The 144,179-nt window shown below is 37.6% G+C and overlaps 3 protein-coding genes and 1 long non-coding RNA gene across 5 annotated transcripts in view; 1 reads left to right on the forward strand and 3 right to left on the reverse strand.

The window, feature by feature from the left end:
* Nucleotides 1-16,351: 16,351 nt before the first annotated feature.
* LOC138143691 (protein mono-ADP-ribosyltransferase PARP14-like) lies at nucleotides 16,352-66,162 on the reverse strand. The gene is made up of 14 exons (XM_069064918.1): nucleotides 65,900-66,162; nucleotides 62,814-62,944; nucleotides 62,159-62,192; nucleotides 58,266-58,511; nucleotides 55,356-55,592; nucleotides 43,163-45,456; nucleotides 38,648-38,884; nucleotides 37,008-37,229; nucleotides 34,231-34,318; nucleotides 31,556-31,705; nucleotides 31,179-31,241; nucleotides 22,933-23,100; nucleotides 19,403-19,603; nucleotides 16,352-19,327 (listed from the first exon to the last, which is right to left on the reverse strand). The coding sequence occupies exons 1-14, from the start codon at nucleotides 66,081-66,083 to the stop codon at nucleotides 18,981-18,983; spliced, it is 4,602 nt and encodes a 1,533-aa protein (XP_068921019.1). The 5' UTR covers nucleotides 66,084-66,162; the 3' UTR covers nucleotides 16,352-18,980.
* Nucleotides 66,163-78,382: 12,220 nt separating this feature from the next.
* LOC138143692 (E3 ubiquitin-protein ligase DTX3L-like) lies at nucleotides 78,383-94,139 on the reverse strand. The gene is made up of 5 exons (XM_069064919.1): nucleotides 93,760-94,139; nucleotides 89,992-90,209; nucleotides 86,185-87,750; nucleotides 82,409-82,626; nucleotides 78,383-80,492 (listed from the first exon to the last, which is right to left on the reverse strand). The coding sequence occupies exons 1-5, from the start codon at nucleotides 93,947-93,949 to the stop codon at nucleotides 80,423-80,425; spliced, it is 2,262 nt and encodes a 753-aa protein (XP_068921020.1). The 5' UTR covers nucleotides 93,950-94,139; the 3' UTR covers nucleotides 78,383-80,422.
* LOC138143693 (uncharacterized) lies at nucleotides 93,811-96,462 on the forward strand. Its single transcript, XR_011163782.1, has 4 exons — nucleotides 93,811-93,913; nucleotides 95,431-95,446; nucleotides 95,744-95,969; nucleotides 96,162-96,462. It is a non-coding gene; the product is annotated as an uncharacterized lncRNA (long non-coding RNA).
* A 21,390-nt stretch (nucleotides 96,463-117,852) lies between these two features.
* The window catches only part of PARP9 (poly(ADP-ribose) polymerase family member 9), a 62,999-nt gene continuing 36,672 nt past the window's right edge, over nucleotides 117,853-144,179 (reverse strand). For both annotated transcript variants that reach the window (XM_069064920.1, XM_069064921.1), the window contains 6 exons: nucleotides 142,488-142,706; nucleotides 140,093-140,183; nucleotides 136,844-137,218; nucleotides 127,017-127,135; nucleotides 125,998-126,172; nucleotides 117,853-119,095 (listed from right to left, as the gene is read on the reverse strand). In XM_069064920.1, coding sequence (XP_068921021.1) covers nucleotides 118,758-119,095; nucleotides 125,998-126,172; nucleotides 127,017-127,135; nucleotides 136,844-137,218; nucleotides 140,093-140,183; nucleotides 142,488-142,706 — 1,317 coding nt within the window. In that variant the 3' untranslated portion in view covers nucleotides 117,853-118,757. The remainder of the gene's footprint in view (nucleotides 119,096-125,997; nucleotides 126,173-127,016; nucleotides 127,136-136,843; nucleotides 137,219-140,092; nucleotides 140,184-142,487; nucleotides 142,707-144,179) is intronic.

The raw sequence follows: 144,179 nt of genomic DNA on the forward strand, positions 1-144,179 counted from the left end.
ACAATGTCTACAACCAGGGAAGCAATATATCCATTGCATTCTGCCTTTAGCAGATCACACCTGGAATACTGTGGTCATTTCTGAGGGCTAATTACTCTTAATTCTAGTACCTTCCCTCTCAATTATTTCCTATTTTATCTTGTACATAGTTTTTGTACATATTTGTTCACTTGTGTTAGACTGTAAGTTCCCTGAAGGCAAGGACTATCTTTTGCCTCTTTTTGTTTCCCTGGCACTTAGCACAGTGCCTGGAACATAACAGGTGCTTACATATTGATTGACTGGCTACATTTTAGGAAAGACATAGATCAGCTGGACTGCATCAAGCGAAAGGGTAAATAAAATAAGGACACTTGAATACATGCCATACAAACACTAGTTGAACAAAAGGTGGATATATAGCCTGGAAAAGAAAAAAAAAACCTACATGAGATGCTGCTGTTACCTTTAAAGTATATATGAAGGGCTGTCATATGGAAGGTTTCTCTTAGAGGCATAATGGGAACCATGGGTAAAAGGTATAGGGAAGGAACTTTTGGCTTAAGGTAAAGAACACTCCCTGACTATTAGTTATCTCAAAATGGAAGGAGCTGCCTCAGAAGTCATGAATCAAATCTCTCAGGCTCATAAAACCAATACTAGAACTAGAAGAGACATTAGAGATCATCTAGTCTAAGATCCTCATTTTAGAGGTAGGGATATCAAAGCTGAGGGGGCTATGACTCGTCCAAGGTCAAACAGAAGAGTGAGAATTAGAATGGAGCTCCAGGGACTTAAAGTTCAGAACTCTTTGTAATGCAGAGTCTTCAAGAACAAAAAAAAAAAAACGGAAGGACTTGCACGAAATAATGAAAGGCAAAATGAGAAGAACCAAGAGAATATTGTATGCAGTAATAGTGATATTGTTTTAAGAATGACTTTGAGTGAATAAGTTATTCTGTCTATTATAAATGTCCAAATTAATTATAAAGAACATATGAAGAAAGACACTATCTGCATCCAGAGAAAAAACTGATAAATAGAAGTATGTATGGAATAATTTTACTACATATGTGTGTATGTATGTATGTGTATATATATACATACACACATATGTAGTAAAATTACATATATATACATATTTGTGTCTAATGGTAGCCATTGGGGTGGGGGGAGAAAGAAAGGAAAAAAAGAAATTTACATGATAATTTTGTTGTATATTTCAAAGGAATATTTTTAATTCATTCCACAAATTAGAAATAAAATAAATTTTAAAATAACAGATTTAGTGACTACTTGCTAGATTGCTGTAAAGAGGATTCCTATTTTTGAAAATTTTTTTTCTTTTTTGGAAGGGGGAAGGCAGGGCAATTCAGGTTAAGTGACTTGCCCAAGGTCATATAGCTAGTGTCTGAGGTGGGATTTGAACTCAGGTTCTCCTCACTCCAGGGCTGGTGCTCTATTGACTGCACCACCTAGCCAGTACCCCCAACCCCCCATTTTATGTTTATGCCACTGAGAGATATCATAGCATAGTAGACAGAGAGCTGACTACTGATCTAGGCTCCAGTCCCAGATCTGATACATACTATGTGACTCTAACATAAGTTACTTAATCTCTTGGTGCTCTGGGCAATTCTCTAAGATGAGAAGGGGCAGACCTGCATAGGGAGGAAGCATTTCTTCATCTGGGAGTTCACTACACTGATGAAATCACAAGTCCAGTCTCTATTGTTGTCTTCCTGAGAACCATAGTGATCTAGCATGTTGGAGAACTTCTTTTAAATAATAAATTATTAATCTTTCTCATTAATTATATTAATCTTCAATTTATCATATGCTAATTTTTACTGAACTATAGTAACCTCCTTTTCCAATAGTAATTTACTTATAATTAAATTAATATAAAAGTTACTCTATATACAATTTGTTAACAAATTGAATTGATAATAAACATAAAAACAAATAACTATGTAACAAAGGTGATACATATGCCTGAGCCACCTCACAACCTCTATGTATCAGTAGTTGACTCCTCTTCACTAGTCCATTAATTCAGTCTCAAACAATTTAACTGATTCCAGGTGATGATTAAAATCTCCTAAGCATCTTCATAATATTTATCCTCAAGGTTAGTCCTTAATCTTATTGTCTTCTCTTATGTAATCACAAAAATTTGTCTTTTAACTTTTCTCTAGCTCTTCACAGAATTTTCTTTCTCAGAATTTCTTCATAAAATAACATTTAAGACAATTGCATAAAAAGAAGTCTATCTTTCTTTGTCTCATACAGATTAGTTGTAGATTCCCATGGGTCACAAATAAATTATACACTTTCTCTATAGCAAGAAATATTTCATATCAAGCCATTTTCTCAACTATCACTTTCATATTCTCTGCATGTTCCATGGATTGATCACACATCTTCATGGAGCATAGATGAAACATACACCTTCTTCCTGACACCAAGGAGAAAAAGACTTCATGTTAAGCCATTTTCTCAACTGATGTTTTCAACTGCCAACACAAAACATTTTTTCTAAATATTCTATTTAAATTCTTTCTGGCTCTTATAATCTTAGAGACAGTAGCATTTTCTATAGCTTCTGTAACATAAATGTTTGAAACAAGGGTTACACATGGAAAAAGGGCGACCCTTTTAGATTCTGACAATTTTGATGATTAAAATGAGTCAAAGATAAAAATAAATATGAAATTTGCATATGAACAATACTAACAAAACAGCTGCAGAGATGATTCACTTGTCTAGAGCAAAGTCTGCTGTTCTGAGTAACAGTTGTATATTTGCATAGGACAGAGAGAACTTTGGAGTTAAAAACTAGGAAACTTTGCATCTCAGAACTATTTTATTATTACTAGAAAAATGTGCATTGCCTAGTTATGATGTAGTGGCAGAGAGTTTTGTTAGTTGTAATCTAATATTATCTCTGGCTAAGAGGACCTAGCAATGCATTAGGAATTTGCGCCAAATAAAAATATAGGGTCTCCAGTACAGGTCAAGCTTTATTGAACTAAGGCTTTTGGGACACTCAGCTCCAAACACTTTGGAAGAGAGGCTATAGTTCTCTGCACTGTTATCTTTTGCTAGGAAGAGCTGTTTGGCAAGACAGCTAAACATCTCTGTCTGTACCATCACCTCCACCCATCAAGGTGGGGAAAAACTATCTCAAGAATTACGTTGAAAGTAGAACTGGAGTCTTTTTTGACAATTTTAGGGTAAAGATTTCTGACCTTTTAAAAGAGTAAAACACTTTCAGCTGAAGACATCATTAAGTATGACACTGAAAATGTCGTTTACTACAGGTACTCTTGAAGAACAACCCTAACTGAGTGGAGGAACAGCTCAGGCTAGAACTAGATTAACCTTGAAGCCATCCAGCAGATCAGTCTGTCCAGATGTAAAAAGAAAAGGGCCTATATGTACAAAAACATGTATTGCATCTCTTTTAGTGGTGGCAAAGAATTGAAAATTGAGGGGATGTCCATCAATTGGACATACAAGTTGTTGTATTCCTTGTTCTCAAAACAATTTCTTTCCTTCTCCGATACTAGATTTCTTTAATGACATCTCTTATGCTAGTTTTGGAGTGCCAGTCACCATTGGAAATACATTGTCACTGACATGTTGGCTATATTATTTCTCTAATGCCCCTTGAGTAATGTTAGTTTCTTAGAAACTATAACACTACAGGATTTGCAACTTTAGAACACAGTCAGGAAAACATTTCTGTTTGAAATATGGATTTTTGCATTAAGGAATGGCATCCTTTTTTTGTGTTTGTGTTGGGATTATCCTCATGATTTCTTTCAAGTGCGGAATCTCCCTCCATGGGTATAGATCAATTCAGTAATTTATCTATAATTTAGAGTAAGTTGTGATCATTAAAAGCATCAAAGAATTTCCAAAATGCAATCCCTGCCATTCTCTTTGATCTATTAAATATTCAGGATGGCTATTCAATTGCACATCATAACCAACAAAAAGCATCATGGCATCGTGGATAGAGAACTGGGTTCAGGTCCTGCCTCTGAGAGATACTGGCTTTTGGTAGGAGCAATAATCTAACTCCTATCCCCATTCAGAGGGATGAAGAAAAGGCTGTAAGTTTTTCCTCAAAAAGTATTGAGACTATCCTTGAGATGTGTTTGGCTCAGACTATTGACATCAATTCCTAGTCCCCCCCCCAATAAAAAAAAATACAAAAACTTTGTATTTGTAAATTTGTATTTGTATTAGTAAATAGCTAGGTTAGAGTTGGAAGTTAGGAAGTTGGAGTTAGGAAGACCTGAGTTCAAATCTGTTCTTAGACAATTACTGGCTGTGTGACCTTGGGCCATTCACTTAACCCTTTTTGCCTCAGTTTCTTCATCTCTAAAATGAGCTGGAGAAGGAAATGGCAAACTACCCTAATATCTTTGCCAAGAAAACACCAAATGGGGGTTATGAAAAATCAGACATGACTGAAATGACTGAACAATAACAAAGTAGCATCCTTTATGAAGAGTGACTAATGGAAAATAATGGGCAACTCAGACAAAGGAGTTTCACTAAGCTTAATCAACACCAGGTATACTCATGCCTTTCCTTATTGAATATCCTTTTGTTAACTGACATTTGTTAACTGTCGAATAATCTATAAGTGCCTCACTTTGTTTTTCTATCCAACCTAAAATATCTGAATCATGCCCAGCCCAGAATACATGCTGTAGTAGGATTAAAATGTAATGATCTCTTTAAAGTGAGGGATGGGCAGTGAAGAGTTTGGTGAGTTCTGATTGGCCTTCATGCTTCCAGTCACGTCTACTGAGATGGTGGTTACTTACTGTGAGGTGCTCCCTATTCCTGGGAGATAGGCGAGTAAAAATGCCTGTGGAGAAACTGATATGAATATGTTCTGTGTCCTTAACAGCTATACCTCTAAGATAATTATGGTAAAAATATCTTTTAAGCCCATCAGTTGTATTGTCTCTGGTAATTTCAGCCTATTCAAAGTTCTACTAGGGGATTTGCTTCAGTAACTTTGCCTTAAAAACATCCAAGAGGAATTGAATTTTAAGGGGATTGAAAGCAATGATTTCACCTTCGGACAAATACTGAAGGATTAGAAATGTTCTCTCCTTGCTAGGACTGGGTTCTTCTGTGTTGCTAATTAACACCGTGCTTTGAGAAAGGCCTACTGAGAGAAGACGTCTCTCAGATTTAAAGGGATCATTTTATTAAGTCATTTTTTAATCGTGTCCAACTCTTCATGAGCCCAGTGGGGTTTTCTTGGCAAGGACACTGGAGCAGTTTGCCATTCCCATCTCCAGCATCCTTATTTTACACCCAAGGAAACTGACACAAACAGTTAAGTGACTTGTTCAGGATCACACAACTAAGGGAAATAATGATTTAAAATACAAACTCACTGGAGTCTTTGGAACCCTGTATATGATGGGAAAATGGCTCCATCCTGCCCCCTGGTGCAGGGCTTATAATTGTAAAGACTGCTGAGAGTGAACCTCCCCAGGAGGTGCTGAAAGAACAGTTACACAAGGTTGTATTGCATTATAAGTTGATTCTAACATTTTAGATGTGAGTTTATATTTTAAGTTATTATTTCCCTTGTCTGCTTTCTCTATTTCCTTGACAAGGAGCTCAAGCGTGTCCAGCTAAGGCAGTTTCTAGGCCTATTGACTTCCTCCATATGGTGAATATTTTACATTGGATAAATTTTTGAAAGAAATAATATTAACCCACATTGATATCTTTATCTTTTCTACATTTTCCACCTTTTGGCATTAAGAATTCATTCAAAGAATTCAGGAAAAGGCTGTTGGAATCGTTTAATATCTTCTTATCTTACTTCCTTCTGACTTGATATTGATCTTAAACTTTTCTTAGAGTCATTAGTCTGACTGTATACAGTCTGTTGTGATTCAGTTCTTCAAATAGAATGTCAATTCACAGATCATTAGACCTTTAGAGTATCTGTGATTTTGAGTAATTCTCACATAGAGCATTTATCTTATTTAGAGTATCTATCTCACATCATATGATTAATGTTCATAGTCAACTTAGAAACTGTATAATTTTTATCCCTCTCCACTCCCATTTAGCTACTCCACTATCATTTTGTGGAAGAGAATCTCATAATTCTGAAAGCCATTCAATTGTTTTTAATTGCTTTATGGTTCGTCATGATCAAAGAATACAAGACCTAATGGTCACTTGACTGCTTAGGAGTCCGTTCCATTTTATACTTAATTGATCTTCAGCAGGAAGACTTAGATAATGACTGGGACTATACATTTTTCTGTCTCTCTCGAAAAAAGCTTACCTTGTTACCAAACAGCAGATCAGATCTTTTCCTAAAATAAAATCCTATTATTGAGTTTATTAGTGAAACCATACCTGTAGTCCAAAAAAAGTCTTACAAAAACCCAAACACGTCAGCAATGTGTGAAACTGCAAATATTGCTATCTATGAGGCTACTGAAAACATTTTTTAAAAAATCAAAGCAGGATTTGTCAAGTTACTCTATGAGGAAGGCATTTTGTTAACCAAAATTACACCCAAAATAATACAACTGACTTCACCTGAATGTTGTTAGTATCATTGGGATTGAACAGAAAGTGAACTTCTTTTAGAGTCTCCAAGGGTCTTCTACTACTAAATTGGAACACTTGAGATAGGATTAATTCAGCAAAAAGGATTTTAGGAAACCCCAAGTTCCCTGTTCCAATTGTTGGAAAAGAGATTGATGCTGAGGAGAGGATGGTAGTCATCTTTAAACTTTGTGTGATGATGTCTTTCATAACCTGAAAAACATAAAATGAAGTAATGTAATGCAAGGCTAGTTTCAGGGATCAAGAATTCTAGGCAAAGAGAAACATCTGCATGGCCAAGGCCGAAATAACATTCAACTCCTATTTGTTCCTCAATTTGATTAAGGATTTGATTCCTGGAGCTTCAGGAAGGAGATATTGGTCATGGACTGTTTGGAAATTGACTTGACTGGGGTGACAGGAATACGGATAGAGAACTAGCATTTGGGTAAGGACCTTGGAAGTTTACCAGTTGGTGTATTGAGAGAGAGTTAGATCATCATGAAAGAACTCGGGGAGTATGTAAAGAGAAACAGAGTTCTAAGGTTAAGGTGGATCTGCCAGGGTTGGTTATGAGTTGATAGCCCCATTCATAAAAGGATTCCTTTAAGGATTCTGAGTTCTAGTGCCCCTCTCCCCAACAGTGTATATGCCAGCACAGAAAAGTCAGGATGAGAAGCTATTAATTAGATTTTTGTCTTGCACCACTTATTTAGATAATTTTCTGAGCTCCTCCTAGGCTGTTTTGGGAAGAGAGGACCAAGTAGATGGGGGGGACAGAGTGACCTAGGGTATGAAGAATATATGACAGTGACTGCTGTGTGACAGCTAGCAATGGGAACAGGAAGAAGGAAATAATGGTTCTAAAGAACTCTGACCATAGTTGCATCTCTCTGCTACCTCTGGTTTTTTTTTTTTTTTTTTGAGTATTTGAGGGAATCAGAATGGAAAAGGAAGAAAGAGACAAGAAGAGAGTATGGCTTCATTACCATAATTAGAGTATCATCATCATCATCATCAATAATGGCACTACTACTAATGGCTTATCACTTTTTTCTTGTTGCTATTATCGCCCATGCCTCAGAAGGCATCCATTACATGGAAAGAAATGGCAAAGATGAAGGATTCTCCCATAACTGTTAGCATAAATTGAAAAGAGAAATAGTCTATATGGATTTGAAAGAAGATCCTCTCTGGCCTCTAAATTAACTCAAATCTTTCTCTACCTTTTGTGAAATCCCTGCTCCATTATCCTACCTAGTAGCCACTGCATGGAGTACAAGTCTGCAGTCCAGATTATAGTCTTTTGTCAGAAAAACATGGCCTGCTCTCACTGATTTTCCTTTTCCTGCTGCATTGAATTCTTCTGGGAAGTCTGGGCTAGCTTTCTTCAATAAGGCCCCAGAGAGAGAAGGTGGATTATTCCCATGAATAGAGTTGACAATAAGATGAGTCTTTAGACAAAACCAATATCTTGTTAAAAATCTAAATTCCAATCTACTGATTGGAATAGAGTAGGGGTTCAAATGCATTATTTCTCACAAACAAAATGGCATATTTATCTAAAATGAAATGTGATAATCATATAAAAATCTAATCTATTTTTAGAATTTTAGGTAATTAGAAATTAGTAGATAGGTGACAATGAATGGAGCACTGGGCCTGGAGTCAGAGAGATATGAGTTCAAATCTAGCCTCATATACTAAGTAGCTGTGACCTTGGAGAAGTCTCTTAAATTCTATCTGCCTTAGTTTTTTCAACTGTAAAATGGGGATAATAATAGCATCTACTCTCAGGGTTATTGTGAGGATAAAATGAGGTATATTTGCAAAATGCTTTGCAAAATTTAAAGCTTTATGTAAATGCTAAGCTAAACTAACAATGAATGGCAATCTCCAACAAAGTAATTATCCAAGTGAAGCAGGGGTCAATAAATTTAAGCTTTACTTTGGTGAAACCTTGATGCAAAATCCTTGGGAAAGGATTAAAATGCAAAATGTCTTTGAAGATTTTGACTCCTGGCTGGTCAACGCTAACATTTTTTTTTTTACAAGAATCAAATCCAGTGTTTATTTAACTATGGCCACTCCTCTCATCACTTCTCCTTTGGGACCACACAACAAAATGCCTTTGTTTAGCCTGAGTTTTGAAAATGACCTTCATGGGGTGGCTAGGTGGCACAGTGAATAGAGCACTGGCCCTGGAGTCAGGAGGACCTGAGTTCAAATCTGACCTCAGATACTTAACACAAAATACTAGTCATATGACCTTGGGCAAGTCATTTAACCCCAATTGCCCTGCCTTCCCCCCCTCAAAAAAAAAAAAAAGAAAATGACCTTCATATTTTTAATCCTCAGCTCATGCCAGATTTGCTTATTTTCCGTCTTCATATACTGGATGATTGCTAAAGAAATCACAGCAATACATTTTTGTATTTGGGGGTTTTTCTATGAATTCACAAAACAGCTGGTAGCTTTCACATACTGGACTAATACTCGGCAACCATTATCTTAACTCCAGTGTCTGAATTTTGTTGTTCTTTTATTACCATCTTTGAGGAGCAGTTGTATTTCTTATTTAAATTGCCAGTGAGTGTTTTCCATCGACAATCATTAAGAATCCTACCATCTACCATGTTAATGCACTTAAAGTACAAAGCTTTCTTCATATGATTTTCAGTTTCTGAAAGAATTTGGGGACAGGAGCCATCCAGCATAAGTACTTCACCCTCTTCCTCATAAACAGCAGGAATATTCTCAGCTCCAAAGAGAGATTCAGAGAATGTCTCACAGTTTACCTGCTATAGAAACTGAGTGGGAACATGGAAAGCTTTCTGAACTAAGCTCTGTAGATTCTCAAAATTTCACTCTTTGCTTTGTAAACATCTCTAGCCAATACACTCAGGCAAATGTTCTCTGTGAGGGCAATGCAAGTGACTTCCAGTTCTGAGTTTTCCTTGTGGGGAGTCTCTTCTAACCTGTTGTTGTGTAAAATGGAAAACCTCCCAAGACACACAGCCAAATTGTCACTTATACTTTGTTTTTCCCTTTCTATGGGTGACACTTTCTATCAGAGTCCTCATTTATGGTTCAGTTTTTTGTGCATTCCCCAGTCTCCTCACTCTGACCATTGTCTCCTGAAGCTTATCAAACTTATTTAAAATGCTCTCATTTTCTAGGCTGTCTCTAATCATTTCCCATACCCCTGGGTCCACATTAATACTCCCTAACCTGGCATTCAGACATGAAGCAAGAGAATCTCATGGAAACATCCTCATTCCAAGTCTGTTGCTTTTGACTGAGTATAATTTCTGACTCTTTACAAATGGGTCTTGGACATGTTAGCTCACAATGACAGCTCTCCATGGTGCTGGTTATCTCTCCAATTACTTGATTTTCTTTCAGTGAGAACTTTGATAAGGCTCCATTGGTATTGTTAAGGGCTCTGGCAGTTTCATTGGTGGTTTTGCCTGTCCATATAAAGCAATATCCAAAGTGGGGTAGTATGGAAACATTGAAATGGAACCGATGTTGAAGAGAAGCTTTTGTTAGTATGATGTCAACCACTAAAAAAGGGAAAAAAGAAATGAAAAAATTAAAAGTATAGAAAAAAATCTTTAAACTAAAATTTTACTAACCAAAAAAATAAAAAGAGACTCATTGAATTGAAGTATTTTAATTAAGTCACTGGGTCAACTAGCAATTACTAAGCACCTACTATATGCCAGACATTATAATAACCTCTGAGGATATAAAGAAAAATAACCAGTCCCTACCCTCAAGCGTTTCACAGACTGATAGGGGGACAACATGAAAACAACTATGTACAAATAAGCTATGAATAGGATGTATCAGAGATATCAACAGATGAAAGATATTTGTTTGCATTAAGGGAGATTGGGAAAGACTTCCTATAGAATATAGATTAAAATCTGTGACTTGGAGGAAGTAGAGGAAGCCGGAATTCTAGGCTTAAGAGACAGCCATTGAAAATGCTCAGAATTTGGAGACAGAGAATCTTATTTTAGGAACAGTAAAAGGTCACTGGATTGCAGAGTCCTTGTGGGTGAGTAAGCCATATGATGACTGGAAAAGTTGGAGGAGATCAGGTTATGAAGGGCTTTAAAATGTAAAGAGAAGATTTTATATTTTATCCTGGAGGTGACAGTAAATCACTGGAGTTAATTGAATGGGGCAGGGGAGTGATATGGTCAAATGTGCACTTTAAGATGAATTTGATGAGTAAATGGAAGATAGATGAGAATGGGAAGAGATTTGTGGTAGGTAGCCAATTAGCAGTTTATTGCAATAATTCAGACATAGGGTGATTACTTAGTAACCTGGTATTCAGACATAAGACAGGAGAGTCTTCACTCCATGTCTTGGCTCTGTTGCCCTTTGTTCTTTGGCTGACTAAAGTGACTGAAGGACTGAGTGTAATTTTTGCACTGGGTGTAATCTCTGTTGTAGTGTCAGAGGAGAGAAAGAAGTCTATAGAGAGTTGTTCCAAAGGTAGAAATGACGGTACTTTACAAAAGATTGGATATGGGGTCATGAGAGAGTGAGGAGCTGAGGATAAGACCTAGGTTGTGAGCCTGTATGACTGAGATGTTTATATCTTTAATATTAATAGGTAAGTTTGGAAGGTAAAAAGAGGATGAGTTCAGTTTTAGACACATTGAATTTAAGATGCCTCCAGGAATCCAGTTTAAAATGTCCAACAGGCAATTGGAATTGATAGACTTGAGATCAGGAGATAGGGTAGGGTTGGACAAATAGATCTAAAGGTCTATTTGTGTGGAGATGATAAGTGAATCTGCAGGAATTGATGAAATCATCAAATGAAAAACTATAGAGAAAGGAGAGAGGAAGGCCCAGGTCAGAGCCTTGTGTGATATCCACTGTGAGTGGGAATGATTTAGATGAAGATATATCTAAGGAGACTGAGAATGAGCAGTCAGACAAATAGCAGGAGAATCAGGATAGGGCAACATCACAAAAAGCTAGAGAAAAAAGAGTATCATGGAGAAGATGATAAACAGTATCAATGACTGCAGAGAGGTTAAGAAGACCTTTGAGGACTAAGGAAAGACCACTAGATTTGGCAATAAAGCTATTACTGGTGACTTTGGAGAGAGTAGTTTCAGTTGAAAAATGAGGCCGGAAGCTAAACTGCTGTAGAGTTAAAAAGAGTGAAAGGAAAGGAATTGGAGGCATTGATTGATGAGTTTAGCCACAAAAAGAAGAGAAATAATAGGCGTTGATAGCAAAATGGCAAAGAGTGATAAGTGAGTTTTTTTTGGAGGAATTGAAAGACATGGGCATGTTTGTAGGTGGTAAATGGGCAAAGATCAAAGATAAGTTACAACATATGAATGACAGAGGAAGCAATACGTTGGAGAAGATGAGAAAGAACTGGATCACCTGTGCATGGAGAGAGAGGATTGCTTTGGTAAGGAGAAGCACTATCTCTTCAAGTGAGACAAGGGTGGAGGAGGACATAGTTGGAAAAGGCATCTCCATGATATGAGATGAAGGAAAGGGGAAAAGAGAAAACTCTTCATGATTGGCCTCACTTTTTTTCAGTGAAATGTGAGGCTAGGTGCTCAGCCGAGAGTTTAGGTGGAGGGAAATCTTTGAGAAGTTTAAAGAGGAGTGAGAAGGTTTGGAAAAGTCACTGTAGCATGTGGAATAGCGAGTTTATTAGTGAGATATAAATGGATTGCCTTGCTATAGTGAGAGTCCAGTTGATCTTATTTACTGCCCCAACCTCCCAAACGTATTTATTTTTAGTTTTCAACATTCCTTTCCACGAGATTTTGAGTTCCAGATTTTCTCCCTATCTTTCCCCTACCCCCACCCCAAGATGGCATGCATACTGATTACTGCTTTTACCCCATAACCCTTACTTTCTTATAGGGCAAGATAGATGTCTATACCCCATTTCCTGTATATCTTATTTCCTAGCTGCATGTAAAAACAATTCTCTACATCTACTTCCAAAACCCCAGGCTCCAGATTCCCTCCCTTCGTCCCTCCCCACCCATCCCCACTGAGAAGACAACTCAACATAGGCTGTACATGTGCAGCCATATAAAATACCTCCACAGTAGTCATATTGTGACAGGCTAACTATATTTCCCTCCATCCTATCTGCCCACCCCCATTTATTCTATTTTCTCCTTTCTATCTCTTTCCTTTTTTTTTCAATTTATTTATTTATTATTAGTTTTCAACATTTGTTTACACAAGATTTTGAGTTACAAATTTTTCTCCCTGTCTTTCCCCTACCCCACCCCAAAATAGCGACCCTACTGAATACCCCTCCCCCCAATCTGTTCTCTCTTATATCCTCCACCATCCCCCCTAATGTTCTAGTAGGGCAAGGTGGATTTCTATACCCCAGTACCTGTATGTCTTATTTCCCAGTTGCATGTAAAAAACAACAACAATATCTTTTAACATTCGTTTTTGAAACTTTGAGTTCCAGAGTCTTTCCCTTCTTTTCTCCTCACCCACCCCCACTGGGAAGACAGGTAATTCAACATAGGTCGTACATGTGTAGTTATACAAAACATTTCCATAGTAGTTATATTGTGAAAGACTAACTATATTTCCCTCCATCCTATCCTGCCCCCAACTTATTCTATTTTCTCCTTGGCCCTGGTGCCTTTTCAAAAGTGTTTGCTTCTAACTAACCTCTCCCCCAATCTTCCCTTCCTTCTATCATCCCCCCTCTTATTCCCTTCCCTCCTGTTTTCCTGTAGGGTAAGATACCCAATTGAATGTGTGTGTTATTCCCTCCTTAAGCCAGATTCAATGAGAGTAAGGTTGATCCATTCCCTTTCACTTTCCTGCTCTTTCCCTCCATTGTAACAGTGTTCTTTTGCCTCTTTTATATGAGATAATTTACCCTAATCTATCTCTCCCTTTCTCCTTCTCCCAGCATATTCTTCTCTCACCTCTTAATTTTATTTTTTAGATATTATCCCTTCATATTCAACTCATCCTGTGCCCTCTGTCTATGTATACATGTACACACATATACACATACTCACATATATATTTATATACACCTACACCCTCCTATACATACATATATATGTATGCATACATATATATTTATATATATTCCCTTCAACTATCCTCATATTGAGAAAAGTCTCATGAGTTACAATTATCATTTTTCCATAAGTTCTTTATGATTTCTTTTCCCTGTTTACCTTCTCATGCTCCTCTTGTTTCTTATATTTGAATGTCAAATTTTCTGTTCAGCTCTGGTTTTTTCATTAAGAATGCTTGAAAATCCTCTATTTCATTGGATGACCATATTTTCCCCTGAAGCATTATACTCAGTTTTGCTGGGAAGGTGATTCTTGGTTTTAGTCCTAGCTCCTTTGACCTCTGGAGTATTATATTCCAAGCCCTTCGATCCCTTCATATAGAAGCTGCTAGATCTTGTGTTATCCTCATTGTGCTTCCACAGTACTCAAATTGTTTCTTCCTGACTGCTTGCAGTATTTTCTCCTTGATCTGGGAACTCTGGAATTTGGCTATAATATTCCTAGGAGTTTTCTTTTGGGGATCTTTTCAAGAGGTGATCAGTGAATTCTTTCAATTTCTATTTTGCCCTTTGGTTCTGGAATGTCATAGCAATTTTGCTTGATAATTTCTTGAAAGATGGTGTCTAGGCTCTTTTTTTGATCATGGCTTTCAGGTAGTCCAATAGTTTTTAAATGATCTCTCCTGGATCTATTTTCCGGTTCAGTGGATTTTTTCCCCGTGATCTTTGTTTTTGTTTTGTTGCTTTTTGGAGGGCAATTGGGGTTAAGTGACTTGCCCAAAGTCATATGGCTAGTAAGTGTTCAGTGTCTAAGGTCAGATTTGAACTCAGGTCCTTCTGATTCTAGGGCTGGTGCTCTATTCACTGTACCACCTAGCCACCCCTCAGTGGTTTTTCCAATGAGATATTTCACATTGCCTTCTATTTTTTCATTTGTTTGGATTCGTTTTATAGTATCTTGATTTCTCATAAAGTCATTAGCTTCCATTTGGTCCAATCTAATTTTGAAGGAATTATTCTCTTCAGTGAGTTTTCAAAATTCCTTTTCCATATGGCAAATTTGGCTTTTTAAGGCATTCTTCTCTTCATTGGATTTTTGGGCCTCTTTTGCCATCTGAGTTAGTCTACTCTTTATGGTGTTATTTTCTTCAGTATTTTTTTGGGTCTCCTTTAGCAGGCTGTTGACATGCTTTTAATGATTTTCTTGTATCATTCTCATTTCTCTTCCCAGTTTTTCCTCCATTTGTTTTACTTGATTTTCAAAATCCTTATTGAGCTCCTCCATGGCCTGTTACCAGTTCCTATTTTTCTTGGTAGCTTTTGATGCAGTAGTTCTGACTTTGTTGTCCTCCTCCAGTTCCATGCTTTGATCCTTTTTGTCCCCCAAAAAGGATTGTATGGTCAGTTTGTGCTTCTTCTGCTTGCTCATCTTGCCAGTTACTTGACTTTTGAGGTCTTTCCCACAGTAGAACTCTGCTTACAGAATGGAGAGAGCTTTGTCCCAAATCACTGGGGTTTTTGCAGCTGCTGGAGCTATTCATTGGGTGCCCTATCTACAACCCCAAAAAGTTCTAGCACACTGGTCATATACCCCAGGACCACCACCTAAGACTACAATCCAGATCCAAACAGGTCAAAGCAAGAGTGATTATGCTTTGAATGATTGCTTGGTGCCCCTACAATCTGCAGGCCAGGAGCTCTGGAAGCAGCCATGCTGCAGCAGCTGCAGCCACTGTGCCTCTGCCACTTCTTGCCCCAGGGGTAGGGGCTAGACCACACTCTTCCATCACCCAGTTCCAGAAGAGTTCCCCACTGACCTTTTATTTTCTCTTTGGTGTTTATGGGTTAAGAAGTCTGGAAACCACCACACCTGCTAGTGATTCACTTTCCTGAAGTCTGCTCTGGTTGTTCTGGGCTGCCCTGGGGCCGGAACCATGGCTCATGGGGGACTGCACTGGGCTCCCAGCATGCTGCAACAGACCTTTCCTGTCAGCCTGCCAGGCTGCCTTCATCAAGAGATTTGTTTCTCTCTGTCTCTTTGTGGGTTCTGTAGCTTTAAAATTTGTTTAGAGTAATTTTTTTATAGGTATTACAAGTGGTTAGAGCCAGAGCTCACACCAAGTTTGTGCTTTTACTCTGCCATTTTGGCTCCACCTCACCGTTTCTATCCCTTTTCAAAAATGTTTGCTTCTGACTATCCCCACCCCCAATCTGCCCTCCCTTCTGTCATCCCCCCTCTTATCCCCTTTCCCCCCTACTTTTCTGTAGGGTAAGATACCCAGTTGAGTGTGTATCCCTCAATTGAGTGTATGTTATTCCCTCCTTAAGTCAAATCCAATGAGAGTAAGGTTGGCTCATTCTCTTTTACCTCCCTGATCTTCCCCTCCATTGTAACAGCTTTCTCTTGCCTCTTTTATGTGAGATAATTAACCCTATTCTATCTCTCTCTTTCTCCTTCTCCCAATATATTCCTCTCTCATCCCTTAATTTTATTTTTTAGATATCATCCCTTAATATTCAATTCACCCTGTGCCCTCTGTCTATATATACATATGTACACATAAATACATACGTATGTATGTATGTATGTATGTATGTATTCCCTTCAACTACCCTAATACTGAGAAAATCTCATGAGAAACAAATATCTTCTTTCCATGTAGGAACTTCTGCCCCAAAGGGTCTTTGAGGGAAATCATCCTGTAGCGGCAAGCACCCCAAGCAAACCTCAGGGTTTGCTGCCCATACAGGTTCTTAGATCTGCTTTGTTAAAGGAAAGCAACTCAAAATGGGTTAACAAGCTTACTTTAATCAGTCAGACATATATCATTTACCTTGTTCAGGGGAAAAAGGTCAGCACCCTGAACTTCAAAGTATACAGGCAGAATTATCAAGACAGAAACAGATCAAGTAGACAGCTTTCCAAAGTGTCCAGCCATTACATCCATACCCAATCAACATCTGGGTTTTTCAAAGGGGGGGGGGGGCGCCTCCGGACAACGGCTTCCCAGAATCCATATCAAATCACAAAACACTTCTCAAAGTGAGCCCCCAAAACAAAGCTACACATCAGGGCTTATATAGCCTTCTCCTGGCTCAGAGAATGTAACAACCTTTTGGACCCACTGGCTAATCAAAAAGTATCTACTGAAAAACAAGCCTCCCACCCCAGGCTTCAGGTGTACTTTAGCCTAGGGGCAGGGAAGATCTTCCAAATTTGTATTCCCATTACATTCAGCCCCAAGATCTTTCATGCCCATAGCATAGACAATTTACTTTTGAATTAGCACTAAACATCTCTTAGGTCACATTTTCAAAATACAGAACTAAAGTAACCAAAGTGGCCACTGGGCCTTAAACAAACACATAGTACATAGCATTATCACTTCGATTCAAAACAAGAGTCCAAATAAAGTTCTCTTGTGGGGAGGGGGTGTCCTTCCCCTCACACAGCTCCAGCCCCTGCTTCCAAGCACAGAGAGGGGGCTGGGCAACAAAACCAACAAGGTGGGGTCCCTGGGGATCCAAGGCACTTCATCCCACCCACCATAGTCACAAGTTCATCCTCCCCCTGGGTCCCAAACTGTGGGATGCAGCCAGGAAGCACATTCAGTGCCCCTGATTTGCTGCTCAGTTCTTATCTTTTCCTGTGGCTGAATTCCGAACTCCTGGGTTCCTTCTCCTCCCGAAGGTGGCAGCCGCTCCTGGCTTCTGCCCAGGTCCCAATTCAGGCAGCTCACCATTCCCGCTCTCAGCTCAGTGAAGTCCACAGGCAGGCCATTCTTCTCTCCTGCTCCATGGCTCCACAGAGTCACAGCTACCACAACTGGGAAACAAACAATTATCCCAGCCCCCATACTTTCCTTTTACTCTGCAGATCCTGTTCCTGACGCCATTTTGTAGCGGCAAGCACCCCAAGCAAACCTCAGGGTTTGCTGCCCATACAGGTTCTTAGATCTGCTTTGTTAAAGGAAAGCAACTCAAAATGGGTTAACAAGCTTACTTTAATCAGTCAAACATATATCGTTTACCTTGTTCAGGGGAAAAAGGTCAGCACCCTGAACTTCAAAGTATACAGGCAGAATTATCAAGACAGAAACAGATCAAGTAGACAGCTTTCCAAAGTGTCCAGCCATTACATCCATACCCAATCAAAATCTGGGTTTTTTAAAGGGGGGGGGCGCCTCTGGACAACGGCTTCCCAGAATCCATATCAAATCACAAAACACTTCTCAAAGTGAGCCCCCAAAACAAAGCTACACATCAGGGCTTATATAGCCTTCTCCTGGCTCAGAGAATGTAACAACCTTTTGGACCCACTGGCCATTCAAAAAGTATCTACTGAAAAACAAGCCTCCCACCCCAGGCTTCAGGTGCACTTTAGCCTAGGGGCAGGGAAGATCTTCCAAATTTGCATTCCCATTACACATCCCCACAAAGCTTATTCCATTTATGTTTAGAGCCTAAATTGTTACATATGAGCCCAGGAACACTGTTCAGGGCATCATCTGAGATGTCAACAATTATGATCAGTAAATGGTGGAGTTGGGAAAGCAGCTGGATAAGAAATTTGAGCCTGAGTTAAATTCAGATGTGCTTGTGAGTGCTCAAGCTGGCTCCATCAATGGACCAATCAGCTTTCTAAAAAATAAAAGAAAATAAGGTCCCCAATAGTTTCCTGTTATTATTTTTGTTCATCTTCCTGCTCCTCTTTTATAGTCTGATTTCTGGAAAAACCTAATAAACTCATTCATGCCTTGACCAATGCCTATTCTTTAATAAGTTTGGAAGTGTCAAAGATTATTTTTATCTGCTTATGCAAAAGTAATCAATACCTGCAGGTATTTGGGAGCATTAATTTAAGCTAAGGAGAACTGAGAAGAGACTGGTTTGCAAATGAAAAAGTTACTAATTTATTCATTTTAATAGGAGAATACATCAATTAATTTTCTAAGGTATAAAAAACTGATTAGAAATGACCTTTTAATTTTATTTTTCTAGGGTTTTTTCACTGCAATAAAAACCAAAGTTTTCAGATTAAAGGAGTGATTTACAAATGGAGGATAGGTTGTAAAAAGTGCTTCTTAGTGGTGGTGGGTTAAATTATATTGTACTAAATAAGCATTTGTCTTTGCACTAATATACAAGGTTAAACAAGGATGATGATTCTACTCTTTACCAGGGAATAGAGGTCAAGAAAGGGTTAAGGGACAGAGAAGGGAAGGGAAAGATAGGAAATGGAGAAGGGAAGATAAGGGAAAAAAGAAATCAACTTTTAACACCATTGTTGTTATACTATCATTCAATGAACCCACTGAACAGCTCAGTCTCAGAGTCCTACACCCAAGTGAACTCTCTGGATCATATCCTCAATTGTCTGGGAAGCCTTTAATACATCTCTGGCAAGTCCTACAACCTGGAGACAAAAGTTATTTTGGGGAGTAATGGTGATATTCAGACTTCTCTGCAGGTTATCCAGTTCCTTGAATTCTTCTTCACCAAAGTTTTGGATGGCTTCATCTGAGGAGATGTAACTCTTTTGTTCTTCTAAAATTAAATCTTGTATCCAAGAGACAGTGCTTTCAACATTCTCCTTACTTTCACCACATATCTGAAACACAGTTGATTCTATTTTCTTTCCAAAAATCAAATTATGTCTTGCAAGACCTAAAAGTACTAAAAAATAATTGATATTATGAGAATATACCCATGAATATTTTCTTAATAATGTCAATCACAAACACAACTTACCTTTTAATTTAGAGAACAGTGAGGTTGGCAACACAGAGCCTTCCCTTTTTTTCATTACATCATAAAACACATTCAGTAGCTGTGGCAGGAGGATAACCACTTTGACTTTGTTCACTGATTGGGCAGACCCTTTCCATGCAAAGTCTTCAATAGCATCAATTATTTTTTTAGCAACAATATCTGGGTCTTGTTGGGCAATTCCTATAAGAATGTAACAATAAAAAAGATAGGTTGAAATATTTATAACTAGAAAGGACTTAGAGGCCACCTAGTCCCCATCTTGCCTTTTACAAATGAGAAAACTAAAGATTAGAGAAGTTAAATGATTTTTCCCATGTCCACACAGTTAGTGAAGTGTCTGGCATGGTATTTGAGCCGAGGTCTTCCTGATTCTAGCTCAAGCATTCTTTCCACAATACCATGATATGTATGATGTGCCTAAGATGTGATATATCCTGTCTTAAGGGATAAATGCTCATTTATCCCAATCTATCCTGTATTATACTCCCTTCCTCCGTCTCTCTCTCTCTCTCTCTCTCTCTCTCTCTCTCTCTCTCTCTCCCTCCCTCCCTCCCTCCCTCCCTCTCACTCCTCTCTTAAATAAACTAAGATTTCTCTAGACACTAGTCCCTTCTTTCAGGAATCCTACAGTCTCCAGAGCAATGGACCCATGAATGTGATTGATTAAGATTTTGAACTCCTGTATCCAGGTAGTTCAGGTCCCTATTTTTCTTTTGTCTTGGCAGGTTGTCTTTTATGGTAAGTAATTAATCTTATTCTCCAAACTCTGAAGGACATTTACATGAAGAGATGTCCAGTGTGGGTCCATACTCTGCATTTTCTTTGAAAATGGAAGAACATAACATTCCTCTGCATTGCCTTATAACAAAAGTAATTTATTCACTATCTATACTATTTTGTATATCTTTGGGTACCAAGGGAGATAAAAAAAAACCAAACAAATCCAAACAAAGTATCTTTTCCCATAGGGAGCTTATAACATAAAGGGTATAATCTTTATCATGGGTTCTAACTGATGAACCTAACCTGCACCCTTAGAAGTCTGACTATCAGTATCAAAACTTTCTACCACTGGTTGAAATGGTAATTAGACAAAAAGACTTAGGATGCAACAGGGTAAATCCATCACCACTCCCCAAACTCACAACCTGTCCGAAGTGGGTTAGCAGCATCTTTACACAGAATCATAGAATTCAAAGCTGCAAGAGACCGTAGAGATCTCATCCAACCCTCTCATTTTGAAGATGAGGAAACTGAGACCAAGAGAGGGGAAATGATTTGTCTAACACAACAGAGGGTAAGGATTTTAATCCAGATTCTTGACTGTAAATCCAAGATGAAGAATTAAATTGTTACATGAGTATGAAATATTTAATAAATATCACCCTGACTTATATGAAATGATGATAGATGAAGGAAACAAAGCCAAAAGAAGAAAATACGTAATAACTACGATGTAAAAAAAAAAAGTCAAAATGGAAAAGCAACAAAACTCTGGTCAGTCATTATAGCCAAATTTAGTGTCATACTGTCCAAATTAAAGGACACATTCCTCTTTTCTCTTAATAATTGACAAACTGTTTGGGGGAGGGGGGAATATAGGTTGTAAAGGATTTTTGGGTGGAGTTTGTTGGGCAATATCTGTTGGGTCAAAAAGTGTAAATTTTTTTAGGGGCAGCCAGGTGGCTCAGCGAGTAAGAGCACCAGCTCCAGTGTCAGGATGACCTGGGGATCAAATCCGGGCTCTGACACTTAGCACCACACCCAGAAATAACTGGCCGTGTAACCTTGAGCAAGTTACTTAACCCCAATTGCTCATAAAAAGTGTAAATTTTTTAAAAGAATAAGTACAAATTAATAGTGCTAACTATATATACATATATATGTGCACATATATGTTTAAAATAAAAGTTATCTCAGAAACTATGTATAGAGTGGAGCTAAGACAAAGAAGCTAAATAGTCAGTAGACTCTTGTAGTAATATAGATATAGAGTGATGATCTGGGCTAGGGTGCCATTCATGGTGGTAATAAAAAGGAAGAACTGAGTCTGAGAAATCTTGTAGTGGAATAATCATGGTAAGAATAATCAACAAACTTATTTCACAACATGACTAATACAGAAAGGTTTCACATGATTGCACATATATAACAAATTGCCATCTTAGGGAGGCGAGAGGGAAGAAATTTGGAGTTCAAAATTTTCTTAAATGAATGCTTTAAATTATTTTTACATGTAATTGGAAAAAATAAAACAGTATTTAGTAAACAAACAAAAGAGGATAATCAACAAATATAGTATTTCTGGATAAGTAATTGGATGTGGCATAATGAAGAGACCAAAGCCTGACTTTGAAGGTTGTAAGTCTTGGGAAAAAGAAAGGTAACAATGCCATTAGTCATAAAATGGAAATGGCAAATGGCTCCAATTTGTAGAGGAAGACAGTGAAAAGAGCACTGGAAAGACAATGTGGGTTTTAGTTGTTTCTTTGTACTAACTCATTGCATTGATCTTATTAAGTCAATTAACTTTTCTAGATTTCAATTTTCTCATCTGAAAAAGGAGAGTGGCCTAAAAACAAAGTATACTATCTAAGGTTCCTCTTAGCTCTAAAACTCTGATGATTCTCTTCTGTAATGAGTTTGCTCGATGTGATAACTTTTAGGCAGGTAGGTGGCATGGTACATAGAGGACTAGACTTTGAATTAGAATGTCCTGAGTTCAAATCTTGCAGCAGAAACTTACCTGTTGTGTGACCTTGGACAAGTCACTTAATCTTACTTCAACTCACTTTCCTCATCTAGAAAATGGAGATAATGATGATAGCTAGCATTTATATAGCACTTTCAGGTTTGCAAAGTGCTTCATAAATATTATCTCATTTTGTACCCACAACAACACTGTGAGGTAAGTGCAATTATTCTATGGAGAAATAGAGAGATAAAGGAAGGATGAAGTCTTGGAGGAAAGAGAGGAAGAAGAAGAGCCACTGAAAGAAATTGAACAATGAATTCATTTTTCCTTTCCATTTATTCCTCTCTCTATTCTTCTGTGCCCCTTTCTTGCTCTTTATCAGTCTAGTGCAGGGGTTGGGAACCTGTGACCTCAAGGCCACATGTGATCCTCTAGTCTGTCAAGTGCAGCCCTTTGACTGAATCCAAATTGCACAGAACAAATTCCCTTTTATTAAAAAGGACATGTTCTGTAAAACTTGGACTCAGTCAAAGACCACATCTGAGGACCTAGAAAGTTACATGTGCCCTCAAGGCTATGGATTCTTCATCCCTGGCTAGTCTTTTCATTTTTTTTCACCTTGTTCAGTCATGGTTTGAGCATTCAGTGAGATCCATTATTTCCCACAAAGGCAATGGTGCTTGGAGCTAAAAGGATTATCAAGACACACTAACATCATAGTTATTTGCCTTATCAAGTTTTATTTTTATTAGTGAATATAGAGGCTAAGGGACACTAATAATTTAGAAACTAATTTTGCCAAGAAGCTACATACCTGTTCCAATGAGGGGGAGGGCAACAGATTTGCTCTTCATCTGTTCACACTTTTGTAGGACACTGGAAATTGTTTCTTTAACATCCTTGTGACCAATTACATGAATTATTTTTTGGCACTTCAGATTTCCCCCTTGAGTAATTATAAAATTCCCATGAGGCAGTTTAGCTGGAGAAAGGAATAAGAAAAGGAAAGGACATAAAATATGAACTATTTAAATCCTTCTGTTATTAAGAACACAAAATATTGTATTTAGGCAAAGGAAAACAGTACATGAAAAAAATGAGTCTTTAATGACACAATATTTATAGATTTTTTTCTATTTAGATTTTTATAGACCCTTAAAGACTAAAAGAACTTTCTGAGCCATTTAAATACAACTGTCTCCCATGCATGAACTCCTAAAACATCATTGGCAAGTAATTATTCACTTTCTATGTAATTACCTCCAGTGACAGCAAGCCCATTCCATTTGGGGGCAACTATACTATTAAGGTCTTCTTTAAATCAGGCTTAAAACTGCCTCATTGCAATTTAAGTTTTGCCCTCTAGAGATTCATGGAACAGGTCTGGTCCCCTTTCCACATGCCACGTCTTCAGGCCTTTGAATATAATGAACTTTACTCCATTTCCTACCACTAATATGTTGTCTCTTTTTTTTAATTAATGAAAGTCTGTTGCATATGATAGTACCTGGGGAAGGTTTTGGCAGACTCACAAGCAACTTCCCTAAAGCCTTCAAAAGTTATTATTTTTTATTTTTAAAATAAAATCATTTTTCATTGTTCTTGTATTTTTAAATTGAATTCCAAACTTCCCCATTCCTCCATCATCCACTGAGAATGCAAGCAAATGATATCAATTAAACATCTGAAATCATGCAAAACATTTTCATATTAGCCATATCACAAAAAGGAAAAACAATAAACAAAATGAGAAAATTGTACCTCAATTTGCACTCAAGATTCATCACTTTATCCTCTGGACATGGATAACATTATTTCATAATGAAAAGAATTGTATTGATTCAATTGTATTGAACCAGTCCCAGGGGAAGGAGAAATACTAGCACACCAGAACTTGCAGCCACAGTGGAGGGGAGACCCTCCTAGAAAAGAGTGCTTGTGGTTGCTTACAGACCAGAGCACAGGCCAGGGAATAGTAAACACCTTCTTTATTTTTTTTTATTTTTATTTTTTTAAAGCAATCGGGGTTAAGTAACTTGCTCAAGGTTACACGTGGAAGTTAATAACTTTATGAGAAATCAAGAAACAATAAAACCAAAAAAGAAAATGAAAAAAAAAATGTTAGAAAATGTAAAATATCTCATTGGGGAAAGAAACTGACCTGGAAATTAGATTGAGGAGAGATAATTTAAAAATCATTGAACTATCTGAAAGTCAAGATAAAAAAAAAAGAGCCTACATATCATACTCAAGAAATTAGCAAGGAAAACTGCCCTGATATTCTAGAACCAGAGGGTATAAATTGAAAGAATCTACTGATTACCTCCTGAAAGAGATACAAAAAGGAAAACTGCCAGGAAAATTACAACCAAATTCCAGAGTTCCCAGGTCAAAGAGAAAATATGGGAAGCAGTCAGATAAAAAACATTTCAAATATTGTGGAAACACAAGATTTAGCAGCTTCTACATCAAAGGATCAGAGTGCTTAGAAGATGATATTCCAAAGGGCAAAGGAGCTAGGATTACAACCAAGAATCATCTACCTAGCAGAACTTAGTATAATCTTTCAGGGGAAAATGGAAATTCAATGAGATAGAGGACTTTTGAGCATTCTTCATAAAAAGACCAGAGCTGAATAGAAAATTTGACTTTCAAATTCAAGACTCAAGAGAAGCATAAAAAGGGAAGGAGGAAAGGGAACTTACAAGGGACTTAAGGTTAAATTTTTTACATTCCTACATGGGAAGATGATGTTTGTAACTCATCAGACCTTTCTCATTATTAGGGTAGTTAGAAGGAGTATATATAGGCAGAGGGTACAGATATGAGTTGAATATGAAGGGATGATATCTAAAAAAAAATAAAATTAAAAGTTGAGAGAGGAATACACTGGGAGAAAGAGAAAGGGAGAGATAGAATGGGGTAAATTATCTCATATAAAAAAGGCAAGAAAAAGCTTTTACAGTGGAGGGGAAGAGGAGGGAGTTGAGGGGGAGTGAGTGAACCTTACTGTCATCAAAATTGTCTCAAAGAGCAATAACATGCACACTCAATTGGGTCTAGAAATCTATCTTACCCAACAGGATTGGGGGAAGGGGTAATCAGAAACAAAACACTTTTGAGGAAGGACAGGACAAAAGGAGAGAGAGAACAGAATAAATGCTGGGGAAAAATACAGTTAGAAATAGTAACTGTGAAAAAGATTTAGAAGCAAGTTTCTCTGACAAAGGCCTCATTTCTCAAACATATAGAGAACTAAAGCTAAATTTATAAAAAGAGCCATTCTCCAATTGATAAATGATCAAAAGATATGATCAGTTTTCAGATGAAATAATCAGTTATCTACAGTCATATGAAAAAATACTGTAACTCACTGATTAAAGAAATCCAAATTAAAATAATTCTGAGGTCATACCTCATACCTATTAGATTGGCTAATAGAACAGAAAAGGTAAATGACAAATGTTAGAGGGGATGTGGGAAAAATGAAACATCAATGCACTAGTGGTGGAGTTGTGAACTGATTCAACCATTCTGTAGAGCAGTTTGGAACTATATAGGGCTATAAAACCACACATATCTTTTGACTTAGCAATACCACTACTAGGTCTGTATCCTAAAAGAGATGAAAACAAAAAGGGAAAGGATTTACATGTACAAAAATATGCATAACAACTCATTTCTGGTGATAAAGAACTAGAAATTGAAGGAGGCATCAACTGGGGAATGGCTGAACAAGTTATGGTATGTGATTATGATTGAATAGCATTGTACTATAAGAAATTATGAGCAGGGGGCAGCCAGGTAGCACAGCGAGTAAGAGCACCAGCTCCAGTGTTGAGAAGATCTGGAGATCGACTCCCGGGCTCAGACACTTAGCACCCACCCAGAAATACCTGGCCGTGTAACCTTGAGCAAGTTACTTAACCCCAATTGCTTAGGGGCGGCCAGGTGGCTCAGCGAGTAAGAGCACCGGCTCCAGTGTCGGGATGACCTGGATCAAATCTGGGCTCAGATACTCAGCACCACACCCAGAAATAACTAGCCGTGTAACCTTGAGCAAGTTACTTAACCCCGATTGCTTTAAAAAAAAAAAAAGAAATTATGAGCAGGATGCTCTCAGAAAAACCTGGAAAGACTTACATGAGCTGATGCAAAGTGGAATGTACTGTGTACAAAGTAACAGCATGATTGTAAGATGATCAGTTGTGAAAAAAAACTTAGCTATTCTTAGCAATGCAACAACCCAAGACAACTCTGAGGGACTTATGATGAAAAATATTATCCATCACCAGAGAATTCTGTGTCTGAATACAGATTGAAACATACTTTTTAAAAACTTTTTCTGAGGTTTTTGTCTATGTTTTCTTTCACTAATATTTCACTAATTTCACTAATATGACTATTATGGATATGTTTTGTATGACTAACATGTATAACCTATCTCTAACTGTTTGCCTTCTCAATGAGTGGGGAGTGGGAAGGGAGGAAGCTAGAGAATTTGGAACTCAAAGTTTTAAAAATGAATGTTAAAAATAATTTTTACATGTAACTGGGGAAAAGTTTTTAATAAATAAATAAATATTAGAAAAAAGGAAAGCTTGAAAGTCCTCTATTTCATTAAATAGCCTACACAGAGGAACACACACACACACACACACACACACACAAGGATGACACTCAGTTTTGCTTGGTAAGTGATGCTTAGTTGTAACTCTAGCTCCTTTGCCTTCAGGAACATCAGATTCCAAGTCCTCTGCTCCTTTAGAGTGGTAGCTGCTACATCTTATGTGATCCTGATTGTGGCTTCATAATAATTGAATTGCTTCTTTTTGGATGTTTACAATATTTTCTCATTAACATGGGAGCTCTGGAATTTGGCTATAATATTCCTGGGAGTTTTGATTTTGTGATCTCTTTCAGGAGGAGATGGGTGGATTATTTAAATTTCTATTTTACCACCTGGATTTAAGATATCAGAGCAGTTTTCCTTCATAATTTCCTGAAATATGAGGTCTAGGCTCTTATTTATTTATTTTTGTTTTTTGGAGGGCAATTGGGTTTAAGTGACTTGCCCAATGTCCCATGGCTAGTAAGTGTGTCAAGTGTCTGAGGTCAAATTTAAACTCAGGTCCTCCTGACTTCAGGGTCAGTGCTCTATTCACTGTGCCACCTAGCTTCCCCTAGGCTCTTTTTAAAATAATGTCTTTTAGGTAGTCCAATAATTCTTAAGTTATCCTTTCTCAATTTATTTTCCAGGTCACTTGTTCTTTTAATGAGATATTCCACATCTTCCTCTATTTTTTCATTTTTTTGACATTGCTTCATTGTTTCTTTTCTTTTCTTTTTTTTTTTTTAAGCAATTGGAGTTAAGTAACTTGCCCAAGTTTACACGGCCAGTTGTTTTTTTGTGGGTGTTAAGTATCTGAGGCTGGAACTGATCCTGGGTCCTCCTGACTCCGGGCAGGCACTCTTACTCACTACACCACCTAGCCACCCCCTTCATTGTTTCTTAATGCCTCACTGAGTCATTAGCTTCCACTTGCCCAATTCTAATTTTTAAGGAATTATTTTCTTCAGTCAGCTTTTGTATTTTCTTCTTCCATTTAGCCAATTCTTATTTTTAAGAACTTATTTTCTTCACTGAATTTTTGTGCCTTTTTCACTATTAGGTCAATTCTGTTTTTTAAGATGTTATTTTCTTCAGTATTTTTTTGGTGCTTCTTTTCCAAGCTGCTCTTTTAATGATTTTCTTGTTTCATTCTCATTTCTTTTCCCATTTTTTCCTCTACAACTCTTATCTCTTTCTTGAACTCTTCTAGGAGTTCTTGTGGGGCTTGAATCCAATTAGAGTTTTTCTGTGAGGCGTTAATTTCTACTTTTGAGGTTATGTCTTGGTCTTCCCTGCCACTATAGTAGCTTTTTATGATCAAGTTCTTTTTAAATTGTTTTCTCATTTTCAAGCCTCTTTCTTGAATTTGAACTTTATGTTAAAGTTGGGCTCTGCTGCCAGCAAATGATGGTGTAGGATGGACAGTGAACAAAAGAGTCAGGCTAGGTGAGCATAGCTGGATAACAATGCTGCTTTAATGGAGTAGTGTAGTTAATTGTATATCTTTCTTGTTTATACATGAAAAGTTTCACAGTGAACTTATTTCTATTCCTAGTGGCTCTGTATTCTCCTTTTATTTTTTATTCACCAGTTATCCAACCCATCCTGTGCTTAGAGCTTCTGAAGCTGCTGCTGCTGCCACTGTAGCAGCCACCTCCAAGGTCCACCACTGCTGCTCCTGCTGTACTCTGAGCCAGTTCCTACCTTATTGTCACAGACCTCTCCTGCTGACCTCCTAAATTGTCTTAGTCTGGAAAAATATCTCAATCTGATCTCTTGCTGGTTCTGCAGTTCAAAAATTTGATTTGAGGCTTTATTTTAAAGTCGTCTGGAGGAAATTATTGGGAAAGTTCAAGTAGATTGCTGCCTTTACTCTACCATCTTGGGTCCAACCTCTCCTAATCATCTTTTTAAATTTTTAAGCAAATTTTATCAGTCCTTTATATTTTTTACATCATAAAAATGATCCTTCCCTTTCTCCTTCCCAGAAAACTATTTCCTCTGATTAATAATATTTCAACAGTAAAAAAAGAAAAAAAATGGGCAAAACTTATTACATAAAGTCTGAAAATATATGAAATGTACCACACTTGTTGCCTCCTACATCTGCAAAAGACTAGAGTAGAAATGTCTTCTTACCTATCAACTTTTTTTTGAAGCAATTGGGATTAAGTATCTTGCTCAAGGTTACACAGCCAGTTATTTCTGGATGTGGTACTAAGTATCTGAGCCCAGATTCAATCCCAGGTTATCCTGACTCCGGGGCCGGTGTTCTTATTCACTGTGCTACCTGGCTGCCCTGCTATCAACTTTTGAGTCATGTTTTTTCTTTGTAATTTTGCAACACTTGCCTTTACTTTTTTGTGTGTGCTTGTTCTTTACACTTACATGGTTGTAGTTATTTTGCATATTGTTATCTTGGTTCTTCTTACTTCAGTCTGCATCAGTTCAGGTAAGTCTTTCCATGTTTCTCTGTATTCATCATGTTTGTCATTTCTTACAGTATTTATTACATTATATTCATGTGCCAAAATTTATTTTTCCATTCCCTAATCAATGAGCATCTACTTTGTTTCGAATTCTTTGCTAGCACAAAAAGCACAGCTAAAATAATTTGGTGTATATTGGGACTTTCTTCTTATCAATGACCTTCTTGGGGGTAAAAGCATAGTAGCTGAATCTTTGGGACAAAGGATATTTACTTTTTAGTAAACAATTTTCATCCTTTAAAAAACAATGATACTTCCCGATGAATGTTTAAATTTCCTTGCAAGGAATATTTCAGGAAAAATGGTTTATAGCTGTCTAAAAGAAGGAGGGTTTTGACCTTAATTTTGATACTAATCATGAAATAACTATTAGCATGATAATTTACCATAGTTTTATTGACTCTTCCAGTTGACTTTATTTCCATAGTTACATAACAAAGATTGGTTCACGTAACCTGCATTTGGAGTTATTGGCCATGTATGAATCAGGGCTAAAGGGTTCACACTCTGAGAGGATGAAGAGTCTCTGTAATGGTTTCCAAGCCAAAGGATCTTATGACTCAGTGAACCTTTTAATAGAAGTCCTTCTTGAATTTTCCAGGTGGCATATGTGAATTCAGTGAAGGATCCATGCTTCACTCATATTGTGGTGACCTTGCCTCCACTATGGTATGTGTATTGAATGGGGTGAACCTTCACTTGGGGCTCTAGTCTCCTTTGCTCCTTTTGTATTCATTCTTACCTGATGTAATGGGAATACATATTCCAGGTGGATGTATCTAGGGGGTGATCTTGTGAGTTTGAAAGATGGATGCTAAAGTCCAATAAAAAAAAAAACCTAAATAGTAGTAGAGAAGGATCCCTGGCTACTATACTAGTTTCTCAATTGGAGAAGGAGGCCAACCTCTCTATATTTGATCAAGCAATACCTAGCAGAGATGAATTGGAAAATTGCCATTTAGCAATCCTGCAACCTGTTCTATGTTTTGATGATAAACATGGACCAGCATCCCAACAAGATTGTAACTATTATTATATGTTAAATTTCTGAATTCTATTTATTTTGTTTTTTTCCTTTTTTTTTGGAGGGCAGTTGGGGTTAAGTGACTTGCCCACAGTCAAACAGCTAGTGAGTGTTAAGTGTCTGAGGCCATATTTGAACTCAGGACCTCCTGACTCCAGGGCTGGCACTCTATTCACTGTCTCACCTAGCTGCCCCCAATTCTATTAATTTTAACTAAAATGTATACTTGTGAGTCTTTTTGTTTGTAGCATTTCTTTTTTCATGTAGAATTAAATTACATGTCAGATAACCTATTCAACATTTTATAGAGTAACTTTTTTTTGCTTCCCTCTTTTAGGTATCCCCTATAATTGTGAACTATAATCTATTTTATTATAATTAAAACCATCCTCTGTAGTAGCCAGGATGGAAGATTTAATGAACTAATAAATGTGACAAAAGGGAGAACCTTTGGCAGAGGCAGGCTCCCTAGGACAAACATGGGCCAAACAAGCCTGACACACAGCAAAGTTGAGAAGGAGTAAGGATAAATTCCCCCTTTGGGCTCAGTCAAATAGTTTTTCAAGGCTAGAGTTACAGTTGCTGCACATATTGTAATTCCTGAACTCTCCTAGCTAACAGTCCTAAGTGTCAATCCCAGGTGGGGTTTTATTCATTGCAAAAGTTTTAGATATTGTGGTGAGTTGGTAAAAAATAAATATAGGAGCCAATAAAAGTATCTCAAATCATATAATGTGTGGTTACTTTTTCACACAGTCATGCATATATTCAACCTTAAATTTGAAGTGAAATTTTCACAATGACACTTTCATATGAGACACTAGCTCCTAAAAGACTTCTCATTTGCTCTGATCATCTCCTACATCCTTCTATCACAAACCCAACCCTTTTACTTTGACGACCTTAAAGCTAAAATACAAATAATGATGCCATACCTAATTGTGCACATTCCGATTCCACAGCTGGTCCAGCAGCTTCTAAAATGGCTTTGGAAACCCCTAGATAAGAAAATCATAATAAGAATGAGCATGAATCACAGAATCATAAAATATTGGAGATACAAGGAATCTTAAATATTGTGTATTGTACCCACCCAACCCCACTTAATTTTGCAGATAAGGAAATTGAGGCTCGTATAGGAGAAAAAAAGCATGCAAAGAACACAGCTAGTAAGTGGCAAATCTGGAAGTTAACTTCTCCTCTTCTCATTCCATGTCCTACTGAATCAAAATTCAGTCTAATTTACTTTAATCATAGCAAGCGTCTTAAACCATTGATACAGCTTATGTAACAATAACGATTCCTATAATACCTCCTTTGTAGATAAATGTTGCATCTGTAGAGTTTACAATAATATCTTCTTGTTCCTTAGTAATGTCTCCAGAGGCAACCACAAAGGAAATGGAACCAACTGTTGTTTCATAGACTCCAGGTGTAGTATTAGAAATAATCCCAAAGAAATCTAAGGAGAAAAGAAGAAAAACAAGACACTAAGATGCATCCTGTCATTAGTATCACAAGGTTTTCCTGTATCTTTCTCTATTATTCCTTCCTTTATCCCTTCAAGAAATTTCTTGACTTTAATTTGCAGGACCTAATGATTATCTTTTGTTTGAAAAGGATGATCTTTTGTTTGAAAAGATTTAGGAAATTGGATGGGTATTCCCCTCTCCCCCCAATCTCTCTCTGTCTCTTCCCCTTCCCAACCTATGATTATACATAGGTCATCAACTTTTAACACAGAGATCCTATTTACTGATATAGACTGACAACTCATAAATTAATTCTAATATTAGAGAATTCTTGGAGCATTGAGAGGTTAAATGAATAATTATGGTCACAGAGTTAGTATGTGTCAGAGGTAGAACTTAAATATGTCTTCCTGATTCTAAAACTGTCCTTCCATCCACTGTGCAATTCCATTTCTCCTATGTATCAGCACAGTGAAATTTGATAAGACAGAAGTATTTGGTTGGTTAAGTTTAAGTTCATCATATGTCCCCAACTGAGAAAATACTAGTCTCAGCCTTTATGGGGTTGATAAAAGAGCTTAGATAATCTATAAACTAGGTAAATTGATCTTCTATCTGATTGACTCATGCCAAATAAACATGACTAAGGTCTAAAAGCCTAAGAATATTATGGTTGCAGAGATTTCAGGAAGATGGTGGCATGCTAGGACAAAGAGGAGCCCAGATCTCATGAAAACTATTCAGTGAGGCTTAGAAATCTATCAATCTCAGGCGGGCAGGGACTCCCATGTAATTGAAGGACTTTCCATGTAGTTGAGTCAGCAATACAATGCTATTACAATTTTGAAGGACTTTTAATGAAAAATATTCTCTATGTCCAGAAAAAGAACTGATGGGGTCTGAGTGCAGATTGAAGTATATATTCTTTCTTTCTTTCTTTTATTGTTTTATTGGTGTTTTCTTTCACAATGTGACTAACATGGAAATATGTTTTGCATGACTGCACATGTATACTATATCAAATTGAGCCTTTTCAATTGGCAGGGGAATGAAGGGAGGGAGGAAATTTGGGACTCAAAATTTTAAATGAATATTAAAAATTGTTTTTCCATGATACTGGGAAAAATAAAATATTAAATAAAAAGAAGTCAATCAATTTGGAAAGAAATGAGAAGAATCACCTTTAGACTCCCTCATCCAACTGAGGAATCCACCCCTGGAGTCCTGTGGAAACTCTGGGATAGAAAAGTCATGTGAGGTAGAAGACAGAGGGCAGACAGACCTTGTAGATCCCCAGGGTGTCCATCATGGCATTAAGAACCTGATATCAGAAACATTGGAGAAAGAGCCTGGCATCTGTAGGTAGAGACTTCAGCAGGATAAAGTCCCAGAGCTCTATGGCAAGAAGGAACTGCTAGGCAGAGCCCAGACCTGTAGTCCCTTGAAATAGGACTTTCTCTGGGTCACTATACTCAGAATTAGACAGTCCCTTCTCCTAAAATTATATTGTGGAACTTAATCCCAGTGTAGGACCCCAACCTAGATAGTGAGGTAGACTATAGAGATATGTGAAACAAGGGAAACAGAGTAACATGAGAAATACCTCAGCTACCTCAAGGATAACAGCAGTTACTCAATAAGTCCAGGGGCATGATTAAAAAAAAAAACATGCCATGATCACAGGAAATGAAAGAGTAGCTGGAAGGAATGAAGTGAGAAATATAGAATGGAAACTCTAAGGATGAAAAAAACATCATGGAAAATTGGCACATTAGAACAGACAACAGAAAATCTCATTGAAGAACTGAGTGCCCCGAAAATTAGAATGGACAGAAAATAATGACTAATAAGATAACTATATATACATATATATTATATATATACTATATAAAAATATATTTTTCGTATATACAATATATGTACCATACACAATATATACTATATATTATATATAACATATATGCAATATACAATATACACTATATACAAGAAGATAACTAAATATGCATACTATATACACATATGTATATATAGTATGTATATATGAAACAAAATCTTGAAAAATAGAAGTAAATATTATATATATACATACATACACTCACATATATATGTATATATATCAAAGATAGGAAAAGGAAAACAGGTCAAAGAGAGGTGATCTAAGAACTACCACACTTCCTGAAAATCATTATTTTAAAAGTCTTGGTGTGACATTTCAAGAAATTATAAATAAAAACTGCCCATAATTTTTAGGACCAGAAAGAAAATTTAGAATTAATTGACCACCTCCAACAAGAAACCCCAAAATAAAAACTCCCAGGTATATCATCACAAAAATACGGAGTTTTCAGATCAAAGAAAGAATACAGCAAGGAATCTTGTATGTGCTTTGCCATCTTCTTATTGATGTCTTATTCTTCTTTATTGGATCCTCATTACTTTGCTTAGAATTTTAACTACTACTAAGTGGTTAGTAAGCAATAGTAAATTCTTCAACAGAATAATTTTACTAGACCTTTATCAATAGTCGTGGCAACTCTGCAACTGGTAGGATTTCCAATTTCATTTCCACTGTTCCATCTAGTGAATTCATCTGAAAATGCCTAGAAATAGAAACATCACTACTTAGTACAACAATTCTTGATAGAAACATATATCAAATTGTTTTCCAGATACACCCAGCAGGTAAACAAAGATTTATTTAGATGATTATTCATTACAGTGCAAGCTCCTAATAGAAACTCCATTCTTAAATCTTGGACAAGAAAAATAAAGGAAGCTAATCTTTTAGGTAGTAGAGCCAGGACTAGAATTCAAAGGACACTGCATTTGGAGTCAGAATACCTATGCTAATTCCCTAGTGTGCATTTTATTACTACCTGTGTGACCTTGGGCAAGTCATTTAACCTCTTTGAGCCTTAGTTTTCTCTTCTATAAAAATAAAGGGATAATATCAGGTGACTTCTTAGGTCCCTTCCGGTTCTATATGTGCTCTCCTGTGATTTTAAAGAAGATATTTTAGACTTCTAAAGGAACAGATTTGCATGTAGACTTATACGACTTTACTTAAGCAGAAGTCCTCAAAGATTTTGCCATAGAAGCATTTCTTAAGTCAAGCAAAGACTTAATAGAAATTTTATGATAAAATCTATTTAAATAATTGTTGAATGCTTAATATGAATGATTCTCAATTTTAAAATGCAATGAGAGCTGAGAATACAAGTAGAAAAGCTAGAGTTTTTGCCTTCAAGGAGCTTACAAACTAATGGAGGAGATAATGCAATTTAGAAAAACTATTTAATACATACTGCACGTTATTTTCAAAGCTACCCTGCTTTTCTGTGCTTTCTTCTAAGTTTTCTTTTGTTCTCTGCTGTGTACTTTTTTCTCCTTCTCTCCCCACTCCACCCTAGAGAAGGCTACCATTAGACAAAAATATGTATACGTGTGTGTATACATATAAACACACACACATATTATATTAATATGTAAAACCATATCATGAATACTGAATGACCAACTAAGATTCCAGAGGGCTGATGAGGGGGCATGTGTAAAGCCAATCATGCTACTTACCTACTGAGAGGTGATGGATTCAGGATACAGAATTTGACATACACTTTTTGGACATGGCCAATGTGGGAAGTTGTTTTGCTTGATTATGCACATTTATTAAAAGGGTTTTGTTTTACTTTTTGTTTTTTTCTTTATACATTTGGGGAGGGAGGAAAGAGGGAAATTATTTTGTTAAGAAAAAAAATTTAAAAGATAAGTCTTTGAACTTCAGAGTAGTTTAAGGGTGTTAGAATCACTATGAAATTCCCCCAATACATTGGCCCCTGATTATATTTGAATGATTGAGAAGAGTGAAGAAAATGGCAGGTGCTGTACACCTCCAGTGGGAGCAGAAACATTTAAGAAGGTAGCAGTAGCAGAGAGAGAAGATGCCAGCTGGAGAAGGTAACTGACATGAAGGCTTCAGTGGCTCTATTTGGAAGGCTGCTGACTGGCTGGAGAAAGGTTAAAGCTTATTAGAAGATGGATGAATTCTGCCTGTTGCCCTTTAGCACCATCTATAGTTTAAGAGAGAAATGCTTAGCTGATTTCTGTTGCCATCCTTAAATTTTACCATGAAGGCTAAGAATCTTAGCTATAGCTACATGGTAGTGGCAGTTCTCTGGGAACCTCTGACCTTCCAATGTAGGTCAAGTTGGGGTGAGCAAGTCAGAAGTGGGGGGAAGGGAAAGGGTAGGCAGGGAAGGGAAAGGGAAGACAGGGAAGGGAAAGGGAAGGGGAGAGGAAAGGAGGGAAGGGAAGAGAAGGAGAGGGGAGGGGAGAAGATAGGAGAGAAGATAGATACATTCCATGCAAGGGACTACACTATATGGTCCACACCAGGCACATTCTGCAAGTGCTACTTGTGAGACAACCCTTTTCCCTGCTGCACATTTTCCTTGTCTGCCTCAAATGAATTGAATGCTTTTCCTTCTCTCTGCTCCCTGGCTTCTTTCAAATTTTAGCTAAAATCCTACCCTCAACAGGAAGGTTTCCCCATTCCCTCTTAATTCTCGTGTATTCCCTCTATTAATTATTTCCAGTCTATCCTGTATATAGCTTGTTTGTACATAGGTTTTGTATGTACAGTTATCCCTTTCACATCATGATTTTTCCCATCACAATTTCAATATATTATGGGTTGGGCATAAGAAATTACGTGGAATTTTTTGGGGAGTTTTGCACAAGCTTCAACAAACAAAAAAGGCCAGTAGACAATATAGAAAAAGTTTATAAAGTCAGAAATGCATAATATATATATGTAATTGCATAGTATCAATATATTTTATCTTTCAATAATGCAAACACCCCAAAAAGAAACAGAAAAAATTCAGATTTCTTCTCTGATATGAAGGGAGGACAAAAAAATTTTACACAGATTTTCCAAACCAAAGGAGCACCATACCCATAAGCCCTAAGAAGTGGAAGGGATAACTGTATGCTTCCCCATTAGATAGTGAGCTCCTCAAGAGTAAGGGCTATCTTTTACCTTCCTTTGTATCCCTAGTGTTTAGCATAGTGCCCGGTACATAGCAGGTGCTTAATAAACATTCATTGACTGACTGAAATGTCAGAAGAAGGATAAATGGAATTCTGTTAGCATCTAGAGAGCTACAGAAAAAAAAATTAATTAAAAATGTGTTTATTAAGTTCCTATATGTGGAAGGAATCATGTTAAATGTAATACACTTCAAATAACACCACAAAAATGCTCCAAGCTGAGACAAAGGACCTTACCTTAATATTTTCTGTATCACTGGATTGCAACAGAATGTGGACTTCTTTTAAGGTTTTCAAAGGTCTTGTACAACTGAACTTAAACACTTGTGAAAGGATTAATTCAGAAAAAATGGCTTTTGGAAACATTGCTATTCCTGTTCCAATTGCTGGAAATGTGACTGATGTTAGAGAGAGAATCTCAGTAGTGTCCAAACATTCTCTGACTATATCTTCCATGATCTGAAAAAAAAAGTACGCACACATATGTGTGTATAAATGGGCATATTATATATGTGTGCATAAATAAGCATTGTTTATATTTATGTATGTATGTAAAATAAGACTCCTGTGAGAAATAGGTGATTTTGGGAATCGAAAATCAGCTCTATACCCATGAAATTGATAATTACTCTTCAGGTTTATTTAAGGGGCATCAGCATTTTTATCATAAGTGCTAACAGTGGATGAAGAGTGGCTAGAAACAGGCCTGAGGACAGAAAGAAAACTGGTACTTATGTGGAGTGTGGATAAGATGGTAGATGAAGAGATTGGACAATGGCATGGATGAGAGTCTGTTTGAGAGAAAAAACTGTGTGCACTGAGAAAGCAGTGTATACAAAAGAGAGTGCTAAGGCAAATGTGTAATGAACCTCAATCTTTGTTCAGTGAAAGCTCTGATCCAAAAAGGTGCTGTTTAAAGGATTCTGGGTCCTAGTACCCAATGCCTCCTCCTCCCTTCCCAACCCATCTCTCTGCAAAACATGCAATATATAGCAGCAAAAAAAAAAGAGTGGTGAGGAGATGACATTTATCAGATACATATCTCATCATATCTAAAGTGGGTATTTTAAAAAATTTCCTTCTAGAATGTTTTAGGAAGAGAGTACTTTGGTGGTAGAGAGAAGATGGCAACCTTTGGTATGGGGTGTGGGTGCTAGAAATAACCATGATGGGAGGATGTTTCCATTATGGAAGGAGTATCTGCTTTCTATGCCTTTGGGGATTAATGATAAATTTTAAAGGGGAAAGGGGGAAGAAAAAAGACAAAAGGATGAATAGAAAAAATAGGAGCCCATCACAGAGCTTCATATTCATTCAGAATAGTCAAGGGAAAGAAGAGAGCAAATTGAAAAGCCAAGAGAAATATCATACCCAGTGGGAGTTGACAGTGTATTAGGTGCTTCTAAAAGCAGTTGTATATTTGAACACTAGTGAGAGTAGAGCTATAATGCATGTAGGAAACCAATACATGAAAAACTAACACAATGTTATTACTCTACAGCAGCCTGTGTGTTTCTAGCAGGTGTCTTCTACATCGATGTGCTGATTGTAAAAGCTCCCCCCATGTCTAATGTGGGCACTAATCCCTATATACATGTTTATTCTTTTCACTGAAGGTATGTGTATTTGTGGGAAAGTGGGTTCAAAATTTAAGGGAGAAGTATTCTCTGATTGCTTGACTAACTGTGGTATTTCACTGAAAGTTTTTGTTTTGAATGAGGTGTCTAGCTGATTAGTAAAACTCAACATACTGTTGGGGGCTCACAAGCTATGATTTAGAGGGGATTCTTATCTATAAAGTCTCAAGAACCGGGAGTAACTTCTGGAGATGCGTGACTAATGGGACCTTGGGTGCTTCATTTAAAATATTTCTCTACCTTTTGTGAATGACCTTTTCCATTATCCCACACAGGAATTACTGCATGGAGAATGAAGATGCAGTTCAGATTACAGCCACTAGTCAGAAGAATAGATCCTCTTTTCATTTCCATTCTTTTCCCCACTTCATTTAATTCTACTTTGAGAGATGGACCGGCTTTCTTCAATATGGCCTGAGAAAGTGCTCCTCCATTAATGGGAAGATCCGAGGAAATGGAGTTGACAATAATGTCAGTCTTAAAGACAAAAATCAAGAATTTGTTAAAAATCAAATCATATCAACAGACATTCATTGACCATCTATCCTAAATTTAAGGCATCATGAGAAGTATAAGACATACTTCCTGCCCACAATCTAAAGGAGTGGGAGGACAACATGCAAATAAATATATTTTTGCTTCTGCTGAGTCATTTCAGTCATGTCTGACTCTTTGTGACCCATTCATACACAAAGAAGTTATGTACAGGATAACTAGGAAATAATTGAGAGAAAGGGCACTAGAGTTAAGAGGGGTTGGGAAAGACTTCTTGTAGAAGACGAAATTTTAGTTTAGGCTTAAAGGAAGTCAAAGAAGTCAATAGATGGAGTTGAGAAGGGATTGTATTCCAGGAATGGGAGAAAGCCAGAGAAAATGACCAGAGCCTAGAGTTTGAATGTCTTTGTGGAACTGCCAGGAGGCCAGTGTCAATGTGTGTCAGAGAGAAAGCTGTAATAAGACTGGAAAGGCAGTAAGTGACTAGATCATAAAGAACTTTGAATGCCAAAGAGACAATTTTGTATTTGATTCTGGAGGTGATAGGAAGTATTGGAGTTTAGTGAGTAGTGGGGTGACATGGTCAGATTTGTACTTTAGGAAAATCACTTTAGTGACTGAATGGAGGATGGATTGGAGGAAAGAGAAACTTGAGGCAGGCAAAACCACCAACAGGCTTCTGTAATAGTCTAGGTGATGAGGGACTGCACTATAGGGGTGGCAATATCAAAGAACAGAATGGGGCAAAGGTGTAATTGATAGGCCTTGGCAAGAGGTTGGATATGGGAGGGAATGAAAGATATTGAAAGTCAAGGATAACTAGTAGGTTGTGAACCTGAGTGAGTAGGTTGGGGAACTGAGTGGTTAGGGTGAGGGAGAATCAATATGTATGCTGAAGACTCATAGCATGGAGGCAAGAGTTGGGGAGGAGAGAAAAATGGTAAGCCTGTAATCAAATTCAGAGAAGGAATACCCTGGAGATTTGTAGACAACAATTACCAGGATTTTGATTAGGTAGAAGATATAAATAGCCTGAACATCAAAGGAGGAGAAGTTACTAAGTGTGGGCGACAGGAGGAGAACCTGGAAGTAGCCATGGAGGGCAAGAAGTGTTCTCACTCCCTTGCCTGAACCCAGTGAGCAGAGGAAAAGGAGTGAAGGTACAGCCAGTGCTGGAAAGAGTGCCCACTTCCAAAGGTCTTCCCTTTCAAAGGAATTTGCATTCCCAGAAATGTATGTGTTATTAAATAATGTCAACATCTGGTAGTTTATAGTAATGGAGAACAGAGGCCAGATAATCTAAAAATCATTCACATTTGACTTTTGAATGTGTGTGTGTGTTTCTGTGACATCACAATCAAATACAATCATGTTGCATATACCTCATAGGAGAAGCCTTTCTCCCTATCCTCCTCCTATCTCAACTCCTCTTTGCTCCCTTCCCAGGACTGCAAGAGAAACCATTCCCTCAGATTGGAATACAGTTTGCCTCCTCTTTCAAAATCTTCACTAAAGAGGAGAGAAATGTCCATTGTTTAATTTCTTTCTTTTTTTCCATTTATTTTTTGAGCCTGGGTCTCTCTATCTTGCCCAGGTTGAAAGTGCAGCAGTGACCACTCACATGCAAGATCCCATTCCTCATCTGCACATAAGCATTGCCCTGTTCAATTTTTGACTTAGGACAGTTTTCTCCTATTTCATATTGGTGCAGGACTTTGTGCAGACACTTCATTGGTTTAGCTCATTGTCTCTAAGAGCTCCAAAGCTCAATAGATAAAAAAAAGTCTCAGCTTCTCGACTGGCAGGCATTGTAGGTGTGTGCCACTCTGTGTCAGCCCATTGTTTACCAAATTCCTCTATATGGATAGTAAGCAGAGGTAGTTGAAGGGTTGGGTGCCTTAAATATGAATGGCAATCATCAACAAAATAAATATCTGAAGCAAAAGGAGAATGTTATTAAAAGTGGGAAGAAAAAGAGACAAAAAGAATCGGAAAGTAAGGCATGTTTATCAACTGGGAAATGGTGGAACAAATTATGGCAGATGGATTATTGAAATATTACTACTTAAAAAGAAAAGATTATTTCAGAGATCTTAGAAAGTAGGAAATAATGAAGAGTACAATGACCCCCCATGTTATAAATAAAAACAACTTTAAAATTAGTCTTTAGGACTTTGATCAAAGAAAGCTACTCCGTCTCAACATGACGTGTAATGAAGTATGTTGTGAAGAGGAAGGAGGAGAGGAAGAAGAAGGGGAGAAAGAAGAAGAGGAGGAAGAAGAAAAGGAAGAGGAAAAGGAGGAGCTATTTCACAAGGTGATTATGGGTTGGAGTGAGACAACAGACATAAAAAGAACTTGGTAAACCATAAAGTTATACAAATGTCAGCATCTTTATCATTATTCACATTTCTCATTATAGATTAAGTAGTCCCATCTGGATCTGAGGAAATTCACCTCTTACACATAATTGATCAAGTCTCCATTGGGAAAATGACTTGGTTAATTAATAATGTATTATTATCAGTAGTTTACAAAGTACTTCCCTCATAATAGCCATTTGAGGCGGGTCTCAACTATCATTAACTCTATTTTCCTGGTAAAGAAAAGTAGAATCCAGAAAGGTTAGTTTACTTGAATTTCTTGCCTCTTTTCATTCAGGCCTGGTTCTGTTCTTGACCTGTGCCTTCAAATACATTCCCTTCTTTTTTTTTTTAAGCAATTGGGGTTAAGTAACTTGCTCAAGGTTACACGGCCAGTTATTTCTGAGTGTGGTGTTGAGTGTCTGAGCCCGGGGTTCAATCTCCAGGTCATCCCAACACTGGAGCCGGTACTCTTACTCGCTGTGCTACCTGGCCGCCCCAAATACATTCCCTTCTTAGTTTTTCTTATGGGATTGGTGGTTGTAATTGTCTCTAATTCTAAAACCTTTCTGCCTGGCAGCTAGAGAGACATACTATTTATTAGGGATCTGAGGGATAATCACTGTGGTTACAGAAGAAAATTCAAAGGTATTGGCAATTCTTTTGTGATTTGATGAGAGCAGGGCATCTGCACAGGGTTCAATTGTCATCTCTATGTATATGATTCTGCTGAGCTAGTCACACTTTTCCAACTGCTTCTTGGACAGGCACCTCAAACTCAAATGTCTAAAATAGAGTACATTAATTTTCTCCCAAAATCTCTCCCCTTCTAAACTTCCCTCAAATTGTTGAAGGCACCACCATCATCCTAGTCATCCAGGTCTGCAACCTTGTTGTCATCCTTAAGCCCTCATACTCACTCACTCTTCATATCCAATCCATTTCCAAATGTTTTTTATTCCTTCACACCATCTCTTATATATGGACCCTTGTCTCCACTTACACAGCCACAACACTAGTTCGGGCCCTCATTACTTCTAGCCTGAAATATTGCAATTCTATTCTCTTTCATCTCCCTGCCTTGAGTCTCTCCCTTCTACAATATACCTTCCATTCAGCTGTCAAGGTAACTTTTCTAAAGGATATATCTGGTCATATAACTCCCATGCTTGAGGAGACACACTGGTCCCCTAACCTATTACCTTCAGGATAAACATAAACTTCTTTATTTGGCATCTGAAGCTCTTCATAACCTGGCCTCTTTCTATTTTTCCAATCTTCTTATACCTCACCCCAAATCATGTACTCTTTGCTTCATCTACACTGGCTTATTTGTAGTTCCTCACACATAACACTCTCTCTAATCTCTGTGCCATTGCAAAGGCTGTCCTGCATGCTTTGAATGCTCTGCCCCCATCACCTTGTCCTTTAATTGCCCTGGCTTCCTTCAAGACTGAGATCCAATCCTGCTTTGTGCATGAGGTCTTTCTGCTCCCCCTCCACTCTGCTTCTGTGTTAACTGCTAATGCCTTCATCTTTCAGACAACATTTGTATATTCTGTATATCTACTCTATGTAGCTAATTGACTCTCCTATTAACTGGTACCCTCCTTGAAATCAGAGACAAAAATCTTTCTTTGTTTCACCAATACTTAGTAAAATGCCCATTACATAGTTAGCCTTTAATAAATGCTTACCCCCCCCAAATAGATAAATACTTACAGATTGATATATACTCAGCTTCCACACACTCAGGAAAGTAGAATTTCAACTTCAGGCTATATCTTCACTAACCTCACTAGGATAACTTGCTGGAGGTGTACCTAGTTACATGGGAATTAGGCTACTTCAATTTCAAAATCACCTTGTGGGGTATTGGGTAAATGGTGATACCCACCTCAGCATCCTGAATATCTCCCTTCATCAACAAGATGCTTAGACCTTCTCTAGTTTGGATGGAAGTCAGCACATTTCCATAGTCAGCATTTTTTCTCAGGTTGGTTTCCTGGACTTCTAATTGTGTACAAGGCATTGAATTATCATCAAGGAAAAGATCTTTAAAGATGTTTTTCACAGCTTTGGAAAGAGCTTTAACTGTCTCCTCAGATGAATCTACAAGATGAATCTTCTTCAAGCTATGTTTATTTTGGGAGTCCTGGAAGTTTTCTTTGATGGCCAGGATGATGGTCTCTGCACACTCTTTTAAGGGGAAGCCAAAGATCTCAGAACCAAGAACTGGGATAGCTATTGAAGTGTGCCCATAAAATCCAGCCAGATAAAGACTCTCTGTAATAGCATTTTTCAGTAGCTGCACACATCTGTGAGCATGTTCTTGCTTCCACTGGAGGCCAACAGCATGAATCACTTGCTTATATGGGAGCTGTCCAGCGACTGAGACAACAGCACAGCCAGGAGGAATCTTACGCCTTTCCTGGATTATCTTGTCACAGTCCCTCTGTAGCTCTGGGCCTGCTGCCTTAGAGAGTTCAGCTGCCAGGCCTCTACAGTGTTTTAGGTCCTCATTTGCTGCATTCACCACCACATCTGCTGAGAACTGGGTTAAGTCACCTTCCTGAACAGTTAAAAGGATGCCACATTCTAAAGTTGTCTTGCAATGGACCTTGTGCCCATCAATGCCATTCATGCTGCTTTCCTCTCCCTCTTCTTGTACCCTAATTGAACAACTATACCTCTCTTTTGCTTCCATTTTATAAAACCATTCTCTGTCTTTGAACAAGGATTTGGCTCCCAGTTTTGCAATGCTAAAATTTCTAACATGTATTGAATCTAGTGTTTGTTTAACCACGGCCACTCCTTTCATTACTTCTCCTTTTGGACCACTCAGTGAAATGCCTCTTTGGTTGGCCAGAGTTTTGAAAGTGACCTTCACGTTCTTTTTATTTAGTTTTTTCCAGATTTGTTTATTTTCTTCCTTTATATACTGGATAACTGCTAGAGATTTCACAGAAACCAACTCCTGTACTTTTGTGTTTTTTTCTATAAATTCATCAAGTTTGCGGTAGCTTTCACACACTGGACTAACACAACCAGCAATTATTATCTTAACTCCAGTGTCTGAATTTTGCTGTTCTATTATTACAGTCTTTGAGGAGCAGTTGTATTTCTTATTTAAATTGCCAGTGAGTGTCTTCCACTGAAAATCATTAAGAATCCCACTGTCTACGATGTTGATGCACTTAAAGTCCAAAGCTTTCTTCATATATTTTTCAGCTTCTGAAAGAACTTGGGGAGAGGAGCCAATCAGCATAACTACTTCACCCTCTATCTCATAAACAGCAGGAATATTCTCATCTTTAAAGAGAGATTCAGAGAATGTCTCACAGTTTACTTGCTGCAGAAACTGAATGATCTGAGGAGGAAAATGGAGGGGTTTCTGAGCCAAGTTCTGTAGCTTCTCTAGAATTTCACTCTTTCCTTTATACACATCTCTAGCTAATCCAGTCAGGCAAATGCTCCTTGTGAGGGCATCGTAAGTGACTTCCAACTCTGGGTATTCCTTGTGGAGAGTCTCTTCTAATCTGTTGTTGTGTAAAATGAAGAACCTTCCAGGACACATGGTCAAGTTCTCCTTTATACTTTGTTTTTCCCTTTCTATTTTTTGGGTGGCCCTTTCTATCAGAGTCTCTATTTGTGGTTTTGTTCTTTGTACATCCTTCTGTCTCCCCGCTATGATAACTGTCTCCTGAAGCGTATCAAACTCAGTCAAAATGTTCTCATTTTCTAGGCTGTCTCTGATGGCTTCCCACACTGCTTGGTTCACATTATACTTAGTAACATGGTATTCAGACATAAGACAAGAGAATCTCTTTGAAACATCTTCACTCCAAGTCTTGACTTTGTGGCTCTTTGTTCTTTGGCTGATTAAGGTGGCTGAAGGACTGAGTGTAATTTTTGCACTGTGTGTAATTTCTGACTCTTTACAATTAGGTTGGGGCCATGTTAGCTCACAGTGATCTCTCTCCATGGTGCTATTTATTGCTCCAATTACTTGATCATCTTTCTGTAAGAACTTCAACAGATAAGGCTCTATTGGCACTGTTAAGGGCTCTGGTAGCTTCACTGGTGGCTTTGACTTTCCATATACAGCAGTTCCCAAAGTAGGGTAGTATGGAAATATTGAAATGGGACTGTTGTTGAAGAGAAGTTTATTTGTCAATATGGTGTCAAGCACTAAAAAAGAAAAAAATTATGAAATTGAAAATAAAGAAAAATCTTTAAATTAAAAGGTTCATTCTCTAAAAAAAAGTTTGGTTGCAATGAGATGTTTTAATTTAAAAGCTATCTTCTTTTTATAGAAAGAAATACTTACTTTCATTTCTATTTAAATAAAGTTAATTGCTAGTCACTTTACACTTTTTCTGTCACTTGAATTTACTATTTTCCTTCCAAATATATTCATTCACCAAGTGGAAGCCAGCTGTAGCAGCAAGTACCCCAGCATCCCCTGGGTGGCTGCCAAAACAGGTTCTTAGATCTGCTTTTCTAAAGGAAAGCAACTCAAAATGGATTAACAAGCTTGCTTTAATCAATCAAACACATATCATTTACCTAGTTCAGGGGAAAAAGGTCAGCACCCCGAACTTCAGAGTATACAGGCAGAAGTTACAAGACAGAGAAACAGATCAAGCAGACAGGCTTCCAAACTGTCCAACCCTTACATCCATACCAAATCACAGTTACCAGAGAGGGAAGCATCAACATCTGGGTTTTCAAAGCTGGGGGGCTCTCAACAGCTGCTCAGAGTCTCATCTGGTCAAATCACATAACACTTCTCAAAGTGAGCCCCAAAGCAAAGCCTCACATCAGGGATTATATAGTCTTTTTCTGGGTCAGAGAATGTAACCACCCTCTTGACCCACTGCCCAATCACACATCATCAAGGTATGGGCATTCCTGACAACCAAATATCCTGCCACAGGCTCCATGTTCACATTCAGCCTATTAGGGGCCAGAGTATATTTTCAAATCAAGGAAGGTTCTCAGAGTAAACCTATCAAAGGGCCTAGGGGCAGGGAAGATCTTTAAATTTGCATTTCCATCACACCAGCTTGTTACAATAGCATTAGAAACTAACTAATAATAACTCAAATATATAATTTAAGAAGTATTTGTTTCTTAAGTACAAAATAAGTTCTTGGAAAGGGATGCTCAGCCTAAAGTTTGTTAGCTTATGTTGGCAAATAGCATATGGTACTGCAGAGAAAGGATATGTCATGAAGTCAGGAGAGCTGGATGTGAATCCTATCCTAGCTCTGATACTGCCTAGCTGTGTCTATGGCAAATCACTTAACTTCTCTGACTTGAGAAGGCTCCTCATCTGTAAAATGGAGCTCCTAAAATTTGTATCACCTACTTTGCCAAATTTTTGTGAGGGATGCTCTTTGAAAATGTTGAAGTATTCCATAAATGTGAGGGTATTAAATTTTTTTATTTATGTCCTTTGTTTTTTACATCACCATAGTTTCTCCCAGTTTCCCCCTCACCTTTTCAGAGAGCCATTTTATAGGACAAATAGTTCTTTTCAAAGAAAAAAAGAGGAAAAATCAGAAAAAAATACACTGATAAAATTTAAATACATGTGCAATATGCAATACCTGTGGACCTTCTGCCTCCACAGAGGGGTAGGCAGAGGGTGTCCTCTTATATTTCTTCATTTGAGTCATGCTAGATCTTTCTAATTTTGTTACATTCCCTTTTGATATTTTTGCATGTGCTATTCTTTCTATTTGCAATATTGTAGTCATTGTGTTGGGAGTGGGACAGCTAGATGGAGTTATTGTGCACAGAGCACCAGGCCTAGAGTCAAGAAGACCTACGTTCAAATTTGGCTTCAGACACTTACTGTCTGGGTGACCCTGGGCTTAACACTGTTTGCCTTACTTTCTTCATCTTTTTGGAGGCAATCGTGCTTAGGCGACTTGTTCAGGGTCACATAGCAAGTAAGTGTTTGAGGCAAGATTTGAACTCAGGTCCTCGACTCCAGGGCCAGTGATCTATCCACTGTGCCACCCAGCTTCCCCACAATCATTACTTCTTAAAGCATGGTTATATTCCATTACATTGATACATCACAATTTGTTTAAACATTCCCCAATCTATGGGCTTCCATCTTGTTTCTAATTCTTTGTTATCAGAAAAAGTATTACCATAAATATTTTGTTGTATATGGGGACTTTCTTTTATTATTACTTCCTTGGGTTATAAGCCCAGTAACAGAGTCCCTGGTTCAAAGGGATATTTTAGTCACTTTACTTGTATAATTCCAAATTGCTTTCCCAAACGATTGTACCATTTCACAACTTCACTAACAATGAATTAGTATGTCTATCATCTCACAACTCCTCCAACATTAACTGTTACCACTTTTATCCTCTTAGTCAATTTTTGCTGCATGAGATGAAACATCAAGGTTGTTTTAATTTCTTTCATTACTAGTAATTTGAAGTACTTTTTCATGTGGTTACAAATATTTTGTAATTTTTCAGTTGAGACCTTTTAAATCATATCCTTTGGCCACTTGTCTATTGAGGAATTGTGATTAGTCTTTTTAAAAAATTCAATCTCATCCTCAGTTCTAAATTCACTAATTGACTCCTCTCCTTTCCTCATCCATTGAGAAGGTAAGAAAAGCAATAGCCATTACAAATCATGCAAAACAAATTCTTACATTAGCCAGAGTTACTAATTCTTTCAAAGTTATCTTCACAATATTGCTGTTATCATATAAGTTGTTCTCCAGTTCTGCACACTTCACTTTGCTCCAGTCTATGCATCTTCCTAGGCTTTTCTGAAACCTTCACCTTTATCATTTCTTACATCACAATAGTATTCTATCATATTTAGATATCATAACTTGTTTGGCAATTCCCCAATTGATGGGCAATCCCTCAGTTTTCAGCTCTTTATCAACATAAAAAGAGCTGCTATAATTATTTTGTATATATGGACCCTTTTCCATTGATCTCTTGATGACATAGAACTAATAGGGATATTGTTGGGTCAAAGAGTATGCATAGTTTATCAGCTTTGGGTGCCATAGTTCAAAATTACTTTCCAGAAATGGTGAATTAGTTCAGAACTCCATTAATAGGGCTTTAGTGTACCTGTTTCCTCATAGTCCCCCAAACATTTGTCTTTTTTGTCATCTTAGTCATTCTGATGGGTTTGAAATGATACCTTAAAGTTATTTTAATTTGTATTTCCCTAATTATTAGTGATTTAGAACATTTTCATATGCCTATTGATAGATTGGAATCTGTCATCTGAAAAACTGCCTATTCATATCCTTTTACAATTTCTCAATTGAAGAATTGCTCCTTTTCTTGTAAATATAACTCTGTTTCTGCTATATCTTAGCAATGAGACTTATTAGAGAAACTTGCTGCAAAGATATTGTCCTCCAGCTTCCTGCTTTTCTTTTGATTTTAGCTACATCAGTTTTGTTTGTGGAAAACCTTTTAATTTTATGTAATCAAAATTCTCCATTTTACCTGCTGTGAACTTGCCTATTTCTTCTTTGGTCATGAACTCTTCCCCTGTTCATTCATCTGACAGGTAATTTCTTCCATGTTCCATTAATTTGCTCATTATGTCACCCTTTATGTATAAATCATGGACCCAGTTGGAGCTTATCTTGATATATAGTGTTACATTTTGGTCTATACCTAGTTTCTACCAGACTATTTTCCAGTTTTACCATCAGTTTTTGTTGAAAAGTGAGATATTGCCCAATAGCTGGGGTTTTAGAGTTTATCAAACACAAGGTTACTATATTCATTAGTTTCCGCATGTTATTTACCTAATCTATTCCACTTATCAGTTTCTCTATTTCTTACCCAGTAGCAAATTATCTTGATAATTACATCTCAGCAGTATAGTTTGAGATCTGGTACTGCTAGGACCCCTTCCTTCCCATTATTTTTTCACTGCTTCCTTTGATATTCTTGACCTTTTATTCTTTCAGATGACTTTTTGTTATTATTTTTGCTAGCTCTGTAAAGTAATTCTTAGTAGTTTGAGTGATATGTTACTGAATATAAATTACTTTAGGTAGTATTGCCATTCACCCACAAGCAATCAAAATTTCTCCCATTATTTAGTTGTTTTTATTTGTGTGAAGATCATTTTAAATTTTTATTCATATAATTCCTCTATGTGTCTTGTCAGGAAAATGTCCAAGTATTTTATACTGGCCATAGTTATTTTAAATGAAATTTCTCTTTCTAGCTCTTCCTGGTCAATTTTGTTGAGAATGTACAGAAATTTGGGTAATATGTATGGGTTTATTTCATATGCTGCAGCTTTGCTGAAGTTGTTCATTGTTTTGATTCATTTTTTAAGGTTGGCTGCCCAGAGATCTCAAAGAAAGTCACCATATTTTTTACAAAATCTGGTACATTTGTTTCTCCATTAATTGTGCTTAGCCTTTAAATTTGCTTTTCTTTTTTTATTGCTATAGCTGGCATTTCTAGTATAATATTGTATAGTAATAGTCATAATGCATATCCTTACTTCACTCCTGATCTTATCAGGAAAACTTTTAGCTTATCCCCATTACAGATAATGTCTGCTCTTGATTTTAGATGAATCATATAAACACGAAAAAATCATGTCCAGGCACTCTGTCAATTATACTCCGTCTATGATGCCTGGTGATGATAAAGTTCTGAGGGACTGTATGTATCACCTCTCATATAATAATGTAAACAGTTTAACATTGTTTAGTCTATGATTTTTCACTCATGTTTACCTTTTTTTTTTTGCTTTTTTTAGAGGGCATTTGGGGTTAAGTGACTTGCCCAGGGTCACATGGCTAATTTTTGTGTTAAGTGTCTGAGGCTGGATTTGAATTCAAGTCCTCCTGACTCCAGGGCCATTGCTCTATTCACTGTGCCACCTACTTGCCCCTCATGTTTACCTTTTTATATTTCTCTTGACCAGGTTTGTATGTCAAATTTTCTACTCTGTTCAGATCTTTTCATTGGGAATGCTGGGAAGTAATCTTGATTTTACTGGGTAGGTTATTTTTGGTATAAGCCTAGATCCTCTCCCTTCTGGAACATCATATTCTAAACTCTCCACTGCTTTATCACAGTGTCTGCTAAATCATGTGTGATCTGACTGTGATTCTTCAACATACAATTTTTTTCTTTCTGATTTCCTGTCATTTTTTTCTTGACATGAGAGCTCTGCAATTTTGACCATAATATTCCCAGAAGTTTTATTTTGGAATTAGTTTCAAGAAGTGACCCTTAGATTCTTTCCACTTCTACTTTGCCCTCTCATTCTAAGACATCTGGTCAGTTTTCTTTTATGATTCCTTGAAATATGATGTCTAAGCCTTTTTTTTTTTTTGCTCATGACTTTCAGGTAGTCTATTGATTTTTAAATCATCTCCAATCTGTTTTACAAGTCAGTTGTTTTTCCTAAGAGATATTTCACATTATATTCTTTTTTCAGACTTTTTTCTTGATTTTTTAAATTTCTTAATATCTCATGGAGTCATTAGTTTCCATTTGACCAACTCTAAATTTTGGGCAATTATTTTCTCTAGAAATGTTTTGTACCTCTTCTTCCAAGATGTTAATTTTCTTTTCATATCTTTCTTCACTAATTCTTGTCTCTTTCCCCATTGTTTTCTTCTACTGATCTCATTTAGTTTTTTTTTTTTTAAGCAATTGGGGTTAAGTAACTTGCTCAAGGTTACATGGCCAGTTATTTCTGGGTGTGGTGCTGAGTCTGAGCCCGGGATTCAATCTCCAGGTCATCCCAACCCTGGAGCCAGTGCTCTTACTCGCTGAGCCACCTGGCCACCCCTAAGCAATTGGGGTTAAGTAACTTTCTAAAGGTTACACGGCCAGGTGTTTCTGGGTGGGTGCTAAGTGTCTGAGCCCGGGATTTGATCTCCAGGTCATCCTGACACTGGAGCCAGTGCTCTTACTCGCTCTGCTACCTGGCGATCTCATTTAGTTTTAAAAATCATTTTTTTTTTATTTTAAAATTCTTTTAAATTTCTTTTAACAATTCTTTTAAAATTTTAACTTTTGCTCTTTTAGGAATTCTTTTTAGATTTGGGTCTCAGCTGCATTTTTTCTTAAAACTTTGCTTGTAGATGCTTTCAAGTAATTCTTTTCTTCTGTGTTTGTGTCTTGAGCTTCCCTGTGACCATAGTAGCTCTTTATAGTCAGTTTCTTTCTTTGCACATTCTTCTAGCGTTACTTCTTCACTTTGGACTTTATTTTAGTGCTTAGCTTTGTGTACTTCTGGAAGAGGTATCTGGTCTGAACTTTTGTCCCCATATCCTTCTGTTGCTTACACTGCTCTGACTGGAGGTCCACAAGGTTTCAGTGTTCCCAAAGAGATGTGATCTGGTGGGGAGGGGGAGTCTGTTCCCTGCCTGTTCCTGGTCTCAGTCCTGAATTTTCTTACCCTGGTTTGGGTCTATTGGCTTGTTTATGGTTGGGAGTTTCAGTAGATTGCTGTTGGATTCAGTTACTGTTTGTCAGTTGGGCAGTCCTACAGGCTCAGAGAAACTGATCTGCCTGCCATCTCTCCTTTGGTCTAGGATGTTGCTCTCTGCTCTTGGCATCAGATCTACACAGTTACTATTTGCTTCCTGGACCTTGTTCTGTTCACAGTCACAGCTAGCCTGTTTCCCAGTTTTCCCAGCTGTTTTTTAAAATCAGATAGAGAATCCTTTGTTAAATAATATGCGTTTTCTACTTTATCAAACACTGTTATTGAATTTCATTTTGTTCTGATTTTCTTTTATCTAGTATGTTTACTGATCTACTTTTCTATTTTTTAAACCAGCATCAGATAGTTTTGATGACTACTGCTTTATCATATAGTTTAAGGTCTAGAAGTGCCATTCCCCATTTGTCTACTTCTTTTCATTATTTCTCTTGGCTTCGTCTAAATCTTTTGATTTTATTTTTTACAAATGGATTTTGTTAGCATTTTATTTAGTCCCATAAAGTAAGCCTTTCATAATTTGATTGGTAGAGTATTGAGTGTAAATGTATTTTGGTGGCATTATAATTTTTGTTATATTGGGATGGTCCAATCATGGGCACTCGGTATTCTTGCAGCGATATAATTTATTCTTTATTTCTTTAAGAAGCATTTTGTAATTGAATTTATACAAAGTTTTTTGTTTGTTTGTGTGTGTACTTTGGCAGATCAGTCTCCAAGTATTTCATACATTTTGTAATTATTTGGAATGAGATTTTCTTCTCTATTATTGCTTCTTGGATTTTCCTATTATTATGTAAGAATGGATTTATTTTTGAGGGTTCATTTTGTAGCCTGCACCTTTGCTGAAGATTTCAATGGTCTCAATTAGTATCTTTGCTGATTCCCTAGGATTTTAAAAGAATGACATTATATGTGGGGATCAAATGGGGATAGTTTTATTTCCTCTATACATATCTTTAGATTTTTAACTTTTTAAATAATTGTTGTTGCTAATATTTCCAAAACTACATCAAATAATAATGGGAGGCATGAGCATTTTTGTTTCACTCTGATATTTGTTGGAAAAGATTTTCATATATTCTATTGTATGTAATGCTTGCTTTAAGTTTTTTATATTTATTTTTGATTATTTAAAAGGATTTATCTATGCCTATACTTTATAGAGTTTCTAGCATCAAAGAGCATTGTACTCTGACAAAGGCTTATTTTCTCTTTTTTTTTAGATAATTATATGATTTTGATATTTTGGCTTTTAATATGATTATGTTGATTATTTTCCTAATGTTAAATCATCCTTACAATCTTATTAGATTCCTTAGAAAAATCATTGTAGTCTATTTGATAGGATTTTTGTTTAAATTTTAAAAAATAAATATTCATTAATGGATATAGTCCTGTGTTTTATCTTTCTCTGGTTTACATATTAGGACTACATTGTCACCTAAAATGATTCTGGTAGGATACATTCTCAATTTTTTGAAAATAATTTGTGAAAATGAAAAATGCTACCCACCTTTAGAGAAAAAAAACTGATGGAGTCTAGATGCAGATCAAAGCATACTATTTTTCACTTTATTTTTGGTGATATTTTTGTCTGTATGTTCTTTTATAACATGACTAATATGTACATATGTTTTGCATGATTGCATGTGTATAACTTATATCAACTTGCTTACTGTCTCAGGGAAGGGGGGGAAGGGGATGGAGGGACAGGCTTTGAAACTTAGAATTTTTTTTAAAAGAATGTTAAAATTGTTTTTACTTGTAATTGGGAAAAATAATAAAATATTATTAAAAAAAGAAAATAACTTCTGAAAAAGGGTTATCAATTGTTCTTTAAAAGTTTGGTAGAATTCTATGAATGTGACAAGGATCAAATCCTATCAAGACCAGGAGGGTTTTTTCTTTGGTGGTTCTTGTATAGCTAGTTCTATTTCTTTTCTGAGATTGGGTTATTTAATATCTCTTTTGTCATATTTTTGAAGTGATTTCTCTATTTCTTTCGTGTTCTCAGTTTTGTGAGTTATTATAATTATCACTAAATCAGTTGCCTGAACAATAGTTGTTTTGTTAGTTGTATTTTTTTAATCATATTTGATGCCTTATATATGTAATGAATATACATGGTCAATGTCAGTGGCTCTTGGAACATCAAGATAGCTTACAACGAGTCCAGAAGCACCTTGTTGGACATTAACCATCAATACAGGATTGCATTGTGAGTGTGCAGGGGGTGTATTATCATTGGTCCCCTCTTTCCCCTCAGAAGTAGTATTGTTGTATTCTGAGAGCAAAAGCCAACTTTCTATATACATCTGCAAAATCCAGTAGATGGATGTCTACTATAAACTTGCCAATGAAATTGAAAATAAGCAATCATTGAACAGTTCCAGTACTTTAGATCCTGCTGGCACTACTGTAAGGGTTATGGGATTTAAAGATCTTTCATGGGGGCGGCCAGGTAGCACAGCCAGTAAGAGCACCGGCCCCAGAGTCAGGATGACCTGGGATCGAATCCGGGCTCTGATACTTAGCACCATACCCAGAAATAACTGGCCGTGTAACCTTGAGCAAGTTACTTAACCCCAATTGCTTTTAAAAAAACTATTTCATGCCCCGTTGGACTTACTGATGTAGCAGGAAGTGGTGGGGCAAGAAGAAGCAGAAGCCAAACTAGAGTTCCTGCAGTGACCTGTGGCGGCAGCAGCAGCGGCCAACAGAGGCAGCGGTAGCAGTAGTGGTAGTGGCAGAGGTGGAGGTGGAGGTGTGAACCCCGTTTTTTTTGAGCCAGCCAGAATTTCTGCTGAGGACTGCCAGGTACTGGAGCTGTGGGGAGCTGGAGCTGCTGGGGGCCAGAGCTGCTGGAAGCATTCCTGGACACTGAGTAGTTGCTGTGAGTGGTGAGAGAAGGACCTTTGCCTGAGGTAGCCTATTCTGTTTTAAAGGCTTGAGAATGTAGGTGCTTACTACATTAACTACATGTGCCAATTTTTCAACTACTATGATAGCTTTGACTTTCTGGTTTTGGGACTCAGTTTTCTGGTATTTTAATGAATGTTCTAGCTTTATCCCCCATGTAGAGAGTCTGGTATATTTTGTGATTAATAACCACATCCGCATATTTATAGTTGCTGTAGGCATTGTGAATATTGCATTGCTGATACAACTACCTGTGTGTTAGGCACCAGATCCTCTCTAATCAAGTAAAATCACAGGAATATAAACACACACACACACACACACACACACACAAAACAAATAATACAACTCCATATAATCACAGGATTATTTTGAGGTACAAATGCCATAATGACTATAAGAGCAATAGCAATGTCAGCTACTGACTTTGTAGTTTAAGGGTCTGGGTTCAAATCATTCCTTTGACACTTACTACCTTTGAGACCTTGTTGGGGAAGTAATTTATTCTCCCTGGACCACAGTTTCCTTATGTGCAAAATGAAGGTGCTAAACAAGATGGTGATGGAGGACTAGTCCACTTCTAAATCTAAATCTTATGAAATTCTAGAACCTATGATAGAAAAGCAACCACTTTAAATAAAATCCAAGATAAAGTTAGCAATAAATATAATTACCTTTGTATGCATCAAACTCAATCAGGGCAGAATTCTCCTCTGGAAAATATTGAACTGTGGTTACCGGTCCCCCTCCATTTTTTGTGTTTTCAAAGAAAAGAGTGATATAATGTTCATTAACACCTGGGGGTAGGTTTTCCACCAGAATAGTCTTTGTCTTTTCTAGAGGTGATGCAGAAAATTTAAGTTCTCCTACTTTGTAATTCTTCGTACAAATAGTAATAAGTGTTGCCACATCTGCAAAGAAAAATGAAAAACGGGGGTTGCATCCTTAGCTTTAAGTTGTGGAACATGTAAGAGCTAAACTCAGTAGTAAAAGCTAAATTTCTAAATGAAAATTCACACATCTAAAATAATCTTTTTTTATTTTTATTTTATTTTTTGCTTTTTTTGGAGGGCAAATGGGGTTGTGACTTGCCCAGGGTCACAGACTAGTTTTTGTGTGTGTGTGTTAAGTGTCTGAGGCCAGATTTGAACTCAGGTCCTCCTGACTCCAGGGCGAGTGCTCTATTCACTGCACCACCTAGCTGCCCCCTTTTTTATTTTTATTTTTAAAAATATATATTTTTTTGGGTTTTGGAGGGTAATTGGGGTTAAGTGACTTGCCCAAGGTCACATGGCTAGTAAGTGTTAAGTGTCTGAGGCTGGATTTTATCTCAGGTCCTCCTGACTTCAGGGCTGGCGCTCTACCTAGCTGCCACCTAGCTGCTCTACTGGCACCACATAGCTGCTCCTAAAATAATCTTTAGGAAATAATTGTGATTTTGGAATTAATATGCTTCTCTGTGCCCATGCAGCACTTGGATCTAAATCAGACTGGGGAATTTCTTCTTTTATAAGGAGTGGGGGTACTTCCTGACATCAGATATTGACTTCTTGCCCAACATTTGATAGTTCAAAATTCAACACACGTTGATTAAAATGTCCACTATGTTCTAGGTTCTGTGCTAGAAATTAGAAGTATTCATAGATCCTGCTCTCAAGAAAATTGAAAAAAAAAACAGTCCTACACAAAGAACTACCCAGTAGAGAGTGGAATAAATGCTATGAAAAATACAGAAACACAAAGAGGAAGAGAGAGCTTAGCTGACTGAATCATAAAACAATATATGAAGAAAGTGGCCTCTGAGGCATTTCTACTCAGAGATTTTCTCTGGCTATTTCCCCTGCCTGGTATTCTCTCCCTCCTCATTTCCACCTTGTGGCTTCCCTGTCTTTCTTCAAGCCTAAGCAAAAGTATTACCTTCTTCAAGAAACCTTCCCTAACCCTCCTTAATCCACAGTGCTTTCCTGAGACTACCTCCAGTTTATCTCATATATATCTTGTTTCTGTATAGTTGTTTGTTTATTGTCTTTTGCCTTTTGTAGTTAAATAACTTGAAAAGATCATCTACAACAGGTTCCTCCACATTCTCTCTTCTCGTTTCTCAATTCCACTGAAATTGCTCTCTCCAAAGTTGCCAATGATCTCTTAGTTACTATATCTGAAGACCTTTTCTCTCTCCTCATTCTCCTTGACTACTCTGCCATCTTTGACACTGTCGATCATCATCTTCTCCTGAAAACTCTTTTATTTAGGTTTTTGGGACACCACTCTCTCCTAGTTCTCCTCTTATCAGACTTCTCCTCAGTCTCCTTTGTTGGATCCTCATCTAGGTCATGCTCTCTAATTGAAGGTGTCCTACAGGTTTCTCTTTTGGGTACTCTTCTCCCTGAATACTACTTCACTTGGTAATCTCATCTGCTCCCATGGATTTAATTATCATCTCCATGCTGATGATCCTCAAATCTACCCATCCTGCCCTAACCTCTCTGCTGGCCTCCAATCTCACATCTCCAACTTCCTTTCAAATATCCCAAACTGGATGTGCAGTAGATATCTCAAATTCAATATATTCAAAACTCAACTCATTTTCTTTCCCCCTAACCTCTCACCACCATCACTTCCCTATTACTGAGGGCAATGCTTTTCCCACAGTCCTTCAGACTTTCAACCTAGGAGTAATTCTCAGCTCCTCACTATCTCTCATGCCTATATCCAATCTATTGTCAAGACCTGTTGATTTCACTTCTGCAACATCTCTCAAATAGATTTCTCTCCTCTGACACTGCTACCACTTTGGTCCAGGTTCATATCCCCTCATGCCTGGACTATTGTATTAGTCCACTGGTGAGTCTGTTTGCTGCAATAGCCTGATGGTGCTCTATTCCCACTCAGATCCATCCTCCATTCAGCCACCAAAGTGATTTTCCTAAAGTGCAAACCCAATGATGTCACCTTCTTACTCAATAAACTCCAGTGGCTTCCTCTCACCCTCAGGATCAAATACAAAATCCCCCATTTGGCATTAGTAACCTTCATAGCCTCCTCCTACTACTCCAGTCTTCTTACACTTTACCCATTGCCACATATTCTTTGATCTAGTGACACTGGAATTCTGTTTATTCCACAAACAAGACACTCCATCTTTTGGCTTTTGGTATTTTCTCTGGTTGTTCCCCATACCTGGAATGATATGTCTCCCCATGTTTACTTACTGCCTTCCCTGGCTTCTTTTTAGTCCAGTAAAACCCCACCTACCATAGAAAGCCTTCCCTATCTCCTCTTAATTTTGGTGCCTCCTGTATTTTCATTAATTCCTGTTAATCTATATATAGTTTATTTGTACATAATTGTTCGCTTTCTGTCTCCCCATTGGACTGTAAGTTTCTTGAGGGCAGGAACTGTCTTTTAGTTTTCTTTGTGTTTCCATTACTTAAAATAGTTCCTGGAAAAATAGTAGGTATTCTATAAATATTTATTGTTTGCCAAGATTCCTAAAAAGCAAATTTCAGGGATTGGTCTTTCCTGTGCTAGTAAGACTCTCAAGGTAGCAAATTAAAACTTTCAGATTTTCAACCCATTCTTACCAATGGTTTTCAGAAAGTTAACCACAGCAACCTCAGCTTCTGGTATGATTTCTACTGTAAAGTCTCCACTTGCTTCTGAGAAGCCACTTGCATTCTCCACCAACAAAGTCAATAGATCCTCTGTCACTGTGTCTTGGATATTTTTAAATACAACCAGTGAGGAAATAGTTCCAGGGCCTTTGGAGCTATCCTTGGTCTGGGATGATCTCTCCAGTGGGAGTTTTGTGTCCTGGTCTTCTGATGTCTCTAGTTGGAAGAAGGAGGAGGAGAAAGAGAATGGGAAGAAGGGAAAAAGGAAGATGTAGTTTATGCTGAAGGACAAGGCTGACATCACAGTGCTGCTGGGAAAGCAAAGTCTTTGACCTTCACTGAGCAGTCTGCTGACCTCTCCTTATGGCTGAGGACAGTTATTTAGTTTTATCATCAGGGTGGTCAGCCAGTCTGTGACTTCTACTCTCTCTGTACCAACTGCACTCCAATAATTCAAGCAGTGAACTACTTGAACCCATGCAGAATATGAAGGTGTGATCAAAGAATATCTTTCTTTGTCTAACAGTTAATGCATCTGACATGATATGCTATTTTTTTTTCTCCTCTATCATGCTAGACTATATGGAGACTTTGGCTACAAACTTCAGGAGAAATAGGAGATACCGTCCTTTAGCCTTTCATACTTAACTTTGGCTTCTGTTGAAGCCACTTGAAACACATTAAGAAATGTGCAAAAGAAATTGACTTTTCTTTGTTTAAGAGTAGCAGTTCAACAACGGAAGAGTTAATTAGTGCTTAGGGTAAAGAAGTTCGTAGTTGCCCTCTCATTTTGGCTTGTGAACCTAAGTGTATTAGCAAACAAATATTTAATGGATATCACATGAACTATCTCCTTGCCTATATTGATTTTGGGTATCATGACCTAGGACAGACAGAATTAATTTCTCCTGGATGTTTTCCTTTGTTTAATGCTACAGACCCTCTTTTGGGTCCAACATGCAGTCTATATGATGATCCATCTCACAAAGACAATTGTGAGAAGTACATTAGGATAGTAAAGCAAAATGTCTATGCCTACCAGAGAAAAGTGCCTTTTATCATTAATAAGATGGCTGAGTGAAAGGGGGAATTAGTGGGGAGGAGAGAGCAGATGACACTTGCACCTCACTCTCATCTGAATTGGATAAAGGAGGGAAGAATACATGCATACATACATACATACATATATATATATATATATATATATATATATACCAATTATGTACAGAAATACATCTTACACAACAGGGAAATAGGAGGAAAGTGTATAAGAGAAAAGTAGGGGGGAGGGGATGAGGGAAGGTAGAGTAAGGGAGGCAGTGATCAAAAGCAAAATAGACTCTTGAGGAGGTCAGGGTAAAAAAAAGGATGAAAATAAGAGAATAGGATGGAGGGAAATATGCAGTTAGTAACCATAACTGTGAATGTGAAGGAGATGAACTAACCCCATAAAATGATAGAAAATAGAAAAATTGGTTAGAAACCAGAATTCCCCCCAAAATGTAGTATTTGTTGTTCCAAAGAAACAAACTTGAAATGGAAAGATACAGAGTTAAGACAAGGTAAAAATCTATAATACCTCAGATGAAGTCAGAAAGATAAAAGTAGTAATTGTAATCTCAACAAAACAAAAGCAAAAAATAGACCTAATTAAAAGAGATAAATAGGGAAAATACATTTTGCTAAAAGATACCACAGAAAATGAACTACTGTCATATTGAGCATATGTGTACCACATGGCATATCATCTAAATTCTTAAAGGAAAAGTTAAATGAGTTAAAGAAGAAATTAGTAAAACTATCATAGTGAGGAACCTCAATTTACCCTCTCTTAGACCTAGGTAAATCCTACCATAAAATAATCAAGAAAAAATTTAAGGAACCAAATAGAATTTTAGAAAAGTTAAATTTGCTAGATTTTTGGAAAATATTGAATAGGAATAGATAGGTTCATACTTATTTCTCAGCTGGGCATGGCACTTCACAAAATTTGATCATGTATAAGGGCATAAAAATCTCACCACTAAATGCAGAAAAGCAGGAATACTAAATGCACTTTTCCCCTGAACATAATGCAATAAAAATTACATTCAGCAAAAAAAAGGGTTTTGAAGCAAAGATTAGAAATTACTTGGAAATTAAATAACAATCCTAAAGAATGGATGGGCCAAGAACAAATCATAGATACAAGAAATTCGAGGGGAGGCATATTAAAGAAGGGATTAGTCCTAAGCAAAACAAACACTAATTAAGAAGGCATAAGAAAATTATAGTTCTTTCTGAGGTGTCAAAAAATGGGAATCTGTAGGAGTGCACATAAATTGGGGAATAGATAAGCAAGTTATGGTATATAAATGTAATAGAATATTATTGTATTATAACAAATACTGAAAGAAGTGGTTTCAGAGAAACCTTGGAAGACTTATATGAACTAATGAAGAGTGAAGTTAACAGAACCAAGAGGACAATTTATATGACAATAATTCTTTATAATTAAATCTTTTGCTGTTTGCTCATTATTTTATATATGTACATATTGTTCTCCTGTTATAAGGTAAGATCCTTGAGAACAAGAATTGCTGTGCTTTTGTCATTTTATTCACAGAGCTTAGCATAGTACCTTGCCCATAGGTGGCACTTAATAAATGTTCTTTGATTGATTGTAAGGTACTGTACAGAGTACTATAGGACTAGAATGTCTATCAGTTTTGTCTTCAATGAATTTATAGTCTGAGTGGAGAGGCAAGAAAGACTAATGTATTTGACTACTATTTTGTTAACAATGGGGAGCCACTGAAGGAATGTGGTGGAGGAAACAACATGATACAAGCAATACTTTAAGAATTTTATTGGCATTGATGTGTAAAATGGATTGGAAGAGGAAAAGAATGGAGGCAGACAGACCAGATAGGAGGCCTCTGTAGTAAGCTAAGTGTGAAGTAACAAGGTCCTCACCTACAATATCAGCAGTGGGCATGGAAAAGATGGAAAGTATGCAAGAGCCAACAGGACTTAGTGACTGATGGGATATAGGACAATGAGAAAAAGGAAGGAATAAAAATTGGCATTGAGATTTTAAGCTTGGCTAACTGGAAGAATAGTAGTACAATTAACAGAAAAATAAGAAATCAGGAGTAAGAATTATTTGAAGTATGGGAGAAGGACAAAAAAATGAAAAAAAAAAAAAAAACCTTGACCATGGAATCTGTGCTGGAATGCAATGTCGATGTTATCTAGGTCAATCTGCCAGCCATTTACAAGAATTCTCATTACAGCAACCCAGACAAGGAAGGGGGTATTTTAGAAGAGTCACATTATCCAAGGGTTTTCTATCTCAGGTTTAAGACCATTGTTAAAGTTGATACTAAGAAGCCAATTCACAAAGGTGGCATGACTATGCAAATGACTACCTGGTCTATTTGTCCAGCCCTAGTCTCTCCCTTGAATTTCAGGCTTACACCATCAATTGACTATTAGACATTTTGAACTGCATGTCCTGAAAGCATCTCAAACTCAACATGCCCAAAACAGAGCTGATTATCTTTTCCCAAAATCAACCCATCATCTGAACTTCCCTATTTTTGTCAAGAAGACTACCACTGTTCCAATCCCTCCATGTTTACAACCTTCAAGTCATCCTTTACCCCATCAGTTTTTGGCAACATGCCCAAATAAGTTGGCTCTCCTTAGCCATTCTACCTCTTTCTAACATGTTCCATCACAAAGCATGGATTTTAACCATGACCAAGCTGAGCATGCTCTGATGACTATAGAAAATCATGTATGATAATGATGACCTCCCTTAATGAGGAAAGGAAGTGATTAATGGCTGTATATCATACTCATTCAGAATTAAATGTTACCTTGTTCTTGGGCTCCATCTTTGATCTTAGATTCCTGAAAAACAAACAAAATCCAAATATTAAGAAGAATTCCTCTACTCCAAGAAGATGTATTTAGAACCAGTCTGGTTACATACAATTAGAATAAATAAACTAAACCCTGTAGCTTCCCTAAGTCACACAAATTCATAACACAAAGGAGATAATAATCCTACTGCATCTGAATTACTTGCATAACACCTGGGGTACCATGTTCTGTCCTGGGTAGCCAAATTAAGAGTTTGATTAACTGAGGAATCATCATTAGAGAGTGATTAGAATGGTGAATCATTTGTACCATACAAGGAAGAGTTGAGGAAGAGTTTTTGTTTTATTTTTAGTTCAGGGAAGAAAAGAGCAAAGGGAAACAAGATGTCTTTCCATTCCACCCTGCTTTTATGGGCTTAGCTCTCAATATTCTCCACCTTGTGACTCCAGAGTTTGTTGCTTTCTCTATTCCTTTTCAACTCAACAGCTGCTCTTTTCAATACATCCAAGAGCTCACATTTACTGCCACATTTATACCTTCATATTCCTTTCAAACATTTTCTTCCTTCATAGTCCTATGATACTGCATACTTGTTCAGGGCATACCCTGCTGCCTCTCTACCCCTTCCCAGTCCATGACATACTTTACCTCTGTGGTGACTGGTTTCTCACTGATTTTATTCCCATCCTTTACTGTAGGCAGTCTCACAGTGAATTTCAATTTTTCCTCTTCTGTCAATTTTAACTCATGGTTCTCTCTCTTCAGAACTCGTTGTCTTACTGAAAAATAAAGGGCAAAGAAGATTGTAGCACTGGAATCTTTAAAATAGGTGAAGACAGTCCCATAGCTCTATGATTTACACACTTTTGTACAAGTAATATATTTAGTCATGTATCCAAAGAGAATGTACATGAAATAATTCATTTACTCAATAATTATGTCCCAAATTCTGACTATGTGCATTAGCATAAAGCAAGATGCTGATGACAATAAAAACCAAGACAATACATAATTCCATGTTCTTAAAAGCTTACAGACTTTTGAGGAGTCAAGATATTTGTACACATATGAAAATGCAAAAAATAAGTTGACAATTTCTGCTTATGTTCAACATTTATTAAGTTCTTGTCATATTCAAGATATTTTAGTAGGAGCTGGGGTCACAAATACAAAGTGAAAATCATCCTTGCCCTCAAAGAATTTACATTCTCCTTAAAGAATACAACACTTCCACAGAAATGGAAATACCAAATCAACCAAAAAGGGAGACAGCCATAATGATAGCAGGATCAGGAATTTGGGTTACAAAAATACACGTGTGGCCCACACATTGCCATGAACCCATTCAAATGGCCTTTGGAATTGTGTTCAATATGACATCTAAACCCTTTTTCACTGGGGTGGCTTACTCACTCAATATGTCCCCACATTGGAAGGTCTGGGCTTTTTCCAGGATTAAAGACCAGTGAAAGGTGTATATGTTGCTAAAACTTACTCATGATCCTAGAGGTAACCTTGGTATGGTGGAGAGTGGGGAGGAAATAAATTCAAACTACTTACCATTGTAGTTCCTAAGCTTCCACTAGTATACTTCATAGATATAATAATTATAATGAAAGTATGGACTCAAAAAATTATGAATACCTTTTGTTTTTACATCACTCCAATTTCCCCTATATCTTTTTTTTCCTCCAACTTCTGAAAAAATGGAGTTACTATTATTCTTTCCCTGTGAGCTCCCAACAGCTAACAGCCTGTCTGGAATCAATCATCTCTCACGAAGTCCCAAGCAACTGCCATTATTTCCTGATTTTCCTCTGTTTTACTTCTTTTAAGCAGCAGCAAGTAGTCTCCCTTTTGCTTTTTTCTCCATCTTCAGCTTCCTTCTTTGGGCAGCTACTGTCTTCTCATTCTTCTGATCTCTGGCTTCTTCTCTGCTTAACTGGTTATTAAAGCCTCAAATCAAGGCTTCACCATAAGTAGCAACCCATCCTAACGCAGGTAGAAAAACCAAAATCAACAGTTCTATCAGGTGCACCACTAACAAGCAATGTACTATCTTGTAATAGTGCCCAAACAGATCTTTGATTTATAGTTTCTCTTCTGTACCCTTCAAAACCCTGAAAATGGTCATTTGTAAAATAGTTGATTGACAATAATGCAATGTAGTTATTCCCACATTGTCATTGCTTTTACCTTGGAGTTGCTATCAAAAAGAACCTCTTGGGACATTTATCCTAGGGACTCTTTTCTCTCAGATCCTTCAAACTGTTTCAGGTCACTTTTCTCAGTGTCCTTTTCTGCCCTTTATCAACTAAAATATCAGTATAAAAAGCTGTATACACACAAATAAATATTTAATAGTTTCATGTATGGATGTGGCTCTCTATGAATGGGGGAACAGGAGGGAGGGACGAGGAAAAGTTGTGTAGAAAGTGGCATTTGACCTGGGCCTTTAAGGGGAGCGGGAGTGGAAAATCCAAGAATCCAAAATGAGGAAGAAAAGTATTCCACATATGGGGGCAGCCTGTACAAAGGCATGAAGATACCAGGAACTACAAGACAGGTGCTTTGGCTGGAAGTTAGAGTACATGAGCAAAGGTGATGTTAAAGCAGTCCGAAAGAAAGGCTTTCAATTACAAACAAAAGAACTCTATTTTATCCTAGAGGCAAAAGGAAGCTCCTGAAGCTTTACAAACAGTGGAGTAATATGGTGAGAGGTGAGTTTAATCACATTGGCAACTGTGTGAAGATTTCACAGGAGAGGAGAGGCAGGTGGACTAGGAGTAACCCATGATTAGCCCTTTCCTGTTGATCACTTAAGATATGCAGTTACTCTGTAAAGAAAGCTATTCAAGAGATCACCTGTGAAAAAGGAACTCTCAAACCTGATGAGGTCAAGTGCTCAACTAATTTTTTTTTTTAAGTAGATAAGGACACAGTATTCAAAAGTTTGGAAATCAATGCTAGCTCACTAGAACTGCAAAAGACTTCTGAGTAGCTGAGTGGGTTCTATGTAAATGTCAGTGTAGCCCAAGCCAACAGCTCTTCCCTAGCCACCCAGTCAGTTCTTCTGAGAGAACTACTTGCCTGATCCCTGCCAGCCAGGGACCCCATGGTGAGCAATATTTTTCATACCTGTGCAGGTGCCTCTAAATTGTGCTGCTGCAACTCGGCAAGAAAAGGAGCTATTCTGCTGCCCAGTGGGATATGGCCAGGGCTGTGTCTGCAAAGCTCCCTAAACTGACAGTTTCAGCTGCTGCTGCTACCACTGGCTCTTCTCCCCACCTCGATTTCCCTTTGTGATTGTAAATAGAGAAATCAGCACAGACCTGACTTTTATATATTCTGGACATATTTTCTACTTTCCCTTCCCTCAGAAATCTATATATGAAAATAAACTCCTTGAATAGTGGGAGAGAGACAGAAGGGAAAGGCAGAGAGACAGAGACAGAGATAGAAAAGGAAGGAAGGAAAGAAGGAAGGAAGTCATTGAGTCACATCTAAAGAGCATACATTTTGGAATCAGGGACCCTGAGTATTATTCCTGCCTTGTCTGTTTACTACCCCCTCCCTTTACTAGGTCTTAGTTTCCATTTCTGTAAAATCAGAGTTGAACTAGATGAGCTCTCAGGTCTCCTTTCGTTCTGACCTCCTCAGGGTTCATAACACCCTTCTTAATTTGTAATGCCTGGATTTCATCTCCTTCCTACACAGCCCGATTCACCACCTACCTTCTTCACTACTAAAGAGGAGAAGGATTTCCGAACATCCCGTCTGCAGTGTGAGCACACACTCACCCCCTCCTGATCTCCGGGAGCTCTGGAAGTAGCACTGCAACTTGTTACACAGCTTCTTGGGGGGGTCAGGACCCCAGGGCCCCTCCAACACCAGAGGGAAAGAGTCTGGGATCTCCATGGTCCACCCCCCACCCCAGCCCTGGCTTTGGGCTTTCTACTAATTTAGAAAACTCTTTTGGTTTCCTTTTCTTGGAAAGCCAGTCTCCCTGAATTACCCAAGCCAACCCCCAGAGGGCAGTCACCCGGCCAGTTGCTAAGGCGGCTGACTACAAGTTCCAACAGAAATGCTCACTCCCCTTCATTCCGGTTCTTTTACTCAGGTTTTCAGACTCTCCTTCCTGTCACTTGAGAAACTTTGAGTTAATATGTTAATGTGTGTGTGTGTGTATGTGTGTGTGTGTGTGTGTGTGTGTGATGGATCGCTTGTTCACACAACCTGTAAACACCTAGGGACCCCTTCTCAAAATAATATTGTTGAGCACATTAAATAAAATATATAACATTACAAAGGAAAGCAGCTGTTTTCAAATGAGGTTATCAAAATATTAGGGTGAAAACCCCTGAGTTAGCACCCCTAAATTAAATCTGTATTGATCTTTCTCCTCTTACTCTGAGGAAGGGCTAAGGATTCTTTGGAAGATGATTTGTTTCCTTTTCCACCAGCAGTCTTTTGTTAAACTGACATTTCAAAGACAATACACAGGAAAAAATTAACAAAACTGAAAGCAAAAATAACATTGAATAAATAAAAAAGACTTCCCTTGTTCAGTCTTATCTGATCCTTTGTGACCCCATTTGGGTTTTTCTTGGCAAAGGTACTGGAGTGGTTTGCCATTTCATTCTCCAGTGGATCCATTTTGTCAGGAAATCAGAGGTTACGTGACTTGCCCCGGGTCACACAGCTAGGAAGTATCTGAGGCTGGATTTCAACTCACATTTTCCTGACTCCAGGCAAAGTGCTCTATCCACTAAGCCACTGGAGGCCTCCAATAAATTAAATTAGGAGTTGTAATCAAATTAGCTAATGGTTTATTTTTCACTTGAAAAACAATAATGTCAACCTGAATTCAAGAGAAAATAGCCAATAGAGCAAAATGTAGGTCTCTGATTAGGGCAAGTGAGCTGCAGCTTGAGGTGCCACAAAGCAAGTTCTGGGGTGCCAAGGGGGAGGCTAGAAACAGACTTTATATAAGGTACTAAGGCAAGGGGAATGGCCAAGGTGCAGGTGGGAGTGGTTGGGCAGAGGATTACACAAGACCTAGTAGTTACTATGTTGAAGGACTGTAGGTCTTGGAACTCTATAGTTTGTAGAGCAAAAGAACTGGGGTTATGACCAAGGATAACTTACCCAGTAAAGTTGAGTATAATTATGAATGGAAAAAAATGAACATTTAATGAACTGACTCAGATATTTGTGACAAAAACAGTAGAATTTAAGGGGGAAAACTCAACACGAAACCTCCAATAGAAACATAAAGTAAATATTAAGACCAATTATAAAATAATAAGGTCAGATTATTTACTCCTTATATATGAAAATATTGTCAGTTCTTTTGTGACGGTCATTTTTATTTAGGCAGTTTGAAAGAAAGGCTTGGGCCAAGTTGAGTATGATGAGGTGATTAAAAAATAAAACTGTGTAGGGAGCCATAAACAGGAGCAATTATCTCTTATGAATGAGGCAAAAAAGGAAAAATTTATACAGAAGAAACTAGTAGGCGGGAAGGTGGGTAGTACTGAAACCATACTCTCATTGGGAATGGGTTAAAGAGGGAACAACATATAGATCTTGAAGAGTATAAAAGTTTTTAAATCAGAAAGAAATAAGAGGACAAAGAGATAGGGTGGGGGCAGAGGATAAGGGAAGGATTCTTGGAGAGGTAGGAGGGCAAGTAAGTGAGTAGAAGTAAAGCAGGAGAATGAAAAGGGATAGGAATAGGGTGAGAAGGATAATGAGGAAAAATAAGGAGGAAAGTATAAAATAAGTAATTATAGCTTAAAATGTGAATGGGATAAATTTGCTTATAAAATGGGAAACTGATAGATTAAACATTTTAATTCAACAATATATTTCTTTCAGAAATGCTATGAAAATGAGAGATACACACAAACACAAATAGAGGTCAGGAGTAGAATGTATTATATTTGAAAAAAATGGGTAGTAATCATGATTTCAGACAAAGTTAAAAGATTTAATCAAAGGAGGAAATAGGGAAACTACACTATACATCAGTCATATTATTATTATTTGCTTTTTGGAGGGGGAAGGCAGGGCAATTGGGGTTAAGTGACTTGCCCAAGGTCACATGGCTAGTAAGTGTTGAGTGTCTGAGGTCAGATTTGAACTCAGGTCCTCCAGACTCCAGGGCTGGTGCTCTATTCACTGTGCCACCTAGATGCCCCTTGTCATATTATTCAATGTTGTTTTAGACCATTTCAAATAACTAGAGAGTATAAAATATCTGAGATTATATCTGCCCAAACATAGGAACTATACAAATATAAACACAAAACATGCTTTATACAAATAAAGTTAGATCTAAATAATTGAAGAACATTTATTGTTCTTGAATAGGTAAAGCCAATATAATAAACAAATTGAAAATTTTGTCTATGTAACCTGTTTATGTGATGCTATCCCAATTAAAATTATTTTACTGAGCTAGAAAGAATAATAACAAAGCTTATTTAGAAGAACAAAAAGCCAGGAACTTCAAAGAAACCAGGGGAAGAAAGATGTAGAGGAAGCATATTCAATAGTATAAGACTTTAAACAACATTATAACATGAAAGCATTGTTGAAGTGTAAAATGAATAATTTTGATTATTTTAAATTAAAATTTTCTTGTATAAATAAAACCAATGCAGCCAAGAATAGAAGGTACGCAGAAAATTAGGGGGTGGAGGAAATGTTCATAGGCAATCTCTCAGAAAGAGTGTGTTTGGGTTAGAAAATTACTGTGCTATAGGAAATAATGAGTTGGTTGATCTAGAAAAACACAGAAAGACTTGGACTTATGAAAGAAGATGCTACCCACTTCCAGAGAAACAGATGACAAGCAGAAGTAAACATAGCATGTTCTTACACATGTGTGTATGGGTGTATATATGCATGTGTGTTTATAGACATATATGTATACATGTATAGGCATGTGTGTGTGTATCGCCACACTTAATTGTAGTCTTCTTTTTAGAGAGGAATGGAGGGGAAGATAGTTAAAAGTGCACAGCAGTGAACAAAAGAAAACCTACAAGAAAGCAAAGCTGGACAGCTTTGAAACTAATGGGCAATATTTATTATACAGGTTTTCTTGAAATGGAAATTTATTGGTTTATATTGAATCCTCTATTATGTTCTTCTGTGTACATGGTAATGTTTTTTTCTCTACTTATTTTGTACTTGAGTTTAAAATAAATTTTAAAACTTTTTTAAAAAGTATGATGAAGGGGATGATTTAATAAAATCCTAGAAGGACTTATATGAACTGATGCAAAATTAAATCTGAAGAATTAGGAGAACAATCTACATAGTATTAGCAATATTAGAAAGCTAATCAATGGTGAAAGATTTAGTAACTTTGATCAATATTGTAATGTATCACAATTTCAAAGGACACGTGACAAAAAATACTATTTCCTATGGGTGGGGGAATAGTAGAGGAAGAAACGAGCTAGAAATAAAATTTGTTTTTTAAAAAAGGGAAAAAAGACAGAAAAGAGTAGTTAGGGATGACAAAAAGGTGGGGGGGACATTGAGACATTTTTAAAATGCATAGAACAGAGAGAAGTTCAGAAGAAAACTGTAAAGTGCAAAAAGATGAAGCCATGTCCAAAATTTATTATGTGTATTTTTAGAAGTGTTGTGAAATGGAGATTGTTTCAAATATGTACATGTATATTACTCTTGTTTTTCACAAGAATAAACCCCCAAATCTAAAATTGTTTTAGAAAGAAATTTATTAGGATGTTTGTTAGAGGAGAGTGAGCCAAAAAAGAGGTTTGGCTTCCTCCTATTTAGGCTCTGGAAGGTTTCCATTATATAGGATTTAGACAAGGGTAGATGCACATGAATAACATGTATGCAGTTAGGCAATTTTGCTGAGAGGGTAACTGGAGAGCAAAGTATATTGAAATGGATAGCAGTAAATGTAAGCATCTAATAACATTTTGGTGAAGCCAGAAAACAAAGGTAATGCAAAACACACTTTTGCGTGGACCCAAAACTAGACCTGGGTGAGGGAGAGCCAAAATAAAAATGTTTTGCATAGATCAAGGACCTGGGGGAACCCCAAATTCCTTGTAGCAATTTCTGGCATTCCTGGATATTTACTGAGGTGAGGTCCTCATTTGGTGTTCAAATAATCTGTAGTCATGTAAAGTTAGGTTCAAATAATATTAATTAATTATAAATATCAATCCATATTCTTTTAGTGTTCTGTGTGTGTATGTAAATGCTATTTTTTTGGTGTTTAAGCTCAGAATAAGAAAATTTGATTTAAAAAACAAACAAGAATCTCAAAGGAAATAATTTTTTTTTAAGGGAAGCAAGGGGCCTAGTAGATTTCAAATAATACTATAGATAGCAGTAATCATCATGATTTGGTGTAGGTTAAAAATAGATTAACCAGTAAAACAAATTAGGCAAACTGAAAATAGAAGCAAGAGAACATAGGAGCATAGTATTTCATAAACCCAGACTTTAGATGCACTATTACGTAAAAACTGCTGGGAGAAGGCAAACTGGAAGAAATTAGGCTCAGACTAACATCTCATACCATATAGTAATATAACTACTAAATGAATATGTGACTAGCCCTAAGAGGTCACATTATTTAGAGATAAAAATTAAAAACTGAAGAAGTCAGTGGGTGGAGCACTGGCCCAAGAGTCAGGAAGATTGAGTTCAAATTGAGCATTGGTACTAGCTGTGTGACCCTGGACAAACAACTTAACCCTGACTGTCTCCTTCCCCTACCAAAAAAAAAATTTAAACAAACAAGTTTTTCTGGCTCTATAGATAGAAAAAAGTTTGTGGCCAAACAAAAGCTAAAGAGGATCACAAAATTAAATAGACAATATTAATTATATAAAATTGAAAAGGTTTTACACACAAAAAAATGCAGCTAAAATTATAAGGGAAACAGTTAACTGATAAAAAAAAATTCTTTGCAACAAGATTCTCTGATAAAGGCTTCATTTCTAAGATATAAGGAACAGATTCAATTTTTATAAGAACAACAGCCATTCCATAAGTGATAAATGGTCAAAGTATATGAGCAGACAGTTCTGAAGGTTAAAAAAAACAACTAAGCTATCAAGAGTCATATAAAAATTATCAAAATCCATAATAATTAGAGAAATAGAAAATAAAGCAATTATATCATGCCACCTTACATCTATTAGATTGAGAAAAATTGACTGAAAAAAGGAAAATTACTAATGTGGGAGAGGCTATGGGAAAACAAGATTAATACAGGGTTGGTCTAGCTATTCTGGAAAACAATTTGGAATGATGACCTCAAATTTCCACACTGTTACTCAAATATACTCTTTGACCATTTATCAACTTAGAAATATCTGTCAGTCTATCCTATTCAGGGAGAATTTCTAGTCACTATACTTCTCACTAACTAGGAACTAACTAGGAAGGCTTGAGTATGTCCGAAGATATAATACCAGAAGTTAGAAGCAGAGAGAAATACCCATTAAAGATTACTTGCTAAGCAGCTCCCAGAACATCATCATTCAGTTAAAACTCAAGGATGGGAGCGGCCAGGTGGTTCAGCGAGTAAGAGCACCGGCTCCAGTGTCGGGATGACCTGAATCAAATCCAGGCTCAGATACTCAGCACCACACCCAGAAATAACTGGCCGTGTAACCTTGAGCAAGTTACTTAACCCCGATTGCTTTAAAAAAAAAAAAAAACAACTCAAAGATGACTGGAGCAATGGGATTAGTGGTGTGAAATAGGACCACCGGAGGAACCATAAGACCAGTAGAGTACTGCACCAGCAAAAGTCACCTGGACAGCAGTTAACCCAGAAACAGCTTATGGTAAACTATAGGAGCAGAGGTCCAGTAGAGCACCCAGCAGGCAGCAGACCTAGAAAGAGCAGCATGGTGACCAATCTTCAGCCATCTTGCAGTGTCAAAGATGTGAGTCACTCTTTCTACATGAGGAAGCAAATTTACAAACCACATTTTTCGTTTTCCTAGAAAAATTAAGAAGTGCTATTTCTCTAGTCTAAAATTCCACTCCCACCTCCCAGCCCCCACTTTTTTCTTTAGGAAAAGAGGAAAAACAAAAACAAAGACTTTCTTTTGAAATACAGTAAGGGTATAAGTGGAAGAGTTTGTGGTCAAACAAAAGACAGAAGATTTTAGGAAAGGTATGATGGACAATTTTGATTACATAAAATTAAAAGTTTTTGCAAAAAAAAATGTGGCTAAAGTTAGAAGAAAAGCAGGTGATTGAGAAAATTGAGAAAAAAATCTTTGTGGCAAGTTTCTCTGAAAAAGGTCCCATGTCTAAGACACTAAAAAACTGAGTCAAATTTATAAGTGATATTCTCCACTTGCTAGATGGTTAAAGAACATGAATAGGTAGTTTTCACAGACAAAAAAAAATCGAAACTATCAATAGCCATGTAAAAAAATCACTAATAATTAGAGAAACACATTAAAACAACTTCAAGGTAGCACCTCATACTCATCATATTGGGTAGGCTGGCAGAAAAGGAAAATTACAAAAATGGGAGAGGATAACATTTATTTTAAGCATTCTTTTCTTTTTAAAATCATGTTTTTAAAACTTGATTTCCAGATTTTTTCCTTTCTTCCCTCCTCACCCACCCCCACTGGGAAGATAAGCAATTCAGTATAGGTTTTACACATGTAGTTACACAAAACATTTCCATAGTAAATATATTGTGAAAGACTAACTATATTTCCCTCCATCCTATCCCGCCTCCTATTTATTCTATTTTCTACTTTGACCCTGTCCCTTTTCAAAAGTGTGTGCTTCTAAGTACCCTCTCCCCCAATCTGCCCTCCCTTCTATCATCTCCCCTCTTATCCCCTTCCCCCCAACTTTCCTATAGGGTAAGATATCCAATTGAGTGTGTATGTTATTCCCTCCTTAAGCCAATTCAATGAGAGTACAGTTCACCCATTCTCTTTTGCCTTTCTGTTCTTTCCCTCCATTGTAACAGTTTTCTCTTGACTCTTTTATATGAGATAATTGACCCTCTTCTATCTCTCTCTTTCTCTTTCTCCCAATATATTCCTCTCTCACCTCTTAATTTTATTTTTTAGATATCATGCCTTCATATTCAACTCATCCTTATATATATGTGTGTGTGTATGTATATATATATATATATATTTATTTATTTATTTATTTATTTATACACACACACATATTCCCTTCAACTATCCTCATACTGAGAAAAGTCTCATGAGTTATAATTATCATTTTTCCATGTAGGAATGTAAATAGTTCAACTTTAATAAGTTCCTTATGATTTCTTTTTCCTGTTTACCTTCTCATGCTTCTCTTGCTTCTTGTGTTTGAAAGTCAAATTTTCTGTTCAGCTCTAGTTTTTTCATCAAGAATGCTTGAAAGTCCTCTATTTCATTGAATGACCATATTTTCCCCTGTAGCATTGTACTCAGTTTTGCTGGGTGGGTGATTCTTGGTTTTAATCCTAGCTCCTTTGACCTCTGGAATACCATATTCCAAGCCCTTTTATCCCTTAATGTAGAAGCTGCTGGGTTTTCTGTTATCCTGATTGTATTTCTAAAATACTCAAATTGTTTCTTCCTGGCTGCTTGTAATATTTTCTCCTTGACCTAGGAACTCTAGAATTTGGCTATAATATTCCTGTGAGCTTTATTTTTGGGATCTTTTTCAAGAGGCGATTGGTGAATTCTTTCAATTTCAATTTTGCCCTCTGGTTCTAGAATATTGGGACAATTTTCCTTGAGAATTTCTTGAAGAATGATTTCTAGGCTCTTTTTTTGATCATGGCTTTCAGGTAGTCCAATAATTTTAAAATTATCTCTCCTGGATCTATTTTCCAAGTCAGTGGTTTTTTTCAGTGAGATATTTCACATTCCCTTCTGTTTTTTTCATGTTTGTATCTGTTTTATTGTATCTTGATTTCTCATAAAGTCATTAGCTTCCATTTGCTCCAATCTAATTTTGAAGAAATGATTCTCTACAGTGAGTTTTTGAAATTTCTTTTCCATCTAGCAAATTTGGCTTTTTAAGGCATTCTTCTCCTCTTTGGAGTTTTGGGCCTCTTTTGCCATTTGAATTAGTCTATTTTTTAAGGTGTTATTTTCTTCAGTATTTTTTTGGGTCTCCTTTAGCAGGCTGTTGACATGCTTTTCATGATTTTCTTGCATCATTCCCATTTCGCTTCCCATTTTTCCTCCATTTCTCTTGATTTTCAAAATCCTTCTTGAGCTCCTCAATGACCTGTAACCAATTCATATTTTTCTTGGAAGCTTTTGATGCTGGAGTTTTGCCATTGTTGACTTCTGCTTCCATGTTTTGATCCTTTTTGTCCTCAAAAAGGACTCTATGGTCTGATTGTGCTTCCTCTGCTTGCTCATCTTGCCAGCCAATTACCTTTTAAGCTCTTTGCTATGGTAGAATTCTGCTTCCAGAGTAGATAGCCTTGTCCCAAATCGCTGGGGGTTTTGCAGATGTTGTCAGAGGTCTGAGTAGGGCACCCTCTCTACAGCCACCACAACATCTGGCACACTAGCATTTCTCACCCCTGGACTACCACCTGAGACAGCAACCAAGATCCAAGCAGGTCAGAGTAAGAGTGATTACCAATGGTCGCTTATTCCCCCTATTATCTGCAGTCCAGGAGCTCTGGACGCAGCCATGTGGCAGCAGCTGCAGTCACTATGCCTTTGCCACTTCTTGCCCTGGGAACAAGGGATGGATAGGGCTCTTCTGTCACCCAATTCCAACAGAGTTCCCCATTGAACTTTTACTTTCTCTTTGGTGTTTATGGGTTGAGAAGTCTGGAAACCACCACAGCTTCCAGTGATTCACTCTCCTGAAGTCTGTTCTGGCCAGTTTGGGTTGCTGGTCTGGGCTCAGCACAACTCATGCAGGACTGTGTTCCTCTCCCAGCTTGGTGCCATAGACACTTCCAGTTGCCCTGCCAGGCTGCCTTCAGTGGGAGATTTGTTTCTCTCTGTCACTTTGTGGGTTCTGTAGCTCTAAAATTTATTTAGAGTCATATTTTATAGATATTAGAGGTGGTTGGTGTGGGAACTTCTGTTGTTTCCTGCTTCTGCTCTGCCATCTTGGCTCCACCCCTCCCCATCTTTTTTTATAGCATGATAGTACTCCATCACAATACTATGCCACAACTTGTTCAGTCATTCCCCAATTGATGAGTATCCCTCAGTTTCCAAGTCTTTGCCATTACAGAAAGAGTTGCTATAAATACGTTTGTGCAAATAGGTGTTCCTCCCACTTTTTTTTAAATCTCTTTGGGATACAGACCTCGTAGTGCTATTGCTGGATCAAAGGGTATGTAAATTTTTATGGCCCTTTGGGTACAGTTCCAGATTGTTCTCCAAAATGTCTGGAACAGTTTACTACTGCACCAAGAATTCATTAATGTACCTATTTTCCCTCATCCCACATATGAGACTGTTAATAGAAATCTTTGTTTGAGACAAACAGGAAAATCAAGATAAAAAGGAATTTATTGTAGGTAAATAAGGGCAGCAGCAAAAATATGGTGGGGAATTGGAACTGTAAACTGCTTTGACATATAGGATTAAACAACTTCCAAATAAGGAAAAGATAATCTTGATAGGCAGACATTTCAATGAGGAGATGGGGTTAGTGTTGCCTCATCTTCCAAAGTATTTTGATTGGACCATATAATGATAAGGAGAGAGGATTAGGGGATATGCATGTTTGCCATTTTCTGCAGGCTAGCTGCCATGTTGTTATTGTCATTCAGTCCTATCTGATTCTTCATAAGCCTGTGGACCATACCATCCATGAGGTTTTCTCAGCACAGTCACTGGAGTGGTTTTCCTTCTCCAGTGGATTAAAACAGAGATTAAATGATTTGCCCAGCATCACACAGCTAGTAATTGTCTGCGTCTGGATTTGAATTCAGGTCTTTCTGTTTCTAGGCCCAGTGCTCTATACCTTAAGCCACCACTCAAAGTTTAAAGTCCTAAATGGAATCACTCAGACTGATTCAACACAAATAGCTGACTTTGTACAGGCCTATGTCAGTTTGATCATTTCTCTCTCCTAACTATAATGGCTTAGATATAGATTAACGATAAATTCAGTAACAGTGGTTCTGGCATACTTGAGCCTAATGTATTACCAATGTGATACCCACAGAGGCTGCTATGACTATGCAGGCATATTTCCAGGTTTGAATCGCAAGATATAACTCTCTACTTCAAAGACAAAACTAAGATATTTATTCATATACCAGAAATCTAAATCCACCATGGTAATAAAGAAGTTGATACACATTACCAATGCAGGGAGCACCACCATCCTCAAGCCTTCCCTCCATCAGGCCTCCCCACAAACAAGCTCCCTTAGGTAAAATGCCCCTCTTTCACCCATTCTAGCTGCTCTGCCTCTCTCAGTCTCCTTTCTCTCTTAGTTCCACCTCACTTTCCCACTTCCTGCTCCACCTGTTCCTGTTCTTGCTCCATCCATTCAGCAACCTCCTTCCACCACAGGCTCCATGTGACTCAGGCTCAAAGCAGGTCACATAGGTTTATTAATGGGCAAGAAAGATCTTCTCATTCTATTAACAATTTGCCTATATAATAGAATACTTATTAGCATTTTTTGTTATTCTTAAAGAAAAGTTGAGAAAGTGCAGTTTCCTGCCTTCTTTTCAGATTTTAGGTATGCAACATAATACATACTCTCAGACTCTATTGATACGTTGGTTACTTTTGCTGAGTGGCTTTTTTTTCTTTTTTTTTTAAACTGATATGGGTTATCACTGAGAAGGGGAGGAGAGAAGGATACATTCAGAAATGGAGGTATTGTTAAAATGAATGAAATCAATAAAATGAAGGAAAGACTAGTGAGCAGCAGGCAAGCGTATGGCAGCAGCAGCAGTCTGTACAGGATTAAATACAGGAAAGGTACTGAGTGCAGAGAAGGTCTAGAATTATCAATGAGCAGTAAGGAGTATGCCAACTCTTCTTCCTGGCTGACTGTGAGTAAAGAAGCAATGAGGGTTTCCAGAGATACGGTAAATCCCAGAGCTCTGGGAGTTCCAGATGATAAAAGAGTATACAGGTAGAGATTTTGGACAAATAGGAGTCTGAAAATAATAAAGTGGGGGTTCCAGAGGACACAGCTAAAGGGAAGGTATGTAGGGTGACAGAGAACAGTTATTGATAGAATTGAATGAGTTGGAAATGAGACTATAAAAAAGCACAGAAAAGGGGTTTTCATTTTGACAAATGATGACCCTATCCTAGGAATTTGGAGAGACAGAAGTTTGCTGACCATTGGGCAGAGGAAATGCCAGTCAATCAGGAGTGATTTTTTAAATTAAAATTTAAATATACAATAAGAAAAAAAAGAAACATTATACACTTAAATATAAAATAAGAAAAGAAAAAAAATGTCATATGCACAGCAGAACATAAGTAAAGATTCAAAATATATAGCAATAAATTTCCAAGAAAGACTACATATTAGAGACTACATGTAATCTAAGAGCTGTCCATCTTTGCTTCCTTGTAGGTTTTCTTTTGTTCTCTGCTATACACTTTTTACTTTGTTCTTTTTTCCCCCTTTCCTCCCCCCACCCGCCCCAACAAGGCTACAATTAAGTGTGGTTATGTGGAGACATGTAGATATATACACACACATATACATATATACACTTACAAACATAAACATATGCTTTCCCTAACAGATGCTACTCTTAATCTTTGTTTTTATGTTTCTATCACTTATTTCTGATCCCTCTTGCTTCCTCTACTTCTACTCACTACCTAGCCCTTCTATTACTTAACCTACCCCTTCTCCAATGATCCCTCCCTTATCCTCCCATTCCAATAAATCTAAACACCCTTTTATGTGCCTCTTTGACCTATTCCCTCACCCTCCCCTCTAAAGATTCCTCCTTTATTCTCCAAGGATCCCTCCTTTATCCTCCCATTCCCATTAATCTAAACACCCTTCTACATCCCCCAGAATCAATTTTAAAAAACAACAAGGAACTGGATGGTCAGTGAGAATGATGGTTGGTATGGTAAAAGAGGTCCCTAATCAGCGGTTTTATTCTCTTTTGACTTCTCCATCACAGGTCTTTAGAGTGACTGGGAATAGAAATACAAAAAATAAAACCAATCAGTATTTGAAAAACGAGATACCAGTTTGATCATTACAGATATACTTTATTAGAAGCATGTGACACAGCCATTAAGTCATGTCTCCCCTAACATAAGCACAGAGTCAGATCCAAGTGAGTTAATTATTTAGAGAAGAACAAATTAAAGATCATTAACCTTCTACCCTGGAGCAATACACATTATCACCAATAATCTCTTTGTAACTAGGAAAGGAACATTTCTGCATCATAGTTTCTCTTTCATTCTCCAAGCAATGCCATAGGATCCAGTATTTAAGCTCCTAATGAGTATTTCTGCTTAATTTTTGTAGCAAGTAGAAAAGGTGGGCTCTTACAGAGATAAATAGGCAGGCTATCCATTGCTCTACAACTATCCTTTTTTTATTGCAATGACTTATAATACTTTACTGTTAAATTAAACTTTTTTTTAGTTTTTTTTTAAAAATTTTTCTTTTTTCCACATCAAATGCTTTATTAACTTCTGGTTTACACCATACATTTCTACAACTATACTTTTGAGAAGGCACCTAGAATAATGGAAAATTGAGCAGACAATGTTATGGAGGTTAAAAGTCAGAAAATATTTCAGTATATCTGTGGTCTTACTAAAGCTAGCCAGTGTAAGGAACCTGTGACCTTGAGGCCACATGTGGTGCTCTAGGTCCTCAAGTGCAGCCCTTGGACTGAATTCAAACTTCACAGAATGAAACCACTTAATAAAAGGATTTGTTCTGTAAAACTTAGATTAGTCAAAAGGCTGCACCCAAGGACCTAGAGGGCTACATGTGGCTTTCCCGATGCAGGTTTCCCACCCCTAGGCTAGACAAACAGAGCAACTGACATAAGGTGCACTCCAAACTGCAAACTAAGAATGCAGAAAACCAGGACAGCACACAAAACAATGCCACTTGCTTATTAATCTGTAAACTCTGGTTTCCAGGTCAATAAGCTTGCCCATAGTCAGTCAGTCAACAAGTATTTAGTTAGTACCTCCTATTTGCTAGCCACTGTACTAAATGCCTGGGATACAAAAGAGAGTCTAAGCTCTCAAGCAGCTCATAGTCTAATGGGGGAGACAGTATGCAAGCACTATATACAAACAAGGTACATACAGGATAAATTGGAGATAATCAACAAAGAAAAGGCACTAGTTTTAAGGGGTTTGGGGAAAGGTTCCATGGAGAAAGTGAGACTTTAGGTAGGACTTGAAAGTAGTTAGGGAAGCCTGTAGGTGGAAATGAGAAGGAAAAGAACAGAAGGCATGGGGTGGGGGGGTGGGGGTGGGGAGATATCCGGTGAAAACGCACAAACAGGTGAGATGGAGTTTTTGTGCAAGGAACATCAAGGAAGGCAGCTGGCATCACTAAGTCCCAGAGGACATTGTGTGAGACTAAAGTCAGGGCCAAAGTTCTGAAGGGTTTTGAATGCCAAACAGAGGCTTTTAGATTTCCTTCTGTAAGTGATTGGAAGTCACGGGACTTTATTGAAAACAGAAATATCTTTCCCCACTCCTCAATTTGCATTAAATTTGCCAGAGCTCCAAGGATGGATAGTTTTTTTTCTGAAGTGAAAGAATCATACAAGTATTTGAAGACTTGTGTCTTCAAATCTTTTAATGTTCTTGACTACCATTCCCATTAAAAGGGAGCTCACTCTGGTGAGTTTTGAGGCCACCAACAACTTACCACAAATAATGTGAGTGCAGGAATCACCTTGTTTAAATGGTACAATGGAAGATTCCTTAACTTCAGTATCCCTGGTGATAGCAGAATGGAGACAGGCAGGAAAACACCAAGAGATACACTTTGGGTTCTCACTAGAATAACTTTTGCATTCCTCCCAGGCTCTCAACTTGTCTAATAAAAAGCAAAATCTCCAAGAAGTTAGACAGGTTAGCAAATACAGTTCATCCCACTCACCCCTAAACAAACCGATTTCTTCTCAGATTCTTTTCTTTTTGGCTAAATGGTGCCTATACACCATAATTTAATGAATGCTTGGATTTCTTTCCACAGCCAGAGCTTTTGCAAGCTCTGTTCTGAAGGCATCCTTGATAGGAGCACTCTTACTCAATCCCTTTTGCCTTCAGTTCCATCTTGACTCGCTCCAGATAGCCAGGATCGGGGTAACCAAAGCTGCAAAAGGATAAAGATTTTGAGCATCAGAAACTCCCTTTTTCAATGATAACCATCAAATACTTGAAGACAGCTATCTTATCCTTCCTCCCCAATCCTTCTTTTTTTAGTTCAAGAATCTCTTTCTTTCAAATGATCCACATATGGCAACAACCTGAAGGCTGTTAATTAACCTCATCACCCTCCTTGGATGAGCTATAGTTTATCTATGTCCGTCCAAAAATGGGGTACCCAGAATTGAAGACAATACTCCAGAAGTAGTCTGGAGAGGTCACCATGTAGCCACTCTTGTCTCTTTTGTCTTGGATACTATGCCTCTCTTAATGTAAGATTGTATTCGATTTCTTTCATTACTGACTGATATTGGTTTTGCATATCTTTAATTTAATATTTTGATTTTTCCCAATTACAAATAATTTTTTTAATTCTTTTTTTTTCAAATTTTGAGTTCTGAATTTTCTCCCTCCTTCCCCTTCTCACCCCATTGAGAAGGCAAACAATTTTATACAGGTTATAGATGTGTAATCACACAAAACACATTTCTGTGTAACTCATTGCATATCTTTTTGTAGTCACAAAATTCATCTTGTACTTCTGAAGTTGATTTTTTGGAACCAAATTAAGACTACATTTATCGCTACTACATTTCACCTTTACAAATATTTGACCTAATCTTCTAGGCCATCCAAAAGATTGGGAATCCTATTATAGGTAGTATATCAAGAGATAGTATATCAAGAACTGAAAGAGACTTTGGAAGGCATCTAGCCCATTCTTTGCATTTTACAAGAGAAGAAACTAAAGCCTAGGGAGCATAAGTGACTTGCCCAAGGAAACCGAGGTAGTAATTGATAGAGGTAGGATTTGAAGCCAGATCTCCTGATTCTAAAGCTAGTGCCACTGTTCCATGTAGCTACTATCATCCCACATAATAATTATCTCTCTAAGCTTTGTGTCCTCTGAAAATCTGGTAACCATGTCTTCTATTCCTTTATCCCATTCATTGGTAAAAATATTAAAGCATATAGAACCAAGGGCACATCTCCATGACATGCCACTAATATATCTCCTTCCACAGTAATATGGACCCATTTAATACTACTCTTTGGGTCTGGGCACAGTAGTCTCTCAGAGAAATAAATAATACTCTCTGATTGTCTAATGTATGAAATCTTTGTTTTATTGTACTTATCTCTGAAAGAGCTCTCTGAGATTGTACTTTTTTTCTCTGAAAGACATTACTGTACCCAAACTTACTATGGTAAATAATGGTTTCTACCACAGACCTGAAAGACACTACTGTACCCAAACTCACTATGGTAAATAATGGTTTCTACCACAGACCATCATCCTGACAAGTCTTGCAATTTCTACATTTGATTTTTTAAAAAAAAATGGAATTCAAAAGGAAACGTCTCCAACTGGAATGAAATATTATTGCCCTGTAAGAAAAAAGTAAATGTGAGGAATTCTGGGAAATATGGGAAAATGTGTTACAGACTAAAATAAGCAGAATATGAAAATAACATACAAAATGACTGCAACAATGGAAACAGAAAAAAAACAAACCAAGAAAATGAAAGTAAATTTTTGTATAAATGTCTGTATAATTTGATGTATAATTAATTACACTAATTAATTACAATTAATTGACAAACAAAGGCTAAAGAAAAGATGAGAAAATCTACCTATTTCCATTTTCTGGAGATTGAGGGGTGATTTGAGCATGAAATGTTGTATATGCTATCAGATCTGGTTAATGTGTAGGCTGGACTTGCTAAAGTTTAATGTTTTTGGAAATTTTTGTTCAAGAGAAAGTTTGCTTGGTGAGAGAGGAGGTAGGGTAAGTGAATATCATGTAAAAACAAAGAGAATCAATAAATCTTAAAATTTTTAAAAGGAGAAATATCCCTTACCATTGTGGTCCACCATGTATTTGAGTTTTATGATGTATATCATTCCATGTGATCACATTCGTATTTCCTGATGTCCGAGACTGTCCTATTGTAAAAATCAACCGTTGATCAAAAGCTCTTTTGAGGAGATTCAAAACGTGCCATCCTTCTTCATTATCTGGCAAGAATGCCTCCCGTGTTGTTCCAATATAACTTTGTCCTGGGTTGGGATGATCTTCCTGTATAGAGAAGGCAAGCAAACATCAAGAAAAAAAATGTGCAAATCTATAAACTTCTTAACAAAAGTATAGCATTTCTGGAAAAAAGACGATGTTTTGTTTCACTTAATAATAGGTTTGTGGGGCAGCCAGGTGGTGCAGTGAGTAAGAGCACCCGCTCCAGAGTCAGGAGACCTGGGATCGGTTCTGGCCTCAGATACTTAACACCCACACAAAATAACTGGCCGTGTAACCTTGAGCAAGTTACTTAACCCCAATTGCTTTAAAAAAAAATAATAGGTTTCTGACTTCATTGATATATTAGTCCAATGATGGTGGTATGGCGGAGGGGTGGGAATTAACCCTACAAGAAGATCTGCAGGGTCCCTGCTCTGATTAGTGTCTTTAAAAGTTGCCTGGGCCACTCAGAGGTTGTGACTTGCCCAGGGTCACACAGTTAGCTTGTGTCAGAAGCAGGACTTGAAACAGGTCTTCCTGACTGAGAGGCTGACTCTCCACTCCTCATTTTTGTTTAAGGTAGTTCATTGTGAAAGTTCCTTGCTATGGCACAAATACGTGCCAAATTCAATTCAATTTCACAAACATTTACCAAATGCCTGCTATGTACACAACACAGTGCAAGACAATGGAGGGCATATAAATAAACACTTTCTGTCCAAAGGAATCTAACAAATTAAATATTTTCTCAGTGCATGCTGTAGAGGTCATAGGTGATAAATGAAAGATTTCATTAGGACTCATCAAGTTTAAAGGCTGATTTCCTAAGGAACGAATGAAACTGAACTGAAACTTCCTGGAGTCAGCTCACATTTTGATCCCAAATGAATATTGCCCAGTTTCCCTCCAGGGAACCATAGTGGATGGGGCCTTAGGATAAATAACATTGCCCTTCCTGGCTTCATTTTCCCTGTCTGTAAAATGGGAGAGGATCAAATTTCCTCAATCGAAAGCCATTTGTGAAGGTGGGAAGAGAGAAAAGGTAACAGACATCATGGTGTAGCGGAACAGACAACTTAATTGTACAGGAATCTATTCCAGACTGAGAGGCTGGTTACATATCCTGCAAAACAGACCTTTTTCACTGTGATGATTAGTGCGACCCAATCCATCTTCTCCCATTCCCATTTTTACAAACTCATTATCTCCATTTCACCTAGCTCCAGTTAAAACTCATTCAGTTAATCAAAGAGGTCATTTCAGTTAATAAGAAGGGCCTGGGGCAGAGTTTGGTCACTCCGGTTATAATGTTGGTTGGGAAGTAGGAAATGTCTCCATTAGTTGCTTTCAAAGTGAGAGGTTTTAAGTGAGGTTAAAGAGAAATGTAAGTCATTCCAAAGATATTTACTGATTAGTCTATTGACCATTGCTTATCTTTCTTTTCAGAAGTTTCTCTTAAGGTATCAGGAGGTGGTCTTAACAAATCAAGTGGACAAGATTTAGCAAGAATTTACTAAAGAGACAGGCATTGTGCCTGGGGATATAAAGGCAAAAACAATTCTTACCCAGAAGGAGCCTTAATTCTAATGGAAGAGACAACATATGCGCAGAACTATGTACATACAAGACATAGAAGGGCAGATTGGAGATAGTTTCAAAGGGAAGTCACTATAGCATTGAGGGAGACAGGGAAAAGCTTCTTGAAGAAAGTGAGGTTTAAGAATCAAAGGAAGCCAGGAGTTGAGACTAGGAGGGAGAGCTTTCCAGATATTGGGGACAGCCAGTAAAAATGCAGGGAGGTGAGAGATGGAGCATTATATACTAGGAATAGCAAGGAGGTGAGTGTTGCTGAATTGAAGCATTTGTAGAGGAGAGTAAAATAAAAGATGACCCAAAGGTAGAAAAGAGACAGGTTGTAAATGCAAAGAGAGGATTTGATATTTTATCCCAGAGTGTATTGAGTAGGGAGCTGCAGAGACAGGCCTTTTTAGGAAGATCAGTTTGGTGGCTGATGGCAGATTGACTAGAGTAGAGAGACTTGAGGTAGGGAAATCCAACATTAGGCTATTGGAAAGGGAATTAATAGCTTCTTTCCTTCTTTGCCCATACTAGACTTTGTCCATATAATGGTGGTACCTTGTATTACATGTCTTTATCTTGTCCTATCATTGTACAAGGAAAATACTAAATATATGAATTTAGCACAACTCTTGACACACAGTAAGTGCTTAATAAACACTTTTTCATTCATTCGTTCATCCATTCATTCGTTCATTCATTCATTCTTGTTTGTTGAAATAAAATCTCACATACTATTTTTCCCTTTTCAACATATTCCTATCCCCACACTTCCACCTCAAAGCTTGACTTCACTCCAACCTCTCCTTATAGAATATTAGAGTTGGATTTTTTTCATATCATTACTTTCCTTACTCTCTTGACCACTATTTGAAGAAGGTGCAGGTAGAGACCTGAGCAACCTTCAAGAATGTGGAAAGTAGGGAGATGAAAATCAGAGAGAAGTACCTCCTAGTCTTGATGCCATCAGTAGGGCCTACCTCATAAATATTTTGTCCATTTATTTATTGTGCAATGTGAAAGATTTATATAAAAAAAGATACACGCAGGGTGGCTAGGTGGCACAGTGAATGGAGCACTGACCCTGGAGTCAGGAGGACCTGAGCTCAAATGTGGCCTCAGACACTTAACACACGTACAAAAAAACTAGTCGTGTGACCTTGGGCAAGTCATTTAACTCCAACTGCCCTCCAAAAAAAGCAGAAAAAATGGGTACTGATTTCTGCTTGCTGTATCATACTTCTTCCCTAGAGTAGCCACAAAAATGACGGGGTCAATTTAACTATATCTTTATCTAGGGATAGGAACTAGTCTCTGATTTCAATAGTACAGAGAACTACCACAGGAAGAAATGCCCTTTCCTGATGCAGGCTGGCATACTTTCTGCAAATTATAATCTTAAAGAGTTGTCTAGAGCACTGAGACGTGATGTGAATTGCCCAGGGTCACACAGCCAGTATGTAAAAGAGTGGGGCTTGAACCCAGATCCTCTTGGTGCCAAGGCTGGCTCTTTGTCTTCATCATACCAGTTATCCATACCTACAGCTAATTCATATTTTAGGTCCTGAAAATTACATGTGTTTATGTATGTGTGTGTGTGTGTGTGTGTGTATCTATATACTTAAATACATTTGTGAACCTCCTGACCATCTGAATTGGCTGCTAGGTGGTACAGTAGATAGAATGCTGAACTTGGAGTCAGGAAGATTTGGACGCAAGTCATGCCTCAGATACTTACTAGCTATGTAACCGTGGGCAAATCTCTTAAGCTTCATTTCTCTCATTTTCCTTGTCTGTAAAATGGGGATAATAGTAATAGTTACTTCCCATGACTGTTATCTCAAATGAGATATTTGTAAAGTGCTTACAAACCTTAAAGTGTAGGAGAAATGCTATTTTTTTTCACCTGGATATATGAAATACCTCAAAAATTGCTAATGGAGAGACACTGCCAGATTCATGCTTTATAAGCATAGCTGGGTACTCTCTCATCATGACAAAGTGGCACACAGCTTTTAACAATTAGTACAAACTCTTCCTTACCGTCTGTATGCCTCCACGTATTTCATAAAGAATTCTAATAGTGCCACATGAATTATAACCAGGAAGTGGAAAAGGGCACTTAGAATAAGTCATTCTTCCCTCTGGCTGATTCCCTCTCATGATACCATAGGGAGTCTGGCATAAAGGGCACACTGGCTTATACTGCATGGCCTTTCTGATACAAGGGCCACAGAATGCATGCTTGCACTTTGGGAGGACTTCTTTGTGGCGAATAGTTTCCATACAGATGGCACACTCCTCTTTCTCTTCCTCCTTCTTCTCTTTTTCTAAGTCTCCATAGCTAGGCAATCCTTTGGAAAGATGTAAAGCCATCTTGAAATCATCACCATTTTTATTCAAAGCAGACTTAGGGTCTTCATTCCAATTCCCTCCAAGGGAGAGAGCTGATCTCTGCTGAGTGGGGCCTTCAATACTAAAGTATCTCCTAATGTATGTCATTGCTTCTGCAAGGTACTTGGGCAAACCAGTCAATATTGATTTTTGTTCAGTCCGCTCCACGTTTACAAGGGGGTGCTTTTTTTCAAATTCTTCAAAGAATGTCTTTTCAGTCCAACACTTTCTCTCTTGGTTTAATGGTTTTAGAATAACTACCTCCTTAACAATCTGAGCTGAGATCATCTGAAAGACATCAATGAAATATTCATAAGCATGTGTAGAAAGGTCTAGGGCTTTGTCTTTTGGTGTAAATAAGAGGAGAGTTTTCCCAGTTTGGGGATTGTTCGCCATTTCTGTTACAACATCATATTTTTTCTCTATTTCTATGATTTCTTGGCGCAGAAGATGCAAGTGAGTAGTATCAACCTCAATTCCATTCTTCATGTTTTGGGAAACCATTATTTTCATAGGTTGTTTGTGGGAGAAGTTTGCTTCAATGAAATGTTTAGCTTTTAAAATATCCTTTAGGTGTCCCTGGAGAATTAACACTTTTCCTTCGGCTCTCATAAGGAGGTTTTTAAACCTGTCAGCCTGTGTTCCTTGGACTTCAAGTGCCAGCTTATTATCTATGAAATGAACTTCCTGAGAGGTCACATCCTGAATTTCCTCTTGAAATGCTCTGGTAAAAGCTTCTGTAGCTGCTTTTCTGTCCCTAGGGTTACTTGTCTCAAAATTTAAACAGACACTACCCGAAGGATATGCTAAAGTACTTTTGATATGTACTTTGTACTCTTTTTCTATTCTCCTCAGAGTTTCAGGAAAGAAATATTTAAAATATTCAAACAAATGTGTAGGAACTGAGATGAATTCCAACTCTTCTGTTCCGTATTTTGGGCCTGAGTGAAGAACAGGACTATCCCAGTTGTCTGACATAATTTTTTTGATTTCTCTTGATGAGGCTGAGTGGGGAAAATCTTCTTTCTGGTCATTTCCCAGGATTCTCTCACTTAAAAATCGATAAGTTTTTTCAATATCTTGGTAATCACCAATAATTTTCTGTGTTCCATCTTGGCCTTCCTCTATTTTGACATTTGGGCAAAGGTTAATAATTTTCTCCCTTTGCTCTTTGGAAAGTTTGAAGTTCAGGCAGGCCTCCACATATCGAAATATCTGAAATTTATAAAAACCAAATAAAATCACAAGGCTATAAATGGTTCAGCTATTTTAAGATACTTAAACATTACAGAATTAGAGCCTTAACAACTCTTAGCACTTATCACTTACCACTTTCAGCTCTGAAAAGACACTGGCTTGACTTTGTGTTCTGCTTACATTTCTTTTTCTTCCTTCTTTTTTTTTTGCTTTTTGGAGGGCAATTGGGGTTAAGTGACTTGTCCAAGGTCACATGGCTAGTTTTTGTGTTAAGAGTCTGAGGCTGGATTTGAACTCAGGTCCTCCTGACTCCAGGGCCGGTACTCTATTCACTGCACCACCTAGCCACCCTGACTTGCTTACATTTCTTAACAGCTATACTAATGATAATGCACAGTAGATAAGGCATGGGGGTTAGTGAAGAGGGAATGGTACTGGTAATGGAGAGAACATTGGTCCAAGAATCAAGAGACTGAGAAGTAGGCTAGGTTCTGTACCAACCAGCCATGTGCCTTAGACCTGTCACTTTAACTCTCTAAACCTTGGCTCCTTCATCTGAGAAATGATGATGATAGAATTTATCTAGCACTTTAATTATTTGCAAGGCACTTCACATGTTTTATCTCTTTTGACACTAACAGTAACCCAATGAAGTAGATGCTATTACCCTCATTTTGAGGGAAATAATGTTGAGAAGCCTGAAGCAGAGTGAATAGATTATGGGAATTGGAGTCAGTTTGGCCAATCTGAGGAGGATAAAGTTGAGGAAACTGAGGCACATTAAACAGAATAAGGGAATTGGAGCCAGGAAAGACCTGAGTTCAGACCTGCCTCAGATACTTAACTGTATGAGCCTGGACAAAACACTCAACCTCCCTCAGTCTGTTTTCTCACCTGCAAAATGGGAGTAATAATAACACAGTGTTGTTCTGAAGATTAAAATGAGAAAATAAGTAAAGTGCTTTGCAAACCTCAAACTATGTAAATGCTGGCTATGATGTGGTCTCACAGTCAGTGAGTGCCTGAGTCAGGCTTTGACTCTTGAAGACAACTCTTAACTAGTGAACTGACACCAGGTTTTATATGCCATTCACTACACCTAGAAAAATTCTGAGGTCTGGAATACAGCATGCCTTATGTGTGCCAGATTTCCTATGGTATCATGAAAGGGAATCAGTCAGATGGAACAATGACAACCTCTCACCAGACTTTTTCACTTCCAGGTTATAGTTCATTTGGCAATAATGAGATTCATTATGACATGTGTGGGAGCGTGCAGATGGCAAGCAATGGTTTGTGGTGATCACTGGAAGTTTTGTGCATATTTATTACTGCAAAAAGTATTCTACTATGATACCAAGAAGTATTATACAAGATCATAAGATCACAAATTTAGAACTGAAAAGAACCTTGTAGGTCATCTAGCCCAATTCTCTCATTTTATAGATGAGAAAACTGAGGGACAAATAAAAAAGGTCCCAGAGACAGTAAATGCTAGCAACAGGATTTGAACCAAAGTCCATTGATCATGCCCTTTTGGTAACTACAACCTTTTTTTTTTTAAAGCAGTTGGGGTTAAGTAACTTGCTCAAGGTTACACGGCCAGTTATTTTGTGTGGGTGCCAAGTATCTGAGGCCGGAACTGATCACGGGTCTCCTGATGCCGGGGCCGGTGCTCTTACTCACTGCGCCACCTGGCTGCCCCAACCATTTTTTTAAACTAAAAAATAAACTTAATAATAATAATTTTTTGCTTTTTGGAGGGCAATTGGGGTTAAGTGACTTGCCCAGGGTCACACAGCTAATTTTTGCGCTAAGTGTCGGAGGCCAGATCCGACCCCAGGTCCTCCTGACTCCAGGGCCAGTGCTCTATTCACTGCACCACCTAGCCGCCCTGTATTAATAATTTTTTAAAACATCAACTTGATCTCCCTCCCTTTTGCCCTACTTAGATAATGATTTATAACAAAGGGGAAAAAATAGGTCAGCAAAACTGACAGATGCATCCAAAAATTCACATTGTTTTTATTTTACTCTTATCTCCCACTTCTGAGAACCTACAGCCTAAAATATGCAGTATTACTAGACTGGAAAGAGAAACCTGGGGAAAAGGAGAGGAGAGAGGAAAAAGGAGAGAAATTTGTGTAAATTATGTAAGATAACACAAACCTCTTAAAATATGAATATCATTGCAAAGGAGGAAGGACATTTCTAGATGTGGTGAATGGGCAGGGACACTGATCACTCTCTTCCACTCACCTTTGGAATGACAGAATCCGAGGAACTAGAAGCACCTCTTTCTTCTGGATGCTTCTCATCTAGAAATTCCTTTGGGAGTGACTGAGTCTGGGAGGAAAGCTGGTTTACCTCCAAAATGTTCTTCTCTCCTAAGGTTTCTTTGGTTTCTAGGAAGACTTTGACATGTGTAGCACCGACTTCCACAGTGTGATCTCTCTTTTCTATCACTCTTTTCTTGGCTTAGAGAAAAAGAAAAATGAGAGGCAAATGATAAAGCTTCAGAATAAATTTCCTTCAAAATTTCATATGTGAATTTACTAGAAAACCACAGGCACCCTCAAACTTGGGATTAGACCTTTAGAACTAGCGACACACTCTCCCACAATTCCATACAGAGTACAGAGTCTAGGGGAAATGGGTACAAGTTTAGAAACAACCATGTGAGGTAAGCGGGTTACTCATAGGCTTTGGTTGCTGGAACTCCTTGAGCACATCAGATGCTCTAGAAGCACCCCCTTAGGTATGATGTAGTTTCTTTGCTGGGGTCTCTTGTAAAGCCAGGAATCCATGTCCAATTTGTCTTTGGTTTCCAACACCAATGGGAAGATGGGAAGACCAGATCCTTCTGTCCCTTTAAAAGCCTTCCATTGGCCAAGGGGAAGGGAGGCAAAATGGAAGAATATTTAGGCTAAGGCCAAGGCCTCTCCTTTCTCTCAGGCATTTCTTCCTCAGGGGTTATCTTTTTGCAGATTCAACACCCACTGTTGCTCAGTCCTATCTGAATCACCATGTCCCTCTTTCAAGGTTTTGTGGCAAAGATACTGGAGTGATCTGTCCTTTCCTTCTCCAGCTCATTTTACAGATGAGGAATTGAGGCAAACAGTGTTAAGTGATTTGCCCAGAGTCACACAGCTGGTAAGTGTCTGAGGCCACGTTTGAACTCAGAAAGATGAGTCTTCCTGATTCCAAGCCCAGTGCTCGGGCCATGGGGCCACCTAACTGTCCTTTCAAGACTCACTATGCCCTCCTTCATTCCAGTCAACTCTTTTTTATGTGCTTTTAGAGAGTGCCCAAAGGATATGTCTAGCATTATTTCACTTCATCTAATGAATTTCAAAGACTTTCTTTAAAAATTTTATTTATTTTGAAATTAAACACCAAAATTAACTCATTTCTGTATACATAAGACAAAAAAGGAGAGGATCGTACATGAAACTGAGTCTACGTTTCCTATCTTTTATTTTTAAGTATATATTGAATTCCACTGTTACTTTCACAATTGTCCTAATTATTTTCTCTGCTATCTCCTGAACTTCATTCCATTCACTTCTGTGTAATTAAAAATTATTACAATGCAGCTTTTAAATTTTTTTTCCATGATTCTTAACTCTACCCCCACTGAAAAGCAATAGAAAGGAAAAAAAATTCTTGGAAAAGGCATTATCAAACAAAATTAATCCACTGAGTGGATTAATCAAAAAATGTGTATCTCTTTCCACACCTTGAAAATATCACCTCTCTGTCAAATGGTAAATAGTATCTTTACCATGTGTTCTTTGGGGACATGGCTGATCATTGCATAAACCAAGAGTTCTTAAGTCTTTCAAATTAGCATAAATGAGATTTCACAGGAAGACATAGGACACATAGGAAATCTCATTAATTAAATTAATCTCATTAATATGGAAAATAGTCCCCAATAGCTAATGAAAGCTTGTATTTCACATGAAATTGTCATGGCTAAAATTTATGCCAATTAAATAAAATGTTGTTGAAAATTTCATTCATTTCATTTCTTGAAAATCTGCATAGTTAATAAGATTGCCTATGTGTCCAGACTTTAGGGACACCGTATCTACTTAGTTCCTTCTTCCTCAGTTTATTCTCAGATTCCCTGAAATCATCTCTTTAATCATTTATAAAAGTACAATTAATATTCCATTTTATTCACAAGGCACTATTTGCTTAGTCATTCCTCAATTGATGGGCACTCCTTTAAGGTCCTAGTTCTTTGCTTTTCCACCATTTATTTCCTTTACATTCATGACCAGAAAGTTTGTTGAAATATAAATATAAAATATATTGAAATATAAATGCACCAAATTGTTTGTGTATACATATGCATGGGTTCAACTGTTTTATTTGTTTCAGATAAGAGTCAAGTTGATATGATGCCCATGCTTCTCACCCCAATTTGGGGAAAAAATAAGTTCCTTTCTTTCTTTCTACACAAATCTATTTGTTTTACTCTTCTATTAGAACATTCAAAAGGGAACTAATCTACCTTTAGATTCTCTATTTTTCTTACTTACCCCCCTCAATACTCTTTGAAAGCATTAAGGTTCCAAAGGACACTTGTTTACCTTCTATTAGAATATTAGCCCTGCCACATCACATACCTCCTTCCAAATGCCCAAATCAATTTACCTTTCTAAGTTTCTCTGAATTCTTTTGTTTGTATCTCAAACTCTGGTCCTTTCATCAGAAACAATTAAAAGTGGGGCAGCTAGGTGGCCCAGTGAATAGAGGCACCAGCCCTGGAGTCAGAGGGACCTGAGGTCAAATCCCACCTCAGACACTTAACACTAACTGTGTGACCTTGGGCAAGTCACTTAACCCCAATTGCCCTGCCTTCCCCCCTCCAAAAAAGAAAAACATATATTGCAATTCAAGAGTTCTCAGTTATATTAGAATCTTCCAGATCTTGTGTGATCCTAACTGTGGTTCCTTGGTACTTGATCTGCAGCTTTATGTATACTTAATGTGGGAGTTCAGGATTTGGGTTCTAACATTCTTCTGACCTTTCATTTTGGTGTTTCAGGAAGTTAAAGGTGAGTTCTTTCTATCTTCACTTTTCCCTCTCATTCTAATAGATCTGGGTAGTTTTCATTTGTGATATCTTGAAATTAGAACTCCAGAGTTCTCTTTTGATCAGGCCTTCCTGATTGTAGGACCAAAGCTCTATCCACTCTGCCCTCTAGTCAAGTACTTCTTGGGGCCTCAGTTTCCCCATCTTTAAAGGATACTGGGCTAAATGTAATTCCCAGCCCTAAAACCTTTGCTGCCCTTCTAATGACAAAAAAATTGCCCAACTCTGATCCAGTAGTGCAGTTCGGACTCTGGCAAGAGGGTGGGGATGGGGGTGGAATGAAGTGGGAAGGAATTAAGAATGGGAGGAGAGGAACCAGTCAGTTTCTGCCTTTCTTAGGTGACACAGTGGATAAAACTTTAGGCCTGGAGTCAGGAAGACCTGAGTTCAAATGTGATTTCAGACACTAACTAGCTGTGTGATCCTGAGAGAATCATTCAATCTATGTCTGCCTCAATTTCCTTAATTGTAAAATGGGGATAATAATAGCACCTAAGTCACAGGATTCTTGTGAGGATTAAATGAGGTAATATTTCTAAGTTTAGCACAGTGCCTGGCACATAGCAGCAGGCTTTCTATAAACCCAAGCTATTATTATTCTTTTTTTTTTTTTAAAGCAATTGGTGTTAAGTAACTTGCTCAAGGTTACACAGCCAGTTATTTCTGGGTGTGGGGCTAAGTATCTGAGCTCAGATTTGATCCCCAGGTCATCCGGACACTGGGGCCGGTGCTCTTACTTACTGAGCCACCTGGCCGCCCATCTATTATTCTTCTTAACCCCATCCCCATTTCCGAGGGCCCCTTTTCCTGGCCCAGATTGGACTCCACCTTGGTGCCCTCTGCCAGTTTACACCATCACCTGCCGCAGCCTTTCCTCCGACTCTGGTCTCTGTCCAGCGGCTCCCCCAGTCCCTTCTCACCTTCTGTATCCAAAAACTTTACCAAGAAAGTGCCTTCTGTGGGGCCGGCTTCCACCGTGCACTCGCCTCCCCCAGACTGACGCCGGCTCTGGAAATACTTTTGCAGTTTCCTCTCCAGTCCAGAGGAGCTCTCGGATACGCGGACCAGGAGCTGGTATGGCGGATCACGGTCAAAACCTCCAGTGGCCATCAGAGCAGGGTCGTGACACGGGAGCGGAGGGGCCGGGGCTGTGCGGTTTGCTCGCTGGGTTCTGGAGGGTAACTGGGGAGTAGAGAGAGGGGAAGAGAAATGGCGCTGTCAGCTCCTTATCTTCTCCTTCTCTTCAGAGTTAGCCTTCAAACTTTCAGTTTCATTTCCCGAAAAGCCCTGCCTATTCCTAGCCTCGGGGAGCTGGGAGGGGTTGGGATAGAGGTAGAAAAGAAGTTCGGAACATGCCCAGCCCCCAGCTCTACTTGGGGCGCCCAGATCTCTAAACTGGGGGCACTGGGAGGAAGCTTGGGAACTTAGATCAATTCCCATTTTATTTTGGGGACGGCGGAGGGGTGGGAATGTGGGTCTGATGTAAGCCTGTAACATTTCCAGAAAACTTGAAGCGAGGAAAACCACCAATTTAGTTTTTTCTCTCTTTTAAAAAGATATCCTGGTGTCTTCAGAATATTCTGAATTCCTTATCAACTAGGAAATAGTTACCCCTCGAATGACGTCAAAGTTGCCGGGGTCCAGATCACCTCCCATTCAAAGACTCAAATTTCATAGGATCTTGCTTAAATTTAAAAATTGGAAGCGAACTTCCAGGTCATCTATTCAAAGTGTTCTTAATCTGGTGTCCAAAGATTGCGGTTGCGAATTTCCCTGGGGTCTAAGAAGTTGAGGTTTTTTTTTTTTTAATTTTTATAACTATTTCCACATAATCGCCTTATTCTGTAATCTTTCCTATTTTATGTGTGTAAAAACCTTATTCTGAGAAAGGGACCATAGGTCTTAACAGTATGCCAAAGAGTTTCATGAAAGAAAAAAAAGGCTAACAAACCCTGATCTGGTCCAACATCCTAATTTACAAAGGAGGAAACCCTTAGAAAAGGCTGTTAACAATAATACCTAGCATTTATATAGTGCTTTAAGATTTACAAAGCACCTTACAAATATCTCAGCTTATTCTCATAATTCTGATAGGTAGTTGCTTTTATTATTCCCATTTCACAGATGAAGAAATTGAGACAAAAAGAGGTTAAGTGACTTGCCCAGGGGAGTATTTGAGGCAATATTTGAACTCAAATCTTCCTGGCTCTAGACTCAGTGCCCTAACTGCTGTGCCACCAGCTTTCATGTACTCCAACAAGTTTTCTCTCCTTGATGTGTTTTCCAAGTCAGTTGATATACACATATATTCACATAAATATGTATACACAATTATGCAGATAGATATATACTGCTATGCATGTGTCACATATGTGCAATGCATATATGTATAGGTGTGTATACATATCTATGTATAGATATATGCACATATATGTATATTGTGTTTGTGTGTGTATGTATGTGTACATATATGTATATATGTATATATGAGGACAGTTAAATTTTCAGTTTTTTCCTACCTTTGGACTTTGTTTTACTATTTCTTGTCTCAGGTTGTCATTAACTTCTATTTGTTCCATTCTAATTTTCAGGGAATCTGTTGCTTGGGTAAGTTTTTATATTCATTGTGATAAGCTATTACTTTTTATTCTAAGACTTTCTTCCACAGTTCTCATTCATTTTCTAGTTCTTTCTTCTGTTATTCACATTTCATTGGTAATGTCATTTAGAATCTCTTGTATCGTTCCTCCCAGATATTCTAATTCATCTTATGGCAAAGGCATGTTTTTCTTTGAGGGTTTGTTTAATAGAGTTTGGGAATTATTTTCTTCTTCTATGTTTATGTCTTAGAGATGCCTGGCATCATAACCGCTTTTTATCTTTTACTGCTTACTCATTCTCCAGGATCAGATCACTTTGAGCATTTCCTCCACACTTAAGGGACAAATGTCAGATCCTTCACACTCCAGGCATTGGAATCAGAATGCATGTACCTAAGCCCTACTCTTCACCTGAGGGTCAAGTCTCAAATCTTTACTCCTCCAGGGACCATCCTCACCTGGAGCTCCAGATCTCCCTTCCTCTGGAAATGTGATCAGAGTGCTGTCAAACCTCTGCTTCTTTCCTGCAGGTGAGTCAAAGATAGGAACCTGGATGGGGGCAATGCTACTTTGATGCCCTCCAGGAAGGGAGTCAGACCCACTGAGCTAGTAAAGTCTTCTTCCTGAAGCTGGCTCCTTGCATGAAGATTGTGTTCCAGGTCTCCTCTCTTTAGGGGACCAGGGTGGTAGCAATCTCACAGAGGTTATTTTCTTCTTCCCAGGGGGCTGAGCCCAACATCCAACTGACCTCCAAGGAAAGGAGTGACAGAACTTCAAACTCGACAGCCAATGATTGAATCATGTGACAATGGAAGGCTAAATAGTGTAGTGGAGGGAGAAGTTGGGCTACTTCTCTCCCTTCTATTCTGCCATCATGGCATCTGTTTAACATGTTATCTTTTTGCTAGTGTTTTATTTTGTATTTACATCTATATTCATTAAGGGTATCAGTGTACAGGTTTTTTTTTCCCTTCTTCTTGGTCTCTCTGGCATATTTGTATGATAAATAGAATTTAGTAATATTCCTTCATTTCCTATTTTTGCAAACAGTTTACCTAATTTTTGAAATAATTCTTTTTTAGTAGAATTCACTTAGAAATCCGTGTGATCCTGAGTTTACTTTTTCCTTGGAGCTCATTTACACTTCAACCATTTCTTTTATGCAACTGGATGGTTAAATAATCTATCCCTTCTTTTGCTGATTTGGGCGTTTTTTGTTTTTGAAGACATTCATTCATTTCATCCAAGTTATTGATTTTATTGGCATATGATTTGGCAAAAAATTAATTATTTATTTCATCTTTCATTCTGGCAATTTGGCTTACCTCTGACATTTAAATTAGATTCAGGAACTATTGATTTTACCAGTTAAAAAAATAACAAGTTGTTAAATTACCTATCATTTCAAGAGTTTTTCTGCTTTGGGTTTTATTGATCTCTTGTTTTATTTTTCAGAAATTTTATTTGAATGTTTAGTTGGATTTTGTGATTTGTTACTTTTCTAATTTTTTTCTTAAGTTGCCCAATTCATTGATCTATTAAAAATAAAAGACAAAGAAGAGAATAGAGGGGAGTTTTCAGAGAGACATAAATAAGGAAGGTAGCTTTGAAACCTAATACTAGGTTCAAAACCTAGGTAGGAAGCTGGATGGCACAATGAATAGAGCTCTGGCCCTGGAATCAGGAAGACCTCAGTTCAAATTGAGCTTCAGACATTTACTAGCTGTGTGACTTTGGGCAAGTCACTTAGCCTCTATTTCCCTCAGTTTTTGATCTGTAAAGTGGGGATAATAATAGCACCTATCTCCCAGGATTGTTGTGAGGATCAGGTGAGGTATTATTTGTCAACCACATAAAGCAATGCCTGGCACATAATAGGAGTTATATCAATGTTATATCAATCAAAAATAGAGAGAGATAGAGAAAGAAGAATGAGACAGAGAGAGAGAGAGAGAGAGTGAGAGTGAGAGAGAGAGAGAGAGAGAGAGAGAGAGAGAGAGAGAGAGAGAAACACTTGAATCCAGGTAATCCTTAATTTACAACTGGCATTCTATCCACTAGACCAATTATTAGCTCTAAGAAACACTTTTTCCTCAGAAACTCTTCTATAAGGTAGGTAGTACAAGTATTATCCTAATTTTACAAATGAGGAAACTGAGGATCCTCAACCTCTTTACCTTGTTGCAGCCTTTGTGACTGTCAATCACTCTCTTCTCCTAAGTCCTCTCTTCTCTCTAGGCTTTGTGATATTGCTCCCTCCTGGTTCTCCTCCCTCCTGTATGACTGATCCTTCTTGGTCTCCTTTGTTGGATCTTCATCCAGGTCATTCTCACTAATCATGAGTTTCCCCCAAGGATTTGTCCTGGGCCCTCTTCTCTTCTCTCTCAAAACTCTTTCCCTTGGAGATCTTACCAGCTCCCGTGGTTTCCTTTATCATCTCTATGACTCACAGATCTATTTGTCCAATCCTGAACTCTCTCCCTTACTCCAGCCATGCATCTCCGACAGCTTTTTAGGCATCTGATGATATGCCCTGTTGACATCTTAAACTCAATGTGCCCAAAACAACTCATATCCCCACCCCCTCCAATCTTTTCTCTCTTTCTAACTCCCCTATTACTATGAAGGGCACCACCATCCTCCCAGTCACCCAGGCTTGCAACATAGGTGTCAACATCAACTTCTTACTCTCTGTCCTCTGGTGTCTAATTAGTTGCCAAGTCCTAGCATATCTTCCTTCTGAGCATCTCTCAACTATACTCCTGGCTCTGCTACTACCCTAGTGAAGGCCCTCCCTCATCACCACATGCCTGGACTCCTGCAATAGCCTGCTGCTCAGTCTCCTGGTCTCAAGTTTCTTCACCCATCTGTCTTCCACTCAGTTATCAAACCTGTCTCTGTGAAGTGAAGATCTAACCACATCATCAATTCAGTCAACTTCAGTTGCTCCCTATTACCTTCAGAATAAAATCTCAAGCCCTCACTTTGGCTTTTAAAGCCTTTCATAACCTGACCACTCTTTTTCAACACACAGGTCCACAAAAACTGAGGCAGAGACTGCGTACTGTCAAAAATGACAAATGTCTCTGGGTTCTTGACATTGTGAAAAACACTGTCATAGGAATCCATGGTTTTGAACCTAGTGGAGGAGAAGAAATGTAGGATGGATTGCCCTCACAGTAGGAACCTATGGTTCTGTCAGTCAAACACATAAATCATGCAGAGTCAGAGGTCCTCCTGAAATTGTCTGCCAATACTTGAGCTTCTTGCTGAAGCAGATGCTATAATGATACTTGGGGTCTAATGGAAGAAAACAAGCAAACAGAAAATAGTGAGAGCTGGGAAGGTGAGGTTCATCTGAAAAATCACATATCTTATTTGGATACCAAACATATGCAGCTACCAGTAATCCAAAGGTCCACCTTTCCCCACTTTCCACTCTCTTATTCTATCTTCAGTCAAACATACTCCCTCAAAGTGAAACAGAGTACCATCAAGCCTGACAGAGAGAATCTGACAAAGAGAATGAGAACAACAATTTAAGTTAATGTTTGATATTAATTCCTTGGTAGATGGGCCAGTTTTTACTTCCCTGGTAATGTTGTGAGTTCATTCATTAATTTCCATCAAGGAAACTGAAAGGTCATCTATTCCATCATTGCAGGGTTGAGGAAACTGAGGTCCAGAGAGATAAGTTGTTTGCTTAAGCTATGTTCAAAATCTAGGTAGGAAGCTGGATGTCACAATGAATAGAGCTCTGGCCCTGGAATCAGGAAGACCTCAGTTCAAATTGAGCTTCAGACATTTACTAGCTGTGTGACTTTGGGCAAGTCACTTAGCCTCTATTTACTTCAGTTTTTGATCGGTAAAGTGGGGATAATAATAGCACCTATCTATCAGGAGTGTTGTGAGAATCAGGGGAGGCATTATTTGTGGACCATATAATTCAATGCCTGGCACATAATAGGAGTTATATCAATGCTAGCTATTATCTAGTGTTATGTTCTGGTTCCTGGTTTCCAATATGCCTGGCCTTTTAAGGAAATCATCCCCAAGGAACCATCCCATTTTTAAAGGATCTTAAAGTTTTAAGGAGATTCCAATTCTGCCCCCTCCCCCTTGAGGGACCCATAGCATGGCAGAGTGGGAAAAGCTCTGGATTTAGGTAGAGTCAGACAGAGCTGGGTTAGGATTCTGACTCTGCAACTTCCTGGTCATGTGACCTTGAGCAAATCATTTCACATCTCTCAGTTTCAGGGGAGACAGGGAATAAGCATTGATATATGCCCTACTATGTGCCAAGCACTGTGCTAAGTGCTTTTTTACAAATATTATCTATTTGATCCTCATACAAAGTAAACATTGTCAATTTCCTCATTTGTTAAATAGTTACAGTAATACTGACATACTTCCTCCATTTGATTCCAGGGTTCTTCTGGAGGGAGTCTTTGTAAAGAAAATATGATACAAATGTGACCTCTTATAGTTATTATTATAACCAAAGGGCAACACTTGGTGCAAAGTTCTGACTCAGGGCAAAGCAAAAATTAGAATATGATGAGCAAGGAGGAAAAAAGGTTATCTGACTGTACCACCCTTCTACTCAAGAAGACAAATGAAAATGTAACTAAATCACAGACTCCCCCAGGCTGGAAGGGACCAAAGGAGGTCCCTTAGTTCCAGGAGTGTATTGGAGCAAGTTTGAGCTGGTATAGGACTGTCAAATATTAAATTTTCAATATGAACATTTAAACCTTAGAAACTGGCAAATGTTACAAATCAGAATTTGATTTATTGCTTTGTTGACCAGGTAGAAATAGGAAAGTGATGGAGAGCATATTAATAAAACAGATTATACTTAAGAATGTCACTTTTTTTTGAGAGCTGGTGGTTAAATAGTTACTAGCAGACTGTGCATAGCTCATATTCAATTCATTTCCTAGTATAGAACTTGTGATTAGAGAAAGGTTGACGACAGGGTGGCCAGGTAGCACAACGAGTAAGAGCACTGGCCCCAGTGTCGGGATGACCTGGGGATCGAATCCGGGCTCAAACACTTAGCACCCACCCAGAAACACCTGGCCATATAACCCTGAGCAAGTTACTTAACCCCAATTGCTTAAAAAAAAAAATAAAGAAGAAGAAGAGAAAGGTTGACGACAGAGAGAAAAGAATGGGAGAGAGGATACTACACACTTTTATTCAGGAAAAGTTAGTCTGTTATAAATAGGTTGATATTAAGGTGGTAGTAGAAACTGGATTCCTGAGTATATTTTGGAAAACACTTCACATACGTGATCTCATTTGATCCTTACCTGTAATGGAAATGGGAATTTGAAGATCTTCTCTACCCCTTAATAGACCTAGGGGAGTTTGAAGACCTTACCTGCTTTGAAAGTAAACTCTGACCCCTAATAGGCTGAATGTAGTCACATAGAGCCTGTAGTGGGAGGAGTTTGCTGAAGGGAAGCAGAGCCCACAGGAAGCTGGGAGTCAGAGCCAGAGACAGTGGGAGAGAGAGGTGCTCAGGCAAAAAGAGAGAGAGGTTTGTGAGTAAATATTGATCTTGGATTGGTTTGTGGGAAGACTAAAGGATGGTGTAGCTCCCAGTATTATTATGGCTTCTTAATATCTTTGGTACTATGATGGAATCAGCTTACTGGTTTTGGGATTCAGTTTTCTGGTGTCTAAATAAGTGCTTCAGTTCTGTCCTCTATATGGAAAGTTTGATATATTTTGTGATCGAATATCATGCAATATTTATAGTCATGGTCTTTATTGTGATCGTGGGCACTGTACATATTGCATTGGCACTACATTACCACTATTTTCAAGGCAGATGCTAATATTATTTTGCTTATTTGACAAATGAAGGAAATTAAATCTCAGAAAGTGGATAAGTGACACAGTGGATAGATTTCTGGACTTGGATGAGGAAGACCTGAATTAATATACCATCTTTGAAGTTTCCTAGATATGTGACCATGGAAAATCATAATAACAATCAATAATTTCATTAAAAACAAATGGCAACAATGAGAAAATATGCAAAAATTTTGGGGATGTAACCAAAGCAGTACTTAGGGGACAATTTATATCTCTAAATATTTTCATAAAAACAAAAAAGTAGGTCAATGAATGGGGAATGCGACTAAAACAACAACAACAAATAAACTTCAATTAAACACCAAAATAGAAATCCTAAAAATAAAAGGAGAGATTAATAAAATTGAAAAAACCCAAAAACATTGAATTAAGAAATGAAACTGACTAGTTTTATTTAAATAAAAACAATAATAAAGTAGACAAGTCATTAAGTAACAATTTTTTTAAAAGAAGAAAACTAAATTACTATCATCAAAAAAAAAAAAAAAAAGGTGAATTTGCAGCCAAGGAAGAAGAAATAAAAAATATTGGGAGCAATTTTGACCAATTATATGTCAATAAAACTGCCAATGTAAATAAAATAGATGAATATTTACAAGTATATGAGTTGTCCAGATTAATAGAACAGGAAATAGAAGACCCAAATAACCTTTGAAGAAGAAATTGAATAAGACAAATAGGGAAATTATAGGCCATTATCAATAATGAATATTGAAGCAAAATTTTAAATAAAATGTTAGCAAGGAGACCAAAGCAACCCATGATAAAGAATTCATTAAAAAATGCATAACCAGCTTAGTATTGGGAAACCTATAAATAGAATTGACTATATTACATACAAAAACAACATAAATCATGATTATATCAATAGACACATAAAAAGTTTTTAACAATGACAATACCGGTTCCTGCTAAAAACACTAGAAATCAATAGGAAACAAGCAATAACTTTAGCAAAGTTGCAGAATATAAAATGAAATCACAAAAATCATTAGCATTTTTATTACAAATAAAATACAGCAGGAAGAGCTAGAAAGGGAAATTCTTTTTAAAATAGCTACAAACAGGATAAAATACTTAGGAGGCTACCTGCCAAGACACACACAGAAATTACATGAACATAATTGCAAAATTCTCTTTACATAAAAACGCACATCTAAATAATGAAAGAAATAGTAATTGCTCAGGAGTAGACCAAGTCAATATAATAAAAATGACTATACTGCCATAATTGGCTTATTTATTTAGTGCCATATCAATCAAACTACCAAAAAATACAGAACTTAAAAAAATTCATCAGTCAAGTAAAATTCATCTAGAGGAGAAAAAGGTAAAAAATATCAAAGGAATCGATGGGAAAAGTGGGAAGAAAGAGGCCCTAGTAGTACCTGATCTCAAATATACTATAAAACTCTGATCATCAAAACATTTTGGTACAGGGTAAAAAAAAAAAGAGGTTGATCAATACAAGGGATAAGTTACAAAATTTACAGAAGTAAATGAGCATACTTGCTTAGTATTTAATAAACTCAAAGGACACATCTAATGGAGCAAGAACTTATTAATCGACAAAAAGTGAAAAAAAAAATTGGCAAGTACTCTAACAGAAAGTGGATATGGACCAACATCTCACAACGTATACAAGATAAACTAAAAAATGGACACCATGATTTAGATATAAAGGGTGACATCATAAACAAATAAAAAAGCATGGAAGAAGTTACTTTTCAGATCAATGGATAGAGGGAGAGTTTATGACCAAACAAAAGATAGAAAGGTTTACAGGAAGTAAAATGGATGGTTTTGACTACATAAAATTAAAAAGTTTTTGCACAAACTAAACCAGTGCAACCTAAAATTAGAAGAGAAGCAGAAAATTATGGGGGAAAGGGTATGAATCTTTGCAACAAATTTCTCTGCTTTCTAGAAAGATTTCTTAGAAAGTTTTCCTTTCTAATATATAGCAGGAACTGATCCAAATTTACAAGAATAAGAGCCACTCAATAATTTTGATTACATTAAGTTAAAAAGGTTTTGCACAAAGCCAATGCAACCAAGATTAGAAGGAAAGCAGAAAGCTGAAAAACACTTTTTACAGCCATTGTCTCTGATAAGTCTCATTTCTAAAATGTATAGAGAACTAAGTCAAATTTATAAGGATACAAGTCATTCCTCAAATGATAATCAAAGGATATAAACAGTCAGTTTGCAGATGAAGAAATTAAAGCTATCTATAGTCATATGAAAAAATGCTCTAAATCACTATTGATTAGAGAAATGCAAATCAAAACAACTCTTGAGTACCACATCACACCTATCAGATTGGCTAATATGACAAAAAAGGAAAATGATAAATGTTGAGAAGATGTGGGAAAATTGGAACACTAATACATTGTTGGTGGAGTTGTGACCTGATCCAACCATTCTAGAGAGCAATGTGGAACTATGCCCAAAGGGTTATAAAACTGTGCATACCCTTTTATCCAGCAATATAACTACCAGGTCTGTATCCCAAAGAGATAATAAAAAAGGGAAATGGACCTATGTGTACAAAACTATTTACATTAGCTCTTTTTGTGGTGGCCAAGAATTGGAAATTGAAGGGATGTTCATCAATTGGGAAATGGCTGAACAAGTTGTGGTATTTAAGTGTAATGGAATACTATTGGGCCATAAGAAATGATGAGAATGTAGATTTCAGAAAAGCCTGGACTTACATGAACTGATGCTGAGTGAAGTGAGCAGAACCAGGAGAACATTTCACACAGTAATAGCAAAATTGTGTGATGATCAACTTTGATAGACTTGGTTCTTCTCAGCAATCCAATGACAAATGATATACAAAGACAATTCCAAAAGACTCATAATGGAAAATGCTACACACATACAGAGAAAGAACTATGAAATCTGAATGCAAACTGAAGCACACTATTTTGCCTTTTTGTTATTGTTTTTTTTTTCTTTCTTGTGGTCTTCCCCTTTTGTTCTGATTCTTCTTTCACAACATGACTAATGTGGAAATGTGTTTAATACATGTAGTTTAGTACTTGTAGAACCCATAGGTTTAGTACATGTAGAACCCATATCAGATTGCTTGCTGTCTTGGGGAGGGGGGAAGAGGAGTGGAGAGAGAAAAAAATTGGAACTCAAAATCTTATAAAAGTAAATACTGAAAACTATCTTTACATATAATTGGAAAAAATAAAATACTAATAAGTGCAAGAAAAAGGACGATAACTGATCAATGAAATGATCAGTTATATCTCCAGAGGGCCCAAGATGAAGCATATTACCTAACTCCTCCCAGAGGGTTGATAGACACAAAGTGTGTGTGTGTGTGTGTGTGTGTGTGTGTGTATACATACACACACACACACACACACACATATATATATATATGTTTTCCTATACTAAATGTGTGGATCTGCTTGACTATACTTGTTGGTACTTGTTTTTTTTTTCTTCTCTAGGTTAATTGAGAAAGGGATCATGAAAAGAAGAGGGAGGTATTAATTGCAAATCTTATCATGGTGGTCAAGAATTGGCAACTGGGAGCAGGACTTCTGGGAGCCAAGGTGATAGAGTAAGTAGTAAGTTGTTCTCAATCTTCCTTATTGACTTAAAAAAACCCCAGAAAATATCACCGCAGGAAAAATTAGTGGAGCAGTGGAACCAGCAGGAAGATGAGATACAGCATCTTAGGGAGGTTTAGGATTAATGAGAAAGGTCCCACTTGCTCTGGTGGAAGGGGAGCAGTACAGGACAGGAGGTATCCCAGCAAGCCAGCAGCAAGCCCCACCTCAGCAAACCAGCAGTATATCCAGAGCCCCAGGATAGTGGAGCAAGTAAGCGCCAATACCAAGACCACTTGCATTCCTTGGCACAGTCAAGGGAATGGACAGACACCAGCTTGGAGAACAACCACATGCACAGGCATGCAGGTGTCCTCCAATAGCTGAGCTACCCTGTACTTCAGCACAACTCTAGGCAGGCAGGCATCTTCCAGCAGCTGAAACTCCCTAAACTTCAGTGCAGTCCAGCAGGCATCCTCCAAGGGAATGACCTCCTACTCCCACCCTCACACCAAGAGCTTCAGTGTGGCCCCCCAAGGAAATGCAGAAAAACACCACCTGGCCTCAACACATACCAGCCACCACCACTGTGACCCCAGCTCAGCACCAGGAAGCTGCCAGACTCCTACTAGTACCTTAGGCCCCAGCACACAAAGCCAGTGACTAGACCCCTAGACACTAGCACAAGAAGCTTTAAAAAGCCCCTCTGTGCTGCAGCAGGAAAGCTCAACTTTAAAAGTCAGGAAATAGGCAAACATGAATAAAAAGCAGAAATGGACAATGACTATTCTTTCTATGGGGACAGGAAAGATCAAAACACAAATTCAGAAGAGGACAATATTGTCAATGTACCCACATCTGAAACCTCAAAGGAGAATATGAACTGGTCTGAAGTCTAAAAGGCCTCCTTAGAAGAGATCAAGAAGGATTTTAAAAGTCAAATAAGAGAGGTAGAAGAAAAATTGGGAAAAGAAATGAAAAGTATGCAAGAGAGTCAACAGCTTGGAAAAGGAAGGACAAAAATTGACTGTAGAAAACAACTCTTTAGAAATAGACTTGGTTAAGTGGAAAAGGAGGCACAAAAACTGATTGAAAAGAACTTAAAAAGTAGAATTGGCCAAGTAGAAAAGGAAGCATAAAAGCTAACTGAAGAAAATGGTTTGTGAAAAATTAGAATTGAGGGGGCCGCTAGATGGTGCAGTGAATAGAGCACTGGCCCTGGAGTCAGGAGGACCTGTGTTCAAATCTAGCCTCAGACGCTTGACACTTACTAGCTATGTGACCTTGGCAAGTCATTTAACCCCAATTGCCTTGCCTTCCCCACTCCACAAAAAAAGAAAGAAATTTAGAATTGGGCAATTGGAAACCAATGACTCCATGAGATATCAAGACTCAGTCAAACAAAATTGAAAGAATGAAAAAATAGAAGAAAATACAAAAGACCTCATTGGAAAAATAACTGACCTGGAAAATAGTTCCAGGAGAGATAATTTAAGAATTATTGGTCTACCTGAAATCTGTGATAAAAAAAGAGCCTAGACAGCTTTCTTTCAAGAAATTATCAAGGAAAACTGCCCTGAGGTCCTAGCACCAGAAGGCAAAATAGTCATCAAAAGAATCCACAATGAAAGAGTTCCCAAAAAGAGACCCCAAGGAATATTGTAGCCAAATTCCAGAATTATCAGATCAAGGAGAAAATACTTCAAGCATCCAGAAAGAAACATTTTAAATATCATGGAACCACAGTCAGGATTATTCAGGACCTTGCATCTTCTATGTTGAAAGATTAGAGGGCTTAAAATATGATATTTCACAGGGCAAAGGACCTTGGATTACAACCAAGGATCAACTATCTAGCAAAATTGAGTGTAATCTTTCAGGGAAGGAGATGAACTTTCTTTCTTCTCTATTTTTTTTTTTTAAGCAATCGGGGTTAAGTAACTTTCTCAAGGTTACAGGGCCAGTTATTTCTGGGTGTGGTGCTGAGTATCTAAGCCCAGATTGATCCAGGTCATCCCAACACTGGAGCCGATGCTCTTACTCACTGAGCCACCTGGCTGCCCCTAAGCAATTGGGGTTAAGTAACTTGCTCAAGGCTACATGGTCAGGTGTTTCTGGGTGGGTGCTAAGTGTCTGAGCCCGGGATTCGATCTCCAGGTCATCCTGACACTGGAGCTGGTGCTCTTACTTGCTGTGCTACCTGGCCGCCCCGAGGAGATGAACTTCCAATGAAATAGGAGACTTCCAAACCCTCCTGATGAAAAGAGTAGAGCTCAACAGAAGATTTGATCTTTAAATACAAGACTCAAGAGAGGCATAAAAGGGTAAACAGAAAGGAAGAAAAAGCGTGTTATTCAATAAGGTTAAACTGTTTACTTCTCTACATGGGAAGATGATCCTTATAACTCTTGAGAAGTGTATCTTTATTACAACATTTAGAATGGTTATACATAGACAGAAGGTGTGAGTATAAATTGACTTTGATGTGATGATAAAAAAAAATCTGCTTAAGAGGTGAAAGGGTATTGTACTGGGAGAAGAGGAAAGGAGGAGGCAGAAAAGGGTAAATTACATCAAATTAAAAGGCACAAAGATCTATTACAGTAGAAAGAAAGAAGGGAGGGAGATGAGCATTGTTTGAACTTTACTCTCATCAGATTTGGCTCAAAGAAGGAAAAACATACTCAGTTAGGTATAGAAATCTAACTTACTCTATAGGAAGTAGGAGGGGAAAGAAAAGGAAGGAGGTGGATAGAAAGGAGGGAAGAAGTAGTAGGGAAAAGGAAAAGAATGGGGAGGGGGCTGATAGAAGGGGGGCAGACCGAGGGAGGTGGTGGTCAGAAGCAAAACACTAATGGAGAGGGAAAGGGAGAAAGAAGAGAGAAAAGCATAAATGGGGGGAAATAGGATGGAAACAAAGACAGAGATAGAAAAAGAGGAGATCAATGAACTGGGCATACAACTAAAAAAGCTGTAAAAAGAGCAAATTTATAATACCCAATTAAATACCAAAGTATAAATTCTGGAAACCTAAGGAGAGATCAATAAAATTGAAATTAAGAAAACTATCAAATTAATAAATGAAGCTAAGAGCTGCTATACTCTACTAGAAAGATCAAAGACCCTTTTGTTTAATTGTTTTTCTTTCTTGCAAAAGAAGGTTCAGTGCCTGTGAGGGGGTTCTGAGTTCTCAGTTCAATGCCTGTGCGCATGTGCGTGCGTGTGTGTGTGTGTGTGTGTGTGTAAGTATATTGAATTTATACCATATACTATGGTATAAAAAGTTAAAAGATTCATAAACTTTTGTTTTTTAAGTTGAAGGATGCTATACAGAGTAAAAAAAATAGCCAGTCTAAGGAGTTTAGACTTTACTTCATAATGTAGAAAGACACTAAAGATTTTAAGAAGGAAAGTGACATAAATTAGTGTTTGAAGAAGGTTAGTCTGGTGGTAAACTACCCCTACCACAAAAGCAGCTAGAATATAAAGGCTTCTTCATCTCAGAAAGAAATAAAGACTTCACAGTAGTAGCATAGCCACTGATATCCCCATCACAAAATACCTAGTGAGGTAGGTTTTTCTATCTTCAGTCCTGATGGATCCTTCACTCTGAAATGGTCTATATTCCACATGCAAGATAAGATAGAGAGATGATATATAGATATAGTGTGGATGGTATAACTCAGGGGAGGGAAACCTGTGTGTTTGAGGCCACATGTGGCCCTCTAGGTCCTCGAGTGTGACCCTTTGAATCCAAACTTCACAGAACAAATCCTGGTTTGTTGGATTTAGTCAAAGGGCCACACTTGAGGACCTAGAGGGCCACATGTAGCCTCAAACACACAGGTTTCCCACCCCTGAGTTATATCATCCACATTATATCCATATATCATCTCTCTATAGGTATATATAGACATAGAGACAGAGATGTAGACATACATAGTTTTTGTTTTCTTCAGATGCTGATTTTGTTGTTTTTCCCACCACCAACTCAGAAGTATCCATCTGCTATTATATATGCAAGTTGTTCATTGTGACTGAGCTACTCACCTCTTCCAGCTATAACTGCTAGTCATTTCTATCTGCTTCAAGAATTAAGTACATGAATAATGAATACATGAATGTAACCTTCTATAAAAGGTGAAGACAACTTCGAGGTAAAGGAAGATAATTTTTTTAAAAGAACTCAGTAGTCCCAAATACAAAAGTGTACTAAATTGAAGAGAAACAGGAAAGTAGCAAAAAAAGAAAACAAAAATAACAATACAATTGAACCACATGGAGCATGATTTGTAAATAAGAAATTTACAGAGTAAGAAATTTACAGTAACATAGCAAAAAACCTGGAAAGGGAAATATTATAGTCATATAATGAGAAGTAGAACAGTGCAACAGGATTACCCTGAGTTAAAATGCATTTACAAGCTACTAAGAGATTACTCAAATTTAGTGAGAAGATCAGTTTCTACCTATTAGAAACTGCTTGGAATAAGAGACTGCTTTTGAAGAGATAACTCCTCTCCAGGGACCTGGGAAAATTTCTAATGATTCTCAAGGTTAATTTCACTAATTCTGATATTCTGGTTTGGATTTGGAAAAGAAAAGTGGAATCATGGAATTAAATTGAGCCACTTAAATTCTAGATTGCTTCTGATAAATTGATGTATTAACAAGCACCCTAGCACACCCAGGAAGGCCTCCTAGAACAGGTTCTTTGACCTGCTTTTCTAAAGGAAAGCCAATCTCAAAGGGGTCAATAATCTTACTTTAATTATAGATAAGTAGAAAGAAGCAAGTACAGAAAATACAAGCAGAGAAATTAGCACAGAGGTTCAATAGACAGGGCTCCTACTGTCTGAACAAAGTAATATAACCACCTACATATACCACCAGATTGGGATAGCACAAACCTCTGAGAAATCAGGGTGCTCTTAACAAACAACTACTCTGAGTCTGATCCAGAGAATGAAAAGGTCCTTCTCACCCACAAACCCCCAAAGCAAAATGCCAACCCCCAGAATATATAACAAAGACTGGGCCTCTGATTGGCTCAGATCCAGAAGGCACAAAACCTACTTGACTCAGCACAGCTTTGAATTATCAGTGTTCAAAGGTGATTAATCCTTCAAATGTTTACAATTTAGCCTAAGCCTGGGAAACTGAACTCCAGAAAAACAATAACAACAACAATAAAATCCCACTTTGCTTATGCTTACATTCCACTCCTCCAGGACCCTGGCCTTTGCAATCTAACCCTCAGCCTTTATAATCTACACAGGTGAATGAGAGATTGTTATGACCATGGATTCTGAAAACTGAAAAGGAATAATCACAAAATAAACACATCATGAACTTCACATTTGCAAAAATACATATCCACATGGCAACTTATTACCAGGGTGGCCACATGGCCTTAAATAAACATAAAAATACATAACATAACATATCATACCCCCCACCCTATACGTTCTTTGGGGGTCAAAATCTTTGGGGAGGGAGTAACCAATTCCTCCTCCCTCCGTACAGAACAAAAATATCCAAGTACAAGTCCTCTTGGTGGTATGTCCTTCTCCCTACACTGCTTTTGCAGGCTCCCCCCTAGTACTCTCAGGGGTATGCATGCTCTCATTACTCAGTTTCCAGTCTTAACACTGCTCCACCCCTGTTTCCAAGTCCTGAGAGGAGGTTGGCTGACAAAGCCAACAGGGTGGGTCCTAAGAGTTATGGTGTCTCCCGCCACCTCCTGGGTCCTAAACCATCCCAGAGGGACATGACAGGAAAGCACATGTAGCTTTGCTACATGAGTGCCTTGCTGTCTTGCTGCCAAGTTTTCACCTTGCACCAGGACTGAATTCTGAATTCTGTGGTTCTTCCTTTTGCAGGTCCAGGGGCCAGTTACTCCTGGCTCCTGCTTGAGTCCCAAAGCAGGCAGCTCTCCCTTCCTGTTCCATGGCTCCATTCCAATCTCTCTTTGGTCCTGTCTGTCAGGCATTGCAAGTTCCATGGCTCCTGCCTCCATTCTCTGTTTCTGGCCTGCATCACCCCAACCCCAGGGGGCAGCTCACCCTCCTTACATGGGAAGGGGCCACTCCAGTCTGGGTTCCAGGCACAGTGCAATTCCAGAACCTCCACCCCTCCAATACAGTCTGGGGCAGGGCTACTCCACTTGAGCCCTGAATCAGACTCTGGCCATCCCCACCTCCCACAAGTCTGTTTCCTTCCCACAACTGCTGCTGTGACCTGTCTCCTCAGGAGTACTAGTGGGGGATGGATAGGGAAGGAGAGATTTTCTTCCAGGGGCCCTGCTCTGGGCACCTGAGAAATCACTCCCACTATTGTTGCTCACTTGGTTTCTATCAGGTTGCTGACAAAAAACAACACAATAACTGAGTCGATAACTATGTCAGTCTCACTATACCCCATACTTTCCTTTAGTCTGTGTAGATCTTGCCAACTACACCAAATGCATTAGCAAACACTATAGTACACCCAGGTTGGCCTGCTAGCACAGGTTCTTTGATCTGCTTTGCTAAAAGAAAGACAACTTTTAAAGGGGTCAACAATCTTACTTTAATTCACAGAGATAAGTAGAAAATACAAGCAGAGAAATTAGCACAGATTCAACAGACAGGGCTCATACTGTCTGAACAAAGTAATACAGCCACCTACATACACCACCGGAAAGGGAGAGTACAAATCTCTGAGTGGGGGGGAGGGGGGGAAACGGGAGCTCTTAACAAAATTAACAGAGTCCTGTTCAGGGAATCAAAAGGTCCTTCTCATAAGTGAACCCCCAAAGTAAAATACCAACCTAGTATATATAATTTTCAACTAATGGACTCAGAGCCAGAAGGCATCACAAACCTTGTGATTCAGTGCTTAATTAATTTAGTACCAAAAGGTGTGAAAGCCTTCCTACAAGCAAGTCTTCCCTTAAGCAAGCTCCTCCTTAGGCAAATTCCTCCCCCATGGGCCCTATGTGACTCAGGATGTATCACAGTTGGGCCGGATCTCAAAGCAGCAAGACATCCATTATTGAACACATGTGGTCAGATAGGCCTATTAATGGACTGGGAAGATCTTCACATTCCATTAACATTATAATTGGTTTGGGACAATAATTTTCCCTGGAATAGTTGATCTGAGTTGTGGATAGCAATTGATTGATAATGGCGCCACACCTTTGCAGTTGAGACATTAAATCTATTAAATCCTTGATGCTGTGGAGTTGAGCCAATCAGCATGGAACACTAAAATTGAAAGACGGGTGGCATTTAAAATTTTTATTTTATTTTTTTGCTCTTTGGAGGGGGGAAGGTAGGGCAATTGGGGTTAAGTGGCTTGCCCAAGGTCACATGGCTAGTTTTAAGTGTCTGAGGCCTGATTTGAGCTCAGGTCCTCCTGACTCCAGGGCCAGTGCTCTATTCACTGTGCCACCTAGCCATCCCAATTATTTATTTTCATGTAGAAATTTTGGAGATGTATACAACTGGATTAATTGTATAGGAATGATTAAAATAAGTGGGAGAAGGAAGGGAGGGAAAGATAGCATGTTCTGCCAATGCAATCTCCTGTGTGGACTTTGGAGCATTCAAAGGCTTCTATTTCCAGTCCACTTAACATGGAGTCAATGAGAAATAGCCTTTTTTGTTGGCTTCTGAATCCCACCAGGGCAGCTCAGCCCTTTTCCTCACTGATTTCATTGCAGTGAGAAGAGTACTGTGAGTTTCCAGGTGGGAAGACCAGCAGTAGCAGTGGAAACAGTGACCTCCTGCTGCTAGGCAGCTAGGTGGCCCAGTGGACAGACCACTGAGCTGGGGCTGAAAATAGACCTGAGTTCAAATTTGACCTCAGACCCTTCCTACCTGTGTGACTCTCAGTAAGTCACTTAACCTCTGTCTGCCTCAGTTTCTTCAACTATAAAACGAGGTTCATAATAGCACCTATCTCCCAGGGTTGAAGTGAGGCTAAAGTGGAGATGATATCTGTAAAGCTCTTAACACAGTGTCTGGTACATAGTTAGTGTTCAATAAATGCTTGTTCTATCCTCCTTCAGCTTCTGCTGTCAGTGACCCATTTCCCCAACATATGAATATGGTGCCGCTTTTTATTGACCTGCTTACACTTCTTGCCTTATTTTAACTGAAGGGACTGTAGACTAGACTTTGACTTCATAGGCTTTGAAAGGTTGGGAAGCTGCCAGAGGTACAGGAACTGGAATCAATGAAGAGCAAAGTCCCTAGAAGCATGCTTGACCCAGCATAGCAGTGGATGGCAGACAGCCTAGAAGGAGCTGTAGTGACTTGTCCATAAACTATGACGAACTTCCTGGGGCATGTAATGAGGCTCTGAACTTCTCTCAACCTTCATGCATGTTAGCAGGTTGAATTCCTAGAACATAAGGCTTGGTTTTAAGGCTTGAAGGGTGTCTTTCTATTCTATTCATTTAAATGCCCTGTCCAATATGTTCCCCTTGACTCTCTCTCTCTCTCTCTGAATACACACACACACACACCCCTATGTATGTATATGTGTGTGTTCATATATATATATATATATATATATATATGTATATATATATATAATGTTTATTTCTGGACATTCAAAAGTATCTTGATACTTGGAAAACTACATTTGGACTTTAAGAATTCAGACCATTTATGACAAAAAACTATATGGATTTTGTAAATTTATGTATTTGAAAATTAGCTTTTCTGTACAAAATACATAAAAGGTATCTTGGTCCTATTTTTCCCTTCACACCAGGCAAAATTGATTTATTAAAGTTTTTATGTGATATCTAATTCATTAAGATCTACCTACCTTTTGTGAATAGGTGGTGTCATGTTAAGAACACAAAGCTTAGCTTGAAAATAATTTAATTCATAAAAACTACAAATGTATAGATTGCGTGTTAACTAGTTACCAAAACATGATATAAGGTATCTTTATTTCACTGTATTTAAAAAGGAACTGGGAAAAATATTCTCTGGAAACCTGGACATGTGTTTTCTTACAAACATAAATACTTCCCAGTACCTATTGGTATTGATGGTAACAATATAAATAATTGTACTCTGCTTATTGTAAGCATTGGGACTGAGTGTGTCAGGTCCAATCTCTTGGGACTATAAAGTTGACTTGATTATTATTTCTTTGATTCTGGTAAAAGTGTTGATGTTGAAAGATTGGCAATTCACCATACCAGAGAAAAATCCAATGGCTGCCAATGGCAAGTGCCATAGAACACCCAATGTAAACCAGTCGGTGGGAGGGGAATGTTGATCACTGAGAAGATAGGGTTGACAGTTCTGCAAAGGAATTGATGGAATTCCCCTAACACAGGGGTGGGGAACCTGAAGCCTCAAGGCCACATGTGGCCCTCTAGGTCCTCAAGTATAACCCTTTAACTGAATCCAAACTTTACAGAGCAAATCCCCTTAATAAAAGAATTTGTTCTGTAAAACTTGGACCCAGCCAAAAGAGTATACCCAAAAACCTAGAAGGGCCACATGTGGCCTTGAGGCCATGGGGTTCCCTACCCATATCCCTAGCCCAATTTCCCAACTATTCTGCTTCTCCCCATTGGGATGGATGTTTACCACTTGTTAGATTGCAAGTCAGGGTATTATGTTTCTTGAAAAAATGTGAGTTATGATGCATAAGTCAGCAATTCTGAAATATTTCTCACCTCACCCTAGAGTCTTTCCCTATATACTTATGAAAAATTGGTCTATGATCTACAGAATGAACTATTTAATGCTGTACCAACAGTGTCTCTCTTCCCCACTTACAGTAAAACCCTCTGACCAATGAGAAATCATGAGTACATGAGTAGGGTCATTATGGCTCTGCAGTCCTGAACCTGCAGTGAGGCAGTTTAAATGAATTTCTTGTAAACATTCTGAGGGTGCTTCTGGCTAGCTCCACAGTAATTTGCCTCATGAGATGAGTGCATCAGTCAGGGTATGGAATAAATCTTTTCAATACCTGCGGTCATATCTCTGCTTCATTTCCTCCCTAAGGGGAAGTTTCCACTAAGGCTAAGCAGCTTTTGAGGATATTGCTATGCCCCAAGATCGAGTCCCCAGAAACTGAGAAAGATACTTAGAGAACAGCAGGGTATTTTTATCGATGGTATGTGGTTTCACCCAGCTTTACTCTTGTACCTTACACCAATGCATGGCATGTACAAAGGAAGTAGGGATGATTGAATAGTTAAAAAGTGGCTTCCTTCAGAATTTTCCCTTGTAGCCACAAGTCTATAATGTGGCAAAGCCCAAAAAAGAAAAGAGGGTGACTCATCTTCAACCATGTGGATCAGACTGATTTTATTGAAATAACTAAATATATGTATTTGTATATATATAATATGGACATATTATTATATATTTATATATACACACATATATACATACTTATATATATGTGTATATATGTACATATATGTATATATATTTTCCCTAAAAACTAGGAGGCTAACAGTGTTAGGCCTTCCTTGCCACATGGATCCTCAACTCACAATGCAGCCCTGTTCCCATTTTTGAAGACCTCTTCTTGAACAGCTTCTAGGTTATAAGGCATGAGCCCTTGCATAAGGACTGGAGAATCCTATTTCCATACCCCTGAACATTAAACACATTCAATAGACTAGTTAATAATGGGGAGCCTATGCCATAATAGGAGAGTAATGGTATGCCTATGTCTTGAATCTCCGGACATTTTTTGAGAGGGTAATGATGACTACAAACAAGAAGCCTGGAGGGTGGGAAGTATCTTCACATCCCTATCTCTGCCATTATTTTAGTTCTTGGGGATTGACTTGGTTATCACTGCCTCTTTTATGCCTTCTCCCTAGGAACTAAGATAATCCCTCCCAAAGACATGAATTATGCATTGTGGTTCTTGACCCCTACATAACTAGGAATGTTAGCTAGCCTCTTCATACTCAGAGGTTGTAGGGAAGATCTGCATATCTGGGATTTCCTGTGCTCTAGACACACACACACACACACACACACACATTGGGGAATCTGGAATCAGGGCCCTAGGTCTATCCTACTCTGTTGTGCTTCTAGAGAATTTACCCTTATTGTAAAGGCCTGTGGTTATACTAGTTATTACTAACCTGAAGAAACTGATGGAAATCTTGCTTCCTCTAGATGGAGCAATGAAAACTCATTCTACTTCCTTGTGTTGATTTTTAAAAATAATCCATTATTCATTAATACTGAATACTCTGGAGGAATATTACTAAGCCTCGGTGGTAGAACTTTTATCATCCATTCAGTGATTTCACAAATGGTTCTTTTGATTCATTAATTCCCCCAAATTCTATGTATTACCTTTTCCACAGTTTGATTCTATTCTTCCCAGCATTTTACTGTTTTCCCAAGATTATAGAAAGTTTTACTTTGCTCTACCTTTTGGTGTCTAGACTAGACTAGAATTGATGGTGGATCTATCCCATATGTTGCATATTACTCAATAAAGGAAATACACCTGGGCTATGCTATAGAAGATAATCAGTAGCTATTTATTCAGGGTGGGAGGAGTGCAATGAGACAGTATTTTACTTTGCTCACATTATAGTTCTTTTTAAAAATGTATTTCTGATTCATGAATAAAACCAGCATGTCTATAACATGGTATAATAAAAAAGATGACTATACATGAAACTGCAAAACTCTTAAGTACAACTGGCTATTCCTTTTAAATATATGATAAAGTTATCATAGAAATTTCTTTTTTTTCTTCCCTCCACACCCCTGTTCTAGAGACGGCTACCATTACACACAGATACGTATAGACATGTAAAATTACTCTATTTATCACTTCTTTCTCTGCGTGCAGAAGCTTGTTTCTTCATATGTCCTTTATCCACACCTCCCTCCACCCAAAGGAGAAGGATTCTTCTATACGGTGCATTCTGGAGAAGAAAGAGGACTTCCATGTAGCTGGAAAACTAAAACCATGTCATGAAGGTCATATTTGTATTTCACCAACCCTCCCTGAAATTTCTATAGTTGCTCAAACAGTGCAGGAGGAAGGTGAAGAAAGATTGTTAAGAGGCTTTTTTAGTGTCTTTCCCTTTGGTCGGTATTGGTTGTGGTGGTTTGGGGGAAGGGGAAGCTGAAAGAGTTTAATAGGCTTTTGAGTGATTTATATTTCTGTGTTTGTTCATGGGGTCTATTGCATCCTCTGAGTCTGACATTTTCTGTGAGAGGAGAAGCAAAAGATTGTCCCATGCCCAATAACAATATTGTAGACTGAGTACCTATGTGAAATTGAGAATCCTATTATATGTCTTTGAAGAAGCAGACAAAGCCATAACTGAACTTCAATTAGGAGATTTTCCTGGATTAACTATGAATAGAATGAAAAAAAAAAAGACCAGCTCAGTTTTCAAGGGGAAAAAACCCCAGGCCATTTAAGTCCAGAATCCTTAAAGCAATGGTGTGACATCTGTAATAAAGAATCATCAAAACTTTTCCCACTAAGGACAGTAGAAAAGCTGTGCTGGCCACTCTTGCCATTATTATTGGAGATACTTTTAGGAATGCTAGTTATAGTAACAAGGCACAAAAAAGGGAAATAAAAATGTGCATGAGCAAAAAGATTAAAATATTTATATCTGAGGGTGGCACAATTGTTTAGAAAACCTAGGGGATGCAACAAAAATATTAATCAAGGTAAGATAAAATGATATGATAACATCATGAAAATCAACATTCTTAGCTATCATTAACCAAAAAATAGGGAAATTCTCCTTTTATCAATTTGACAAAATGTATCAAATACTGTGGAATTAACCTACCAAGAAAACCATGAGACAGCTTTAAAAAATAACTATAAAATATAAAACAATCAATAGGAAAAGGGGAAGAATTACACAACTGGAGAGACAGCCAGCACCTATTGGCTTGGTTGACTGAGTAATGTAAAGATAACAATATAACTCAAAATTAATTTTTATTAGATTATATTTAATAGCAATATTAAAATGCCAATGAGCTACTTCATAAAATTAGAGAAAATGATAAAATGGATATGAAAGGGCCATACATGAATAATATGGAGGAAAGAGGAAAAAAGTCAAAGTAGTAATTCCACTACCAATTCTGAAATTATACACTAGATAACTCAGAACTAGAACAAAGTATATATAATAAACTAGTGTTTGAGAAACATGAGATATCAAAACATTAGAGAAGGCACTATTGGATTAAAAATTTGTCCCAAGAACAGCAGTATAGAGAAATATAAGTATATGTTATCATATATTTTAAATGAATAAATGAGCAAAAATAAGCAGTAATAACACTAGCTGGCATCTGCATAGTACTAAACGGTTTGCAAAGCACTTGGTGTAAATATTATCTCATTTGAGCCTCACAACACCTATGAAGTAGGATGTACTGAGTGCTATACCCATTTTCCAGATCAGAAAACTGATAATCATAGCACCTAACTCCCAGGGTTGTTATGAGTATCAAATGAGATAAGTTTTGTAAAGTGCTTTGCAACTTTTAAAGTACAACGTTGCTGGGGATTTTTTTTGCTAGTTTTTATACAGAAAAGGGAAGTAGAAAAAGCAGACGTTTTCTTCCAAAAGTTTGTTTTTCTTTCAGAGAGCCTTTCAGTTTCTTCCAGGAAGGTTTTATGGTGATTACCTAACCCTACCCCTCCTTTTATTTTATTTTTTTAAGAGGCTGAAAAGCTAGTTGAAGGTACTGGTTTACTAGTACATGGTTGGTCTGTTTCCATGCACTGCCTTATCTATTTTTTAGGTGAGCTACTTAGAAGACTTTTTTTCAAAAAAGTAACTAGGCCATTATTTGGAGAAACATGACATAACTGTTAAACAGAAGAACCCTTCTTCTTAGCCTCCATTTGGGAGAAATCACTCTTTTTCAACACACAGGTCCACAAAAACTGAGGCAGAGCCTGTGTGCTGTCAAAAATAACAAATGTTTCTGGGTCCTTGACATTGTCAACAACACTGTCACAGGTATCCATGGTTCCTGCACCTAGTAGAGGAGGAGAAATGTACGATGGCTTGCCCTCACAGTAGGAACCTATGACCACTTCAGCCTCAAACACGTAGATCATGCAGTCGGAGTCAGAGGTCCTCCTGAGATTGCCTACCAAGTTTTTAAGGTTCTTGCTGAAGTAGATGCCATGACCATATTGAGGGTCTAAGGGAAGAAAACAGACAAAAAACAGTGAGAATTGGGAAGGGGAGTTTCATCTGAAAAATCACATTTCCTAATTAGATACCAAATATACGCAGCTACCAGTAATCTAAAGATCCACCTTTCCCCACCTTCCACTCTCTGTATCTTCAGTCAAACACACTCCCTCAAAGTGAAACCGAGTACCATGAAGACTAACACAGAAAAAAATCGAAAGAACAATTTAACTTAAGTCAATGTTTGATATGAATCCCATAGTAATTGGGCCAGTTTTTACTTCCCTGCTAATACTAAAATAAGTTCATACATTAATCTCCAACAAGGGAACTGAAAGGTCACCTATTCCATCATTGCAGGGGTGAGGAAACTGAAGTACAGAGAGATAAGTTACTTGCCTAAGACTGCATAGCTAGTCAACAGACAGAGTCAAGATTTTGAATCTAGATTAGGTTCAAAACCTAATTAGGCACCAGGAGGCACAATGATTAGAGTGCTGGTCCTGGAGTCAGAAAGAACCAAATTCAAATTGAGCTTCAGACATTTACTAGTTGTGTGACTTTAGGCAAGTCACTTAGCCTCTCTCTTTACCTCAATTTTCTCAACTGTAAAATGGGGATATTAATAGTACCTATTTCCCAGGATTGTTGTGAGGATCAGGTGAGGTGTTATTTGTCAACTACATATATCAATGCTTGTTATCATTATTAGCTAGCTGTTATTATTAGATTATCAGATTATTATTAGATTAGATTATCAGACTCCAGTCTAGTATTACATTGCTTCTTTTTCAGATTCTTGGTTTCTGCCCAGCTCTTTAAGGAAATTATTCCCAAGGAAACATCCCATCCTTAGAGGGACTTAAAGTTTCAAAGAAATTCCCCTTTTCCCCTCCCACATCTGGGACCTATAGTATAGCAGAGGGGCAGCTAGGTGGTGCAGTGAATAGAGCACCGGCCCTGGAGTCAGGAGGACCTGAATTCAAATCTGGCCTCAGATGCTTAACACTTAACTAGCCGTGTGACCTTGGGCAAGTCACTTAACTCCAATTGCCCTCCAAAAAGAAAAAAATTTAAAAAAATATATATATATAGTATAGCAGAGTGGGAAAAGCTCTGGATTTAAAGTCAGACAGAGTTGGGTTAGGATTCTGGCTGTGCAACTTTTTTTTTTTTGCTTTTTTGGAGGGCAATTGGGGTTAAGTGACTTGCCCAAGGTCACACAGCTAGTTTTTGTGTAAGTGTCTGAGGGCGGATTTGAACTCAGGTACTCCTGACTCTGAGGATGGTGCTCTATTCACTGCTCTACCGAGCCACCCTGCTCTGCAACTTATTAATCATGTGATCTTGAGCAAATAATTTCACATCTCTCAGTTTCAGGGGAGACAGGGAATAAGCATTTATATATGTCCTGCTATGTGCCAAGCACTGTGTCAAGTGATCTTTACAAATATTATCTCATTTATCCTCATAATACAAATATTGTCCTCATAACAACCCTACAAAATAGGCACTCTCGATTTCCTCATTTGTTAAATAGGGACACTATAACTCATATACCTTCTCCATTCCATTCCAGGGTTGTTGTGGAGGGAGTCTTTGTAAACAAAGTATGATATAAATATGACCTCTTGTGGTTATTGCTATAACCAAAGAGCAATATTTGATGCAAAGTTCTGTGATTCAGGGCAAAGAAAAGTTAAAATATTTCCACTGATGAGGAAGGAGGAAAAGGGAATAGGTTATTTGAATGTACCACCCTTCTACTCAGTAAGACAAATGAAAATATAATTAATCATAGAACCCCCAGGCCTGGAAGGGAGCAAAGAGTTCACACTCAGTAAGACAAATGAAAATATAATTAATCATAGAACCCCCAGGCCTGGAAGGGAGCAAAGAGTTCACTTAATTCCAGGAGTGTGTTGGAGTTAGTTTAAACTGGCTTAGGAGAGTCAACTGTTAAATTTTCTTTTTTTTTCTCTCTTTTTTTTAAAGCAATGGGGGTTAAGTAACTTGCTCAAGGTTACAAGGCGAGTTATTTCTGGGTGTGGTGCTAAGTATCAGAGTCATCCCAACACTGGAGCTGGTGCTCTTACTCGCTGAGCCACCTGGCCGCCCCTAAACTGTTAAATTTTCACTGTGGGCATTTAAATCTCAGAAATTTTCAAATGCTGCAAAGCAGAATTTTATCGATTTGTTTGTTGACTGTCTAGAAATAAGAAAGCGATGGAATGAATATTAATAAAGTAGATTACATTTAAAGGAGTGACACTTTTTTGGAGAGCTGGTTGTTAAATATTTACTAGCAGACTATGCATAGCTTATATCCAACTCATTTCCTAATATAGAACTGCATTAGGGAAAGGTTGATGAGAGAGAGAGAAAAGAGTGGGAGAGAGGATATTAAATAGCTTTATTCAGGTAAATGTTACCTGTTACAAGTAGGCTATTATTAAGGGGTTAGAAGGGACTGGATTGCTGAGTATATATGAGAGCAAAGTTTGGAAAACACTTTACATACATGATCTCATTTGATCCTTACCACATGGCTGCAAAGCAGATACTATTTTGTTTATTTGACAAATGAGGAAATTGAGGCTCAGGAAGGTTAAGTGATTCAGGGCACCATGGATAGAGTACTGGACTTAGATGAGAAAGACATGAATTAAAATACTGCTTCTGAAGATTACTAGCTATATGACTGGAAAATCATAGTAACAATCAATAATTTCATTAAAAATAAATGGCAACAATGAGAAAATATACCAAAATTTGGGGGATGTAGCCAACCAGTACTTGGAGACCATTTATATCTCTAAATATTTTCATAAAAAGAGAAAGAGTAGGTCAATGAATGGGAAACACAACTAAAACAACAACAAATGAGCCCCAATTAAACATCAAAATAGAAATCCTCAAAATTAAAAGAGATTAATAAAGTTGAAAAAAATTGTATTATGAAATGAAACTAAGGTCTGTTTAAAAACAACAACAACAAAGTAGACAAGCCATTAGTTAACAATTTAAAAAAGGAAAGAAGAGAACTAAATTATAATTATCAAAAATAAAAAAGGTGAGGGGCAGCCAGGTGGCTCAGTGAGTAAGAGCACCGGCCCCAGTGTCGGGATGACCTGGATCAAATCCAGGCTCAGATACTCAGCACCACACCCAGAAATAACTGGCTGTGTAACCTTGAGCAAGTTACTTAACCCCTATTGCTTTAAAAAAAAAAATAAGGTGAATTCACAACCAAGGAAGAAATGAATAAATTATTGTGACCAATTTTGACAACTATAAGACAATAAAACTGATAACCTAAATGAAAAGGACGAACATTTACAAAAACATAAATTGTCCAAATTAATAGAACAAGAAATAGAGGACCTAAATGACTTTTGAAGAAGAAATTAAGACATAAATGAATTTCCCAAGGGGGAAAAACAAGACTAGATGGATTTACCAGTGAATTCTGTCAAATATTTAAAGAACAATTAAATCCAACAGTATGGAAACTGTTTGAAAAAATAGGGAAAGAAAGGTCCTGCCAAATTCCTTTTATGACGCAAACGTGATCTTGAGATCTAATTTAGGGAGAGTCAAAACAGAGAAATCACAGGCTATTATCTCTAATGAATACTGAAGCAAAGATTTTAAATAAAACAAGGAGGAAAGAGACCAAAGCAAACCCTGCCTGACAAAGAATTCATTCTAGAAATGCATAGCTATTTAATTCAACATTGGGAAACCTATAAACATAACTGACCACATTAATAACAAAAACAACAAAAATCATGATTATATCAATAGGCATGGAAAAAAGCTTTTAGCAAGTTACAATGCCCATTTCTGTTAAAAATTTTTGAAAAGCACTAGAAATTAATAGGAAACAATTAACAACTTCAGCAAAGTTGCAGAATATAAAATAAACTAAAAAAATCATCAGCAATTTTGTCTATTACAAATAAAACAATGGTAGGAAAAGAAAGAAAGGGAAATTCTCTTTAAAACAACTACAAACAGGATAAAATATTTGGAGATGCTACCTGTGCCAGGATACCCATATTAAGTATATACCAATGATTACAAAACACTCATTATACAAATGAAAACAGTTCTAAATTAGAGAAATGTTAATTGCGCATGGTTAGGTCATGCCAATATAATAAAAATGCCAATAGCACCAAAATTTATTTACTTATTTAGTACCACATCAATCAAACTACCAAAGAATAGAGCTTGAAAAAAATTCATCAGCTATGTAAAATTCACCCTACAAGAGCAAAAGGTCCAGAATGTCAAAGGAATTAATGGAAAAAGTGGGAAGATGGCCTAGTTGTACCAGATCTCAAAATATAGTATAAAACCATTAAAACATTTTGGTACAGGGTAAAAAATTAGAGAGGCTGATCAGTAGAATAAATCAGGTACTAAATATACGAAGCATATATATGAGCAGAGTTTTTAACTGTGCTTTTTAACAAACTTGAAGATGCCAGCTAATGGAGCAAGAACTCACTTATCTATAAAAACTCCTGGGAAAATTAAGAAATAGTCTAACAGAAAGTAGAAATAGATCAATATTTCACACTATATACCAAGACAAACTTCAAATGGGTACATGATTTAGATATAAAGGGTGACACCATAAACAAATTAAAAGAGTATGGAAGAAATTACTTGTCAGATCTATGGATAGAAGAAGAATTTATGACCAAATGAAAGATAGAAAGGTTCACAGTAGATAAAAGGGACAACTTTGATTGCATAAATTTAAAAAAGTTTTGCACAAACAAAACTAGTGCAAGCTAAAATTAGAAGAAAAGCAGAAAATTGGGGGACAGTGTGTGAACTTTTGAAGCAAGTTTCTCTGTTAATGTTCTCCTAAGATATATTAGGAACTGATCCAAATTTTCAAGAATAAGAGTCATTCCCTAATTGATAAATGGTCAGAAGATATGAATAGGTAATTTTCAGAAGAACTATCAATAGCCATAGAAAAAACGCTTCAAATCACTGATAATTTGAGAAATGCAAATTAAAACTACCCTCAGGTACTCCCTCACACCCATAAGACTGGAAAAGTTGACCAAAAAAAAAAATTTTTTTTTAAAAACTGGAGGGGTTCTAGGGAAATATATATAAATGGTGATTGCTGGAACTGTGAACTGGTCCAACTATTCTGGAAAGAAATTTGGAATTATGCTCCAAAAGCTCTTAAACTGTTCATACCTTTTGATTCACTGACATTGCTGTTAGGTCTATACCTCAAAGACATCAAAGAAAGAGGAAAAGTACTAATGTGTACAAAAATATTTGTAACCACTCTTTTCATATGTTGCAAAGTATTGGAACCTGAGGGGATGCCTGTGTAACAGCAACCACATTGGCATACCCAGGATGGCTGCAAGCACAGGTTCTCAGATCTGCTTTATTAGGAAATTAAAGGGGTCAACAATCTTTTTAATTACATTCATTAGTTCAGGGGAAAAAGTTAGCATCCTGAACTTCAGAGGAAATCCAAAGAAAGAAAATAGAGAAAATACAAGCAGAAAAATAAAGACCAGCAGACAGGGCCCTGACTGCCTAAATCAACTATACACTCTCTATACATCCTTAAATCAAGAGAGCCTTTATATCTGAGCAGGCAGGAGCTCTGAACATACAGCTACTCAGAATCTGGATCAGAGAAACACAAGAACCTTCTTATAAGCAAACCCGCAAAGCAAAATACCAACTCTGAGTATATATGCACTTCTCAGAATCAACCCTAGTGACTTAGTGTCTAATTAGAAATTAGCAAAAGGTATGAAAACCTTCCTGCAAGCAAGCCTCCCCTAAGCAAGCTTCCCTTAATGGGCTCCACATGAAGCCTATTAATGGAAGGGGAAGATCTTAAATTCCATTAACATTACAGTCTACTAATTGGGAAATGGTTGAACAAGTTATGGTACAGAAATGTGATCCAATACTATTATGCAGTAGGAAATGATGAAGGGATTTCAGAGAAACCTGGAAAGACTCAAATGGAAAGATTCAGGGAAGTGTGTAGAACCTTGGAGAACAATTTATACAATGACTATATTGTGATGACCATATTAAACAATCAATTTGGAAGACTTAGGAAATCATATCAACAACTTGTTCTCTATCTTGAGATAGAGTAGTATTGGACTTAGAAAAATATTGAAGCCAGTTGGAGGGAGGGGTAGCATAGTTAATGCAGGAATTTGTTTTCCTTGATTACATATTTTTAATGGGTTTGTTTTCTTGCTTGCTCAATAGGTGGGAGAGGGAGGAAATTTAGAACTAAAAATAAAATAAAATTATATTTTTAAAAAGTTAACTGTTTTTGCTGTTGTTGTTATGAACTAAAAAAAAATATCTCTTTGGATTAATGGAAAATGTCCCAGGGAGCTTAATTTTACTCCTCTGTAGTGGCTGTGAAAAATATAATTCTACTTGGGGATGAGAGAGGCAAAAGAGAATCAATGGAATGAATATCTTGTTTAAATTCTAAGCAAAAAAAAAAATGAAATTAAAATTAAAATTTTAAAAAGCTATCAGCGAAAAGAGAAAGAGAAAGAGAGAGGGGGAGAGAGAGGGGGAGAGAGAGGGGGAGAGAGAGAGGGAGAGAAAGAGAGAGAGAGAGGGAGGGAGAGGGAGAGAGAGAGAGAGAGAGAGAGAGAGAGAGAGAGAGAGAGAGAGAGATTAAAGGAAAATGGTGATACAAAAATTTGTTAAGCGACTTTGCACCCAGTCCTCCAAAGTCCCTTTGCCACAACTAGGTCAAAGGAACCCTGAACATGGGGGTCAATCTCTAGGTAATTGCTGAGATTCCTCTAGCTGCTGTCTGCTTGCCAGTTACCCCAGAGGACCAAAACAGTAACACAAAAAGGTGTTGAGGCCTACCTGGAGGCATGGAGTATATCCTTTGGAAGCCAACTCTGCTTACAAGGTGGTAGAATTGATGTGGAACTTCTTGGTACAGCATAAGGCGAATGTTCTCATTTGCTTTTTTACTCTTAATCACCTTCTTCCTTTCTTCAAAGGCAGCAAAAAGGACGGGATTGTGGATCATTTCAACCTGTCAGTCAAAGAAATGAAACAAACTGATAAAAGGGGTGGGTGGCAAGTAGGGTTGCAGGTTTTGCCCTGACTCCCTCAAAAAGAAAAGGTTAACAGGCATGCTTTTGTTCACCGCAGTTGCATTTAATGTCAAATTAATGTCAGATTGGTCCCTTGGTCACTAGTAATTCCCTAGCCCAGCTTCCAGTAGGGTTCAAGTTCCTTGAGGACAGCAACTGTCATTTTGTCTCTTATTTCCTAAGCACTTAGTATGGTGCCTGGCACATAATGGGTTTTTTTGGCTTTTTGGAGGGGGGAGGGGAGGGCAATTGGGGTTAAGTGACTTGCCCAAGGTCACACAGCTAATAAATGTTAAGTGCCTGAGGCCGAATTTGAACTCAGGTCCTCCAAACTCCAGGGCCAGTGATGTATTCACTGTGCTACCTCCACATAATGGGTTTTTAATAAATGCTTGTTGAGTTAAATTATTGAATTCTTTTACTCCAAAATCTCTAAGCCCCTCTCCTACTCTCACTATCAACTCCTAGTTCATTTCTATTCATTGGAATGGACAAAGAGAACAGTCCTGATCGCTTCTGCTTGGTTCTAACCTTTGCCCTTTGAGTCTCCCCTTTGCATTCTCCCCTCTCCACTCCATTCTTTACCCCAACACACACACACACATACATACATGCTTAACTCTCTAGTCCTACTAAATGAATAATTGTACTATATGCATGAGGAGCTAAGCCTTTCATTTAAGCACATCACCAAGGCTTAATTAAAAAGTAAGTGATTTAAATTAAATGAAAATGATTAGTGAGACTTTTCTCTATATCATTTTCACTCGTTATGGCTGTTACCTTCTTTACTTCTAAACCCGCCTTTTCAAACTCTAGCTTCTTTTCCTGGAGTTTCTTTTGCTTCTGAAAGTCCAACTCACACAAATATCTCTGTTGTAGCTGGTAAAAGGATGGGTGTCCTAAACAGAATAAAAGAAATATCTGAAATATTGACTGTTCTATGAAAAGATTAACAGCTCAAAATCCAGATCACGCTGGGTAACATTAACCACGGCCCACATTACATCCCACCCCTACTTAGAGTGGGTAGTGAGTGCCATAATGTCTTGAAAAGCAGTGTGGGGTGTGGGAAGAGCAATGCAGTCAAAGATAGAAGAGAAAAAACCAAAATATTCAAAGCAGCACTTTTTGTTGGTAGCAAAAACTTGGAAAAAAAAGGTGCCCATCAACTGGGGAATAGCTAAACAAATTGTATATTAATATGATGCAGCCTTTTGGGCTGTGGAGAGCAATTGAAATGGGTGCCTGGGGGAAAACAGTGCTAATAAGAAAGGGCTGTCCCAGTTAAGATGTTCATCATAAGATGACTTTTGCAGTGTGATTTCTTGCAGTCCACCAGGGCTGTCAGCAACATAGGACAGAGCTGCTATTTACATTACTAATTTAGATCTCAGTGGTAGTGCAGCATAGTGAAAAGGGAGCTGGACTCCAAGGTAGAACTCGGTTCACGTCCTGCTTCTGACTGGTATTGACTGTATGACCTTAGACAAATCCTTAACCTCTCAGTTGCCCCAAGCCACTCTCTGTCACTATACGTTGCAGAGAATGTGCCAAATAGCAGGGATAGAGGGAGTTTCCACACCTGGAAGTTCCCTTTACCAGTAAAATCCCAGGATAAATTCTTTTGCCTTTCCTCATTTAGCAGCTGAGGAGGTACTCTGTGCTATATTGCTTAATCAACTGAATGTAGCTTAATTGGTAAAAATCAGGGGATAATCACCAAATGAAACCAAGTTCTAGGTCTTTGTAACTATCTGCTCTTGAAACACTTAGCTCAAGGGGAAGAGCATGAAACCTGTGAAACCTGAGTGCCACACTCTGGTAGCAGAGATACCCATTAGCATCAAGCAAACGAGGACATTTCAATGGTCACTGGCAGTTTGACTAAGAGAATGCTACCTTGTATTTAGAGATTAAGAAGGATAGGTACTGGACCTGTTCATTGGTTTAGTAAACTCCCAGGTGAGAATACTCCCTGTACTGATGCAGGTCAGCACATTCTCTGCAATTTAGACTCTTGTTTAGAGCACTGACCCCTTAAACAACTTACTCATGGTCACAAATGCAACCGTTATGGATCACAGCAGGAGCTGCAATCTGGCTGGTTCTGAGGCTAGCTCTCTTAACTGAACATGGCACATGGCTTCTATAAGGACTATACTTTGGAAGAAAATGGGTCAGAGAGATTCAGTGTAGTCTAGTAGATAGAGGGCTGGTCTTGGAGTGAGAAACACTTGGTTCCAAGACCTGGATGGATACATATTGTGTGACCAGAGACATGTCACTTAGCATCTTGATATCCCTCTCAGTAACTAAGACCATAAGTTGTAGACTTTCTGCTAATCTTATTCTGCCTCTTATTCTGATGAAATCTCAGACCAAAACCAAATGAAAACAAAACAAACAAAAAAACCCCCAAAGGGGCAGCTAGGTGGTGCAGTGAGTAAAGCGCCGGCCCCAGAGTCAGGAGGACCTGAGTTTGGTTCCAGCCTCAGACACTTAACACAAAAAAACTAGCCGTGTGACCTGGGGCAAGTTACTTAACCCCAACTGCCCTCCAAAAGGCAAAAATAATCCCCCAAAATTGATGAAGTAGTACTAAAGAGCGTGATGTCTGACTCCCCCATTCTCACCCCATTAGAATATATTATTTGAAGGCAAGGAATTTGACAGGATTTTTTTATCCTTTCCTATAATTAATAATAATAGCAACAAAAATAAGTTTAGATATTACATAGTGCTTTAAAGTTTTCCAAATTTTTTTTTTAAAGCAATTGGGGTTAAGTAACTTGCTCGAGGTTACATGGCCAGTTATTTCTGGGTGGGGTGCTAAGTATCTGAACCCAGAATCGATCCCAGGCCATCCCGACTCTGGGGCCAGTGTTCTTACTCACTGTGCTACCTGGCCACCCCCAAATATTTGATAAATGTTAAATCATTTTACCCTCACAACAACTCTGTGAAGTAGGTGTTAATATTATTTCCATTTTACAGATGAGGAAACTGAGTCTGAGAGAGGTAAGTGACTTGCCCACAATCACACAGCTACAAAGTGTCTGAGGCAGAATTTGAACTCACATCTTTTTGATGCTGAGTCAGTCCAACATCCTGTACAACACTGTACAACTTAACTGATACTGAGACTTTTTTTAATCTTTTAAAAAAATTTCTACCAGCTAGCACAGTCCTTTCTGCACATCTTAGTGAATGTCTATTGAATAAATGAATGAATAAATCAATTGAATGATTGCACTGAGATTTACCCTTTCTTTTATGCCTTTGATTTCACAATCCTTGATTGAACATTTCCTATGTTGTGTACATAGAATACAAAGGAGCGATTATACTGTAGGGTATTATGCCCTGGATCTGGGTATGAAGTAAGTTGTACTATTTACTACCTATAAGACCTAAACCTCACTTTCCTCATTTCTAAAATGAGGCTTATAATACTTAGGCTTACCTCACAAGGCTCTTTTGAGACTGCAAAAACTTTTTAAAAACTGCAAAACAAAGGATTTTGGGAAGATGGTGGAGTAGGTCAGAAAGCTCCAAGTTCTCCAGATTTTTCCCAAAAACAAGAAAAAATTGCACCTTAGGAAGAATGTGGAGTAATAAAAATAAAAATGAGTTGGGGTAGTGATAATTACCTTAATCCTGAATGAAAAAACAAATGGACATTCAATGAATTGCTAGACTTTCAGGATTTACTTACAAAAAACCCTGAACTTCATAGAAAATATGACCTACAAGATTCAAGAGAAATATAAGGTACACATCAAAAACTAATTATACAGAACCCAGTAAGCACAGACTGTTTACTTTTTACATGAAGACATGTAAAACATATGTCCAATATTGTTATCAGTAATTGGGTAGTTCAAAAGAATGACTGGGGCAGAACTGAGTATGAAGTGATTCTATAAAGTAAAACCATTTAGGAAAAAGTAAAAAGAGTAATTATCTTATACAAATGAAGTTTGAGAGGAAGAACTGGCACAGAGGAATTAGATGGGGGAGGAGGGCTGATAGTTCTGGAGCCCTACTCTCATCAGGAATGGGTTAAAGAGGGAAATACATTCATGCATGCATACATATATACACACATATATGTATATGTATATTTTGTAGTATACATATATATATATATATGTCTTCTAAATTCAGAAAGAAATAAAAGGTTAAGGGGGTAAAGAGGGGAGAGAGCAAAAGGGAGAGATTTTTAGAGGGAACCCTACTCACATCAGATCTGGGTTAAAGAAAGAACAATATATACATTTGGAAGGAAATTAAAGTCTTCTACATTTATAAAGAAATAAGAGGGTGAAGAAATTGAATAAGGGAGGTGTTATAAAAGGGTGGTTAGATTAACAGGAATAGAATAAAGAGGGAATAACATGTATATTTATAGGGCTATAAAAGTCTCCTAAATTCAGATTAAAAACAAGAGGGCAAAGGGAAACGGTGGGGTGGAGAGGATAAAGGAGGGATCTTTGGAGGGGGATAGGTTAAGTAATAGGAGGGCAAGGTAGAGGCAAAAGTAAAGTACAAAAATTAGGAGGTTTGGGAAAGATACACACAAGCATAAAACAAACATCAGGAGCAGAACTTGTTAATGAAAAAAGCAGGGGGAGTAACTCAGTGTGAGTAACTCAGACAAAGTTAAAGCTAAAAGAGATTTAATGAAAACAGAAAAAGAGGAGAACTACACTATATGTCAACCATGTTTATCAATATTGTTTTAGACTTTTTAAAATAACTAGACAGTATAAGTTTGGAACATTGCTCTAGTCTAGGAAATAAGATGGTGGACTTAGAGAACTGCAAAATATTATTTAAATCTATGCTACATAGATGTTAACCATTTTCCACAGTGTCAGTGGTTGGGCAGAATTAAATTTGTCTTAGTATCTCTCTTGACATATGTGACTCCACCTTGAATCTGTAATAACCAGGTATCCTCTAAGCACGTGAGTACAGCCAGGTCCCAAATAGTGAAAATAATGAATTTCCTGAAGTGTTTACATTATTTGAATTTGCACTCCATATTTCCATAGAATGCAACCAATTATGATATTTTATATAATTGTAACTTCAAATATGGTGACTTTGAGAACATGTGACTACTTTAGAAGATGCAAATGACCATTTCAGGGAATGTGTTATTTGCATCAATCATGATCTAGCTGTATATGAACACCTTAAGTGTGTAGGTCTGGTGAACAGGTGCTTGTGACAAGAATTTCTATTTATTCGTGACCAAATGATGGAATTTGTCAAGATGTCCTGAACTGTTTATCATAAATCACCTGGAAGTGATATGATAATATATTCCTATATTGGAACAAATTATCAGTGAAGAGCTAGATGGTCAGACTTCCCTTAAAAGAAGGCCATCCTAAGCCCAAGCTGCCACTCTTAATCATGACAGAATGTCCCAGTTCTACAGAGGAGACTGAATCTAAGCTTAAAGCCTTCTTATTATTTTTCATCTTTTGTTCTTGAAAAGGACCAATGACATCGAAAGGGTCATGATTTGACTTGCATATAAATTGGATTTAAATGAGGCAGAGCTATGCTAAGTAGGGAGCCTCACTGTCTTTTCCAGAATTATTGACTTTGGATGGCAAGACAAATGTCAAAGCTATGGGTGATGGTCCAGGGCTCAAGAAGTGGGGAGTTTGCAACTGACACCGCAGAAGTGGGAAAGCATGGACAAAGGGAAGAGATTGTGGTGGGGAGGTAACCAGAGGAGGTACAGATCAGTTGTGGGCTGCACAATCAAGGACCTGATGGGAACGGGAACCCACCAAGGGTTATTGTCTGGTCTGGCACCAGTAATAATTGACATTATTTTGGAAATGAGGCACAGTGGAAAAGGGGAATCCATGAGGCAAACCATACAAGGCAGAAATTGCATAGAGGGGAAAGTCTGGAATGGAGACATTAAAAGCTTTGATTGCATGAGGAATAAAGAGAAAAAAGAGAGATTAGATGCAGGGGTCATGAATCAAAGAATTAGAATCTAAAGTAGGAGGAAAGAGAAAACATAATGAAGAGAGGTAGAGATCCTTTTTGGAAAGGGGTACAACAATGAAAAATTTAAAACTAATAAATACAAATAGTTGAAGGGGAGGAAAAGAAGAGAGATGTAATTGACTAAAAAAGGGGGAGAAGTATATAAACAGATAAAATTTTGCAAGAGAGAAAAAATAATTAATAAGCAAAACCCAGTTCTTCTTAAACCCTTTGCAAAGGGGTAAAAGAAGGGTATGGGGGGTGGGGGGAGGGAAAAAGAGTTGGTGAGAATTGAGCCAAGGAAAAAAGATTAAGCTAAAGAAACTGAAGAAACATAGTACTGTGCTTATAGCAGAAGGAAAATAATAACTTGAAAAAATATTGAGAGAGAGGAAAATAGAAACCTTACTCTCATAACTTTAAATGTAAAGGGGTTAAACAATCCAAATCTACAGTTATAATCACCCAAGGCTTAAGAAGACAGAAGGGCCTGACTGGAGACTCCCCAGAGACAAGAGAAGATGGGGGCTGATCCCCAGCCATCACTGCCCAGGATTCTGGGTCTGTCTGCCCTGGTCCAAGTCTCCTCAATCTTTATTCTTGGATTGTTGATCCACCATCTTTTTTTCTAACATCCTAGATGTGGAAAAATTATTTTGATAAGTTTGGACAATATGTTGAGTATTTGCTATTGTGCATCAGAGAGAATCGTGATGATTTTCAGTGTATAGACTAGAAATCTGAGTAGAGACACTCCCCCTCCAGTAAGTAATTGGGTACTTTAGTAAACTGAATAAAATAACTAAAAGTCTTGTATGTTGATTGAAGTAAATAAAAGCAATGTGACTGAGTAAATAATTGAATATCTTGTCTTTCCTTGGAGAGTATAGTCTTAGCTCCGGCTAAGTTTTTTCACATAATGCCTTAAAAACTCATACTCAACAAATCAACAAAAGGACTATTTTGTTTTACCGATAGGCTTGTAATATAGCTGTCCTGTGTCTTGTTATGAATAAGACATGAACCCTTCACTCAAAAAAAGCATGCTTTTAAGTATTCAAATATTTCAAATTACATGGTACCAATTAAAGTCCAATCTGGTTGAGAATATGATTATAGATCTTTTTGTCCCTGTTTATATTTACTTATTTAATGTTTAGTTTTCAACATTTCTTTCTTTTTTTTCTTTTGCCTTTTGGAGGGCAATTGGGGTTAAGTAACTTGCCCAAGGTTACATGGCTAGTATTTTTGTGTGGGTGTTAAGTGTCTCAGGACAGAACCAAACTCAGGTCCTCCCGACTCCAGGGCTGGCACTTTACTCACTGCACCACCTAGCCGCCCCCAACATTTATTTCCATAAGATTCTGAGTTTTAGATTTTTCTCCCCCTCCTCTTTCTCTTCCCTCCCCAAGATGACATGTAATATGATATAGGCTCGACTTACACATTCATATTAAATATATTTTCACATTAGTTATGGTACAAAGAAGAATTAGGACTAATGGGAGGAACCATGAGCAAAGAGAAATAAAAGAAAAGGAGAGGAATTAGTATGCTTTCATCTGCATTCAGACTCCAAAGTTCTTTCTCTGGATGTTGACAGCATTTTCCATCATGAGTCTTTTGGAGCTGTCTTAGATCCCTGCATTGCTGAGAAGAGCTAAGTCTATAAAAGTCAGTCATTGAACAATGTGGCTGTTACTGTGCACAATATTCTCCTGGTTCTGCTCATTTCATTCAGCAATATGATTATAGATCTTGAACTTTTTAATTGTTCATAACTTCCATGCCTTTAAAGACTTCAATAATATATTTCCCTATATGCCTATTTCATCTACCTTATGCAATCCCAATGTTGTATCACAACCACATTCTGTAATCTAGTCGACCTAGATTAAACACACAAATTAGTACTGCTATTAGCATTGACTTTAAAAAAAGAAATGTGAAATCTATTGGAATGTTTTCATATATATTGACATTGTTATAAGACTTTAGGTGGTTCTCAGTCCACAAAAATCATAATTCAATTAATCACCCTCATTGCTAACAAACAATTGGGATAAAATCATTCTTCATATCCATTAAGAAGGGGGTGATAAAAATTCTTAATAAAACCTAAAAGGGAATTTTCATACTTTACAGAGTAGGGGCTCTTAACCTGGGATCAATGTACTTAAAAAAATTATAACTGTTGCAACGTAATTGGTTTCTTTCATAATCCTACCTACTTTATTCTAAAGAAAGGTTTGTAGCTCTTCACCAGTCTGCTAAAGGGGCCTGTGGCACAAAAAGGGTCAAGAATCCATGTTATATCTCTAAGGGGTCATCTTCTAGAGAAAGAGGGGTTGGTCATTCCTGGTGGCCATAGCCAGGTTGTAAGAGGATAACCAATAAGAGGAACAACCAACAGATAGCCAAAGTGCTTGCTCAATGAGATGTTAATGGAATGGGAGGAAAACCCTTAGCACACTGAGTTTCTTCCTATCTCTGACCCCAATCCATACTAAGGTGGACTTATGGAAGTCTATGGACAAAAGCTGTACAGTGGGTGGTAGGTATGAATACATTGCGATGTGCTTGAAGGAAATATATGACTCTGGAGTATCTTTAAGGCCAGAACAAAGGTCTTATCCTTTATACCTGTTAAGTTGATAAGACTACCTTTAGTCACAATATACATTTATTAACCTATTGAAGGTCATTTTTGTTGTAGAGTCCTCTCAGTTGTGTCCGATTTTTCATTTGGGATTGTCTTGGTTAGGATATTGGAGTGGTCTGCCATTTCCTTCTCCAGCTTATTATATAGAGGAAGAAACTGAGGCAAATGCCTGGAATCACAGAGCTAGGAAGTGTTTGAGGCTAAATTTGAACTCAGGAAAATGAGTCTTCCTGACTCCAAGCCTGGCATTCTATCCACTGTGACACCTAGCATAGGGATACGCTAAATTAACCTGCTCCTGATTCCTTGGCTCCAAGCCTTTAATTACCTTTTGGACAATTCTGTGTTATCATAAAAAAAAAAATTCCAGTTGCATGGCATTACTTTAATTTATGAATGGATATTTCATACGTTATCTTAGGAACTAGCATAGAAAGAATGGTCCCCTGTATAAGTCAGGGATTTGGTATTGCTAGCATTCAGGTCCTGTATGAAGCAAGTAGCTTTCTTTAAGCACTGATCTAATAGCCCAGCCACAAGCCATTGATGAGAGGTAGTAGTGATCAATGAAAGGAACACTGAACTTGCAGTGCTGACATTGGAACCAGGAGACCCATGTTCAAATTGCACTCTGTCACTCCCTGTATGGCCTTAGGAAAGTCAGTTGCCTCTCTGGGCTTCAGTTCCTTATATGTAAATTGAGATACTGGACTAGATGACCTTCTATGACCCTTGCAGATCTAGAACTGTGATCCTATGAATGCTACAAGGCTCAACTTGATAATTAGAAAGCACAAAGCCTAGAATATGAGAGGCAATAAATAAGAGGCTTGCTTCCATTTCCAGGATCTAGGTTCCTGTGTATCTAGACAAGATGATCTAGGACAGAGGAGTCAGACTTGTTGCCATACACTCACAAAACTCCCAAGTGCAATCTGAAACCAGATTAAATTGTAATTGGGAAATGTTTAATAAAATGAATAAAAATACAATAAAACATGGAAAATGGTAATTTGTGGTTTTCTAAGCCAATATTTGGCCCAGAGATATCTGTTTCTATTTGAGTTTGTTACCATCAGTCTAGAAGATAGCATGTTAGATTTGAAAGTAGGAAGCCTTGGTTTGGATCCCAGACATTTAATAATAACAGTAACAACAATAATAATTGCTACTATTTACACAGGACTCCATGGTTGGAAAAGCACTTTTAAAATTTCATTCATTCCTCACAACAACCCGCTGAGGGAGGTGCTTCTCATATCCCCATTTTAAAGGTGAAGAAATTGTTGCTGAGCAATGTTAAATGTCCTGCCAAGAGTCCTATAGCAAAACAAAAGTATTTGTCTGAGGCAGGATTCTAAGTCAGGGCTTCCTGATTCCAATCCAGAACTCTATCCAGTGTGCTACCTAGCTGCCTATGACCTATGTGTGATCCTGGGCAAACTACTGATTGCCTCAGGTTCTTCATCTGTAAAATGGGAGCAATACTTCATGGTATTGTGTGGGCATCAAATGAAATAAAATATGTATGCAAACCTTAAAGCTTTATATTAACTTCTCTCTTTTTTTTTTGAAAGGGATTAAGTGATTTGCCCAAGGTCACACAGCTAGTTGTGTCACATGTCTGTGGCCGGACTTGAACTCAGGTCCTCCTGATGTCCTCTATTCACTATGCCTCCTAGATGCCCCTAAATCTCTAATCTTATTATTATAAGTGAAAAGGTAGAGAGGGTCATTTTACCACTTAGAGAAGATTCAATAGCACAGAACATAAAACTGAAATTAAGATTCTAATTTTAAATTTTAGCATCAAGAAAAAATGAAAAGAAGAATAAAAAAATGTTGGCAATTCTCTGGTCAACACAAAGAAATATTACAAAAGAGTATTGTGAGCTCTCTCACTGGCTTTGAATGACAAGGCACTTACCTCCTAATCTACTGTAGTGTTTTTCTACATAGCTCATCTGCACAGCCCACAGCAGATTTTCAACATTCAGCATCACAGGAATGATGCTGTTCAGTCTTCCTCTAATCTCCAGCATCGCCTTCCCAGGGCTGATATCCTCTGAGATGGAAACCTGAAACTTGTTCTTTAGATGAGACAACTGGTCATGCTCCTCTTTGCCAAGGTAGAAGATATGATTGTCTTTGATAAAACGGCATTCCTGGTCCTGCACTAGCTGGAAGATCCACTTTTTAGCAGCAACCAGTTGTTCCTCATTGTTCCCTTTGAGATGGATCGAAGGTGGTTGGGCTTCTTCAAGCTCAGCTTCTTTTTGCCCTTCTCTGGACCACTGTGGAACTGAAAAGGCCACCATGAACAGAAATAACAAGGCCAAATGGGCTTGTCCCACCAAAGACATCCTCATTCTTCTCCTTTTCTCTCGTCCTAAGGGAAAAGATGATGCTCATTTCTTCTACAGCTGCCCAGCTGCCTACATGCCCACAATCTCATTCTATCTAGTCTCTTCCATAGCCCTGCTCTCCCTCTCATGTATCTTCATTCTCTTTCAGCTGGGTCCTTCACCTTGGCCTACAAACAGGATAACAGAAACCTTGACCCCACTGTGCCCTCTTTCTTCCCCCTTCTTTGTCTGACTAAATAGAAAGAAGGGTTTATATTTTTTGGTCCAACTTTCTCCCCATCCATTTATCAGTTCCCTGATCTGACTTCTGCTGCCACCATTTACGGAAATGACCGTCTCCAAAGACCTCTGTATGACACATCCAGTGATCTTTTATCTGTCCTCATCCCTGAACTCCTATGACTCTGACATTTGTTTGTATACTCTGACTTTGTTGACTTCCTCTGGTTCCTATTCCTTAAAATGAGTGTGTGTGTGTGTGTGTGTGTGTGTGTGTGTGTGTGTGTGTGTGTACTGCAAAGTTCTGTCCCAGATGCATTCTGTGTGTTTCTCTCCCCATCCCTCCCTCCCTCTCTTGATCTTTGCCTCTGCCTCTTTCCTCTATCCCTCCTTGCCCTGTCTCTGTCTGCCTCTCTCTTCCTCCCCCTCTCTATTTCTTCTTCTCTCCCTTTTCTATCTCTCCTCCATCCCTCACTCCTGCCAGTCTATCTCTATCTCTCTGTCTCTCATCCTTTACTTTGGTGATCTCCACCATTTCCGTGACTTTTATTATTATCTTTGTTGCAGGAGTGCCAACTAGCCTTATGCAAGCTAATCTAGAATTTGTTTTTGTTGATTTTTCCTGAAAATGTAATAAAAACATCCTAAGGACTTGGTTGATCCAAAAGACCAAGGCTGGAGCCTTTGACATAGTCTCCTAGTCACTTAAGTATAGAAACAGGATACAATGAATGTGGTGCTCCAAAGACTTTATACATGATTCTCACTGTCTCTCTCTAGGGTTAAGTGACTTGCCCAGGGTTACACAGCTAGGAAGTATCTGAGGCCAGATTTAAACTGAGGTCCTCCTGACTCCAGGGCCAGTACTCTATCCACTGAACCAACCAGCTGCCCCCAATCAATTAAATTCTTAAGCCTTAAGCAACTCTCCGAGACTAAAAGGTCTCATTATGGTTGCCATCTACAGTGAGTCAGTTGATAAAGCTTCTACAATGTGCTAGGCATTATGCTAAGTTCTAGAGTTACAAAAAAAGTAAAAATCAAAACCAAAAAGCCTAAAACACAGAAAGAGCTACCTCAAAGAGCTCACATTCTACAACATCTCACAACATACAAACACATATTTTCACACAAGATATAGAAAGCATAAATGGAAGGTGTTCGGAGTTGCCACACTAAGTATCTAGAAATAAGTAATTCATCTTTGTTTTTAATTTTCAGACTCCTATTTTTAGGGTATTTTAGTGTTATTTACCCATGCCTGAATGTTGTCAGATCACAGGGCCGAGAGAGGTGAAAATATCTTACAGCTGTTAGAAAACTTGAGGGGTAAAAGGAAAATACTTGCCTAGAAATTGTGAGATTTGTGAGATCAATAAGAATGATCAACCAGGACAAAGACAAAACTAAAAGAATCATTTACCTAATAAAGAACGGAGCTCTTTACTTTGTCTGTAACCTTTGCCTCAGAGTTCTCTGGACTCTTACCACCTACATTTGATCCTAGATACTAACCCAAGTAGGTAATTCTCTTTCTTGGGCTTTTTGTCCTCACAGTTAATTTCAGGAAATCTGCAAATAGAGTTAACAGTTTATGTGAGGTTTCCATAAGTATGGACTAGAGAGTCTATCTAGCTAGGGACCATTTCAACATGTCACAATGTCAGAGATAAGCTTATGTCACAGATTTCTAAATTTACTTCATCCTCAATAATTTATATTACTTTCACCTACTGGGTCTTTTTCACAAATGATATTGATGAATGAACTCCAGTAAGCTTGATACAGTTAATAGCTAAAATTTATATAAGCTTTTTTTTTTTTGCTTTTCTTTGGAGGGCCATTGGGGTTAAGTGACTTGCCCAAGGTCACACGGCTAGTTTTTGTGTTAAGTGTCTGAGGCTGGATTTGAACTCAGGTCCTCCTGATTCCAGGGCCAGTTCTCTATTCACTGCACCATCTAGCCGCCCCTAAAAATTTATATAAACTTAAAAGTTCAGAAAATGTTTTACATATGTTTCTCATTTCCTCCTAACAACAGCCCATTGAGGGAAGTGCTATTATTATCCTTATTTAACAAATGAGAAAATTGAGGCTAAGAGGGATTAGGGGAGTTGCCAAAGGTCACACACACAGCTTATAAGTGTATGAGGTAAGATTCAAACTCAGATCTTCCTGATTCCAAGTCTGAGTGCTAGACTTTATGCATTCTATCCAACTGACACTGGGGATACAAAAGGCAGTAACTGACTTAGTAATGGTAGCTGAACAGCAAAGCCTTTAATTAGAAAGAATTACAGTCTTCTTTGATTATTTATGAGTTGAGCATATGCCTTCCTATGTACTGAGAACCCAGTGCCTCCCACCACCTCCATAACAGTTACTTGAGTTCATGTTTGTTGAACTGAATTAAGGGATGCAAGAGTTGGGCTAAGTCTAGAAGGGTCCATGGCAGAATGGGTGGACACTTGAGTGGGATGATCAATACCATCATCAGTTATCACATCAGTGTTTTCCATGTCTTTGTCCTTCTCCATTAGATTTTATTAGGAGATTGTTCACTTAGTAATGTATTGAATGTCTACTGTTACCTTTGAACTCTTTGCCACTTTCTTTATTCATCCCTGGTACCATGTATCCCATCTGCTTGGGATCCATCTTGGCCAACTCACTTTTGAAAACCTACAAGAAGCAATAAGTAAAAGAGATTGTCAACCAGCTAAATGGCTATTGTTAAATGAATCTGTATGGTGATTACACAGATAAGACTGAAGACTTAGAACTGAAAGGGACCTTAGAGTTCATCCATTCATTTTACAAATGAGGAACTGAAGTCCAGATATGTTAAGTGATTTCTGTTAAAAAGCATTAAACCACATAGTAGTAAATGGACCTTTCCTTAGTATAGTAATATCTGTCTAAAAGCAAGAGCTAGTTCTATATGTAATATGGAGAAACAAGAGGCCTATCTAACAAGGTCAGAGATATCTATTCTCACTACTGCTATTTAATATTATGCTGGAAATAAGAACAGAAATTGAGGGAATGAACAAGGCCAAAAAGGGAACTAAATTATCACTTTTTGCAGATTATATGATGATTTCCTTGGAGAACCTTAGAGAATAAACTAAAATTATTTGAAACAATAACTTCAGCAAAATTGCAGGACATAAGATCAATCCATATGAATTTTCTATATATTAACAGCAAAACCCAGCAGGAAGACATAGAGAAATTCCATTTTAAAATAGGTTTAAAATGTACAAAATACTTTCAGTACAAATGTCAACACACAAAAGAGCTATATAAATTCAAGTACAAAACACTCTTTGTGGAAATGAAAGTAGACCAAAATAATGTAGTAACATTAATTGTTTGTGTGTAGGCCAAACCAATAAAATAAAAAATGACAATACTATATAAATGTATTTAATTGTTCAATGCCATACCAATCAAACTACCAAAGGATTACTTTATAGAACTAGGAAAAAAACCACAATTCTTCTAGAGGAAGAGATTTCTAGAATCTCCAAGGAAATCATAAAAAAAAAGCGGGAACAAAGGGGACAGAGCAATACCATATTTCAAATGTCATCAAAAGAATTTAGCAAATATACAAAAGTAATTGTAGGGGCGGCCAGGTGGCTCAGCGAGTAAGAGCACCGGCTCCAGTGTCGGGATGACCTGGATCAAATCCGGGCTCAGATACTCAGCACCACACCCAGAAATAACTGGCCGTGTAACCTTGAGCAAGTTACTTAACCCCGATTGCTTTAAAAAAAAAATAAATAAATGAAATGATCGTAGCAATTCTTTCATATGGACAATGAAGTGGAAATTACCAGAGTGCCCATCAATTGGGGAATGGCTAACTAATTATGGTTGATAAATATAATATAATACTATTGTGAAATAAGAAATGATAAAAGGGATGGTTTCAGGGAAGCTTGGAAAAACTTGTATAAACTGAAGCAGAGTGGAGTGAGTAGAGCCAGGAGAAATATTTATAGAATAAGTACAATATTGTAAAGACAAGCAAATTTGAAAACTTAAGATCTTTGACCAATATAATGACCATTCATGATTCCAGTGTACCTATCTATGTCTCTCCTGACACAGAGGCAATGGCTTCATGATGCAGAATGGAAGGTATGTTTTGGACATAGCTAATGTGTTTTGCTTGACTATGCATTATTTGTTACAAGGCTTTTCTCTTTCTGTTTTTCTTTGAAATTGGGGAGTGAGGTGAATGAAAGATAAAATGAATGCCTATAAATTGAAAAGTGAAATAGATTTTTTAGAGAGGAAATAAAAAAAAAACACTGGACTAGAGATCAGTTTAGCAAAGAGGACAGGAGATACAAATTTAGCAGTTATTGATACAGAAGCCAGGTTAAAATCTGGAGATTGAATGAGTTCTTTGATGGAATCAGGATAGAGAAAGAAGAGAAAAAGGCAAAAAAAAATCAAGATGAAAGAATATCCATAGTTAAGGAGTGGGAAGGAAAAGAACTAGCAATGGAAACAGAAAGAAGATCAGTTATACTAATCACCACCTATGAGAATTGGAATGCATGTTAAAGATCATCTTCTCCAATACCATCTTTTTGCAGAGAGGTGAACCTGGCCAAGATCACATAACTAGTTAATAATCAGCACAGGACTAGAACAAATTTCTTCTGATTCTAAATCTGGTAGGTTTTACACTAAAGCACAATGTCCACCTGTGATACATTCTAATGATGAGATGCTAGACTAGTCACTTAACTTCTCAGTGCTCTAAGCAATGCTCTAGTCGTCTAAGACAGTAAGTTGCAGAGAAGCAAACAGTCTGAATTAGTAAAGGAAATTTCTTAAACAAGCTGTTTCTTATAATCAAGGAAATGGATACCATTGGATCCATAGATCCAATCCCTATCCCTCCTAGAGGAAGGCAAATGGCAAACTGTGTAATGGTGCCCAAGTGGAATCAATTATATATCTTGCCTTAGATAGCTGGCTGTCATTTGGAAAGATCGTAAAATTCACAAGGAGTTTTTTTCCTGGGTAGTTCTTGGAAAATTGTAAAACTTCCCCCAACATAATATGAACTGCTTCTTCTTTCTGGATGCCAATGCTCCCAGTTCCAAGAGCTGGGAAGGAAAGTGAATTTACATTGTGCTGAAAGGATTTTTCCAAGCATTTCTTCACTGCCTCTTTCAGTGTCTGTGAGGAAATAGAAATGTATTTTTTTAATAATCTTAATAACACTTCAAAAATATTATTTTTTCTTATTATCAATTTGACAAATATAAACATTTATACAAAAAAGAACAGGAAAATAAGATTGCATATGAGATAGTGAATTGTTACTCCTTTACCTCTTGGATATATATTAAGTAAACATAAAGTGTCTATTAAATGTAACCTGGTAGTTCTAACACAGCTCTGCTCATTTGTAGCCCTACTTGAACGTCTTTCTGTTATCTTCAGTGAATTAAAAATAAGTTTCATTGATATTTTCCTAATGATACATTCACTTCCCTTTACAACAAGTCTTTAATATACCCTCTTCTAACAATAGTCTGCTGATGGGTCTGCCTGCCTTAAGCCTCTTTCTACTCCAATTCATCCTTTATTAAGTCACTAAGTAAAAAAAGTTAAATGAGTTATAGGAGGAAATAGATAATTAAATTATCCTGGTGGGGGACCTCAACTTTCTTTTCTCAGAGCTAAATACATCTAGCCATAAAACAAAATAATAGTTAAGGAGAGGAATAGAATTTTTGAAAAGTTAGCTATAATAGACCTTCAGAAAAAACTGAATGGGAAGAAAAAGGAGTATGTATGCCTTTTTCTCAGCTGTATATGGTACCTACATAAAAACTGACCATGTATCAGGGCATAAAAACCTCAACAAAATACAGAGAGGCAGAAATGTACCTCTTTCAGATCATAATGCAATGAAAATTAAATTTAATAAAGAAAAGGCCATGAAAGCATAGAATAAAAATTAATTTTAAACTAAGTAGCCTAATCCTAAAGACTGAGTCAAAGAACAAATCATAGAATAAATCAACAATTTCACTAAAGAAAATACTAACAATGAGACAACATACCAAAATTTTGGGATTGCAGCTAAAGCCGTACTTAGTACTTGGGGTAAATTTTATATCTTTAAATGCATACATTAATAAAAGAGAGAAAGAGCAGATCAGTGAATTGGGCATATAACTTTTTTAAATACCTAGAAAATCAACAAACTTAAAATTCCCAATTAAACACCAAAATGGAAATCCTGAAAATCAAAGGAAAGATTAATAAAATTTAACATAAAACCCCAAAACATTGAACTAATAAATAAAACTAAGATCTGGTTTTATGGGGGGGGGGGGGGAACAATAAAATTCATATGCCATTGGTTGATTTGATTTAAAAAAAGAAACAAACTAAATCTTCAGTATCAATAACTAAAAGAATGAGTGTACCACCAATGAAGATGTAAATAAAGCAACAATTAGGAGTTAATTTTGCTCAATTATATGCCAGTAAAACTGACAATTTAAGTTAAAAGGATGAATATTTTTAAAAATATAAATTGTCCAGATTAACATAAACAGGAAATAGAATACTTAAATAACCCTATCCAAGAAAAAGGAATTGATCAAACTATAAATGAACTTACTAAGAAAAAATCCC

Source organism: Petaurus breviceps, unplaced genomic scaffold (genome assembly GCF_028583685.1).
Source record: "Petaurus breviceps papuanus isolate PSGF00001 unplaced genomic scaffold, PetGlider_PUasm1.0 90654, whole genome shotgun sequence".
Classification (NCBI taxonomy): Eukaryota; Metazoa; Chordata; class Mammalia; order Diprotodontia; family Petauridae; genus Petaurus; species Petaurus breviceps.

Coding starts and splice junctions, on each gene's coding strand:
- LOC138143691 (XM_069064918.1), bottom strand. CDS start 66,083: ATGGAGATCCCAGACTCTTTCCCTCTGGTGTTGGAGGGGCCCTGGGGT. Junction 55,593..58,265: donor TAACTTTCTGAAAACCATTG/GTAAGAATGGGT, acceptor TTTTCTTTGCAG/ATGTGGCAACACTTATTACT. Junction 34,319..37,007: donor GTGATACAGAAAATATTAAG/GTAAGGTCCTTT, acceptor TTCTATTTCTAG/GCATTTTCAGATGAATTCAC.
- LOC138143692 (XM_069064919.1), bottom strand. CDS start 93,949: ATGGCCACTGGAGGTTTTGACCGTGATCCGCCATACCAGCTCCTGGTC. Junction 90,210..93,759: donor AAAGTTTTTGGATACAGAAG/GTGAGAAGGGAC, acceptor TTTTTCTCTAAG/CCAAGAAAAGAGTGATAGAA. Junction 80,493..82,408: donor ATACATGGTGGACCACAATG/GTAAGGGATATT, acceptor ATCCTTTTGCAG/CTTTGGTTACCCCGATCCTG.